Below are 130,909 nucleotides of genomic sequence, written 5' to 3'. Positions count from 1 at the left end.
TTCACACAAGCCACTTCCACGATGGTCCTAGGAGTACCGCCTGCTACCATGGTCTTCATGCTGTAAGCCGCCACTTCCATGCTGGACTTCATACAGGCTGCAGGCAGTGGCACTTCTGCCCTTCCATTTCACGCGGCATGCCTCTCATTGAAACAGTTCATGGAAAGAATGTGGAAAAGACATTGGCCTTCCAGTATTCCGTGCAGGTAGCAGGCAACGGCGCTTTCTTTCTGGGATGACCACACTGGCAGCTGAAGGGAAATATCAAACTTGGCTCAACCGTCCTCATCAATGCTTGCTGCAATGTCATTTTTCATGCAGGAGGCAGTGTGATTTCGGCAGGCGATTGTAGACTGAGGTCTCTTTGTTTGCTGATTGTCACACATGGTGCACAACGTATGACTTTGTCTCTTGGAAGCCCACACAAAGCTTGAAGGTATTTGTTGTCAGCTCCACTATCCCCTCCACTGGATTTTTTCCTCCGTCTTTTTCACCCCACCATCTCTTCTAGGAGCAGCTCCTCATCCTCAGGTCGGCAAGAGCAGCTATAATGGAGGACAACAATGCCACTCTAGTCTAGCTATTAGTATGGGAGGGGTTGCATTACCTCATATGAGTGCTTCCAGGACTGGCTTGGCTGACAGAGACCTCCCTCCTATCTTTTGGTCTCACTTATCACCAGGTTCTACGACAAAGGGGCCATCAAAGACTAGAGTCAATTTGAGCTAGGTAAGTCGATTTCTTATTCTTCTTAGACTCTATTCTCAAGACCTCGCATTGCGATAGAGTGCCTTTAGACTTGAGGACACCATCGTTCTACAAACAAGTTAGGCGTGGCTTTCAGTTTGAGAGAGTCTATGGGCACCCTCTTCTTTGAGAGAGATCCATGTTGATGCAAATGGCACTCCCTCACTTCCATCTCATGTCTAAACTATCCACGATCATTTCAAAGAATGTGAGGGGCCTCAATGGCGACCACTGTAGATACATCACAGACCCAGACAGTGTTGAGAGAAACCAAATGACCATGGGTGACATTTATGATAGACCTCTAACACACAAACATACACCAAACACTAGAAAAGGGCCGGCAGCTCATATATTATTTCAACACACCTTGCAACAATCATGACTTCTACAACCCACACTTTCAATTTTCACTTTTGCAAACAAGAGCAGCGATCAAATGAGACTCTCATACACAAGGTAGACTCTGGTATGACGCAAAGTAGAACCACCATCCTTGCAATCCCAAGAGAAAACCTTCCTGTGCTCCTAAAAAACAACAGCTTTCCTACACCTTTTATAGCAAAAACAGGTTGCTTGTCGTATTTTGAGTTTTCGACACTCTCTTGTCGATTTAGACCCTGACTTCTTTTAGAAAGTCGTAGATTTCGATCTCAACTTCTTAATGATAACCAAAACTCCTAAATCTGAGTGGTGGACCAGAAGCTATCGCAAAAACAGTGACAATTGCATTTTTTAGGAAGGTGCAATTGCGTTTTTTATCAGCATGCTCTTTACCCACATCTTCACTAGCCTATCTACCACTAGTTTTACAACAACCAATCGCTTTCTATCTTCATGCAAATAAACATCTAGTGTTTTTATGCAAAACACGACTTAAGATATACAATAGTATCAGTTTCACCTAGTATCTATCATTAGTAATTTCAAAATCTGCCTATCATTGTTGCCCCCCCCTCAGTTGCAGACATTCATGTCCAGTAGTCTTCAAAAAGTTGTAGTGACTTGGTGTAGTCCTCGTTCATAGTGTTTGTGAACGATGTCTCATGCTCTTTTGCGCCCACTTGTCTTGTAGTAATCATCGTTAGTCGGACAATGTATTTCTCAAGCCAGTATCCATTAACTCTATTCTTTTGTAAGGTCCTGTCTAAGTTCTGCAACTGGTATGAGCCATTAGATAGTTGTTCTTACACTCGCAAAGGGCCTTCCCACTTTGGCTAAAACTTAGTCTTAAAAGTGTTATTCAACTTACTGTTATAATGGAGTACAAGGTCACCCTTACCGATCCTTTTTTCCATGATCTTCTCATTAGCCCTCCCTTGGTTTTGCTCTTGGGTGTTTTTGATAATGCTCTAATGCTTGCATCCGTCCAACTCTATTGTTTGCAATTCCAAAAGGCGGTTCTTGAAGTAGTGCTAAGGCGTCTCATTTATCTTAATCAAGAATCTCAATGCTGGCACCTTTATCTCAATAGGTAGTAAAGTTTCAACTCCATAGATAAGGTGGAAAGGAGAGAACCGGTTCTTCCTTTCATTGTAATCATGTAAGTCCATAGTGAACAAGGAAGCTTCAAATCCCATTTTCTCACGACTTTGAGTCATCTTGCTAAACATGATCATTAGTTCACCATTGACATTTTCATTCATCCCATTGCATTGTGGATAGTAAGGAGTGGCATACTTGTGTTTGATTTTCATCTTTTCACATAAAAGATCCATCAACTCAATCCGAAATCCGGGTCCTCTATCTGACAAGAGCTCCAATGGTACTCCAAACTGGCATCAAATTTTATCATACATGAACTTGCATCTCTCCTTTGCATTCATTGCCTTAGCTTCCTTCCATTTGGATATGTAATCAATGGCTATAATTATGTAGCATTTCTCACAAGCAGTCATAGGCAATGGTGTAATGGCATTTATCTCCCACCTTTCAAAAAGGTTATAAGCAAGCATGATGTTCCTTGGTTCAAACATCTTTTTTTTCATTTATTGACATTGGAAACAGGATCCTTTTGAATAGAAGGCAACACATAACCCTCCAACAATATTTTTAGCAATATGATTTTAGAGGCAAAATGTCCTCCACATACACCCTCATGATTGGTTTCCAATATATGATAATCTCCTCTTTCCAAGGCACCCTTCTCAATACAAAAAAAAGAGCATCACCAATAATGCAAAAAATTATACTTTTCTTTAAAAATTGATACTTACCTTGTTTTGTCATACCTAAAGGTACTCTTCCTGTCTCATTAGGAATGTTTCCTTCTCGGTGAGATACTCCCTCCCATAATATAACGGTTTCATCCACTTTGGCTGCAAATACCATCCCCACAATGGGTTGTTGAGCTACTTCATGTGCATTATGGTTCTGTTTTATGTCCACATGTTGAATGCTCCAAGCTTCAAAGCATCCTAATAGCCTCTTTACCTCTCGAATCTAATCTTTGAGATGTACATGCTTTGTTTGCCATACTCCCTATATCCGACAAAGCATCCCCTTTAAGGATAAGCCTTCAAATTTCAAGTTTGAGGCATACCTTGAGACTTTGACCCAAAGCTGAATATTCTGCTTCATTGTTATTTTTGGCATCGAGTGGAAATCCCTTCCTGTGCATCTCCTCCCCACAAAGAGCATAGACTATCATCCCTTCAGTGACTTAGTTGAGACTCCTCTCGAAAGAACCATCAAACCAAAGAACATCAGCATTTGCAAGTTGGGTTACCTCCTTGCTTCCACCACCTCCTTCACCACGATTGGGCCTTCCTTATATGTGAGAAGATTAGCCAAGGAAGCTCAAGTGGACTCCTCAATCAAGAATGTGAAGTCAAATTCCAGCAACTCAATTATCCAATTTATCATGCTTTTGGAAAGATTACTAATGTTGAGCAACAGGGGTAAGAATATAGCTAGTCAACACAACAAATAGTTTGGGCAACAAATAAGCTCTAAATCTCCTGCACGAATAAACCAAACTTGATAGCACAAGCTCTGCCTCTGTGTACTTCCTTTATGCGTGAGTCTTTACTCTACTGGCGTAGTATTCGTTGTTGCAAGAGAATTTCCCCTATATGCATCTGGCCCCATGGAAGAGAATGTTTTGTGAAATGCAAGAGCTTTCAGACTTGAAATCTCTCCAAGTATCTCTTTGACTTTGCCAAACACCTCCTCACACTCTTCATCCCACTGATGAGGGTCCTTCTTGAATGCCTACTGAAGGTGGATAAAGCAACTGTGACAATAAAGGCATAAACCTAGACATATATTTCACCTTTTGAATGAATGTATGGAGCTTAGTGAAAGTAGGAGAGGGTAGTAAAATCAACGCTTTTACTACCCTCAAGTCCAGCTTTTGAATACCTACTCTAGCTTTCCATAATGCTCCTTCCTTTTTTGAAAGCACAAATATCCTCCAAAAAATTCTTAACAAACTAATCAAGAAAAGGAGCACGTACCTCATCGAAACATTGTTGTGGTAAACGGATGGACCATTTGTCACACCAAATGGCATGACTCTAAAACAAAAACAGCCCCAAAGTGTAATAAATGTTGTCTTCTCTTGATCTTCTGGTGCGATAGCTATCTGGAAATATCATGAATATCCATCACCTATGTTGTACAGTTCATGGCCTGCAACTTTAACCAAGATTTCATCAAGAAAAGGTAATGGATAGTGATTTCTCTTAGTTGATGCATTTAATGGCTTATAGTGAGTCACACATACCTGCCATCTACCATCCTTCTTTAGCCTTATTACCACCGGATTTCCCCAATCAATATTCTCTACTTGATAAATAAACTTGCCTTCAAAAGCTTCTCAACCTTTGCCTTGAGCACTTGCTCTTCTTCGGATCCCAGCCTTCTCAACTTTTGAAACACTGGCCTTGCCCCTTCCTTCAACTCTATCCTAAAAGGTTCCCTTGAAAATCTCCTTATTTCCTCATACAACGTGATGAGAAGGTTAGAGACCTACTAGCATAACATGACAATTGACTTTGCAATGCACATATATATTTGAAAACTTCATTATAAAACCCAAACATTTAACTTTAGCATGATTGGCCAATCTGATTTTGTACTCAGACTGAGCTGATATATTTAATCCTAGCTTCTCCACACATGACTGTGTGATCACTTAAATTTGTGTACCATCATCTATATATGCTTCTCCTAAAGGTGCCAAGCCTCAATTGTTGGGTATATGTCAGGAAACACTTCAATGGACATGACTCCCCTAGATGGCTCTGAAGCAACTTTCGTACTCGGATTGACTGCTTGTTTCCATTCCCTCTTCAACTTTGGACACATACCCATCAGCTGGCCAACAATAATATCTACTTTTAAGTGAGCCAAATCCTTCACCAAGCTATATTCTTCCTGCTCTTCACCCAAAGTAAAACTATCACTTTGTACCACCTTCTAGGCCTTCTCACCTTTTTCTTTGCTTGCTCTGGAGGCTTGGTTTTCATCTGCTTCCATTTCTACAAACTAGGGCGTGTTTCTCCATTGCTTCCATTCCTTTATCATTCGCATTTAGAGGTACACCACCAATACTAGTAGGACTAGGGTTGAGAAGAATCTTGAATCTCCACCCCAAAATCATTAGCCCTATTGTTCAAGTGTTGTGGTGGAGGAAACATGTCACCTCCCATACAAGGAGGCTTGTCAGAATAGGTGTTGTAGTGGCTCCACTCACCAAAATTAAAACTCTGCACATTCATAGCATACATACCTCAACCTCTTCCTCCTTGACATGGTGGCTGCCCATTGTAATTTTGTGGAACTCCAACACCTCTATCCCCATAAGGTCCTCTTCCCCTACCTCAATTTGTACCACCCAACATTGTTAACATCCACAGAGTACAACAGCCAAATGCAGGGTAATCAATGAGTAAAGGTGACCAAGCCCAACAGGACAAGCTCAAGGGAGTTTGATACCCAAATACACCAAGGTCAATGATTACAAGCAATGTGCACACAGAAGGAGTATAGCTCAAACTTAGGGAGTTTGATCCCCAAATACCCTAAGCCCACCTAAAAGTCCAAAGATTCCAGGCAACATGCACAGGTTGTACGTTCCAGCTGCCCCCACACAAGGAGGTGTTGGAACAAGGAGATGCACACTTCTGAGCCACGAAGAGTGCAGCCTTGCACTTTTTAGCTCCACATCCACAAGAAATAGTGACACCAACGAAAATAGCCATGAAAGGAGTACAGGTCAAACTCAGGGAGTTTGTTCCCCAAATATCATCTTGGTGCAGGGTTACCATTGAGAGTCCCGACGAAGATGTGTCTCGCCACTCCAGGTTTCAGTCTCATGCATCATGCATGACACCAAACAGGTGAAGGTGTGAGGGCACTCAGGGAGTTTGAGCCCCAAATCACCCGAGCCTAGAAGTGACGAGGCTAACACAAGCGCTATTTGGGAACTAGGACCACCTCCTAATACTAGGTTTGTCCCAAGTGCTTTAATATGGTTAACACAAGCGCTATTTCCACTAGTAGGGAGAGTCAGTAAGAAGAGCAATATGCCTTGGTGCCCTACGAGCCCAAGAGCCCATGGTTGTAAACTGAGGGAGAGTGCTAAAAAGGAAAAGGGTTGGCCCTCCCTTCAAAAGGTGACTATAAAAGGCTAAAAGTTTGACGTTGGTCTTTGTTTGCACAAGTTTGAATACAAGCTCCCTCTTCTCTTCCAAGTGAGTGTTTTGGGTTTTCTCTTGTGTCCATTGTAGTGCCTTTGTGGTTGTCACTCCATACCCCTTCACTCCCTTTTCCTTCTTCCCTCCCTCCTCCTTCCTTCTCCCCCCTCTTCCTCTCCCCTCCCCTCTTCCCCTTCCCTCTTTCTCGCATGAAACCACATTACAATAATCCAGAGGCCGCTTGAGTGACACTTGCGGATAGCTCGTGCTATGCATTGCTCCCACAAGGAGTAGTCGAGAGTGGAAGCTCCGTCGGCATATCTTCAACTACCCCATGACAAGTGAGTCACCACTGAGACCCACTACATTTTTGGTGCCGCTGTCAGGGAGAAAAGGTATGCTTTTGCATTTGCACTTGTCTCCCTTCGTTGTATTCCCATTGCACAAGTTTTCAAGCTTCACTTGGAGCTTGTTAGTGGAGTTGTAGGGAGAGAGAGAGAGAGAGAGAGAGAGAGAGAGAGAGAGAGAGAGAGAGAGAGAGAGAGAGAGAGAGAGAGAGAGAGGACAGAAATCTATTTTTTCATGTAGGAATGCCATTTTTGAGCTTGGGAAGCTTGTTTTGGTTGCTTTTTGGTATTTCAAGTTGATAGGAACGTAGTAGGCTTGATTGCTAAGGTGTGTGCATAGTCTAATCACCTAAAAAAACAACAAAACTAAGGATTTTTGTCAAGTTTTGAAGTAGTTTCATGTTCTAGAACTTTCCTTTTCTGAGTTTTTGCATTTTGACTTCCAAAAAGTGTTTTTTTTTCATCGAGTAGGTAGATTAGGTAGTAGCCCCCCCATCACAAAAAATCATGAACAAAAACTGCAAAATCCTTAGAAATCAACTAATCTCAGTCAGTGCGACTGTGTCTGACTATCCTCCCAAGTCGGCACTGTAGCATATCACACCGACCAGATTCCTCGCCAATCGATGCGTTAGTCGGATCTCACCGATCAAACATCGTTGACCCGGTGCTATAACACTGCCCCGCCAATCGAACCCTTGACCACGGTTCACCTCGCCGCCCAGAGTTAACGCTTGTCAAAGTTACTTTCGCATTGATCTGACAGGTCGTTGACCGGTGCTGTAGTGGTTCCTCACCAACCGTTGCTATTTTACTATCCCATCGTCAGCGCGGTGAGACCACCCCTTCGATCGTAGTCGTAATCGTTTTCCCCCATCATCACATTACTACATTGCACTCGAAGCGCTTTCCTTTGGCATTGGACCCTCTGTCCTAGTTTGGGGTCCGACATCTCAATTCCTAGCCTCCACTTGTTTGTAGGACCCCGTCCAGAAACTCAATCTAGTTCAGACGACACAGAGAGTCTTAAAGGAGTGATGCAAGACCCCATGGGTCCAAGGGCATCAGAAGCCCCCTTCACGTGTAGACTCTCCCAACTCTTCTGCACCTTTGATTGCATCCAGGCTTAGAGGTGCATTCTCTAATATGTTCGGCCACTTGGGAAGAACAGAGTCGGCAGACATGGACAACCCCTTTGCCGACATGTTCGCAGGAAGGGAAGGCCAACAACATGCAATTCTCAAGCCACAAACCTGGACAGAAACGGTTCCTCCTCTTACACCAGACCCCCCAGTGGGAGAACATCGGTGATGAATATCCATGGATGAGGGATCTCTATAGACAAGACCCAAGTCGAGGGGATGCTAGGAACTTCCAAGGTGGAACACCTTACGACCCTCTTACCACCCCGGCCCCACCAACCTTCATCAACTTTGGGGCACTGCAGTTTCCACCCTACCGCCCGCAGCATGGGACCAATGCTACCATGCCCAAGGACCCCCCACCTCCAGGAGTCCGTTCCTTCCCGTCTATACTGGTGGCGCCAATGAATGCAGGCATGGGTACTTCTGTCCCGATGTCGACACTAGCAACTACATGGACACCACCACCTGGGCAAGGCCTAAGGCCATCCCTGTGACCCATCAAGCCCACAGCAACACCACCTTAGCTAGCTGCTCAAACGGTGTTGACTGATGAGGCTATGCATATTTTGGTGAATGCCTAGGAAGGGGGGCAACACCACTGCCACCCACCCTAGTGTTCCCTACAGGGTTGGCAAATCCCTCGAGGATCCGTCCCATAGCCATTTCCAAGATGATGACCAAGTTCCTCAGAGAAGGAGACCCGGTCTCTCACGTGGAAAGGTTCGAGCGGATTTGTGAAGCCTTTGGTGCACCAGGCGACCTTGAAATGGCCAATGCATTCGGCCTTAGCCTGGATGGCAAGGTAGGTCAATGGTATAGAGCTCTCACCCCAGAGGAAAAGATCAATTGGGAGAAGTTGAGAAATGCTTTTATTGTGGGATTTGCTCCTAGCGGTCATAAATGGAGCCCGATCAACCAACTGTATGGGGTGAAACAAAACGACAAAGAATCCCTTAGGGATTACATTGTGAGGATTAAGCACCTCAATGCCCACTATGAACCCTATGAGAGAATGAGCGACGAACGACTGTTGCCACGCTTCCTTATCGGGTTAGCAAACCCAAAGTTGCATGACCAGCTCATGGTGATGAACCCCACCTCCTTTTATCGATGCAACAAAGTGGCCATCCATATATGTGACAATATGATGGACAAAGTGGATTCGAATAAGGCCTCAGCCACCTCTGAAGTAGCCCCATCAGTTAGGTCCTCGAGTGTAGAGTCAAGTAAGAAGGAGGCTAATGAGCCTGAAAGCTTGGATGTGAGTGAGCTAGCCTCCAATTTGTTGGAGTAGCTAGATCAACAATGGAGAGTAGGAACCTCCAAAGAAGTGCCGAGCAACCCCCACTTGTTTCCATGACAAGACAATGTCTGGTGTGGGGTATGCAATGGCAACCACCCTTCCAATGAGTGCTCGTGCCTAAGGGAAAGGCCAACACTCTATTGTGTACACTGCCATAGGTGAGGAAATCATGATACCTCCCAATGATGCTTTTCGAGGTCCCTTCCCCCACCCATGTATCAAATGCAACCCCTATTGGCCCTAACAGCCCCACCGAACCCCCAACTCCTGGAAGGTGGCGCTATAGCTAGCTCTAACCAGTACCGTGCTTAGCCAACTCCGTTGCCTCCACCCATACTAGGCCCGCAACCCCTGCTACCTCGCATCACCCCAATCAATCAAGTGTTGGTTGAAGATTTGCCCAACGACTGGGAGGAAACAAACCCTGATCATGGACCTCATGATTATTACCCTTACGGCGAGGAGGGAAGTGGAGCCTTAGCTCACTACCTCTCGCTAGAGGATCAACCAGTTGCCATATTCTAGACTGCCCCCGTAAACACAAGGGCGAGATATCTGAACTCAATTGCTCGGAGGCCCCCACTCCAATGTTATACCTGCCAAGGTCCCCATAGAGCAAATGAATGCCCCTATCGAGGCACTTCGAACCTGCTGGTGTCCTATTTCAAATGCCAGGGCCCACACTTGAAGGACTTTTTATACAAGGATTGTACACCCACCGCCTCAACTGCAACCAACCCTGCCCCCTTGTGTGCCAGATGTGGCACGGAGCATCTATTCCAAGATTGTCCCATGAGGAGACCAACCACACTACTCACCCTGCCAAAGAGCACCAACCTCAATCTGCTTAGCATCGAACAAGGCCATGTGGCCACAGTGCCATTACAAGTAATTACAAGGATGCACGCTAAGGCACTAGGCAAGGCCATGAAGAAGCTCACCAAGAAGGGTAAGATTTCCCCGCTGCCCGGCGGTCCCGAGATTCCTCCACAGCCTCTAACTCATTCCAAGAAAGCCATTCGAGTAGGTGACGGTTCCGATTAGGTGTTCATTCAGGATGGTTATGATCAGGAGATAGCTACCCTTGCCACCTCTTCTTTCGAATAGTCTTCCATCCAGGGTGACCTTGAGGTACCCCCTATTCCAAAAGTAAACACACCAGTGCAGGCTCAGGGCTTGGCACCGGCTCCCACCTATAAAGAGACCTACCCTGACCCGGTCTTAGAAAAGCAATATGTAAAGGGACTTGGTGCATGAGTGCCAGGATAAGTTCAAGCATCGACTAAAGGCCAGTAGGGGATCAGATACTATCCATCTAGCCCACCTGATGGGGCATCGAGGAGCAAAATCTCTCAAGGTCCCAAAAAGAGTGGAGGAAGAAGAACACCTCAACTTGGAGCAGTCGGAAGCTCCGGATCTAATGCAGAAGACGTTCCAAGAGGACCCAATGTTGTAGAACCTCCAAGACGAAGGAGACCTGTACGGCTTCGATGACATGTTGTCCATGGAGGAAGAAGCTTCACTGGAACCCTGCCATAGTGCCGGATTGGTTGCCTTCCTATCTACAAAAGCGAAAATGCTGATAGCGTCTTTGCTAAGAGGAAATCCCATCCTATGGCATGATTTGTCCAATTGGATGAACAGGCCATTCCTACCTCTAGCCCTTACTAGCCCTAAGCCCAACCAATCAATGCTAGATAAGGGGCCAAACCTACCCAAGATTCCCATCAACAAGCTAGGCCAGTATTTCAAGGGTGATGACACAAACACCTCAATCCCCATAGTCTACTAGAATCAGAAGAGGTAGAAGCCATCCTAGATGGGGGAGCAGGAGTGAGTGTCTGCACCAAGGAATGCGGGGAAAAGTGGGGAAAACCTACACTCGAGCAGACCCATTTGTTTGGTAGTAAAGCTAGCCGATGGAGGAACCGCTAAACCTCTGGGAGTATTGACTGGAATCAACATTAAGGTGTTTGGATTCACGTACCCTGTCAGGTTCATGGTCATGGACTTCACATGACAGCCCAAATATGAAGCTATCCTAGGCAGACCCTTCTTATGAATGTCCGGACTCGTGCATGACTAGCGTAATGATAATATCTACTTACGGCACGAGGAGCAAACCATGAGAGTGGACCTGCATTCCTACAAGGCCCACCCATTGTCAGGACGCCTCTTTGCTATGGAGTCCAACACCACCACCCAAACCACCTCTGTGAAGCTATTCCAACCTTGTGACAAGGGAGAGGATGAGAAGGAGTCTGACGACTTCTGGTATGCACCCCTCCCCGATCCAAAATTCTTGCAGATCTGGATGCACATCTTAGCCAACATAGATGTCCTAGAAAGAGTAGGGTCATCACCCTAGAGCTCTCGAGGGTCTGACCCCGGTGGTTCCCCTAAGGATGTTCAATATGCTCAAACCACGAGAGATAAGCAAGGGAACAATAAGGGTAAAATCAGATGTTCACTGGCTGACCTACATAGGCGCCATGACCTCCCACCATAAGTTCTCCTCTAATTGGGGAAACAGGGTGAGTAAGATAACCACCGCCAGCTCTATAAGTACAAGGGAAGAGCCCCCTTTAGGTCCCAAATCCCTTGCATTCAAAGGCAAGGCAAAGGCCAAAAAGTCACTACCTCGGCAGATAAGGAGAAGGAGATTGAGGATAAAGAAGCCCTGTGGCAGGTGCCAGCCCACTACAAGGCCTATACTATTCAGGATCACAAGATCAAATACCAATAGGCCAAAAGAACCCGAGAGGACAATTGTTCTCAAGGATATGATGGACTGGCCCCGGTCAAGGAAGTAAATAGGCCAAGACCCACAACTTGTATTTGTCGTCTCAATGACCTCACTCCCAGTGAGGAGAATGCCTTAATAGCTCTCCTACGGGAATTTAAGGATTGCATGGCCTAGAAGTACATGGACATGAAAGAAGTACTAGCTGTAGTAGTGTAGCATACAATCCCCATGATGGATGATGGTCGACCAGTATGGCAACACCCCTATCCTATGAATCCTAAATATGCACTCATAGTGAGGGAAGAAATCCAGAAACTCATAGATGCAGGATTCATCTACGAGATTGAGCATACAGACTAGGTATCACCGATTGTGATAGTCCCTAAAGAAGAATGGAAAAATCATAGTATGCATGGATTTGAACAAGGTTGATGCGACCACAAGACGTGACCACTACCCCCTGCCATTCATGGAACATGTTCTAGAAAGGGTAGTCGGAAAGGAAGCGTATAGCTTCCTAGATGGATTTTTGGGTTACAACGAAGTCTCAATCACCCCCCAAGATCAACATAAGACCACCTTCACAACCAAATGGGGAGTATATGCAACCAAGGTTATGATATTTGGTTTAACCAATGCCCCAGTGACTTTCCAACATATGATGATCATGGTATTTAAAGAATACATGAGGGACTTTGTGGAAGTCTTCTTGGACGATATCTACGTGAACTCGAAATGGGATGACCACCTAAGGTATCTCAGGCTCATCCTCGAGAAGTGATGCTTATACTGCATATCTTTCAACCCCCTTAAGTGCTAGTTTTGGGTCAAACATGGTGTCATCCTGGGGCACATAGTGTCACGGAATGGAATCTCTATGGACCACAATAAAATCAAACTCATTTTGGAGTTACCACCCCCCACCAATGCTAATGGAGTCCAATGATTTACTGGCCATACGGGCTATTACCGGAGATTTATTTTGTTCTATGCCAACATAGCCCACCCGTTACACAAATTGCTAGTATCCTTTGAGTGGACCAAAGAATGCCAAATATCCTTTGAAACCCTCAAGCTAGCTCTAGCCACCACCCCACTATTGAGGTCTCCTAATTGAAATAAAATATTCCACATCCACATTGATGCCTCTAACTTTGCCATTGGATGTGTGTTAGCTCAGCTCGAGGAGCATAATTTGGATTACCCGGTATACTTTGCAAGTCGTCAACTAAATGAGGCCAAAGTTAACTACACCACCACTGAGAAAGAGGGTCTCGCCATGGTCTATGCGGTCAAGAAATTCAGGGACTACTTGTTAGCTAGCAAGTTTGTCTTCTTTTTGGACCATCAAACACTGCTGTACTTGGTCAACAAACCATGCATGATGAGATGCATCACTAGGTGGATGCTAATCCTGCTAGAATTCGACTTTACAGTTGTGATGTGCAACGAAAAAACCCACGTTCTAGCCGACCATCTATCGAGGATCCCTAACAGTGAAGCTCCAACAAGAGTAGAAGATGATCTCCCCGACGCTTCCCTCTTTTTCCTTCACATCATTCCACAATGGGCCACCGAAATCGATAACTACTTGGCCAACAGACTACCCCTAAGCCAAGACCTTAAGAAGGATAGAGCCCGTAAACTCATTAAGGACACAATGCCATATCAGCTGATAGCAGGCCAACTCTACTGCATGGGTAAGGATGGCATACTGCGAAGGTACGTATGTGAACATGAATACATCGAGGTGCTTGAAGAAGCCCACTCAGGAATCGCAGGAGGCCATTTTGCCACTGAGGTTACAGCATGTAAAGTGCTGCAAGCTAGTCTCTGGTGGCCAACTCTCTTTGGAGATGTGGTCGAATTCATCAAACGATGTGACCCCTGCCAGCGCATCCAAATCCCACACAGGGCAGACATGATGCCCTTGATCGGGATCCTAGCTGACCAACCCTTCGAGAAGTGGGGCATCAATTTCATTGGTCCCATAAGCCTAGCTGGTAAGGGGACTGCTCGATATGTCATCCTAGCCACCAACTACTTCACTAAGTGGGTAGAAGGAAGGGCGATGGTAAAGGCTGATGCAAGATCCACCGCCAAGTTCTTATATGAACAAGTCATCACGCGGTTTGGATGCTCGTTGGAGTTAGTCAACGACCAAGGAACCCACTTCCTCAATGAAACCATAGCAATCCTGACAAGCGAGTTTATGAAAATTCATAGGAAGTCAACACCATATTACCCCAAAGCAAATGGCTTGGCCGAAAGCTCCAACAAAACTTGTAAGATTATCACATGTACGGTAGAAGCCAGTTGTACCGACTGGGCACATAAGCTCATAGCAGCATTATGGGCCTACATGACCTCCTACAAGGTGGCAAGCCGTAAGGGAAAGACTCACAAAAAATGTGCTAATTGAAAGGCTCAAAAAGCTAGAGGAGACAAGGTTGCGAGTAGCCTATGCTCTCCGAGTAGAAAAGGCCCGACATAAAAAATGGTTTGACCACAACCTCAAGAATTAGGAGCTGGAAGAAGGAGACTTGGCACTCCTGTACAGTGTCCGCAACACCAAATGTAAGCTTAAGTATTGAGGTATGGGTCCCTACTGCATAGTTGAGATCACCCCCCAAGGGGCGTGCCGAATAGCCACCCTTGATGGGTAAATCAAAGGACACTGCCGAAACATCCAATGAAGATCTCCTAGAGGCCATGACCATGAAGTTGAAAGAAGATATGATGCAAGCCATGGATCAAAAACTTCACTTGTCTCAGCCGCCAACTCAACATATCCACGGTGAGAAAATGTCTGGTGTCCACATTGCATGGCAAATCATACAGCAAATGAGTGCCCGGTCCTTAGAGCTAGGATCACTATACAAGCAAATCCACCACCAAGGTTGTGGTGCCATATCTACGTCGTCGGTGGCCATGATGAAAACAGTTGCATCTTTAACATGTGCAACAACCTGCCTCAAACTCAACAAGCGCCCCCAGCTCCAAGGCTAAATCCTATACCCATTCGGACACAAGTCCCACAACTACTTAGGAATCCAAATCCACGACCATACCCAAGAGCACCAAATCTAGCTCGTGAGGTAGTTCCAATACATCAATTACAAGCTGAGGAAGTAGACTCGCCATTTGAGTATGAAGCAGAGTACCCAGTGTACTATGTAGAAGGTGCAGAGGGTCTAATACCAGTTTATGGAAATCAAGTACGACCCAACACATTTTGAGCACCAATCAAGTGTTACGGTTGTGGAGAAAATCACCGGATCACAAAGTGCCCTCATCGTGGTAGCCCAGCTACTTGCAGAGATTGTGGCATAGGACATGCGTGCATGGATTGGTCCCACGAAAAATAAGATCCCAGAACAAACAGAGGTTAAGCCTGATGTCCCCATCAGCATCATTGGGGTGGACCATTAAAGTCTGGGTCTGGCAAGTGTAAAGTCACAACCTGTCAATGTAATTACACGCCAACAAAAAGAGGCCACCAAGGACCCTAACATTCCAATCCACCCAAAGCGACTTATGAAAAAGGAAGCACAAGTGCCTCCACCTCTGCCAAGCAATGAGTAGCCGAGCTCATCCACATCAACTCTCGAGCCTCAAATAATAGAAGCTCCATATCCAAATGTAGAGGTGGAGAAGGCTCGTTTTTAAGTACTTCAACAATTGGTCCAAAATGAACAAGCTCAATTTGAGGCTGAGAAACAAGCTCAAGACCCAATCCATGACTTGGCCCCACAAAGTATTGATACTGTACTCGAGCCTTTGTTCCAACAACAGACTCTAGAATAGAATGTACCGCCATGTCAACTTGAAGGAGCCGCACTCTCTAGCATCCTGAGTTGCCCTGTGTCAATTCCCATAGGAATCCTCTTACGGAATTGTCCCAATCTTTGGGAGAGTTTCAAAGGATGGATTGAACTCGCAAATCCCCCCCCACCTATGAATGACATTGAAGATATCCCTATGCGGATGGGTGGGAGAGATGACATATGCAACATTACTGTGCCTTTGATCCACAAGGCATATAATGAAGTCCAAGCCATAGTGGATGGTGGAGCAGGTGTAAATGTCCTATCCAAGGAGCTCTATGAAGAATGGGGTCTCCCACCAATGCAAAAGGCTAATTTGAACATACACCTTACCGATGATTCACGGGCTAAACCCTTGGGGATAGTGAATGGCATGTCCACAAAGATTGCAGGAGTCTGCTTTTCCCTTCAATTCACAATCTTGGATCTCCCCAAGAAATCCTATCAAATCTTACTAGGACGTCCTTGGTTACAAGAAGCATTAGTCCTCCATGACTAGGGAACTAATAGACTGACAATCTAGAATCGAGACACTACAATCAGGGTGAATGTGGGGACATGAGCTATTAAACCAATTGTGCCTAGAGCATTGGATGACACATCTTCCACGACAATCTCAAGCAAATCAGCTCCCCTGCAATAGCATGCCATAGCGGGTGACTCACAAAGTAATGTCAATAACTGGATACAAATATTGGCAACCATTGACAACTGCCATTCATTAGACCCCATCTTCTCACAAATCGATGCTTAGCTGCTTTATCCACTCTAACATGAAGAACCAATCGATCTAGAGATGCCATTCTTTAGGGCTGACCTCAAGTGGGATAATGAACCTGAAGAAGGTACCCATACCAATGATGACTCAGATTTTCCTTGGGACCTTGAAATAGAGGCTGCAAATGCTGAAATTGAAGGTCAAATCTTTGATAATGACTTAGCCATTCTGCATGCCCTAATGGCAGTCGAGCTCCCAAAAGTTGAACTTCCACAGTTGAATAACAGCAAAAGATCCTGCAAGAAAGCTGTTGACTCTGTGCCAACATGAACTTAAATGTGTTACAACTTTGTGTTACAACTTCTACGTGTAGAAAGAGAATGTGTTACAACTTTGTGTTACAAATTTGTGACACAACTTTGTGTTACAACTTTGTGTTACAACTTCTACATGTAGAAAGAGAATGTGTTACAACTTTGTGATACAACTTTGTGCAAAGAGAGAAGCTCTCCAACTTGTATAAATACCCCATAATGAAATGAAGCCCACACTCTTTGGGGCATTGTGTTGAGTCTACTTTGGTATTCCAAGCATTTTTCTCAAGTGTCCATGCTTCCTTGCACTCCACGTCCAAAAGCATGTCCTAACCTTGCAAGTCCTCCTCCCCTCTCCTCCAACCGTTCAACCCACCCTCTCCCTCTCCTCCTCCCTCCTCCTCCTCCTCCTCCTCCTCCTCCTCCTCCTCTCTCCTCCTCCTCCCTCCTCCTCCTCCTTCCTCTCTCTTCTTTCCCCCATGCTCTTACACCTTTTTTCTCTCCCACTCCTATGCTCCGCCTAAGCCCTTTGTTTCTCAACCCTTAAAACTCCATGATCTACAAGGGAGACGAGTTCTCCACCATGTACTCTACCTTGAACCCTAGAACCTCCTTCTAAACCCTGGAACTCCTTAACCTTGGAACCTCCTTCTAACCCTTGAACATCCTTCTAACCCTGGAACCTCCTTCTCAACCTTGGATCCTCCTTCTAACCTTGGACTCCTTCTAAACCCTAGAGGAAACGATCCAACCGCTCCAGGAGTCTGCCTCCCTCCCTCCTGTAACCCCAAGAGAAGTCCAGACTCCCTGTCCATCTGCGAAAAGGAAGGCTCCCTCTAGCTGTCTCAACCTCCCACAGCGAACAAGGAGTCCCAATTTGCCTGCTCTGCCTGAGCTATACCGAGGAACTCTAGGCCCCGTCCCTACTGATCCTCTAAGGTCTCAAGTATATTGAAGTCCCCTCCTACAATCCAAGAATCCATCTCTGGCAATAAGTCTGACAAAGAGCTCCAGAAAGCGGCTCTCCATCTGAGGTCGGTCGGGGCATAGATATTGAGGATACCGATGCGGGATCCCTCAATATTCAAGCCCACCCAAAGCACTCGTCCTGGGATCAAGGTGCCAAAACCACACACATGCTGAACTAGAGAAGCGTCGATGGAGGTACAGACACCCCCGCTCCTCCCCTGCTCGCCAATCGAAGGTTCCCAGTAGGTGTGGGAGCGTCCTGTGAGGACCTTCCCACACTTACTAGTCTGAGAAGCCGAAAGCTTGTGTTCCTGCAATAGGAGCACATCTACCCTTCCCACCAAGGCTGGCTGGAGCTCCTGTCTGAGCACCATCTTCCTGGGGCCGCGGGTTCTTGATGAGTGGAACCTGTTGACATTCCAAGAGATAATGCGTATACTCATGAAGAGGGGAGATGGGCCACAAACAGTTGTCTGCTTGCGGTCGATGTCGAGGTGGTCGGAGGATGTCCAGTGTGCAGACGAAGGTGCTTCTATGAGGGTTTCGAAGGAGAGGCCGGATCATTGAACCCATCCTCTAAAACCTTCAATAGAGGGGAGAGGCCCTTCGTCCCATGGTGGTAAGCTCTCTCTAACCAACTCAACGCCTCCGCCAGGGAAATACTATAGAAGCCCGCTCCCTCTGAGGTCCTCCATAGGTGGAGCCCTTCCGTGTAGATCCACTCTAGAGGCAGTCGAATAATGACCAAAAGGCGGAATCGTTTGGCGCTGTGGTGCATCTCAGACAAATGTCACCCTCCTTCCACTGCTACTGAAGAAGCTCCGCTGCTCTGCCAGTCCTGCACCTGCTCCTGGGACTGATCTCGAATCATCTCCCAAACATTTTCATTCGTCCATTGCTCATTCCCGTCACTAGTGATAGTGAAGGAATAGCTAGGACCATCGTGGGGGGCAAGGATGGACACCTTACCCTTTGCCCCCTTTCGGAGGAGAATTAACCCCCCCCCAGTCCATACACAGACTTTCCCATGCATCTTTCTCTCTTCCCAAGAGACCGGCCTTGCTGATTCACGACAATGAAGTGATGCAACAAAGATGATCGGACAACCCAACTTCCACCAACACACCGCCCCAGGGCCCAGCTCAAAAGGAACACAAAGCTCACCACAGTGGTAAACCAATGCAATTGCCCATGCCACCATCCTCTGCTTAGGAAATTTGGGAGTTGCAAGTACAAGATGCTATCCTCACCGCACAACGTCACTTCGATTGGAACCGATGCCCGAAGAATGGTAACGCAATAGCAGCAACTCCAGCCACCTTGAGATCGCTTCCCCCATGTACAGGCATTATCCGGAGGAAGTCGCGTCCAATGCTCATGCCTCATCCACTGCCACGCATCACCAATAGCTCAGGCAGCCAAGGCAACAAAGTCGCCTAGATCTAGAAGAAGGCATTGTAGACCCCAAAGGTGATGAAGGCAGCACCACAAGAACCTGTGTCCACAAGAACCTATCACAGGATATAGCACCTCAAGAACCTACCAACGATTCGGACACAATAGGCCATGCTCAAGGTACCACATATGCAATGGTGCCTGGGCAGTCCAACTCAACACAAGCATCACCACCACCAGTCAAGGGACCCCACAGGAACCGAGTTCCATCCCATAGGGAGTTACACAAGAACCTCGCCTTAGGGCCAAACACTTGACGTTGGAGCCCGCAACAGTAATAAAGTCCAACACAAAGGTGCCTTTGGCCTCTAAGGTAAAGAACAAGCTGGACACGTACTCTACATGGCTCCTTACTCGCTATGCTACAGTATGGCATCCGCCTCCACCGCATTCATCATAATCATCACATCTAGGTCTAGGTGAGTCAGTATGGTAAGCATCTCACCTGACACACCAGCAGCACACACTAGTCTTTGCCGAACACACTGCACGTGGACACATGATTAGCACTAGTGACTCGAGTTCGCTCTTGCATTTTTTATAAGTGCTCATGTTCTCGCACGCTGACCTCATTGTCACATTGCACAACACAAGTGCACTCCGCTCTGCCCACATTTCCCCAACCTCACTCCCCCTTCCTTCTCCTTTTTTATTTCTACATAGTCACACTACCCCACCGACCATCACTAAAGTGTTCACCACTGACCATTGCTGAAGCGTTCACCACTGACTGTCGCTAAAACAATCACCATCGACCGTCATCGAATTGTTCACTGTTGACCGTCGCGATCATGATCCCCGCCAGGTCATTGCCATCCAACATAGCATCGCCCTGTCGCCATTTGGGTACCGCACCAGCTGCAGGCTATCAGACTTCACACCGACCATCGCCATAAATTTGGCACCGACTGTCACCATCAAATTCAGCACCAACCATCGCCATACCAGTATCCCACCAGTCGGGGGGATAGAAATCTATGAAAGCAGGTCTACCCCCTCGGGTCGTCGCCATAGCTGTTGTAGCCAAACTCTATCAAAATTTATCCATAAATCTGACAGTTGCCTGCCCACTTCTTCTCCATCCCCACCAATAAATTGATGTCCTCCCGTTCTTCCTCATCCACCGATTCCCTCATCATGCAACTTCCACTTCTGTTTGCAGTCCGAACATGACTTTTTCAAATTCGAGACTCACCACCCTTGCCTTATTCTAGAGGCCACTGGCCCCTCAAATTCTTAGAGCACTCCTTCGGCCACAATTCGAATGCCGAACAAAATACCCTCGGAGGACTTACAACATGAAGAAACCTCCACCAAATAGGCCACTCAGGAAGAGCTAGCCATAGCAGGCACAACCCCCATGAAAACACGAAAGTGCACCCCGACGCCAATCGTTGGGCGAATACAAGAACGTGTGTTCACAAGCGCACTCGCCATTGGGAGAAGCATGGCTCCAAGAGCTAAATGGTGTAGGAACAAAATGCAAGACTTGCAGTAACATTGTAAGGGGGAGTTGAAAGGCCATGACTTGCAACTATGAGGCAATGACAAGCGACCGTGAACTCAAAGTTTGGTGGCATCTAGACGCCATGACTTGCAACTACTGATAAGGAGGCAAGAAGAGGAAATGGAGCACAGACTAGCACCATGCAAGAGTTGAGTGCAAGAGATACAAGTTGGATTGAGTGATTAAAGAGAACACGAGTTGAGTACAAGGTGAATGTGGGTGAGTATAAATGGTGACCTAGCATGCAAGGCCAACCTATGATTAATTATCATCCTATGATTTAGATAACGAGAGAGGTGAGACCAAACTATCAAATCTCAAAGCGACAACAACAACAAAGGATGACAAATGAACCAAGCAAAGAAGAATAAATACGAAGGTCCGTAGTAAACCGTAAATCAGTGGTAAGGTGCATAACACTAGATTCGTGAAGGTAGAGCCAACTAGCAGAGCTGCGATGGTAGAGCCATGAGCAAGTAAGGCAAATGACAAGGAGTCATGAAGGTGAGGCATACTAGAAGGAAGCCAAGAAGAAGCACAAGAAGAAGAGCCAAGAACAAGGAGTCGCTGAGGGCTAAAGGAGAATCATGAACCAAGGCAACTATAAGTGTTGACATGAACATACAAAAAGATGAAGTCCAAGTGATATGGGGGTATGAGCATGGAGCAAGGTTTACCTGTGTAATTGAAGGAACCATAGTGAGCCCGTTGGACACCTTAGAAGTAAGAATGGGGTAGGATAATACGGAGTGTAAGAGGTGGGAGTATGAGGAAGCATTAGGGGGTTGAGTATGTTTATAATGAGCAACCTAGAAGCATTACAAGAAGGCATGCCACCCTCACAACATGCAAGGTCGAGGGCAATGAGGAAACACAATGGTAGTTTAGGAGGTAGAAGGTGGTTTAGGGTGTTTAGAAAGTCTTAGGTCAAGCTAAGGGTGTTAACATCTAATTAGAAATAAGTAGAGGTCCAAGGGAAAGTTGTAGCAGTATTTATGGGGGCACATGGACAAATTATCCATTTAACCCAAATAATTATACAAGGTATATATAAAAAAAGGTTCATAGGTGCACCCAAGTTCATAAGTGAAACATTATATATTTAAAAGAGTGGAGAACAGAAATATTAAAAAGATGGGGGAAATGTGTAAGCTAATGATGAGGGGGTCAAAGATCTGAATACTGCTTAATAGAAATTAATAATGAAAAAGCATAGAAAAAACTAAATTGTATGAGTGTATGGAGAGGGGTTAGGGGGTATGTGTATGTGCGTGTATAAATGAGTCTAAAAGTGAATTAAATGTGTGTGTGTATGTGTGTGTGTGTGCATGCATGTGTGCATGCGTACATGTGTGCATGTGTGTGTGTGTGTGTGTGTGTGTGTGTGTGTGTGTGTGTGTGTGTGTGTGTGTGTGTGTGTGTGTGTGTGTGTGTGTGTGTGTGTGTGTGTGTGTGTGTGTGTGTGTGTGTGTGTGTGCGTGTGTGTGTGTGTGTGTGTGTGTGTGTGTGTGAGGGACTATTAAAAATTAGGGAAAACGAAAGGCAAAATTACTTTAAAAAAAGGAAGAAAATTCCTAAAGAAAGCGAGACCATTAAATAGGTGTAAATGAGTAGGGCTTAGGGGTTTATATAACCACTAGAATACAATTATCATTGAAAAATTAGGCTAGAATAATTTCTCTTGATTAATTAAAGTGTAGAAGGGGTGATGGTTTTAAGTATACTCATACATTAAAACACTAATTACCTTTAAACCAAATTGTCAAAAATGGTTATAAAGAGTATATAGAGAGGGACTTTAAAAAATTAAAGATCCTATTAAAGTAAGCCATTAAGGACAATTCATATATACAAAACTAAATAAATTTAATAGTAAATTCAGTACTAATTTAAAGTGTTAAAATACCATAAGAGGGGAGGGACTAGAAATTTTTTAGCAAAGGGAGCAAGAAAAAAGTTTAGTTAAAATTCAAAAATTAAAACGAGGGGATTTGGTTTAAAAAATAGAAAAAATTAAAAGGGGGTTGGAGGGGCTAATTAACTAGGGGATAAATAGTAATAAAAGTAACAAGGAGGGGAAAATTTTTACACTAGGGATTGGTTAGAGTAGAGCTTACAAAAGGGGGGAGGAACAAAGTTACAGGGTTTGCAAAGATAAGAAAGTGACAAAAAAAGGAGGGGAAAGGGTTTTTTAATAAGAAAATTAGTACTAAGAAACTTGTGTGTATGTGCATGTGTGTGTGTGTGTGTGTGTGTGTGTGTGTGTATGAAATTAGTCTAAATGAAAAGGGAGGAAATACTAGGGCAATTAGTGTAGACAACAAGAGTGCATGCAAATGTGAGACACGAGAATTGTGTGTGTGTGTGTGTGTGTGCACAAGAATTTTCAGAGGAGGCAGAGTCTTGGGTTAGGCTTGCCAAGGCTTCTTTCTCAGCGAGATCCAATCCATCAACATCTACTGTAGGGTTTAGAGAGGAATGCAGGGTAGGCAATGGAATCAAGGGTAAGTTATTTACTAGTAGGAGTTTATTCACAATGGCCAGGACAACCTTGTGGTAAAACTCTAAATCTTGCTCATTAGAAGGGTTGACATCAATGAGATGTCGGAGAAAAGACTCAAAGGCTGCATTGGTGGTGTGGGGATCCTTTCAAAATATTAAGAGTAATTGCAACCAGTCATTAATGGAGGCAATCCTGATAGTTGAAGGTGTCCTTTCCTTTTGCCTCTTCCTTGAACTTGATCAATTTCTGATGAAATCCATTGTTTGGAAAGCATGCAAGTATAGTTTGGATGCCTTGGGCCGCAGAGGAACAAATGTGATCCTTGAACCCAATCTTCAATAGGAAATCATTTCAGCCTTCTTGTATACATTTTAGCAAAGTGAGAGAATATTTATCAACTTGGAAACGTTAAAGAGTTTTGAGTTATGTAAAGACTAGTGTTCTTGCTTAACTCGATATGTATTTAGTGAGCAACGTGGCACGTGGCATGGGAAATATGGTAGCGGTTACCATCATGGCCCATGGTTAACTTGGCTAAAGGTTAACAAGATTTAAGTGTGTGTGTGTTAAAAAAAAAGAAACCTATTAACAACACGACACACGATGCTCAGATAAAGGTGGAAAAAACTTTTTTCATATTGTCATATGGATATATGAGTACAACTGGTAAAAAAGTGTCGAATCCATCCAATAGTCTAGGTTCCGAGGTCGAGGTCCACTTACCTATCACCATCCACAGAAAATCACTTGTTAAAATAAAATTGGCATCATGTGGGAAGACATGTAATGCCTGTATTTCCTGGCTTGTTATCAGTCATACTAGAGAGACTAGAACTACAAATAGATTACAAGAGTGATACATAAATTGGATGGATTTATCAAAGGAGTAGTCCTCATCAGAGAGTAAAGTCAACTTAATTGAGAATTTTAAGTTGACTAAATTTAGTTGAAAGACTACATAAATATATGATTAAGTGTGTGTGTGTATATGTGTGTGTGAGCTAAAAAAAAGCGTTTATACTATCTATTAGATGTGTTTGTGAGTGTGTGTGTGTGTGTGCCAATAGAAAACCATATTGGAACTAGGAAAGAAATTAATGGAAAACACAAAAGAAAAAATCTATGAAACGAGGGAGATTTAAGCGATTAAAAACGGGACAATAAGAAAGCAAGCATTAAAGAAAATTGAATGAAAAAATGGGTCAATACAACTAATTAAAAAGTCAATTAGTAAAAGTAAATGGATTAATATAACGGACAAAGTAATTAAAAAGGTGTACCCTCATAAGGAAATATATTAATATGGGAAGTATAGTAACATGACTAAGTTAGACAAGGCAAATGATTGGATCAGTTAAAAATAGGGGGGTTACAAGGGTTCCATTGAAGGGGTTATATGTACATTAATTTGAGAAAGAAGTACTAATGGGCAAATTATACCTATGAAATTGTGAAAAAAGAATTTTTTCAAGTGATATAAACCTATATATCTAAGTTTAACCTTATATATATATATATATATATAATAAAACTCATATCAGTACAGATGCATATACGCACGCACCTGAAATGATTAGCAAGTCACTTACTACACCCTGCAGAAAGTCGATGGGCAAGACCCTTAGAACATAGATTAAGCGAAAAAGATAACGGGGGGGTGAAAAGAAGGGTGTGCTAAATGTAGGTACCTTAGAGTCCATCCTTGTTTGTATTCAGTCACAATGTGGCAGAGCTCATGGATTGTGCAGATTATGAAGGCGTCGCTCAAGATCACTCTTCCGTGCAAAATGTGGAACCCGATATCCAGGCAGCCCGAGAGCCGAGGTGTAATGCAGCAATAACAATGCAATAGCGGCAGTAGTCAGGGGCAGGGCTATGCAGCAGTCAAGGCGGGGCATGAGTGTCGTTGGTCTGCACTTTGCAGTGCTAGAAAGCAGGGGCCAGGGAGCACAAGACTCTAGACTCTAGAGTAAGAGAGAACCGGATCGGACGGCCTTGGCCGTACTAGACCGAGAACAAGACTCTAGAGCACTGTTCATAGAAAACATTTTTCTCAACAAATCACAAAACTTGGGGTTTCAAATTTTGAAGGTTTTCCTTGAGAATTTGCAGATTTTCAAGCTAAAATATAACTAAATTGCCTAAAATTTTGCAAATTTTATAAAATTGAGAAAACATTTTTTACAGGTGGAGACTAAGATGTTGCAAGTTCATTGTATATGGTTTGCAAGTTTTCGGTGAACATTGCTCTAGAGTAGGAGAGATCCGCATGGGAGGGCCTGCATGGGAGGGCTTGCACAGTCTGCAGGAGGTAGCTATTAGCGAATAGGCAGGTAGGGAGGCTGTGAGCACAATCCATAGTTAGAAGCTAGCAAGGCGTAGTGAGACTAGGCACAGCTTAGGACATTTAAATAGGCTAGGAGTTCGGAGGAGAGGGGAGTTTAGACTATCACGTAGATTAGGGCACTGGGTTTAGTTGGTTTAATTTAGTCTTAGAAAAAACATTCTTTATCTCTATAGTGTAAAGGCTTAGACTAAAAATATAAGTAACGAAAAAACCCAAGTTAGGAGATTAGTCACAAAAAAATATTTTGGAGGAGAATTTTAAAACTACAAATAAAAAAAAGAGAGATTTTTTTGTTGGAAAAATCTTTATATATATATATATAGAAATTTGGGATTAAGGGAGGTAGATGTGAAAGAGATTAGGGGAATTTTTAGGAGATTTTTTTGAAAAACCGAAGGAGATATTTGTTAAAGTAGTGAGCATAATATAGGGAAAATTGGGGGTTGAACTAGAAACTTATACAATTCGAGGGAAGTGAGTGTGGAGGGGAGACATGCAAATGATCCTAAGAGGGGTAGTAGAGGATCATTATAGAAAAATGTGTTGCCCATCACTACACTCAGTTCATAGCTGCATTGTGCTAGATAATCTGTGGGTGTTACGGAGTTTAGACTAGCATCAAGACAATGCAAACGATCCTCAGGTATATGTCTCATTGTAGCTCACTTTGCGATTCTGACTGTGGCTCAAGATATCATGTTAGATGGAGGAACTATCGATAGGTGACTTATTTATAGTTTCATCAAGGCCTGGCCAACTTGGTCGGTACATGAGATCGAAACGATTCGACCATCTTGGCAATTTGCGTGACTAGTCGATGAATTGACTAAGTCAAATTTGAATAAAATCTACTATTGTTCAACTTCCTACGTGGCATAAAGCCATAGTAATATCAAAGGACCCCCCTTTTTTTGAAACCTTTGTTAAGGCTAAGCACCACCATGTAAAAAGCCACTATCAAAACTCTTGCCTACCTAGTTTATCAGGCCAATGGTATAGATAAGTGTGTGCCACAGGGGTAAAATTAGTCTCATGGCAATCCAATATTATCATTGGAGTTACCTTGTGAGTCAAGTTGGCTTTGTCAAGGTACATTGGCCTTTGATTAAAGTTTTTTTACATACAAGGATATTATGATTGTACCCATTGCCATTACTTAAGCAAGCCAAGTTTCTTACCATGTCATCTCATGGGCCATGATACTTGTTTTATCCTTTTTGACTTCTCACCTTAGCATGTTGGTGGTACGAATTTCACTAAGTAGCACACGTACCTCCTTAATATGGGATCAATGTACTTATTAGTACTATGGCAACACAATTTATTACACCATGACTAGCAAGGTTATCATATTTTTGGATAAGTATATCATTTGAATGCGAGTGTGTGTGAGGAGCGAGTTTTTTTTTGCAAGCAACATTTTTTATTCCACCTATTCCACTTATGACACATCTGTGTGTGTGTGTGTGTGTGTGTGTGTGTGTGTGTGTGTGTGTGTGTGTGTGTGTGTGTGTGTGTGTGTGTGTGTGTGTGTGTGTGTGTGCTATCAACACCTTACCAACCCCCCTCTCTATGACATGTCTCTCTTTGTGCTCTCTCCCTCTCTCTCTCTCTCTCTCTCTCTCTCTCTCTCTCTCTCTCTCTCTCTCTCTCTCTCTCTCTCTCTCTCTCTCTCTCTCTCTCTATCTATCTCTCTCTCACTCTCTCACACACACACACACACACGTCTTTGTCCTATGTGTGATAGAGTTAGAGATAGATGGAGATAGAGGGTTGCAATGAGAACAAGGAGGACGAAGAGAGAAAAGAGACAAAAAGAATTGTGTGTGTGTGTGTGTGTGTGAGAGAGAGAGAGAGAGGGAGAGAGAGAGAGAGAGAGAGAGAAAGATGTCACAAGTGTAATAGATGGAACAAAACATGCTAGTTGCCAAAAAAAACTCGCTCAAAAAACCCGCTTCTTGCCCTTACCTTTTGAATCCTAGGGGTGACATTTTATTGTGGTAGAGCGAGGGTAGAGCAAAAGATGTAAGTGGGAGTGAACTAATCAATCACACTCAAATTAGTACATTGTAAAAAATAGCAAGGCAACTCTCCAAGAAATGGCTAATTCCCAATATACCACAATTGAGATAATCTGTTACAAAGTAATCCTCGAAGTTTTCAAAACCATTTCTTTAATCCCTCATATCATGCTAAAAACTAAACAATGCAAATGCCAATACAAACATTACGAAAGGTTCATAATCGAGTTTAGTCAATTCCATAAGTCCATGTAATTTGTGCCAAATATATGATATCATAAATCTGTTCGAGAAGTGTGTCAACTCACCTGGCACCATCACAACAAGACAAAAGTTAGTACTTTTCATACATGTGGAAGCCAGGCTTCAATGCTAGCACACTGTTGTTATCTATGTCACTCTACTTATACTAGCAATATTCAAATCTTGGAATTATCAATTTCGAATAAATGTGGACACCCCAATTCAATAAAGAGAAAAGTATAGAGGAAGTGTAAAAGAATATATTAAAGATTCGAAGGCCTTTCTCTCAAGCCTAGTCAATTTTAAGAAAGCTTAGGCAATTATAGCTTCCAAAGGCACTAATGAAACCATGCTTGCCTATTAACTTAAAGGATCTTGCCATATATTTTCAAAGGATCTTCCTAAAAATAACCAAGAGTAAAGTTTCCATTACTTCTGGTAACAATGCCAAGGCCTTACCTTGTTGCCAAACTTACTAGGTTCTTACTGGTACTTATCAGGCTCTTACCTTGTTGTCTTACCAAAGAAGTTCTTATGAGAGGAGAATTTATAGAGGGAGAAGAGAATTCATATCCCTTGTTATATTAAATAATTCATAATTACAATGCCTTTCAAGGGAGAAACTTGAAAACACGTATCTTTACAAATAAATTAAAGCTAAGGAGATAATTTTAAAATTGATAATCCCAAAACAGGTTCAATTTCCTACTACATCCTCAAACTTGGAGCCATGAATCTTCGATAGGTCTCCAAATCTACTCAATAAACAATAGTCCACCTGCAAGTAGAAAGAAAACCAAGATATATCTCTTTGTCCAACCAAGGACCACGTTGGATAACTTAAATAGTACAAATATGCCAAAGTCCTAGAACATGATCAAACAAATCATTTAAGGAAGTTAAATCAAGGGGGGAAACCCCTTACAACCAAAATTTATTAGTTCGTATACCCCCACCAAACAAGCCTTCTTTCCTCCAAAAAAATAGTAAAAGTAGACCATGCTATAGCTAAACCACAGTTTGACAACCTGCCCATTTGCTCTCTTCGTAGGTTGGGGGGTTTAGCCATGTAGGTAACATAAGGTTCTGGCCATTATGCTTAAAAAAATTAATATAGCCCCTCAAATATGTTGTAAACACTACAGTCTGGTTACAGCTCCCATCAAGCTTCCCAGCAAGGATCTAGACCTGACCAGCCACTATACCCACCTTTGTCCAAGTAACTGAGCCAAGCTTCATTGGAAAATGATTAAAATTAAAAAAACACATGTTGTAAGCCAACAACTCCAAGTACGGAGAGGACAAAGGTTTAATGCAAAAAGAGGCTCTCTCCTCTTATTTCCGTTGGGAAAATGCTCAATCAATCGAACCCCTAAATATTAAATCACCATGAAGAAGAGCATCGTCATATTTAAAGTAAAGCCCATTCAAATCCTAATAGTCTGAACATGAAAGACAGTCCCTTAACACTTACAATAAGGCATGAACTTGACACTCAGTCTCTTAGTAATTAAGTCAAGATGGCATGCTAGAAAAAGGGCCACATTTCAAAGATGCATGCAATACATAAGTGATTATGGTAAGTATTGAGACCAATCCATAGGTAGCTATTCATAAACAACATATTCAAAGGCCTTTCCATCCCCTTCATTTTATGAGATCAAAGCCGTGTTAGTCACAGATAATCTCCACAAAAATCCTTTGGCAACATATCTCATATAGAGCTAAATGACAATACACATTGGGAGGAGACAGCCAAGAAGATCGCATAAGATATTAACCAGAGGCATTTCAGGGGGGTGTACGAGCCAACCCAAAACCAAGCAGTTATTGGCACTCAGCCCTTGGCCCATATGCATCTAGTACAATCGATCGCTCTTGAATTTGAAGCACATATAGTGTAAGGCAACTAGTGACTTGTCTATCATTGGAAATGTGGTAGCCCACCTTTGGTCTTCATGATGAGGATGCATGGAAAAATTAAGGGGCAAAGAGTGCCAGTAGCTTGAGGTGGCCACCATTCCATATGGTACAAAGGTGAAATTAGCAAGTGAATCATCCCTCCCAAGCTCCAAGGCAGCTACAATGTATGTCGAATTCAGTGTGGTTCCATATGGGAGGCTTCATTTTCCATCTCCAAAAAGTTTTTGCCCATAAATTAGCTCACATTTGCTTCTAGGAAATATGGTAAGTCACTTTGTCATTTGAGCTCATCCCAAAGTCCTTCTCAAGTGCAATCTCACAGACAATCTAAATTAGATGCTGGTACAATGTATGGATTGCTCCAAGTCTATGTGGCAAGTTATTAAAAGGATCTACTCACTAGGAAGTGGTCTCTGAGACGAGAATACCCAACCCATCATCGAGTGCAAAAAAACATTCACAGTAAATATATAGCATCTTCATGAGCTAGGCAACTTTCCATCTATTAGTAGGTACCTAATACGTAGCAACAAAGGACGTCAACATCACTAAATGTGAGTATAATCCTTTGGCCTTCACACTTTATATAAATAAAAATGATCATACAATCAAAAGAAGGTAAAGTAGAGAATATAAAGCAAAAGTGTGTTTGACCCAATTCATAGGTATGCAGATAGCTACTTCTACTAGAAAATCAAAGCTATCCTTGCCAATCTATAAGATTGTCTCTAGCTCAACACAGCTCACAGTATACGGGCTGTTAGTTAATCAACAAAACCCTCAAAGGTTGAAATCGAAACGATATGCTAAGCCACCCAATGTAGCATAAACTTCACACACCTCCTTCCTAAATGGTGGCTCAGCATATTAGTGACAAGGGCAAAGAGAGAACAATTACCAAAGTCTATAGCTTGCTACCCAACAAAAGACTCACTGTGCACTTTGAAGGTTTGCTAATCTTAATTCCCATATTTCCTCGGTCGAGTCACGGCTCACAGCCTCCAACTTCTAGGGAGATAGCACAATTGCATCCCAAATTTTCCTTAGAGCCAATATATATTCTAGGAAGGCAAAGCTATGCAGCTGTAGAGTGTCAACCAAACCTGTGGATGGTTTCCAAGCATTGGCAGCTCCTCCTCCCTAAACCTCTCTCGAATCATGGAAGCTCACCCAGTTTAATGGACATAAAAATAGGATAGACTCTTCAAAACTGGGTAGGACAAACTGAAGGGATCACTTGCTACATTCAACATTTTCACATTTAGTATTTCCAAAGCCTTCATGTTTAGTATTTATAGGGACTACAAGACCAAGGAGCTACTATAGCTTCACCCGATATCCCTTCACACTTTGTATTTTTAGAAAATACCAAACCAACGAGCTGCTACAATGTTTCAAGCTCTCATCGTCTAAAAAATAGTGCTAGATGAAAGCCATTCGCTAGATACAAAGCATGATTGTACGATAGACCTAGTTGGGGTCTATTCAAATGAGGAGACTGAGGGGATTGTCTTCATCTTCTTTGAGATTCTGTTACATTCTCGCTATACAAATGCTCTCCTTCGATGGCTTCATGTAAGTCTCTATGCTCATTCTTTTGTGCATTCCATTTTCCTTCTCTTGAGAGTCAAGGATATGTTTTCCCTCCATACACGCTCTCAAAAGCACTCACTTAGGATAGTAAATGCTTGGCATATCAGCCTCACATACTCTTATTATCAATAAGGTAAAACACTCTCTTTTGGACTAGAGAGTTGTATTTCTCTCTTGCAATGTACCTTTGGTCTCCATAACGAGTGTAAATGGGCACATGGTCCATTACCTCCTATAGATCCCCAAATATATTCTCGCTAGCCTCTAGCCACCAATAAGGGTTGGTAGTGGAGATACGTGGCCCAATAGCTAAGAGTAATTTTTAATGTATCACTTGCACCATTTCAAGGCCACCATAGATGTATAACTGGATGCATCCATTCTTTCTTATTGTAATCCATAAGGTGAAATCCCATGCGGGTTAGAAACTTTGTAGGTCCGACTTTTCAATTCAAGAAGATTCATAAAAAATAGAGAAGCAACCCCATGTCCTTGTTAATAGAACAAAGGATCAATATCATTAGTTATGACTGAGTTTCAAATTCAAACCCAACATCAAACTTGATGGTAAAGTGTTCAAGAAGGGTCTTGACTTGGTAGTCCCATCCATCAATAAGAGCCAACCAAAGATCATCCGTATAAGTAATCAGTTAAAGCCAACCAACTTCCAGCTCAACAATGATCTTAATATAATAGTCCTTTCATCTATAAAGGCCAACTATATTCCATCCATCAATTTCATTGCAATTCTCGAAAGTAAACAAACCTTCTATCATTAAAATATATATATATAAACTCCTTACCAACCAACCATTTTTGGGTTTTCTATTGATATATGACATTACCCAAGCTTTATGTTGGATACTAAGTTGAGACATAATCCCATAAAACAAAGGTCCCCAAGGGTGTGTGTGTGTGTGTGTGTGTGTAAGGAAGACAAGACAACAACCCCTTTTGCATAGTGAAAAGACAAAAGAGTCAGGGTAAAGGATAGAAAGAAAACATTATAGAATTAAGGAAGAGTTTGAGTATGTAGGTAAAGCACCTACAAAATTGCATAAAAAGTATATAAGAGCTTTGATAATGACAATAATGTTTTTGCAAAAAACATTTAAAAAGAGCTTGGTGAAATCCAGATAAGCATCTCTTTTATTAAAGAGGAGAGTCTGCATACCTGCCACCATCCAACAAGAAAACATGGTAAGAAGTAGCTTAACTTTAATTGGGAAGACAAGTGTCATAAACACCCCTCCCTTGTTATCAAGGTCACAATAAAATAGTAGCTTAAACACAAACGAGAGAGAGAGAGAGAGAGAGAGAGAGAGAGAGAGAGAGAGATTTAAGAAAGAAATTTAAAAAAAATTAGGAGGAATCAAGAAAAACTAGGGAGTATTTGTAAGATAGAAGGAAAAGGAATTAGAAAAAATAAGAAAAGGAAAAATTAAGAAATCAAATGTATGCAAAAGAAAAAGGAGAATAGTAAGTGTGTTTATGTGTGTGTGTGTGTGTGTGTGTGTGTGTGTGTGTGTGTGTGTGTGTGTGTGTGTGTGTGTGTGTGTGTGTACCCACCTTTGCCCTAGTAGGATACAACACACCAGGTGAGACAGCAGGTTATCACCGAGTGTGATGACCTACTATCTACCCAAAAAGGACTAGGTAATGTTTTAGAAGTGTCAAATAAGCAATGGAAAAAGAGTAAGAGAAGTGCTTGAGTAAGACATGTGATTTTGGAGAAATGGGGGCTATTGGTTTTGCAAGTAACCAGTGGAAAAAATAGTGTATATGATAGCCATAACAAGGATGGAGGGGCTAATTTGGGAATTTTTTGGGGTGGAAGACTTCTTAGAAAGAATAAAAAACCAAAAGAAAGACAAAATTGCTTGGCGAGCAATGAAGTGACTTAAATGTAATAAGTGCAACCATCCAAAGATGCTTGGGATGAGGGAGAAAGAGCCGGAAGAGGATTGTTGAGAGCTTCTAATTGGAGCAAAACATCCCATGAAAAATTCTAAAAGGAAAGCATGACACAAGTTAGAGAAAGGAGTCAAGAAGCCAAAAAAGGCTTTAATGACTTAAGTGTACTATGTGCACCCATCTAGAGTTGCAAGGGAAAGGACATGTGTGTGGAAGACAAGACAACAACCCTTTTTGCATAGTGAAAAGACAAAAGAGTCAGGGTAAAGGATAGAAAGAGAACATTATAAAATTAAGAAAGAGTTTATGTAGGTAAAGCACCAATGAAATTGCATTAAAAGTATATAAGAGCTTTGATAAGAAATGCGAATAATGTTTTTGCAAAAAAAATTAGAGCTTGGTAAAGTCTTGATAAGCATCTCTTTTGTTGAAGAGGAGAGTATGCATACCTACCACCATCCAACAAGAAAACATGGGAAGGACCAGCTTAACTTTAATTGGAAAGATAGGTGTCATAAACACCCCTCTTTTACAACCCAATCAATCAATTGCTTAAAGCTTGCAGGCATCATACTACTCTTAGATCCCTTTGTGCCTCTTTTCTAAAGGTTGTTGTCGAAATAACAGCTCAATATTTTAAACATTCAAATCTACAATTTGAAAGAAATTTTCCATTAGAATATGTATACCAAATCTGAGATATCATGCTTTTGAATACATTGAAATATGGAGCCAAGCTCTCCATCCTACTGCTCTCTGGATACTCCTTTTGAATAGCATCCCAATCCGGCATGTTCAATTGCCGGATCATTGCTTCCTGCATTCTCATATATATTTTATGCCTGCATTGAAAACACATGTAAAATTCTTCTCATTTTTACAATTGAAACAAAGTCTATTGAAACATTATTTGATGTAAAATCAAGGAGAGACATGATGCAAAGGAGAGAAGTTTACTTACTCATCAAATTCTTTGCCCATTTCATCCAAAGAGAGATCCCAGACACCACTCTGCCAAGTACAGACTTAATTAGACTCTCATCTTTAATTCCCTGCATGCTCTTCCATGCTGTGGCTCGAATTTCTTCAGGTAATGCCTTCAAGGTCTGGGTTTCTTTCTTGACTCCTTTAGGTATGAGTTTTTTCTGCCCTTTGATTTCAAAATTCTCCCACTTTGAAAAAATTGCATTTATCAAATCCCAAACGTCTCCCCCACTATGAAATTCAATTTGAAACATCCCATCACATGATCTGAAGCTGTCACTTGGCCTTGATGGATCTTTAATTGTTTGCAAAAATCCCAGTCTCATTCAACAAAGACAAGCGAAACTCTGGAGTGATCAAATAACAATCCTCATTGAGTTTCATAACGAACTCATTGTGATAGAAATGAACCCATTCTATCCAAGACATGGACTTTCTATACTCATTGTCATCAGTATTGTGAGATCAAAAGCCAGTAAGTTTGCCTCCGAATCAAGCTAGTCAAACTACCATAAACTGTAGAATTACATGTCTTGTAATGAGAGTTGTGCAGAAACTCAATATTCACTTGCCTTTTTGCCTCTGCTGAATGAGAACCCTTAAGAACAAAGTAGTCATAATCATTTGCTTTCCGACGATCAAAAGATGCCTTGTCTAGACAATCTTTTGGATCCACAAGCACAATGTAGTTCCCAACTTGTGCATGGGGATTGTCCTTCATTCGTGACTTCAAATTCTCAATATGGAAAGGATGAATTTTTTGCACCTCAAATGGCCGAAGGCTAGTCCTAGGATCAATAGGAGGTCTGATAACATGATGAATGTGTAAGAAGAAAGTCTATCGATCCACAAGGTTATTTCTTTGTACCTTTGCTTGGACTCTATTTTTTTGTGTATCTGAGGTGCCATCTCCAATGTCAGCTCTTGGTACTTGCAGCTCACCACTGGTTGGGATTTCAATGATATCCAATGGATGTACTCTCCTTGGAGCCTTTGATCTTGGTTTACTCCGTTTTGTCCCTTGTGCAATAAATGGAGTCTCCTCGACAACATCCTCATAAGACTCAAGAGGAAATGCACTTGCAACCACCAATAGAGGTCATTTTTTTGGGAGCAATGCGCTCAAACAATGCCCACTTGGGGGGGCACTCAAACCATGCCCACTTGGGGGTTGTGCACTCAATCCATGATGGCCTAAAAGAGAAGGTGCTCTCAATCCATGTGAACTGTGGGAGTTCTTGATCCTTGTGTATTAGAGCCAAAATTTTCAGCTTCACACGGGAAGATCCCTTTCCTTTTGACTTTTAAGAACCTCTTGGTTTGATTGGTGATGTTGTGGTATCTTCCTCATAACCCTCCTCTATATGCTCCTCAGAATCACTATTGGAAGTTGATACCTCCATCTCCTCGATTATTTGATGAACCTCCACAATTTGATTTGTCAAGTGATAAATAAGATCCTGGTCACACAAAACAAAATTGAATCCCTCATAGTATTCAAAAGAAATTACATAAACATAGAAAATTAGAAATTGCTTATGGACAGTAACTAACCTTCCCTTCCTCTTTGATTTGTTTTAATTGTTCTACTCCAGTGATCGGAGTAACAACTTTCAAAAAGAACTTCTCTTCCATAACAATACAAACAATAGGTTTCTTATTGTTATCAATCCCAAGAATTTCAACACATTCCTTGTTGGACTCACTTCTTACGATATCTTTAATCTTTATTATTGGCTTAAAAATTGATCTACCAGTGGGAAGTGTCTTTGGAAGCAACAAAGTCATCTCTTCCATATTAGTGTCAACTTTGATGGTCCATTTTGAATCAATGTTATTGTGTACTTCCGCTATGTCCCATAATTTTTGAATTTGCAAAAACGAACCTTCATCAAACGGAGCAGGAACATCATAAATCTGTTGAAGCTATTGCACCTCAAGACTTAGATCCTTAGCACTTTTCTTTGGTTCCTTGGTGCCTTTCTTTTCCACCCTTATCTTCTGGATCCTAGTGGAAGAATCCTCCGATGTGGGCTTTCCAAAGACATAGATTTCTCCAAAATTTTGTTTGTTCAACATGATACCCCTACAAAACTCGGAGAATGTTCTAGTGGTGGATAGCCTAGAGGAGGAAGGATCTTCAACTTCTATTGCACAAAGCTTAGGCTCTAGTGCATTTGAAGGTGTAGGATCAGAGGATGAGTACTGTTCTTTGTAGGATTAGTGGCATGTATGTTTGTGCAACAATGTGATTTGTACCTTTTTAGGATTTTAAAATGTGTTATGCCATGGTCCTTTTATGTGCATTGGATGCATAGGCCCTTATTGTATTGGTTTAAAAAAATTAATGTATTTTTTGCAATTGTGGTATTCCAAGTGTGGGTTTTTGTGCCCGTTTTCCAAAAAAACTGTCGGCAAAATTTCATAAAAGCATGGTTTTTATGTATTTTTTCAAAAACCGTCACACAAAAAGGCTATCTTTTTCAAATAAATGTAAAATTCACATGAAAAAGAGGGAATCTTTCAAAGACTGCCCTAGAGTTCTCTTTTTGAGATTACATTTCTTGAATTAGATGTTACATTGTTGGTTGTTCCTATGGAAGAAATGCCTATCCTATCCTATTTGGTAGACCATGGCTTAAGAGTGCCAAGGTCATGCATGATTGGGAGTTTGATTTGATGGTTGGTAAGATGGAGGTCAACGAAGTTCAAATTCCTACTAATTCAAGCAAGGTTCTAAGTAGTTGTTGATCAAAAGACTTGGAAGTTAAGGACCACCTTCCACAAGATGTGGAGAGTCAACTAATGGAGCTATAAATTTTACTTGTGGGAGAGATTGATGTCTTACAAATGGCTATCGAGCTTAAGGAGAAAATAAAAGTAGAGAAATTGGCCAAGCTCTTACACTAGTAATTTCAAAGAGGATATAGGGGCACAAGGATCTAACCTAGAGGCAATGTCTAGGAGGGTGCCATCCTAAGACTGCAACTAAGGTATTAAGAGGAAGGATTAGCTGGGTTATAAAATGGCATGTAGTGGCTTCATCATAAACTCATGATCAGATGAATCACAGATCTTTCCTACACTCCCTTTTATGTTACAATGCCTCAACCCCCCAACCTCTAGTACCATGCCTATCGAATGCTACAGAGGGTCCCATTCACATGCACTTGCTTTTAAAATCACACAACCATGTAAGAATCAAACAAGATGTCTTGGAGGCCATATGCCACATGGAATACCCTCTCAACATGGTGAAGATCCCCAATTGCTTTTTGTTTTGAGAGTTGGCCCTTGGTTTAATATGTTGTAGACATGAAGTTAGGGGTATTCAAACTGCAGTGGTGCACACATATTTCATATTTGCTCTCTACTTCTTTTCATTAAGCAATGAGGGATGCATCATTCATAAGATAGAGGACTATTGAACAATATGGTTTTGGCTTCATTCGAGGTCAAAGGAGAGCTACAAAATCTCTCACCTTCTCAATGACAGATAATTGAGGGGGCAACAATTATCTCATAGAGATCTCAATTTGGCAAGTAGGTAGCATATGTTGAGAGATCACACTCAACATCATGTGATCATATGTGCATAGCACCATCAAGTGATCATATGGGCATAGCACTAACCCAAATAAAGTGCTATAAAGGAAAGGGTTAGATGCCCTAACCCTAATCCTAAATGGGTTTGTATATATTCTACCATTTCAACTAAATCTAGTGTACAATTAGTCATTTGTGGTGTGCTCTCTAGCTATCCCCTCTCTCCTTATCTATATTCTTCTCCTCTCCCCTCTTCATATTTTGTCATGGTATCAGAGCTCCTTTTGTCTTTCGCTGAAGCATTGTGATTCGTATGTGAGAGTATGAGAGAGTGTGATAGTGTGGGAGATTAAGAGATCGAGTTTTCTCTTCCGTGAGATAAAAATTCCATTGAGTGATAGAGAGAATTCCGTCGATGAGAGTTTGAGAGATTTCCATTAATCTCCTTCCATTCGATTAATTTTTCTTTGCAATATTTCCATTCATGTGTGAGAGAGAGAGAGCTTGTAAGAAAGAGAGTCTATGAGTGTTCTTAATCCCTGAGAGATAGAGAGTTTTTTCTTTAGTGAACTTGAGAGGTTCATGAGTTTGAGAGATCTGCAAGAACAGAGATAGTACTCTCTTAGGGAGGAGAGGGTCTCTTTAAGGGGGACTATGCTCCATTGGCTTTGAGAGGGAGAGAAAGGCTATAGCCTCCAACAGCCTCCACCAAAGTCTCTCGGCCAGCCTCCAACATGATCGTCCTCTATTGACTCACAGACAAAGCCTTGCATGCGCTCTTGGTCTCGGGCATGGCAATGCATCTACAACAACTCTCTACAAGTGAGCTCCTAGACTCTGCTGAGTAGCCCTACAAAGATCACGGGTTGTTGATATCAAAGAAAGCACGGGGATTGGTCATTTTGGAAAACGAGCATCAAGGCGGGTCCTACAACGTGCTGCATGCAAAGTCAAAGCTCCTCCACTCCAAGCCTTGCCTACACTATAAGCAAGCCCAAGATGCCTCGACGACTACCTAGCAACTCTATCCAGCAAGCCACGCCTTCTTTGTAGCTCAAGCTCCCCTGTCAGGTACCCACAAGCAATAGCACCGACTAGCTCCAGAGTGCAACCTCAATGTTTCACCTATTGTACTTTTGTATGGGTCTCCATTGACGACAACACTCCAATGATGCAGCAACCTCTATCAACGATGCCCCACTACTGCCCCACTACTCACTACTCAAGCCTCTAGCCATCGCCATCCCGTCTATTAAAGAAGCATCAACTACATGCCCAAAATGTCTGTCGCTCTCCATCGAGCCCCGACCGTCACGTAGTCCAAAGCTTGCAACAACCTCCAAACAAGTCGCCACCACAAGCCAATGGGCTCGCATCACAAGCCATGACCACCATCGACCTGCAAAAGCTCTCTTTGAGAGAGAAACCTCCACATGGTAGATAAGGCCACGTGGTTCTCCATAAGCAACACCCAGGGGTGCAGTTAAGGCAAGACAGGGTTGGTCCATAGTTGGCCACATGGCAGTCAACCAGTCAACCTAACCCTAGTTAAGAAGTGGATAGGGTTGGTCAACCTAACCCTAGTCAAGAAGTGGATAGGGTTGGTCAAGCCAACCCTCGATCAAGTTAACTCTTGATTAAGGTGTGGTCAAAATTATGACATGTGGCACCCTTATCCATAGGTGCCACATAAGCATCCATGTGTCACCTTATCATGCCACATCACTAGCTTGCCACCTCATCAGTCTAGCCAGTAATCCAGTCAACTATTGCCACATCATCACTACCATGTGGCACTGGCCCCTATAGGCACAATAACCTCTCCACAGGCATAGTCTTCTCACAGCATGTGCACCTGATTGCCACATCACCATAGTGCTTCACTAGCACACCTCTTGTGGGACTGACTCCAAGTAGGTACTAGTTGGGAATTTCGAGCATGGCTTAGATTGGCAACTTGGGGAAATTCAAAGCGTCCCCTCTATGGTGATCTAGTCTACTATGATCCAAATCTATACCAACCATTAATTGATGAAAGAACAACAAATAATTTCTTTTCTTTGGTTCTTTTTATGTGCTGTGTCATATACATCGATGTAGAGGCTGATGTGCATGTAGGAAGTAAATTTGTCGATGAGGCTCAAAAGTGAGTGATTCTTGCACCAAAATGTGCACATAATGTTATGAGCACGTAGAGCATGAAAAATTGATCATTTCACCTTTTTGTAGCACCCTCAAATTCCTCCTGGATCAAGAGATACAGCTTGATCTAAGTGGAGGGGCAAAAAAGAGTGAAAATGCACAGTGATGATGTGGCACTGTGAGTCACATGCAGTGATGATGTGGCAGTTGTGCTTACCCTAGTCATTATTTTGCACTTGATTCAGATAGTGATTTTCACAACACTTTGCATTTTTTGCACCATGTCTATGACTAGCAACCTCAATCTAGAGGCATCTACTAAGCTAGACAACTCCAATTATGGCACATGGAAATACCAAATGGAGATCATTCTTGTACTTCAAGACAAATGGGAGTATGTCGATGGATCTACACCTAGACCATTGGATGATCCAGCCAGTAGTAGCTCTACTCCACCTATTGTTACAATAGCACTAGCAAGCGAGATCTATAGCGAGATCTCCAACTACATAAATAGTTTCCACACCTGTAGCAGATCCTACCATTGCTCGAGCTCAGGTAGAATGGGATAAGAAAGATAAGATGCTAGGAAAGCTAAATACTGTCAAGACATCAAAAGAAGCATGGGATATGTTCGTAGCTCTCTACGAGTCCAAGAACACTTCCAGGATTCTCACATTGAGAAACCAAATAAACCAGAGTTACCACAACAGCAGCAAAACCGGTCATGCTTATGTACTCTGGATCAAAGACTACAACAATCAACTTACAGTAGCAGGAGAGACCATGAATCCAAGAGAAATGGTTCAAGTCATCCTAAATGGACTAGGAGAGGGTTACGAGAATCTAGTCCAGAGTATTGCCATTCAATGGCAGATTTTGACACTGGAAGAACTTCTGTCATTCTTACTTGGTGAAGAACTCAGGACTCAAGCCATTCATGCATGCAAAGGTTATTCTAATGATCAAGCATTCACAGCTTTAGATAGAAGCAGAGGTAGAGGTAGAGGTAGATCAATCCAGAAAAGTGGTCATCATCAGCAAAGTCAGCATCAGCATCATCCTCAACAACATTAGCATCAGCTTCCTCTTTCCAATCAAGGAAGATTCCAAGGATGAGGGAATGCATCCACCAATGTGTCAAACATCTAGTGCAACTACTATCATAAGTTTGGACACTATGAAAGAGATTGCCACAAGAAGCAGTACAACCAAGGCGGTCAATCCAGTAGTAATCGAGGGAATTTCTATGATAGAGGAAATTATCGTGGTGGAGATTCTAGTCACATTTGAACATGGGAATATGTTTCATGCAAACAAGGAATGCAAAACAGTGATACAGTGTACCTAGACAGTGTACCTAGACACTGATTGCAATTCAAAAGAGGATTTCAGCTATCAAGTCAACCAAGCAGATCAGAATCCTTGGTACATCAATAGTGATGCATCATCTCACATGACAAATCATCAGGAATGGTTCACAGAGTTGAAACCATTATATGGTCAAAAGAATGTCATCTACATAGCAGATAATACACAAAATCTAGTTTAAGGGACAGGCATTATCCCTATGAACAATTTCACTGGTATGAAAGGATTGGTGAAAGATGTACTCTACATTCCAAAGCTCTGCAAGAACCTCTTGTCAATAGGTCAAATGACGCAACATAACTACTGAGCCATCTTCAACAGAGATGAATGCACTATCAAAGACAAATCCAAAAGATTTGGTGCCTACATGATTGGACAAGCGCCAAGGTGAGTTGGGACCTACATGAATTCCTACATTTAATGAGGAAAAATCTTCTAGCTCAACACAAGTCTTCTAAAGGATTCTCCTTTGAAGTTCAAACTCCTTCATGTTTCTTTTACATGTTTGGCATATAGTATCTTTTATGTTATTCATCACACATAGACATGAGGCCTAATTTTTTATATGGCTCATTCTTACTATTTTCTATTACCCCCACAATATCTGTGAAAATCAAATCCCACCCGATACCAAGGTATTTATAAGTCATATACATAATATATGGCAATTGACTCTTACCCCATACCAAGGCATTTATAATCGAGATACATTGTATTTACAATGATGCACTCCATTCCTCTCAATCTATTATAATATATCTACCTCTACTTGATAACTCCTATGTAATCTTATTTCACATACATCTATGTACATAAAGTAAATTATCTCACAACAATAAAGATATCAAATTTTTGTTTTACACCGTCCTACAAGGCTAGTATCCATAATGAGATATTGGATAGTTATTATGATAAGATATGAAAAAGAGGTGCACCAAGTTATTTACCATGGCATTGGTAGGACATCCTACCCTATTAAGAGCAATGGATGGAAAAGTGTGTTTGCATGATTGTTAATTTATTTAATGGATTGGAAGACATGTTTAATTGGTCCTTTTATTCATCCCTTACAAAAATCTCGATTGGTCCATGGCTTAAGTATAAAAGTTCAACTCATCCATGGATCAATGCCCAGTCTATATATTTTGTAAATAAGGGTCCTGATTCTAATTTGCTCCAATTTTCAAAATGTCATACAGTTAACATGCCATCAGTGCATTGTAAGTAGCACATGTTACCAAGGCAAGCACAACTGCTTCTACATACCATCATGTTCACAACGTATGCCAAGAGAAATTAATGCTTACATGGCAAACAATAATACCTAGCGGCAGTATTGAAAGGATCTTGACATATGGGACACACCTCTATTAGTTAGGCCTATAATGGGCATGGTTTGGGAGGAGGACTATGTAATAGAAAGGCCCATGATGTTGAGGTTAATATTATTGATCGCTTCACCATGCCGATAGGGTATAGTCTCTTCTTGCATCGATCACCTATCGACGATAGGAGGCCAAAATCTGTGCCTTCTCTTGGAGCAAGTTCAAAATGGAATCATATACAGAAGCCGATCTACTAGCGTTTCAGGCTGAGAGTATTCAGCATCTAATTGCTACCATTGGGAAACAACCTGAAAATATGACTACATTGCAGCATGTATAAAACCTTATCTATGCCTTGGCTCACCCTTTTCCATTCAAGCAATTATTTTAGGGATTGATAACTTGCTCCTCATTCTTTGCCATGATGCAACGATGTCTATAAACCATACTCCAAATGGTGATGGGATGTCGCCTAAGTGGAGTTGTCCTAGCCCATGTGATCCTTCTCCCTTCTTGTCTACCACTAGAAATAGGTTTTCATAGCCTCTACATGCCTTAGGAAGAGTAGTAGTCTTCTCCTTCTTGTCCACCCCTAGAAATAGATTGTTGTAGGGTGTGGCAAGGTAAGGTCAAATTAAGACATGTGTTTGGGACATTGCTTTTTGGGTGCTTTAAATGTGACTCTGCTATTTGTATTTTAAAGTAAATTCTTGAGTCATGCCCAGATAGAAGTGCGTCCACCAAGATTTTATCCCACATACCATTTTTTATCTTATGTGCAAAATCTAGTAGAATGGGTTTCATGTTTCACTGCAACTCTCTCTCTCTCTCTCTCTCTCTCTCTCTCTCTCTCTCTCTCTCTCTCTCTCTCACACACACACACACACACACACACACACAGGTTGCCTTAGCTCATTTCTCTCTCAGGCCGCCTCAAATCGAGCTCCCAACTCTTAGCCGGTTTTTTTTCTCCCCTTCCCCTCTGACCACCTCATCTTAGCCCATTTCACCCCCTTTCCTCAAGTCACCTCCCTTCCTCAAGATGCCTCTATCAAGCTGTTCGGCCCTCAACCCACCCACCTCTTTGTTCAACCTCGTTCAACATCGTGGAGTCGTCAGTCCGGAGCTCAAACTCTCTTGTTTGATAGACAAGATGTCAAGTCAATAGGTGCCACCAAAAAAGTTCTTCACAAAGTTGGTTTCAATTTCAACACCATCAAGCCCTTTTTTCTTATCAGCCTCAGCTCATTGCACTCCTCTTTGGTTTCACTTTGGTTCACCTCACCAACTCTAGGTTGAGCTGAATCCCTAGCCCAACCTAGAGGTTAGGACCAACATTGGGGCAACCATGTCTATGCAAACCAACATGGAGCCTACCAACATGAAATTTGCTACCTTGACCTTGAGCAATAGGATTTCATACTCAAGTGGGATCTTTTCCCCCAACTCCGAGCACAAAGACATATCAAAGGATGAAGACCATTTGAAATCCACAGGAGTGTATTTATTATCTAGAGCTTCAAATTTTCAAGGAGTTAAAGCTTCTGCTTCCAGCTCTAGACAAAAGAGTTCTTGATATGAAGGCAATGGAAAGCAAAAAGTCATCCATGAGTCACTACACAGATGCAATGCATCTTCACCTTACTAGAATTGGTTTCTAATGTATAGGAAATGGTTACCACTCAAGTGAAATCAATGAAGCAAGAGGTGATTGCTAATGTAAACAACAAAGTGAATAACATAGATCTTTCCATGCAAGTGAAAGAAAAAGAATCTAGAATTAAAAATAGAACAATCGTACAAGTTGGGGTGTTGAAATATGGATTCCTTCATGATGATGAGGAGAAATACACAAATGACATAATCATATGTCTTAAGAAGGAAGTACCACAAGTTGAATGGGACGAGAATGATATATGTAATATAAGTTGAAAGGGCACACAAACACAAGTGTACTTCAGATGGAGGGTAGCAAAAGTTAAGATCCTCAGACAAACACATAAGCTAAGAGGTATAAAGATTTGAATATCTGAGGAGCTCACTCAAACAAAGAAATAGTGAATTCACCAAAGTGAGGAAGCATGCAAAGTAGGAAAATGGGCATCTTATCGAGATGGGCAAGCATAGATTAGGGACTTTAAATCCCACATCAACACCAAAACAAGGGCAGCATAGTAAGATGCGGTCCATGCAATGCAAGGTCGATATTATTTTTTGGACTGCACAAGTTATTTGTGGCACCAAGTTTCGGGTTTACACTACTTAAACAAAGACGTTGATGTCATATTTTTTGCCAAAACTTGGGAACATGATGTGTATCGCATTTTGGACCTTGAAGGCTATGATGTTAATTCCATTTGGCAACTTTGTAGGGGCAAAAAAGGAAGCATAGCATGCATAATGAAGAGGGAGTGGTACACAAGCATACAACTGATAAACTATGATGCTTATAAAAAATACATCTAGATTCGCATTGATGGGGATGGTTGGCATCTTTATGTGGTCAGATATTACATCCCACATCACGACTCTAATTACTATAACACATTCTCCCTAGATCACTTGGACCCTTACGCTGACCTTTGTGCCAGCACTACATATTTTGTAATCATGGGAATGTGATGATTTTTACATATCTCAAGGCTTGCATCGAGAACATGCAAATAGGCACCAACAACCTTATTTACTCTAGACCATTATGGATGGATCAAGGGGATGCATTGGAATTCGTGGGATAGAATGTCAGCTGACATTGAGGCGGATGTCACATCACATCAGTAATCTCTCATTTACATAGTTCATAGCATTCGTATGCTGGTCATGAATGGAACAAAATAATGGCACAGTGGTTAGACATGCAACTAGCACCAGAGCGGAAAGAGTAGTTGATTATGCCCTTGTTCATGAAGGGGCTCTTTCACGGATTATGTCATTCCAAATTGACTTCCTCACTCTAGACTTTGACCACAAACCGCTTTGCATTGAGGTGTTAGGCAACGTTGTTATGAAGAGAGACGCAAGGGAGGTTAACTGCATGGGGATGCCTAACATGAGACTAGATAGGGTGGTAGCCCAGGGTGGCAACCCAATATGTTGAAGCAATTGATGGTAGACTCCAAGAGGCAAAACATGCATGTGTCAGTAGAGGACTATATTGTGCAATGCCATTTCTAATTGTGCAATTGAATGCCTTAAGTCATGCAAGAGGAAGAGCACCTCTCTCCCATGTCACAAATGGTTTGTGCAAAGCGGCTAAAGGCAATGTGCTAGAGGGCAAGGAATGAGATGAGACCCATAGAATTTAGCATTTTATGACTCAAAGGAAACATAGATAATTTGAGATAGCACAAGAACATGAACAAGCTACATACTTGCCACCCATCCATGGAGATTTTGGAGGCAAGTACAGGGAAACCAAAGCATATCATGGGAGATTTATCAACCTTAGATATGCTGAATTATGCCAAGCATCTCTACGTACATGAGGAAATGAAACAAATGCAGACCGTTTGAAACTTAGAACACAAGAGAAAATTTGTTCTATCTAGTAGAAGTGGATGAAAAGGCTCACTAATGGGAAGGCCGTAGATACACTAAAAATGAGTGCTATGTTGTGGAAATTAGTGCTAAGTTGTTGAAATGGTCAAGTGATGCACCGGAATGGATGGTTTCCCTCGTATGAATGGTAGGAAAACTGGGTATAGCCAATCTTTAAAGGGGGGGACAAAAAAACCAATTTAGAACCATAATGGTTGGCTTTAGCATAGCAAAGCTCTTAGCACCATTGTAGAACAAAAACTCAACAAATGGGTAGAGACCATGGCAAAGAGAGCATAAGAACAAGTTTTAGACCACACCATAGCACTACTAATCATTTTGTCACCATTCGAGTGCTTATCGAGGAAAGCTATCTCTGTGGTGGCAAGCGTCTATTTTGTTGATTTATGGATTTTAAAAAGGCTGTATCAAAAGCCTTTTGCAATGATACTGTATCAAAGGCCGTATCAAAGGTTGTACCATGCAAAAGTTTTGGTCATGGTGCCCAAAAGCTATAGAAGAGTAGTAGCTCACCTTTATAAGTGTGTCAGATCTCAACTCATGATGCACGAAGGTTTAATGCGACCTTTCCTCAACAACATGAGGGTAAATTAGGATGCCTAGTCTCACCCACTTTATGTGGGCTAGGCATAAGTGAGCTAGAAACCATGGTTATGAATTTTGCAGAGGAAGAAGGACATATTGGCCCTCACGTAGGATTATACACTCTCCTATTTCTTATGTATGCAAATGATGTAGCAATCTTTCCGTATAACTAGGTGGACCTTTAGAAGTTGATGCATATTTTGGAACCATTCTATGATAGCAGTTGCCCATCTATCAATGTGAGGAAGACAAAGACTATGGTAGCTAAAACAATTCAGCCTAAGGAGATGCCACAGATCACATACTTAGGACAAAGTATTGAGGCAAATACTTGGGTATTGAAGCAAATCGTAAATGGCACAAATTCCTACCCATTAGAATCAGCTTCTTAGCCTGAGTTCTACAACATTAGCACACGAGCAATTGTACTTTTTAGATTTTACTTTTGCTTTGTACTTGTGATCGGGTCCCATAGAGTGTAGCTTGATCTTTTCAAAATATAATCAAATAGACCTCAATGGGAGCTATCAATGGGGCAATGAAATATAATCAAATAATTGTAAAAGATTGCCACATGTAGTGCTACCCATAACCACAAATCACAATCAATAATCATGCAAACTCCAATGGTAATGGTGTTAGTGCAAGTTCATGAGGTGGGATGCATAGACTGCCATCACACATGGCAACACAAGCCAAAAGCAACTTATTTTTGTCATTAAAAATGTTATTATGGCATGATAGCATTTAGGTTAGCAAGAAACCCAATCAAAACCCAATTAGTATAGAGGAAAATACAACATAACTTTTATGTTAGCAAGTAGACAATTCAAAACTCAAATCATCATAGAGGAAGATACATGGCAATATCCCATGAGGTCATCTCAACTCTCAAGCTCACGATCAATGTCCAAGGAAGTTTCATATTGAATGGCAATCAAACCAATAATGAAGTTCTAACCAAATATTGACTAGCAATATCACTAAAAAGTCTAAATTCATAATTGGTTGGTTTCCTATTGACTAGCAATCCAATCAACTAGTTTGAGATTTTAACTAACTAGATACTAAGCTAAGCTCAACCTTGCTCTCAACTCTTCTCAAGCTCTATCCATCTCCTCCTTTGCATGGAGTATAGAAAACCTCTCAACTCTCCTCCCTCTTAGCCTTCACGGGCCCTCTTAGCATTCAAGGGGGAAATAATATATGTGGGATATATCCCATGAGTCTGTGCCCACATGGCATCATCCCAAAGTCCCTCCCATTCCTTTGTTAATTTTCTAAAGCCCATATTGCTTCATCCATTTATCCAATCAAGGTATGGTTTGAAGCACCACTAGGCCTAGCTTCACACTATCAAAGCACGTATTTTCAAGCACCAGTTGAGGTTTTGGTTTTTAAAACAAATTGAAAGCATGTTTTTGGAAGACACATATAGGGAAAATTGTCCATCTAAGTTCATTTTGAAAGCGAATTCAATGCCAATCAAGAGCAATGTTTCCTATCACCACAAAAGTGGCATCTAGTTTTGCGCTCTCTCTCTCGCTCTCTCTCTCTCTCTCTCGTACACGCACTCTTGCTCATCTACAAAGATCTTGTTGCTTGTGTTACACACAAAAGTTATATTTTCTTTACAGAGGCAACATCAAGAAAACATAGTTACCTTGACAACCTGAAGTTTGTGGCATGAATCTTACATAATAATAGAGTTTCCATGATATCAATCACATAGAAGAGCTAAAACAATGGAAATTTGTCTGGTTAAACCAAATTTATATACATTTAAAAGAAATTACAAGAGTATGCAAAATACAATTCATAGAATAATATAAACCACATATTCAATTTCTATCACCCTTGCACTTGCCTATCATACATCGAAGCTTCTTCATTAAAGCAGAAGACTGGGAAGCGGTTGTTATCTATTGTATCAATTAAAAGCAATATAGTTTGGGGCTCCATCACTAAAGCACACAACTAGGAAGTGGTTGCCATCTATTGTAATATTATGCAACAATGTGGTTTTGTTCTCTCTCTCTCTCTCTCTCTCTCATCTTTGTTGTCTTTGTTACCCACAAAACTTGTATTTTCTTATAGAGCAACATCAAAAAATATATAATCTTTTGTTGCCTCGACAATTGAAAGTTTGTGGTGTGGATCTAGCTTGATAATAGAGTTTCCATGATATCAATTACACTTTTGAGAGCTAAACAATCAAAATTTGTCGAGTTATATTAAATTTACCTATGGTTTGGCATATTAAACATGATGGTGAGCCCTTAGATTATATTATATCATGTTTGCATCTCAGAGAGTGGCTCTACTTAACTCATGTATTGTATCATGTTTGTGGCTGTCCCTAACTCATAATGGCTCTACTTATGTATCATGTTTGCATCTTATAATGGCTCTACTTAACTCAGATGAATCTTGCTAAGCACTAGATAAACATTGCAGGCGACAATTTAGCTTAACACAAAGGATACAGGGAACACGATTCACAGATTACAGCACACCAGTAATTACAAAGCTACAAAGGATACAAAGCCAGGCTCAAAGCACAACTGGACAATACACTTCCAAATTCAAAATTGACATTGACACCAGTTATTGGAGACTCAAAAGCATCAAGGAAATTTCAAAAGTGCTTAAAGCAAATGATTGGTAGTTGATTGCAATGATGGTAAACCATAACTTATGACTGTGCAGCGAGCATGCATGCAAAACATGAAAACCAATTACACGAGCCCTGATCTCTCTAAACCTTGCTATGCTTTGATTAACCAAATCATTTGTCTTATTGGAATCGCTCAGTGGAACTACAACGTGCTACAACCAATCAATATTTGTACAAAATCTTGTTTTCAAAATATTTTGAAAGCCCCATATATCATCTGATCCTCAAGTTAAATATCCAAGGTACAATATTTTCCATCCTTTAATCGTTGAACAAAGGATTGCAGCCAATCTTTTGCTGCCAAACCTATCACAATTGAATTTTCACTACCTGCACGGCAGCCCTTAACACTCACCAGTGGCTTTTTCACCGCCCTTAATCATACAAAACAGTCGCTACAATTTAAAATTTTATTTATTGACAAGTGATCAGAATCAATTTGTTACAAATTTCTGACAAATGCCAACCAAAGCCTTTAAGCACTTCTGCAGCTTCTTTTTGCGCTCAGAAGTTTAGCTATGTGGGAATTTGTAAATTTTGCAGATAACAGGGTGCACACCTTTCGTACACCCATTTGGCCTTTCTAGCCATTTCATAACAGGGACTCCCCTTGAAACTGTCCCATCCACCAACCTACAAAGTATTGTATAAATTGATGGCCAGTTGTCATAATATTTATCTAGCTAGACAACTCCTGGAATCTGCTCATTTAGCAGTGTCCAGTTTGCGTTAGTCAGCAAAAACATACCAAACCACTGCATGTTTTGCCTCTTCTGGATCCAACCAACACCCCCAACTTCACTACATTTGCTTCACCATGCGCCAGGTTGAAAAAGAACAAATATAGCTCTGATGTGAAGTTACAGCCAGAAGAAGCTTCAACCAGCAACACCTGCCCTTTTGTCCTTGAGGCAGCAACATGTACATATTGCAGAGCTATGGTGGTGCCCCACAAACTAGCAGCAAATCAGTCCCTAAGCAATCTTTGAAGTGGCTTGAGAGCGACCAAAAGCTCAGAAAATGAAGGGCGCAAGCCAGGATCGCTATCCAGCAAAATAAAAAACTGTCAGTCAACCCCCCCTCTCTCTCTTCCTCACTCACACACACACACACATCCTGGTACAGGCACATATTAACTCTGGCATATAACAAACAAGAGAAAGCTGATATCACAAACCTTTGCCAACAGTCCCAGATGATTCTAGCCACAGAAGGCTCTAAATTCACAGGGATTTCAAGACGCCGATTCTGGAACCCAACAGCTCCCACTACTTGCATTGGGTTTATCCCACTCCAAGGTTGTTGCAGTGTGGCTAGCTCCCACAAGATCACACCAAAGCTGTAGACATCACACCTGCAAACGAGAAAGATGATATTATTAAAAGTCAACAAAGCACTTACGATTACAACCAATTGCTCCCCCTCCCCCCCCTGTCTGTCTGTCTGTCTGTCTGTCTGTATGTATGTATGTATGTATGTATGTATTGCCGCGTTCATGCCTCCATTGCCTCGTCCATCCTGATGCACTGATGATGTTGACGATGTTGGTGATGATGATGATGATGAGATTGATAATAGTCGACCATTGACATGACTATGTTGTACTTAGTACTACCATTTTGCATTTCTTTGCATTCTGCATTGGTGTGGATGCTTGTTTTAGTAGCTTCACCCTCACAATTCGTTTGTACCAGGATTTTCAGAGTCCCATAGACCCATCGGTCTTCCGAAGACTTCAATAAACTTTCTTTCTCTCTCTCAATTCAGGGACTCGCACAATGTCTTCAACCAGTCACCCAAACAACTCGGCTCAGACCCACAGTCAATACTAGAGCACCTAGTCCTTGAAATCGCATCTAACCTGGTTAGATCAGCTCTAAAGTCAATAGACACAAGCATCTTTTATCTGGCTTGCATATCAATTTTGATGGGATTTGGCACTGCAGTTAGTATTTTAACTGTCCCATAAATCCATTGCGTCTCCAATGGACATTAGATAAACTCTCTCTCTCTCTCTCTCTCTCTCTCTCTCTCTCTGTTGATCCACTTCCATGACCAGGTCTGCATTGGGCTCTATCAAATTGAGCAGCGACAGCACAGCAAGACAAGATTGAGATGGATGACCGCGGCGTAGGAGGCTGAAGTAGACCAAGCACATTGACAGCTCCACGACATAGTGGGGTGGAGGAGAAGTTACCTGACACCAGGGCAGCATGGATCAGCAGGGAGAGACGACTCAATGCTGCCAAGCCCAAGACATAGACACCACACACGACACAGAGAGTGAACAAAGCACACACTATCAAGGTCTACTCAGCTCTCCCTAGAGGAGACCGCCAGCGACGAGACATCACTCTTGACATAGCCCATCAGATACATTGGTTGAGGAGACCACGTCCTCTGCCACAGCGAGAGACAGGTTGACACAGGATCTCTTTGCAGCCCATCGGAGAGCCGCCACAGCACAGGGTTTCAGATTCTGTCAGTTTTCAATTTTGAGTTTTGACTCTGAGCTCTAAAGCTTAGCATAGCACTCAGCAAGGTGAGTTTCTTCTCCTGATGTACTTTGTCCAATAGGCCCATGAGGCCTTCCAAGGACTCTCTCTCTCTCTCTCTCTCTCTCTCTCTCTCTCTCTCTAAATTTTTATTTATAAAATCATTACAAAAAGGATAATATAGTCAATTTGAGAGCAGCCATAGGGCACTTCACCCTTCTATCTAGGATCTGGATTCTCTTAGGACTATATGCACACGCACTCCTTTTTTTTTGTAGTACTTTATATTACTGTGTGGGAAACGTCAAAAAGAGGTAAAAATCCAGTATGAAGTACAAAAACAAAAAGTACAAAAGCGACACCTGTTTAGAAGAGACATGAGATGGAAATAACAAGAAGCCACAAGGGAAAGGAGGAATATATGAAGTTACATGCCTCCAGGTGGCAACATTAAAACAATATGTTGTACCAGAAAAACACATACTATTACTATAGACACAAATCCCCCCCCCCCCCGCCAAAAAAAAAAGAAAGAACCTTCTATTAGAAAATGAGAAAACAATAGAGATCAGCAATCCATTGAACGCTAGGCCAATCAAAAAGGGCAGCTGGCTGCTTCTCAAGACCCCAACTCACTGCCTAGATTGTTCTGGAAACAAGTGCCAACAACCAGGGTGGGGGACTATACAACCAGCCGATTCCTCAATGTGTGAATGCAAAAAATGCCTACAGCCCATGCCTTGTGGAGACGCTCCCAACTTTTGGCAGTGTTCCTAGACCCCTCCGGGCATTGGTCTCAAGTGGCCAGTGGGGTGTAGGTGACACACCCTATGCAATCTCATCTCCTCCAACTATGGTGCTACGGGCAGCCCCCCATAAGCTACCAGCCAGAAGTAGTAAGAGATCTTCCTCGTGCAGAGGATAGTCTAAAGGTGAGCGCAAAGCTTGGTAACGACTTCATGCGACACCTGCTACTAGAGCCTATGCCAATCTCATGAAGGGGTCCACGCAAATGCATCCATGCTCAATCCATCTAACAATGCGGTGGTGTAGGAAAAGAAGGGAACATCCACCACTTGCTTCCCATGCCCTACCCTAGAAGACCAGAACCACCCACCTAAATTCCACTGTACCTCATGCAATCCCATAAGATCCTCCCCATACAGAAAACGGGTGGAGTCGATGATCCAACTCCACTCCAACCCAACTACTATGATCCTCTACCACTCTACTGAGTCTAAGAGCCTCTCCTCTCTTGGGCCTATCTCGTTGCTCTGAATTTAATTGGGAGGAATGCACATGAGCTGATACTCAAGAAAAGTGGATAGGGCTCATTGTGGTCCTGTTGTAGGTAGAAGACACTCTGAGATCAGCTCCTATCCAACCCGAACCAGTGTGGAGGGTCTCGGGCATCTAGGGTCCTGGAAAGCCCCTTCCACCAAGCCTCTAGGATGGCCTCCTCAAACTCGTGAATCATGCTACTTGCCCTCCCAAGTGGACGAGTACGCTCAACCTCTCCTCAAGCTCCTCAAAGTGCCATCTCCATGCTCCTATTACACCGAACCACCATCCCACTATGCCCATCCTATGTGCATGTGTTGCCTCAGCGTATGACCCCCCTAGTCATGGACATTCATGTGCAAGATTGGGGACTATCACTTGAACCCATCAATAACCTAAGAGCTAGCTCAAATAAGGCTGCCTTCGAGATGCCATCACACTCTCATCAAGCTCTACATCAGTGGTGAGCCCTTCCCTATGAGAGGGACGTCTGTGAAGTTTCACAATGAGACTAATGCCATTGTCTGGCATGTTCCTTAGAAGCCCCTACTAGAGCAAGATTCAGAACATGCGGTAAAACCCTTAACAATAAGCTTCCCCAACATTGCCTTGCTCTGCACCCTAGATTGATGATGCCGAGATCTCCCTCTACCTAGGGAAGAATCCCTATCTTCCAAGCGACCCTGGCCCAAGTATTCTATGTGCCATCCCACCTTGCCCACAAATAATTGTGCACCAAGCATCTCAGTTGCCCCATACACCCCCTTTGAAAGCACCTGCAAAGGCCATGGGCTAAGCTCTTGCCAAAAGGACCTAGTTCACCACTAACACTCACCCTACCATAAAGAGCTTGGCCAAGCTCCAATAGAGAAGCTTGCACAAGACACTCTACTAAAATATCCAAACCCACACCCCAAGTTTACCATCATCTACCCTCAGGGATCTTGGTTCCCAAGGCCAAACAGTACACATCTAGGGAGGGGAGAGACAAACCCTTTCTAGGCTCTCAGGTGAGCTTTCCCATACAAAGATGTATCTACTATCTTCTGTAAACCCTAAGTCCAATTACTCTCCCATCAGATTGGGAGGCACACTGACTACACTAGCTGCTCAAGAACGGAGAAAATACCCTAGTGTCTCTACCACGAAAAGAAAGACTGAGGGGCCAACAAGGCTAGAGCTTCCTCCAAAAATGGCAGAAATTTCCCGTACCCACCCAATCCGAAAAACCCAACCTCCACTTGGAGCCCTCCGAGAAAGCCCAATCCACCCTGTCGTACCCCTAGTGTCTCTACCACGAAAAGAAACACTGAGGGGCCAAGGAGGCTAGAGCTCCAGAAATGGTAGAATTTCCCATACCCACCCAATCCGAAAAACCCAACCTCCACTTGGAGCCCTCCAAGAAAGCTCAATCCACCATGTCTACACCACCTCAAAATCCAGCAAGAGGATAGCGAGAAGCCGAGCTTACTCTCACACCCAATTGTCTTCAAAAAAGTGAATATGTTGTCCAAAATAGACATGTCTGGGTGACAAATGATATCTGGGAGCTAAGGACCCTCCCTCCCTCTCTCCTCTCCCTCCCTCTCCCTCTCTCTCTCTCTCTCTCTCAGACAGTGACATATCTACACAGAGTATGGGCCCTACCTAGATTGGCACTAGAATCACCTCAATGGCTACTGGTGAATCTTTTTGGTTCACTTTCTTTATTTAAAATAAGATACAACATCTTGCATATGCTAAAGGAGAAGCGCAAAGCTACAAATTTTCGAAACGAATGACTCCCGTATGTGCCATTAGTGTGGTAAGCCTGGTCATATTGAAAGGATTGTTTCAAAAAGCAGAAAGATGAGGAGATGAGAAAATTGAAGGAGGAAGCAATGGTCACTGATTAGTCTTTGTCAAATGAAAAGTTTGACAACCTTGTGACTAGGATTCTTTTCAATGAGGATAGGGCCTTTCCGATCAAGAACATGCTTCAGAATTGCTATGTGTTGGCAATTGTTTCAGATGGTGGGTTGATCGGGTTTCAGATGCAATTGGTGTGCTCAAGTCTTCTTCCTTGTTTGCTAGTATTTGTTTTTATGGACTTCCCATTTGGTCGTAGGGGGTATGTCGGGTTTATGGCATTAAGACTCCCTCATGGGGAGGTGTTTTTGTGCTAAAATCATGAAAGGGTGATTCTAGGTTCGGTGACTAGACAGTGGAGGCTGATCACATGGGATTTGGTACGTGGCAATTGATCATTGCATGGATGACGGCTGGCAGCATATGATAAGCCTCAGCTGGCATTTTGCAGGGCAATTCGTGGCTCCTACATAATTGGAGGATTGGGACCTTTCTAGTTCTTTTTGGCCATGCGCAGGCTGCCCTGAGTATATAGCTCCGTATCTGAGTGAGCAGCTCTTATGAGTCCGGTTAAGAATCCATATTCTGCTGTAGATCAAGCATGGCTCACTGGTTATCCTTACGAGTCTATCATTCACTAATCTATGTAAATCTGGAACAAATCCAGTCAGGGTGAGCAGATAACCGTATCTTTGGTCTGAGTCCTAAGTCGACATTAATAAATGGTATTTTGGGCCATGAGAAGTGGGGCTACCACAGTCGACATTCTATGTGAAAACTTCATTATTTTATGTAGGCTTTGTTTCATATACTTTGCATTTTTCTCGATTGAGCAATCAGGTTGCATGCAATATATTTGTGAGTATTAAGTCTCTATAAGATCCTAACACCGAGGAGAGCATAAAGCAAAATTATTATAAGATACCTACATTGTAGTCTGAAAATTAAGACAATAAACACCAATCATAACTCCAAATCAAGCCAATCTGGAATCACAATTTCAATTGAACACATTTGCCAGCAAGAGTGAATTGCCAGCAAGTTTCCAAAGTTGTCATTTGATCAAAGCTAGACTTTCAAGTCTTCAGTCAAAAAACAAAATCACCCAAATCCCAAGGCTCCAAATTAAACCCAGAATTCATTGGGTGCTTGCAGCTCTCTAAATCAAGTGATACTTACAATGCGAAAAAGCATGATCTTTTTGCATCCACCTTCCACAATTTGTCATTGCAAGTGTAAAAGGAACCAAGGGAAGGCTCAACTACAAACCTCGTAAACACCCTTGATAGAACACCATAGCTAGGAGATCACACATATTTGCCCTCAAGCTGAAGTTCTACAATTCCCTACCTGAGTCCTTTGGCATAAAACAAGCAGCCATGGCATCCTGTATCCTCATAGCACACCTTGAGGATGGCAAGATTGTCGAGCTTCGTGGGCTCATCCACGTGTGACGTTCCACAATGACCAATAGCTACATACTGAAGAACAATCCCCTTACATAGCCTGATTCCCCCATCCACATTTATAAAGACTCACAATTTTGCTCTTACACGTACTATGTCTAGGTGAATGCATCACCCACAATAGGTATAAGCTAACTAGAGTTAGCTTCGGACATACCTCTAAGAGAAGAGACCCTTATTGGCAATTTCACAAAACGCAATTTAATTCAGAGCAATTTCACCCTTTATTCATTGGTCTTGTTTCGTCCCTTGAGCTAAAATTATGCAAAATAAGGATGAACCCCACTGAGTGTTCGGAACATTTGGTGCAAGAATCACCCCAAACATAAGTTTAAAGCATGAAAAAGACTGCTTGGTCATGACTCATAGTAATGATTTAACATAGGATCTGTTGAAAATATAAAACACTGGTCAAGAGTGGTGTTTTGGAACCGTCCATTATAGACCATGATCAAACCAAAGCCTAAATACCAGGTTCTGCCGATAGACACCCCAAACCAGTGGATTAAAAGCCATGACAACCACCACAAGCAAGCAAAAAAACTCTCTTTTAAAAGGTGCCCACTGCATAAAAGGGACAAAACAAGTGCTCCAAACCACCTCACAAGTTTACGCACTTCCTGTAATCAAAATTACATATGTCATAGCAAAGACAGTTTGAGATATGTGATGGTGGTAATAGTTCAGAAGATTTTCCAAGCCATGGTACTGAGGTATTATACAGCATTGAAAGAAAATTGACATTTTATGAGACAAATAAACTCACTTCTCATTTGAAGGTTCATTTCGAAGAACTTCAGGGGCCATCCATTCTGGCTGCAATGGTCCAACAAGTTACAACCAACAGTGACACCACCATATAAGCAGAAACCCTCGCTTTGAGAGATGTGAGAAGTCAAATCAACACAATCCAAAGTCCTCTCTCTTATAAGCTATGGTCAAGCAACCAGAAGGACAGGCAACAGAAGAAGAATTTAGGAAAACCCGATGACAAATTTACTTACCGTTCCGGCTGTTGATTTGGAAGACAAGAATGTGTGATGCTTCATTCGCGAAAGACCAAAATCGCATACCTGCAACAAATTATTACGTTCTTAGTCCACGCTGTGTTGAGTATTTCTGCATTACGAGCTTCTCTCACATGATATGTAAAGAATGATTGCAAAAATAAGCAATCTCATTTTCATGATCATGAGTGAAGATATTCAAGGGAGTTCAATAAAAGGAAATCTAAGTTTCACAGTATCATTTGAAGTTCCATTGTGCACCTGTAATTGAAGAGTCAGAACATATGATCACAATAAACAAGCAGCCTCAAATAAATTATTAATTATGAATTACGTGCATCTATCATGTGCCTGTGAATGAGGACATGTAAGCAGTGAGCATACAAATAAACTATGCACCTCAGATAAATTATAAATTAATACAACAAGACAAGCCAACTGAAGCATAGGTAAAATATATCCGGGCACACAAATCAGTCCGCATGCACAACACACATGCATAGGCACTGCATGCCTGTAAGAAAAGGCATGTCAGATTATTCGTTCTCTTTCATGAGCAGATTGCATAAATCAAGGCTTTTCCCTGCAGTGAATGTGCACACACCCCTGACAGCACAAAGAAATATATTGTTGAGAATTCTATGTTGTTTCTAAAACCAGCATCTATTTAAAGGGAAAGATATGTGGTGGCCACGTCAAGGGACTTTACTTTAAAGCAATATTCTAACATGCCTTCCATTACTTCTGTCAATCAGCCAGCACCCCGAATTATACTATTTCTGTGGAAGTCTGTGAAGGACCCAATGGCTCTATCAGACCTAAAAGATCGGGGAAACCATTACGAGAGGCTCCGTCAAAGCAAAGATGCCACTAAAGAGCAAAGATGTTTTCATTATTTGGCACAACTCTGCACAGTCCATAGAGATGGATGCCATGTGCCCAACTTGGCATTATTAACTTTAGATCATAAATCACAAAGTTTTCTTAATCTGGAATGATATTCCTCCCCTCTTTACATGTGCCAAGTGATAAAAACAATGTCATTGGTGCTTCATATTTTCTTAAGGGATTGCATGGAAACTTTCACGAACTTTATCCTGAGAATAGCTCACCTTCACAACCCAATTTTTGTCGACAAGAAGATTTGGAGACTTCAGATCCCGATGAACAATTATAGGCATGCTCGTATGCAGGTAGTTCATGCCTTCAGCCTGCAAGGGAAACCCCCCTACTGAAAACCCTCACATCGACTGAAGTGCGTAAGGCATGCAATTAGTAACAACCAAAAGCAATAAGAAACAACATATGCAATACTCACAACATCAAGGGCCATCGTTAGTCTTCGTCTCTCATCTAGTTGACAATTGGGCCGATGTAATATTCTAAATAAACTTCCTCTGTGCAACCAACATGAGCTGCGATCAAAGACTGGTCAACGGAATACTGCAATTTTTTATAACCGGCATTAAAAAAGCAATCCATTCCACCTTGTCATTTTCAATTTAGTACTTTATCTACATATAAATGTTTTATATACCTTTGTAAGACTAGAATATATCCAATCATACAGATTTAGATTTTTTGTTGTTCTAAAGTCCAAATATCTACACAGAAGATAAAAGAGAGAGAAAAAAGAGGTAACAAAAACGTTTTGAAAAACAAAAGGAAGACATACTTAGCAAGCAAGGCAGGATTCAGGGGGCAGCACTCTACTCTAGATCACATTTTCACTCTGAGGGCCATCATTGAGGAGGCGAGGTCCAAGCACCATAAAGTCTACACGTGTTTCGTTACTTTCGACACTATCCCACGATCCTGAATGATCAGGAGACTACAGGAGATGCAGATACCAAAGACCCTGATCAAGGGTGTGATGAGCCTATATGAGTCAGTCAAAGATAGAGTCAGTGCCCCATGTGGTCTATCGGACTCGGTCGAGAGCACGATTGGGGTGAAGCAGGGCTGCCCCCTCTCAACAACTCTCTTCGGCCTTTACATTGATGAGATCACTTCCTTCATAGATCGCCTAGGGGGGAAGGGATCATTACTAGGGCAACCTCCTAATACAAATAATGTACCACACTGACAATATAGTCCTTATATCAGCTTCAGCAGAGGGGTTGCAGAGACATTTGGAGGCCTTAGAGGTGTTTTGCAGAGAGAGACCTGACAGTCAACCTGAGGTGTTTTATTATGGAGCCTTTATTCTCTAGCACCACCGTATGGGTAAACTTTTATAACCGGATGCCTCACCTTGGAGACCTTTACAAGAACGTCACTGGCTAGGGCAAAAGGCCACATGAGGTCCTCACCAAACTTTGTTCTCGCCTTTGGACTAGCCTCTACATGAGAACAATATCATACTTATGGCCCATACAAGCCTTCCTATTGGCCCATCGATGAAGCAGATGAGGAAAGACGAGACACACCAATGCTGCAAGGTAAGGGAACCTAGGATACTTGCTCATTATCATACATTTCAAAGGATATCGCAATGTTCCCTCATAATTGTTGCTAGGATCGATCTAGAGGATTCAACAAGCATTCACTTGGGGCATGGTAGCCTAGCCAACAAAGATTCTTTCAACCTAATAGACCATGAGACCGTTATCAATAAACATATCAAAGATTTATTGCCTCCACCTAACGATGGCTGGAGCTTTTGTAGGAGGACTGGCTGGGAGACCATTGCAAGCACTACTGCCTGGAATGTTTGGGAGGTAGCACGTTGCAGCCTAGTGATGGAAGGACAACCTACGGCTACGTGACATCAACTATCTCTTGCAAGCCACATCGGAGGAGAGCACAAAGGGGTCTACAAAGACCGATGAGAAGCTGGAGGGTTTCTACAATACCTAGCCTGTAGGCATCATTTACATTTTCATGAGATCAAGGAATTTGCTGGTTGTATAGTCCTTCACACTGGATGTTCACGCCTTTTTCCAGGGTATATACCTAGATGAATCAGGAACATTCCCAAACTCATCCTCTAAAAGCACAACATAGTGCAGTTTCAATCTCATGGTAGTCACTCACAAGGGGGCATGGTAGTCACTCACAAGGTTGAAAACCATAAACTCCATCATGCATAGCAGGGACTAGCTATCGTCATCAGCGCCCAACAGTGGGTGTAGACCATAGTATAAAAATATGCTCTCACATACAAATCCACACACCCACACATACTTGAGTATCCACACCTTTTTCCAGGGTACCCTACGCAGTGAGTTGAGACCCCGACAAGTGGGCTGCAAGACCGCGAACATTTATCGGTCGACACCTTAAGGGTAGCTGAGCTTTTGTATGGTTTTCAAGTTTTTATATAAGGGCACATTTCTCTAGGGAAAAAGAAAAGGAGAAGAAAAGGCCTCCATGCATTCAAGTATTTCAAGGTACGACGTGGAACTCCATTAAAGATAGCTTGAAAAGTAAGCTAACTGGAGCAATAGAACTATCAAGGTACTAAATACTCTTATCACCAGACTTGAACAGAAATTATTTGGAGAAAAGATGCAAGCCTCAAAATGCTATGAATATCTTCAGATTGATGATAAGATCCTGCTAAGGGGAGTCCCTTTGTCTGGCCCTACTGGAGATAAAAGGCTAATGAAGCTACTCTCTTAGGATTTAGCAATGTGAACTAGCTGCATATTGAAGTCCTTGGAAATAAAGAAGGAAATATCATAACAACAGCACAAGAAATTTTGACAACTTTATTTTCTGCCTGATGACATAGCTACAACCATGATATTACTAAACATCATACAATACTTCTCGAACTGAAGTGTCTTTTCAAAGAGCCCAAATTTTCTTGTAGATGTCAGAGGCCTGTGGTAGCCATCACGGCACAGTTTCTGATTGTTAATTTTATGTACAAAGAAAAATGGAAAGTTGCTAAGTCCATCCCCTCAAAAAAATGAAACCACATTACCTAGGAAGGTACTCAGTGACAATGGAAAGATTTGGAGGTCTTGTAACAGCACCAATAAATAAAACCACATTGGGGTGTTGCATCCGCTGCATAATTGCAACCTGCAAGAAAAGTATTATAGCTTTTCTGGAGACTTTATAGAACTTAACAATTCAAGCCTTTATCACTAGCCAAATATAAAGACTATGGGCAAAATGGCACTTTGAGGAAAATGTCTAGCATATAAAAGACATCGGACTATATTAAATAAGATATGAAAATAACCAGAGTCTATCCACCCTGCCCGCAAAATCTCACAACCTACATCATACTCACATTTCAAACTTGCCTGCACTTCACTATTTATCCAACAGATAAAGATGGTGAAATTGACAAAGAATTGTTGGAATATAAGAGTAAATGTGCCACCTGTGAGTCCCCAATATGAGGGCAGGAGAGCCCTGCTGCTACTGCACTCGTGTACTTGTAGCTGCTCTCCAACTATATGTTGGGCTGCACACTGGCGAGCCCTGGAATGCTCAGTCACTGAACTGACACCCTTCCCCCCAAAAAGGGGCCTTTTAATGGCTAGGGATCCCCCAGTCTGGCCAACCAGACAGCTGCTGCAGCCAACTAGACCCACAGATTGGCCGACCCAGTCTCTGCTTTTATTGCACTGTACTACTGACCAGTACAGCTGACTGTACCTGCTGCTCCACTGCCAGCCAGTACAGCCTATAATTAGGCCCTGTATAGGCGCCTATTCCTGCCCTCTCCAGGCCCTAATCCAAGGCCTTGGCCAGCCCTAAATGCTGGACAGAGTGGCCTTAAAGGCTGCCCTAAATCTAATCCAAGAAGGATAACAGTGTACAGTGTGCCCTTCAGCTGCCCACATGGCAGCTCGATTCCGTTCCCCTACCTGTGCCCATGTGGCAAGCTGCAGCTGTCAAGCCCAGTTCATGACAGAAAAGGGAAAAGGGGAGGGATAACAATGCATACGGATTTACGACCCTCGGGATCAAAGCACGGAATGTGAGCCGCTGGTCACTAGACAAGGCATAGCAATGGAAGAGGATATATCAGAGACCAATACGTTCAATATGGAACACACAAAAATGCATAGGAGGAAGAGGTTTCGAGGGGACAGTAATAGAGAAGAGGGAGAAATGATCAACCAACATCATTCCATCAAGGCCACAGCGGGTATCATGACAGAAAAGACGTGGAGAAGGGGTTGAAGAAATTAGCAAACGGGAAGGCTCCAGGCTCGCAAGGCTTAATAGCGGAGATGATGGAAATGGGAGGACACCAAACAAAAGAGATTCTAACCATGAAAATAAATAAAGCTTAGGAAGAGAGATTTCCCAGAGTACAGCTCAATAGAATTTTAATGATCCACAAAGGAGGAAAAAATGGGCAACAAGCAATTACAGAACAATTTTACTGTATTGTACTATACTTGAACAGAAAATCAGCAAATGGGCAAGGAAAAAGAGCAATTTTCAAGAGGGTTTCAGGCCCAAATCATTCGGTCACAATATGAGCTGCCACCATAGTTGCATCCGTACGCATACAGATGGTTTTTCCGTATGCCATCTGTACGGCTATCTGTACGAGGGTTTTTTTTTTTTTTGGTTTTGGGGGGGGGGGGGATCGATTTTGTGCTTGGCCAAAAACTTGGAAAACACATTTTTAAGCACTATTCTAATCCGTACGCTGCTAATCCATACTCCATACACTGTTGGCCGACTTTGGAGGAGGAGGAGGATGGCAATGATGCATATGATGATGAGGATGAAGATGAGCAAGAGAATGCGGATCAGGATGAGGATGCAGGCTGCAGCTTGAGGCTTGAGCCTCATCGGTTGTGAATCGTGATGCAATTCAATTTTCAGCTTTATTTCCGGGCTGTGGCAGCCTTTTCTTCTATGATCTTTTGGTGTAGTACCTACTTCCAAGTTTCTACTACCTACTACCTTTGATCTTGATGTTTGGTGTAGTATTGATCTATCATTGACACTATGTATCAGAATCCAGATTCCAGATGACTCTGGTCTCTGGAGGGCCGAGGCTGGACTCTTTGAACTTTCATGAATCATGACTTTAATATTAATTCAAGTTTGAAGTCTGAAGTTTCAATTTGAAAGTTTGTAGCTCTATGTCAATGTAATGAGTACAATGTATATTTTTCTAAATGTTTTTGAGTAAAATTAGGGTCACGTATGACTGAACCATACTCCAATCATACTTCCATACTCGTATGACGTATGCGTATGGTAACGTATGGAAAAAACTATGGCTGCAACAGAGGGATTCAAGAACAAGAGTAAAGCAATTTACTGTTGCTTTGTCTATTTCAAGAAATCCTTTGACATAATACCCCGCAAAAACCAGGGGGAAGAACTGAGCAGCTGCAAAATCCCTCAGTTTGAAAAACAATACATGTCCTAAACTGTAAGGTTTAGCCCAACACCCAAACAGCAAGTATAGAAAGATTCAACCCTCTAGATTATGAGTGTACTCTCAATAATGAGTTCAGCAATCAACACAAGATAACATCACAACGTCAAAGCATGTGGGTGCTCCATTTACTTCATGTATTCAATTACATTTAGAGAAATGTTGCAAAAATGCATGATTAAAAAAAGCCAGTCTACTTGACATACCTCACTGATGAACTCGACCAATGCCGCTCCAGAAAAGTCTTGATCCAGGAATCTCTTGACTGCAACTTCCTGTATACATAAATTCCAATGATATAACTCCAAATCTTGCCTTGATCACCCCAACCTTCAAACCTTAACTGTAGGATGAAACAGTGAAACTTGAATCCTAAACATGCATGAGCAATCCTCATTTTACATAAATTTTGCATGATAAGAGCAGATATAATCTAGAGAGGGAGCCTAAATTTACAGAGCAAACACCCCCCTCCACAAACAACTCCCCAAAAAAAGTGTGGGAGCTTGATTGCAAGACGAGTTCTTCAGAGGATTGGAACCTAAATAGGTGTGCGCCATAGATGAAATGGGTCAAGAACATAAGCTGTCACATTCAAAACATAAGCTGCTCCCAATTTCCAAAACCTCTCCAAAGTCAATACATTATTGTAAACAGGCCACACTCAATACACCCAACACAACACTTACCCTTCCATGCCAGTCTCCATGATGAACCTCTCCATAAGAACCTAAATAACATGGAAAAACAATATAAAAAAGTTAAATGAGGAGTAAGATGAAAATTTTTTTATTTATTAGGCCTTTCATCAAGCTGTTATTTAGAAACAAGAAAACACTGTCTGTCTTGTTAAAATTACTCATCCCCATACATTCTAGAATAAACTCAACACAGTGCAAATGTATACATGCACACAAATATGTCATATAAAGCATATTCCCACAAAGTGCCACCATTCCACTCTATACATCACCATCAAATAGAAGAAACCACATCAAAAATATTCATCAATATATGCCAGTGAGCACTTACAGCACAACTTCAAGCTAAGAATTCCAACCAGGAATCATATGACCATCTTGGAGGACAACAAGCCTGCAATGGATTTCTAGGTTTCAGATAGTGTGACTTTTGTGCTACCATATATGGAGAGGTTATGCCGAAATTAAGTTGCAGGTTTTACTTCTCATGAGGTTTTCACTGTGATTTTGCCTCTGACAATGGCTGCAGCAGCTGCAGCTAAGACCATGGTTATTTGAGTTAATGCTAGATTCATACCTGTCACAATCAAAAGTGTGTCTATTTGGTGAATCTATTTAAAACAATAAATAGATTCATACATGTGCAGCACGCTTCACATGTATATGCACGAGCACATGGCTCAGACTGCAAGTACAATTGCCATTGCACCCGCACCTTTGCATGAGCATATGAATCAGCATGTGTCCCAGTGCATTACGTACGATAAACTAACATCCAGAACTAAAATGACCTAAAAAGGACCCATCTGCAATAAATAAACAACTTTAAAATTTCAGAAAGAAAAATAGTAAGCGGAAAGACACGAGGAAAATGAATAGGCCAGAGCATGAGTTTATTCCTTCACAGATCCAAAACATAGTTCTAAATAAACAACAGTCAGGAAAACAAGCAATGGCACATTTGAAGAAGTAAGGAGCCATCATCTGTTATCAAGCAGATAAAGCCTCAGTGGAAAAATGAGAATATCCACAAGTTCAAACAAATCCCACGACATTAAGAAAAAGGGGGAAAACCAATGACAGCACTAGAATGAATGAGCTCAAGAACATGCAAAAACTAGTGCAGCTTGCAGCAAGAGCTTACAATACGACAGACCTCATTCTCTTTAATGGTTTGTGGGACAAAGATAAAGCATAGCACCCTCCATCAGAGAGGAATTACCTATTCCAATACGTTCACCAATCACTATTTCTTCCCATGGAATCTCCCATTCTGCAGCATTCTCTAGTACTGGATCACCTTTGTTACTCATATGCTCAGCCCAACGGTCAATGTAGCATCGATCAACTGAACTCGACTCCTCATGGGTGTTCCCACCACCAATCCTAGCAATTTTGTCACTCAAATGGACATCGTAACATCTGCTATTCACTCCATCTCTATCCTGTGAAGAGGATGGATTGGCTGCAAATCTTCCCTGAGAGGATATCCTTACAGCAGACGATGCACCTAAAACAATAGCTGTTGCTACTTCTGCAGCAGTGATTGGCACTCGAATGGAGGGTTCCTTTGCCTTGGCACCCCCTCCTGGTGGGTACAATGTTGAGTTGACTTGAGATTGTTCTAAGGAAATCCCAGTAAAAAGATCCTGAGGAGCAACAACACCATTTTCAGAGGAAGCAGCAGGCAGTTTCTGTGCTAATTGAGGGTTTTCTTTGGCAGCACCAATAAAATACTGTGAATCCTCTTTGGCTTCTGATGGTGATGGATGGGAACCAGCTCCTTGCAAGGAGGGAGATTGCATCCATTGCCCTTGCTGAAGTTGTCTGCTTGCCATACCATCCAGATCACTTCCCGGTCCTTCCCTACCACTCCCATCAAACCTTGCACAACCTTTATGAGCGCCTGATGAACTTTTGGAACTCCTAACAAGCGAACCCAAACTCTCATTTGTCTTATCTCCAGCATCATTCTCCCTGACCAGATTTCCTGATAAATTGTGTGCATTGTCCATTTGAGAGAATAGTTCTTCCACCAAGCTAGTATTCTCAAAAATATCCAAGTGGCCTGTTGCTCCCACACTTTCAGCTGGTAACAAAGTGCCTGGCGCACCCATCAAATCCACAATATACTCCCTGAAACACCTCCAGGTTAAAATCTCTCTCTCTCTCTCTCTCTCTCTCTCTCTCTCTCAAACTCTCAAACTAGAGAAAGTAAGGGAAGCACACAAAGCACACAGAAACTGAAGAGGCCATCAGCTTTTAGTTGATGTACAAAAAAAGTCTCCTGCAAACATTAAAAATTGCTTTCTTATCAAGGCCATGAATGTTTTTCCTCGTCCCATTTGATCTTCAGTGGACAATAAAAACGTACCATCATCATATCATCATCATCTCTCTCTCTCTCTCTCTCTCTCTCTCTCTCTCTCTCTCTCTCTCTCTCCCCCCCCCCCCCCCTTGTTCTACCAAAACACTTCCTCAGAGTATCGGAGGCCTAGTATCTTGAGCACACAAGAGTCTCGCATGCACTGAGGATTGCCATTGGAGTCTGGACAGATGCGCGTTTCATCCCATCAATTGAGGATCAAGACTGGGAGAGCAGTAGGCATGCCGCATACCTAGGGAGCAGCGGATATGTATGCTTTGCACATTATGAGTGACTCACACAAAGGAGCATTTCCTATGTGCCTGCCCAACCTATTATGAGATACGAGATGATACCATTGCCTCTACCAGGAGGGGAGCGGCTTTGGTCCACTCTCACGATTGATCCACTTCCAAGACCAGGTCTGCATTGGCCTATATCTACTTGAGATGCGCCAACACAAGGAGACCCTACTACAACAAATCAGAGCGCAGCAGGATGCGATCAATCATCAAACCACAGGACAGAGAGACTGATAGAGCACAGCGACACATCACAGACTTCTATGCATTTGAGTCAGCTCCACGATGGAGGTGGAGGAGATAGCTGACATGTGGACAGCCTAGATTGCTGAGAGAGGGATGCAGAGACCACCTGCGACACGGAGTGTGACCAGAGCACACTCTATTGAGGTCCATCCTATCATAGCAGGAGACTACTCAAGACGAGGGGTCACTCTAAACATAGCCCAGCAAGTTCAGAGATCAAGGAGAACACCTCCTCCGCCACCACAGCATGAGACCACCCGACAGACGCAGATCCGAGACATTTTTGCCACTCATAGACAAGCCACCACAGTGCCGGGCTTTGGCTTTTGATCTTGAGCCTAAGTCTCAACTCTCAGCATACTTCAGCTCTCAGATAATTGCTAGTCTTTGGGTTATATCTGATTTTGCTCAAGCTATTGAGCTCTGTAGAGTTTTTCAGTTTATTAGTTTAGCAGTCGTAGCACTCAACAAGGGCCTTAGCGCGCCCTTCGCTCTAACCCACTGAGGCTTATATGAGAACATCCTTTTTCGTGTACTTTGTACCTTGTCCCATAGGCCCGCGAGGCCTTCCGCGGACGTTAATTCATCTCTCTCTCTCTCTCTCTCTCTCTCTCTCTCTCTCTCTCTCTCTCTAGCTGTATGGAACTGTGATGGTACCCTTTGGTCCGACCCAGGTGGCTTCTCAGAGACATACACAGGCAAAGACATCATCTTCTACACTGAGACAGATGAGAGCCCAAGAGAGGGCTGCCCACGATGACAAGGTACATTTGGGAGTCTATTCATAGGAGAGAAATGAGCAGAGATAGTGGAGTATGAGGCTCTGGAGGTGTAGCTGTCCTTTTCAAAACACACTTGAGACCACTCATATCTATAGTACGGAGAGAGGAACATGCACATCACATGTGGATACGAGTGCAACTACTAGATGCCCGATCGATCTTCATTGCAATATGTTATTTCCCTCCACACACGTCATCATATGCCCATAATGTCACTACAGAGGGGCATAGTCCTTATGAGACGATACATGATGATATCATAGAGTTCTCCAGAGAGGGAGACACCCTCCTTCTGGGGGATTTCAATGCAAGGACCGGGGATAAGCAAGTGGGCTTACTTGACTTCACATATGAGAGAGACCCCCACATGATGCCAGAGTTAGATGCAGCAGAACATGGGATTCGAAGACTTTCAGCAGATACTTCACATGTGACAACATACGGGCAACACCTGCTTGAGTTGGGAGCTGTCCATGACCTCATCATCTACAATAGCCTTCAGAGATGGCCATCATCTGTGGGGTTCACGTGCTTCCCACATGGAGGCGGGACCAGCACAGTGGACTACCTACTGGGCCCATTGGCTTTTGTCACACAGATACAAGACCTCACCATACCCCCCCCCCCACTTGGAGCCAACCACTCATATCTGGCCTTCGATGTTCTTGCTACTACACCAGGCACAAGAAGAGTTCCTACTACTACCCGGACCCAGACCCACTTTGACCGTGCCCTTGATCCAGTGTATGTGTGTCACTTAGCCAGAGAGCTTCCGACCTTAGTGGAGGTTGATTTAGACCTCGCCCACGCCTCAACCACCCTTGTCACATTGATACAGGATGTTGCCACCAGATCCTTTCCTACGACCCAATCTTCACGGGTACGAGATGGGAAGATACCTCAAACCCCTTGGTTTGATTATGAATGATGCGAGCCCACCTCACACGGGAGCGAGCCTTGGGTCAGTTGACGTCACATGAGGCACACAAGATCTTTCAGCGGTTGACACGCTGCAAGAGACGAGCCTTCCTCACACATAGAATGGATGAGATCATCAGATCATTTCACGAAGGAGACCCAACCACAGGGTGGGGATTCCTCTCGGAGGGAAACCTACCCATCCCCATCACGGATCCGGGCGTGTGGCACACTTATGCATGCTCCTTATATGATGTCCCGAGGCAGACACCGGCAGACATGTCCTCTATGCCCAGGCCCACTACCTGTCATCTATTATATACCTAGATGAATCCAGGAACATTCCTAAACTCATCCTCTAAAAACACAACATAGTGCAGTTTCAATCTCATGATAGTCACTCACAAGGTTGAAAAACCATAAACTCCATCATGCATAGCAGGGACTAGCTACTATGACATCCCCACTGACGTCATCAGCGCCCAACACTGGGTGTAGACCATAGTATAAAAATATGTTCTCACACATACAAATCCACACACCCACACATACTTGAGCATCCATTTATACAAAGTCTTCGTACTGAGTTTCTGTCGGCACTCCGGAGGTGAAGGGCTGACTCAGCCATGATGAAGGCTAGCACTAAAGGAGAAGGCTAATCAAAAGGTACAACTGCTTGTGAAGTCTAAACATTTTCATTTTAGTCTCTCCCCAACGAGCATCTAAACACAGAATGTGCGGGCTGCACTTCACCGACTCCACAACCGAAAAGCACAGGATCACGAAGGCCTTCGACCAGAGCACTTCGCACATGGGCAGGAGGTCCTAGCACCGATCCTTGCACATATGTTTAACCTTGCACCTTGTCACGGCTTCCCACCAGCATGGAGCACCACTACTATCGTACCAATACACAAAGTAGGAGACCTCATGGACACCGGGAACTATCGCACCCTCATGATTGGCCACACATAGGCCAAGATCTATGGATCGGTACTAGAGAGAGAGATAAACAGTCATACAGAGGCACGAGGGCAATGAGCACTAGGGCAGGCAAGATTCAGGAGACAGCACTCTACTCTAGACCACATCTTCACTCTGAGGGCTATCATTGAGGAGGCGAGGTCCAGACATCAGAGAGTCTACACATGCTTCGTAGACTTTCGAAAAGCCTTCAACACTGTTTCACGATCCCGCATGATCAGGAGACTACAGGAGATGCAGATCCTAGAGATGCTGATTTGGGGTGTGATGAGCTTATATGAGTCAGTCAAAGGCAAGGTCCATGCCATCTGATGGAGATAAAAAACACACGGAGGTGCCTCTACGACAAATCAAAGAGCAACAGGGGATGGTCAGACCACTACAGGACATAGAGGGTGATTGGGCACAGCCGCACGTCAGCTCCTAGACACAGTGGAGTGGAGGAAGAGGAGCTAGCCGATATGAGAGAAGTCTGGATGAGCAACAGGCACAATACCACCGAGAGAGGGGCGTAGAGATCACATGTGCGACAAAGAGCCCCTAGAGTACACTCTATTGAGGTCCGACCTATCACAGCTTTCCTCAGGGGAGACCGATAGAGACGAGGGGTCACTCTAGACATAGCCCAGAGAGTCCAGAGAGCGAGGAGACCGTGCCCCCCACCGTAGCGCGAGACAACTCAACAGACGTAGATACGAGACATTTTTGCAGCCCACCGGAGAGCCATCACTGTACCAGGCTTCAGTTTCGTCCCAGCGCTTGGATAGATTGATTGATATGATTATGATTATGATTATGATTATGATTATGATTCTGTTAGAATAGACTAGTACTTAGTAGTACTCAGCAAGGGTCCTAGCGTACCCTTTGCTTCAGCCCACTGAGGCTTGTATGAGTTCGCTTTTCTGTGCACTTTGTCCCATAGGCCCGCGAGGTCTCCCGTGGACGTTAATACATCTCTCTCTCTCTCTCTCTCTCTCTCTCTCTCTCTCTCACGCAAGAACATCGATAGCATGAAATGGACATGCAAGATATGAAGAAAAGACCAACAGAAGTTGAACTAATACATGATGCAGCACAAAATCACCCATCAACTGTTGGATGCACTTCAAATACAGATGGAGGATATGCAGAGAGATGATGCTACACCTAAAGGCAGAAAATAGCTCCCTCAAAAAAGAGTTGAAAGGATTGATTACTAGAATGGCAGTTTTAAAGGAAGTTTGATTTTGCCTCGTCTGTGAGAACAATGACAAGAAAGAAAGGAGAAAAATGTAGGTGTAGGATGACATGTCACCTACGTCCCACTCTTTCTCAACTAAGCACAAATCTGCATATGATCGTTTCTCTATCAATGAATCTTGGTACTTCACACAACAGTGCACTAGCTAACAATGTTGCATGGTGGTCCACGATATTTTAAGGATACATATAAATCTCAAGCCAAGCCAAACTGCCCTCTCCCCTCAAATCCTTCACAAGTAGCCGTCCCTGTCCCTCATAAACCCCTCAAATTCAACTTGAAGAGATGCCAAATGGCAAGGAGCTAAAGATAACGAAATCAGCATCAAAATTGGACCAAGGTTCCAACAACATTGAAAGAACTTTGGATTTCTGTCACACAAGTGACAAAACTGTCCAATTTGACGTAAAATTAGGAGGATCTGATTAAAACTCAAGGCTGAATCTTCCATCTTAGGGGGAGCTTGGGGGGAGTGGTGATACAACAAGAAGGTGTACTTTAGGCCTCAATTTGATGCATAAACTTTTCCAAATAGAAGAACCATCTATGAAATGCGAAGAAAAGATACATCAGCTATCCAGCCGTGCTGAAAATGAAAGCTAGCTGCAAAGGCCACTAAGGTGGCTGCCAAAATCGTCGTCTATCCCCCCATCACCTGACTGAACGAGCAACCCAAATGTTCCAGGTGGTAATGCTGGCCACCGTTCTCCCAAACCCTGTCCTCAGGTGAGAAAGAGGGGCATGAGAGTCACGGTGGAACTGCATCATAGGCCTCTATCCAAGAGACCTGCTGGCCATGGATCCTGTAAGCTGGCGACACTGGGTCGATGGAAAGAGCGTGTCCACCCTCTGTGAGCCATGCTACCATCCAAGTGAAGTCCCTCTGCATCTGTCGTGTATTGGCCACTATCTAAAAAGATGCAAGCCAAATCCTTTGAGAAGCTACGCAGCCCCACATGCAGTGGGGGATCATCTCCAGCACGCCCTCTACACAACAAACGCATCTGCCATCGACTTGCATCTGCTCTAACCAGGGGCTGATGGGCAATCCTCCATGAGCCATCAACCAGAAAAAATAGGGGATCTTCCGTGGTCTTAGGCTAGAAATGTGAGATGACCTCCCTAGGAACATCCTGCTCTACCTAGTGTCGCTTTCTCGACAAGACTGGATCCGACGATCAATGCGAGTCGTGTAAGAGAAGAAAGACACCTGCTCCAACTGTCTAACTCTCTTACCCGCGCCAGCTAGAACCACTCCCCTAGGACACACTGCAAGTCACGAAGAGGCCAGCCCTTCCAGAGCCAAAGGCACCGCGCTGTTCCCTCTGGCCCCGAGAAAATTGTGTCCGCGTCAATTTGCCCGGCCTTGCCTAGTTGGCCTACTACTCTGATCCGCTACCACTCCATCCCCCACAAGCATCCACATCCCCGCCATCACTCTCTAACTCCGCTTGTAAAAGGCCACTTGGTTCCAGCCTATAGAAACAACGGCGGAAGGAAACGAGAGTGTCCCAATAGAAGCGGACTCTGAGGGGTACCCCTGTCCTTGAGAACTGCCCGTCCCAACAATGCGGAGTCCAGGGCAAGCGTAGGCCCTCCCAGCAAGAGGCCGGTATCGCTGCCTCAATCTCTGTCGTTCTAGTGCCCTCCCCTCTCATGTGAGAAAGCGCATGTGTCCTGGCTAGCACCTCGCGAGGAAGCCATCTCCAAGGTCCGAAAGACCTCGTAGGCCACTGTCCCACTGTGCCCATTCAATGTATGTCCTCTGTCCTAACATACGTCCCTCCGCATCTCAGACATCTGGATGCCAAATAAGTGGCTGACACTCAAACTCCTCCCTGCATGATGCGCTAGCCTGAATGAGTCCACTCAAGAGCCGCTACCACACTCTAAAAAGGCTCCTCATCAAAGGGAAATCCTTCCCTGTGAGAGGAGCCTCTGAAAAAATCCATCTGCGACTGCTGCCATTGCCCACTGGTGGGGGGAGTGTTCCCACGCTAAAGGAGGAGCTTCCAAGGCTCCATGCCTAGGGTGAGACCTCGTACAACCAACTTTCCCAAGAGGGCTCTACTCTGCATCTCCGGATCAATGATACCTAGTCTTCCTTATGACTAAGGCTGAATCACCATCGGCCAGGCGACTCTGGCTCTAGTGTTCCGCATGCCATCCTATCCTGCCGAGAGGAAGTTCCGCACCAAGTATCTCACCTGCCCCATATACATCCCCGGTGGAAGCACCAACAAGAGGCTATGTACCAAGCCGTAGCAAGGAGGACTTGGTTGACCACCAACGCTCTTTCAGCGAGAGAGTTTGGTTGAGCTCCAATATAAGAACTTACACCGCACACTCTCCAGCACCGAGGTGATCGACTACTCCGCTGAGATATCAATCCCAACCTGGCAACCAAGGTATCTCACAATCTACCCATGCGAAATTCACCGAAGCCAAAAGACGAACCCCAAACGCAAACCTCCTAGACCTTCTCTGCGCCCGTGAAGAAACCAATCGATTTGGACCCAGTTGATTCAAGCCCCCGGAGCCTCTCAGTATATCGCTAGAGCTCCCCTAACCGCCTCTAGACTCGCTATGGTACCCTCGACAAACAAGGCTATGTCGTCAGCGAACTCCGAGTCTAGCAACTCCTCTCTCTTATGGGAAGCCGCATCCCCATGAGCCCAGTTGTCTGAGGCGAAGGAAGTAGCCAAAAGCCTCCGCTGCAAAGAGGAAGAGAGAGTGGGCGAGGGGACAGGTCTCACCCGTGTGTCCGCCAATGATCACCTAACTGGAGCTCCCCGCGTAAAGAGCCAACACCCCTCTAATCCATATGTCTGTGAAGCCTAGCCTCCACTCCACCTTGTCATAAGCGTTCTCGAAATCCAAGAGAAGAATCGCAAGAGGCTGTGTGACTCCTCCCTGGCCCAATCCACCGCCTCCCAAAAAGTGAAAATGTTGTCCAGGATGCTCCTCTCCTAAACAAAACCTGTCTACGTGTCATAATGAGCTCAAGACCTTGGCCAGGGCCTTGTATGCAATATCCAAAAGCGTGATCGGTCTCCATTGGCGAATGTCTGATCTATCTCCCCCTTTCGGGATCAAGCATATCCAGCCTTGACTCATGGACTACGGGAGTGAGCCAGAGTCAAGGATCTCCTAACAGGCTAGCCAAAAAGGTGTACTAATATGCTCCCAAAAGCTCAAGAAGAAAGTCGAGGTCAGGCTATCTTCCCCTGGGCACTTCTGAGGGGGGAGGGCCTTGAGCCTTGAGGGCCTCCAAAGATCTGCTCAAACTTGGCATGACCACTGTAGGAACATGCTATAAGCATCTCAGGGAACACCATCTCTGCATGAAACAGCTGCCGATAGAAAGCTAAAGGATCTCCCCTGTGCAACGCCAAGTCCCCTACGTAGAATCTATCTAGGCGCTCAAGCAGCCCATGTCTCCACTAACCAAAAGAAAATTGCAAGCTACCTGAGGCCCTTGTGAGCTCTACCTCTCACCAAGGGTTCCTCCCTCTGACCGCAAAGATGAACTACTCCTTGCTGCAGGCACCTCGGAGAAGGAAGCACCACCTTGCTTCTCCTCCCCATGCTCTAGATTGTTTAAGTCTCCTCCAACAATCCAAGAGTCCACCTCCGGGAGGCACTCGAAAAATTGCCTCCAAAAAGCAGGGTGGTGCTAACGACTAGTAGGTGCGTATACGTTCAGGATTCCAATCCTCGACTCACCTGCTCGGACTCCCATCCAAACTGCATAACTTGCAATGAGCTCCCCCTGATCAAAAACCTCAGGGCCAACTGCTTGCAATATACCTAGATGCAGACCCCTCTACTCTTGCCTACTGTTGGGGACCAAATCTCTAAGCCTCTGCCTGGCAAGAGGTCAAGATGGTGTCCGATGTCCACCATTGAGAATATATGCTCCTAAATCAAAAGAAAATCCATTGTCCAACCAACCACTAGCCTCTGCAACTCTGGCAAAATATCGAGTACTGTGGCTGACTATGAGCATGATCGTGGAGCCCCTACACGTTCTAACTCACCATGGTCCACCTCATGGGGAAGGGAAAGTAGAAAACAAGGCTTGCCTATAGTGGGAGCTTGTTCCAAGAAAAGTGGTCAATAGTGTGACTGATCAAGCTTTGCCTCGGGTGGCAATTTGATCAATCCTACTGCCTAAACACAAACCGGCTTCTCTTGCCCGAAGCCCATCTGAAAATTAACTTCAGCACCATGGGCAAGCCATAAATCCAATCCCTACAGAACCATCTACTCGTCCATCATGCACGATAACTGATCACCCAGCATGGCGTCAAACAGTGTTGGAGTCCACTTCTCCACCCCTGTGGAAGCAAACTACAACCTCCAAGCTGGATGCGTATGGGAGCCCACTACACTGATCGAACCCCCTTTCTGAGGCTTCAAGACTAGAAGCGTCACCTCCGGTGAAAAAGGATAGGAATCTAGGATCTCTAGGTAATTCCAAAGCCCCAACATCCAGAAATCTCTCGAAAGAGGGTGCCCAAGCTGGAGTTGGTGAGCTAAGGACAGGGAGAACGAGCCACTTCCCCCTGAGGCCCATCTAGAGGCTAAGGTGAAAGAAGCACCAGGGGGGGGGGGGGGGGGGCTTTGCTGAGATGGAGCCGTGTCCTAAGAAGCCTTTGGGCTGGGCTTTTGAGAGGACAAAGAAGCCCCTAACTGCATGAACGGTCTAAGATGGGTCTCGGGATGCTGAAGGGGTGAGGAGGGGGATTTCCGAGCCGGGGGGGGAGGGTGATTACACTCCACATTCGCCTTCGCTTTAAGATGGGTTCTCCTTCGTTGGTTCTTCAGAGTTTTTTTTCTTGGCTTCTTCTTATGCTCCACTTTCGTCCACTTCCCATTGGAGGGCTCACCCAAGGGGAATTGGACTACTGCTGCTGCTCGCGAAGGTGACTCTGCATGTGCACCTCGGGCTCTCGCATACAGTCTTGCGACTAGGGGGTCGTCTTTAGCCTCGAGGACAATCCCTCGCTAGGTGTTCATGCTCCTTGCATCGGAGGCACTAGCTCTGAAATCTCAGACCTCTATCGTAGATCACCCCCCCTTGAGAGTCTCGAGAAGGATCCACTCCAAGATGGACTTTGGATCTTCTATCACCAATCTGAATCTGGGGACCCCCTCATCTGCCACCACCAAAAGAGGCCGACTCTGAGGGGGACTCCAATACTGACACGACCCCAAAGCTACGAAGAATCGAGACCTGCAAGCAAACACAAGAACGTGAGGATCTGAATAGGCTGCTCACCACCCAACCACGACATCTACGAGAAATGAACTCGAATCAAGAGATGTCCCCTCCGAGCCACGAGCTGAGCTACTGGCACGAACTCCCAACCAGATCCCCAACCAACCTGGTGTCCCATACCACCAAGTGGCGCCTGGAGACCTTGAATCTGCTGCTGGGCCTTGGGCTAGGCTAGGATGCAGGCGTGCGTCCACAACACGATCCAAGATCCAAACCTTGTATGAGAGAGCTAGACTTGCCTTTCAGGGGTAGATGTAGCCTCTTGAACTACAAACACGGGTTATAGAGTAGATCATGAACTATAAGCATGGTTAAGTCCTAGTTAGTCCTATTAGAGACTTAACAATAGTCGAGAGTCTCTTGAGATAATTCTGCATGTAGCAGGCATGCTCATCTCAGTTATGAGTCATGACTGTCCGAAGTTGTATGGTTGTAGGAGTGAGCAAATCAAAATAGCCACTCTTGCTTATCCTCTCAGGCTCCTTTTGTGGGGGTCTTTATCCTTTGTGTAGACATCGTTGGGTATCCATGTACTCTCTTGGTTGATGTCTCTTTGTCCTCTCTTTCAAAAGTCTTATCAAACTATCTTTGTGCATATTACAGAGTCCCATTACCATTCGAGGCAGCAATATATAAAACATTTATGGGCCCACAGACTACATATCCCTAATTGGTCATACAAGGGGGACTCCAGTTCTAGATTTACTTTCCCATCTCTATAGACTTTTGAGTTATCTTTGGCTTTAGCTTCCATGACCTTCTTGAGGTTTCCTTTTCATTGCTAAACGTGCATATGCGTGAGATCCTCATTGACATAGACAGAGATCCTTTTCAAGTGAGCTTTCTTTGTTAGAGAGCGTGCCTTGCTCTCTCTTCGTTGAACTTGATTCTTAGCCTGAGTCATCTTTTCGCACTCCAAGGATCTTCAATGTTAACTTCTCTATCGCGAACGTCCTATGCATGGGCTTTTTGGCTATTCAAGGGGTTGATCATCATCCTTGATGCCTACCACTTTAAGGTTAAGAGCCTTGTTTTGTCTTCAGCTCTCCTGCTCAAAGGTCTCCGGAATGGCCTTGGTAGGTTTATGCTTGCCCACCAGTGTGGCTCAGGATTGTCTATTGCTTGGTGTCATCATCGACCTTCTAGAGGAAACAAGAGGCATGGATGTGTTCGCTCAAGATCATCATAGGCTGCTCCCTAAAGCTCCAGCCTCACCCACCCCTCCTCCGTCTCCCCCGTCACACCTCCTGCCCCACCTCCCCCTTAATTGCACCCTCCCGCCGCTGCTCCCCCCTTCGTGCCCCCATGTGCCTTTCTCCTCCCCCCACGCAACTTACAACTTGTCGCGACTTCTTCCCCGCTCTGCCTTTTCTTGCCCCCCTCCGCGACAAACAACAGATCAAGCAAGTAGCTCAATCCCTCACTTCCTCTTCATTGAACGGCAAAAGCATTTTGGTTCTTTCTTCTCGCATTTTACACATGGTATTGTACTCGGTCTCAATTTTTAACGGTATGAACAAACCTTTATTAATTCTCCGTGTTGAATTGTTAGCTCTTGCAAAGTCTCCATCAAAGTTATTCACATGCATCCCAACCCCCCCCCCCCCCCCCACCCAAAAGAAACAAAAGAAACCAATAGATAGATAGATAGACACACACAAACAAATAGACAAATGCATGCATACATAAGACTAGAATATGTCCAATCATACACATTAAAATTTTTATAGAACGAGCGAACCAACAAAGGAAAGAAGGGAATTTGTAAGCAACTTTAAACAAAATTATGAGAACAAAGAAAAATAAAAAATAGTTATAACTTAGTAAGCAACGCTACGCTAACATTCTCATCAGTATCCAAGCATAAGCTACCATCTGGGTTTCGAAAGATTCCGAAATCTCTTGGGTAAACCTGGTGCTTTTTTAAGATTTGAAAGACAGCTGTATTAACATCTTTGGGAGGCTCCGCGGGCCTATTAGACAAAGTACAATCAATAGAGTAACTCATACAAGCCACTATGGGATGAGGAAAAGGGCCCGCTAAGGCCCTTGCTGAGTGCTAAACCATGCTAATAGTCTCATAATGTAAAGAGGTTCATTATCCCTAATATCGAGTCCTATCAGATTGCTACAACTACCTGGAATATTTTAGACAATATATATCAAGCTCATAATGAGGGTAGAGTCTCATTTTTGCAGAGAGAGCTTGATAGTTTGCACATGGATCAAGGTGACTCTAAGCAGCATAATGTCACCAAAATTCAAGATTTGTGTGAGCAACTCTTCAATATCGATCAAGTCATTCAAACTCTCAGCTTGTTTTCACCACCTTAACTCTTTGCCGGAGTCTTATCTTTCTATTCATACGTCCCTAAACCTTTCAATGCGAGGAAATCACAATCGTTGAAACCGGCCTTCGGAAACTCCAAAGGGCAATGCACAGATAATAACCAGCAAATACTTAATTACCAGCCATTTAGAAATTCCCACAGCAAACCAAAATAATTTCAAACAACACTCAAGAGCTAGATTGCCCTCGTCCCGCACCAGACACCAAATTGGCCCTAAACTTAGCGCCCCTTTCAGTATTTCTTTATCATTTATTCAGAAGGGATCCAAATACAAGAAAAGCATTGTCATGCATCAGCCCCAAAATCAGCCAACTGAATAATTTGTTCCTAGACACTTCAATCCTACTATGCATCACTTTCAGTCTTAGAAAGGCACCCCAGTCCACTGCAATATCCCATCGCAGCCTTTCTTTTGATTCTGGTTGATATTACTAACTTCACAGCTCTGATACCCTTCAATGGAGTCCTGGCAAGAGAGAAATCAGCCAAGTCTGCTACCCTTCAAGGGATTCCTGGCAGGACAAAGACCAGAAAAACCACCAACCCTGGCTGTTCTTCCTGGCACACAGAAAGGCTAGCTGCAACAAGGCAATAGGATCTGAAGATTCTAAGGCAGTAGGAGAGCTTCTGGAAAGCAATTGACTGATCTGCAGGATCTGGGAACACTAAAACAGCAACAAGCAAAAAGACGAATCTGTCTAGAGCAGTTCTCAAGCACTCTAGTACGCAAAATCGGCACAAGCAGCCCTGGACAGGTGGAAAACAGCAGATCGTCTTCCCTCTAGCACTCCTCTGATCCCTGGCAATTCAATCCTAATGGGTGACTACACCTGGTAGCTATTTGACACTCTGAATACCTGCTTGAAGTGAATCGTCCTAATTGGTAGACCTCGAGCAGCCCAGATAGCAGATAATTTACAAGGGAACCTGTCTGGCAGCCCCGAAAGGCCTCTATCAGGTGCAAACTGAGTAGGCAACTGCCCTAGAACAGCGTTGGAAGCTGCAACTCTGATAGCGGCTGATCTGGAGGCACCGCGGCAAAGTGCAAATCAGCACCAACCTCCTGGAACTGCCCTGGCGAGGTGTGAATCAGTTAAAAAAAGCCCCTAGGAGGTGCAAATTTCCATGCTGGGACCTGGCAGGGCTCCTGGCTAGTGGCAAATCAACAAGATGGGCTCCTAAAAGGTGTGTGGACAGCTGGGGAGTAGGAAAAACAAGATTATATACTGAGAAGGAGTTGGACCATCCCTTGTTTGACCCCAAATCCACTTGAGCCAAGAATAGCTGCCTTTGCTTGCCCTACAAGTCACTTGATTTTTACTCCTCTCTAACCTTCAAATCCTTTGCCTTGGCCCATGGAATTAATTGCACTGAAGTAGGCTTTACAATTTTAATAAGTTTGAGGCCAGGTCGGTCACGATAAATTCTTAAAATTAGAAATTCATGTCCCCGTGATAATCGCCTCACTTTTCAAGAATTTGTAGCGATCTTGTTGCAAAAGGAGCAGACGCAAATGAATATGGCTTCACGTTCTTGCAGTGGGTTGCATGCTTTTTCAACCAAAGAGAAGGCTAAAAAGAAAGTTCAGCCTCCACGGGAGTTCAAGGGTTTAGAAAGGGGTTGCAAGGTTCGAAAGGGGACAAGGTTCAGAGAGCTATCTAGGAGTTTCAAGGTTCAGAGGGTATTGCAATGTTTAGGAGTCTCGAAGAGATTATCAAGTCATCTTTGAGGATGACCGATGTAAATCCATGACAGGGAGAGAGACTATGGATTGGTTTTCAATGGCACATTATGTCACATGTTATTTCAGCTTCATGCATATGAGGAAAGAGCATTTTCATATTTTGTGGCTTTACCTCTGCCAAGCATGAGCAGAGTTATGGCATGCAAGGTTTGGGCATGTAAACTTATGTTATTGCAAAAGCTTAGTTGATGCCTTACCTCGTTTGGAGACCCCTCCAAACAAAATATTGAGGGTTGTATTTTGGGCAAAATGCATCGGTTTTCCTTCCCAAGGATAGTATAGTCTGAGCTACACAGAAATTACAGCTTGTCCATACTGATGTTTGTGGACCCATGCACACACCGTCTGTTGGATGTCAGCTTTACTATGCTGCATTCATAGATGACTTTACAATGTTTTACCTTGGTCTTTGCTTTGAGGTAAAAGTCCAAAGTTTACAGTGTCAAACACATTTTGGCCTTAGTTGAAAAATCAATTTAGATGCAGGTTGCAGACCCTCCATTCCGATCAAGGAGGGGAACATCTTTCCAAGGCATGGCAACAATTTTTTTCTGAGAAGGGCATTACACATCAGTTTACGGGGAGGTATACTCCTCAACAGAATGGGAAGGCTGAAAGTAAAAATCAGCCACTTTCGGAGATGGGGAGACGCATGCCAAAAGCAAAAGGGTCTGCCACATAGATTTTGGATGGAAGCTATTATGTGCTCGAATCGTATTTTATATAGGTGTCCACGAAGGCAATTTGAGGTCATGACACCTTATCAAGCATGCTTTGGTCGTAAGCCCCAATGTGCGCTATTTCCGTACATTCAGTTGTTTAGCATATGCACAGTGCCTAGAGAATTACATGGCAAACTTGATGACAAGGTAGAAAAGTGCATATTTATTGGCTACAATAGTAAAAGCAAGGGGTATAGACTTTATTATCCGATGACCAAGAAGATTATCACTAGTCGAGATGTTACAATTGTGAGTGTGAGTGGAGAGAGAGCAAGAGAGTGAGCTGAGAGCTTGAAAGCTTGAAAGCTTAGTTGCAATAGAAGAGTGTGAGAGATACAACTGAAGGAGTGAGATAAGGTTTTGTCCTAGTAACAAAACCTTAGTAGTCACTAACCATAGTTAGTGGACTAACTGCGGTTAGGGGAAAAAACCTCTTAAAGAGGGAAAAGTGTCCCTAACTAGCTTAATAAATTACATTGGTCACTGCTGAATTATATCTATAATTCTAACACCCCCCTGCGGTGCCAATGTCATGTACAAGGATGATTAATCACCAAACGGATATAAGTTCAGAGCACTGCGAAATGCCTCAAACTTTTCACGTGGAAGTGCTTTGGTGAAAATATCTGCAACATTGTCATGTGTGGACACAAAGATCATACTGATCTCTCCTGCATGCAACTTCTCTCTGAAGTAGTGATAGTGAACCTCAATGTGCTTCGTGCGAGCATGAAACATTGGATTCTTTGTCACTGCAATGGCACTCTGACTATCAGTGAGAATTAGAGAAGGACCTTCCAATGACAGATGAAGATCAACAAATAGACGGCGCAGCCAGCCACATTCAACTGTTGCTGTGAAAGCTGCCCTGTACTCAGCTTCACATGATGAGGTAGCCACTATAGATTGTTTCTTGCTCAGCCAGGAAATGCAAGCTTTACCCAAAAAGAAACAATTGCCACTAGTGGACTGCCTAGTGTCATAATCACCAGCCCAATCTGAATCACTGTAGGCATGCGTCTGCAAGTCACCCCCCCTGGGAAATAACAAGCCAAAAGACTTCGTGCCCTACAAATAATGAAAGATGCGCTTAACTGCCTGCCAATGCATAGTTTTTGGGCAGTGCATATAACTGCTCACCTGAGATACTGCAAACTGAATATCAGGTCTAGTGTTGCAGAGATAAATGAGGCATCCAACAGCCTGACTGTAAAATGTGGCATCAACTGATTCTCCTGCATCATGCATTGTGAGTTTCAACCCCGGCTCCATGGGAGTGGCTATGGGCTTACAATCATGCATGTTAAATCTGTCCAAAAGTTTCTGCACATACTTGGACTAAGACATAACAGTACCACATCTCTCTTGAGAGAACTGGATCCCCAAATAAAAGTGAAGCAGCCCCAAATCTAACATGTCAAAGTTGGTCTGCAAATCAGCTTTGAAATCTGCAATATTATCTTCATTGAACCCTGTGAGCAGTAAGTCATCGACAAGAAGAATGATGACTAAAATTTCCCCCCCATCCTTCTTGATGTAGAGGGTGCTCTCAGTAGGACTATTGTGCAGCCCCTTGCTGGTCAAAAAGACATGAATCTTGGCATACCATGCACAAGGCGCCTGTTTCAGCCCATACAAAGCTTTATTTAGCTTGCATACATGAAGTGCATTTTCTGAAATTTCAAAGCCTGGTGGTTGTTTGGCATAAACCTCTTCCAACAAGTCTCCATTTAGGAAGACTGTTTTAATGTCCAACTCATGAACATTCCACTCAAAATGTGCAGCCGTTGCAATAACATATCGGATGGTGGTCATCCGGGATGTAGGAGCAAAAGTCTCCTCATAATCTATGCCCTTTTTCTGAGCATAGCCTTTGGCAACCAGCCTTGCCTTGTATTTGTCAATGGAGCCATCTGGCTTCCGTTTCACCTTGAAAACCCATCGTGTACCAATGGCATGTTTACCTAGTGGCAAGTCTACAACATCCCAAGTCTGATTTTTCTAAATGGACTGCAAATCATCGTGCATAGCATTCATCCAATGCACATTGTCCTTTGCTTCTTCGAATGTTGTAGGCTCCTCCTCATCGAGAAGAGTACCTGCATATGCTGATTCCATCGAATTAGCACCTTCCATGTGCCTTACTGCACTACGAGTCCTGCCAGGTAATGGAGCATCAATCTTACTCTCCCTGAGAGTCTGTAACAGCCAGTTTGGGACTGTTTTTGCTGCATGTACGTCTGCAATTTCTTGCTGAACCACCTGTTCCATTGCCTATGGAGGTGGCAAGACATTCTGTGGCTGAACTGGAGCATCGGGAGGTGGCTGTAAATTCAGATTTGCATCAGGATTCAGAAATATCAGCAGGGGAACCCAAGGCAATGGGTGGCAACCCCTCAAAAACATCCTCTGAAGAAGAAGGCATATGAAATTCAGCCTTAAGTGTGAGCTGAATTTTCTGCAAATATCACGTCTCTACTGACAATGATTTTGCGTGTAGCAAGATTGTAGAGACGGTACCCCTTGCTTTCTACACTGTACCCAACAAATATGCACTTAATTGCCTTATCTGACAACTTATGCCGAAATTCAAGTGGCACATGAGCATATGCAAGCCAACCAAAGACACGGAAATGATCCACTGAAGGCTTTCTCCCATTCCAAACTTCATAGGGAGTTTTTGTTTTCAAAGCCTTAGTGGGAGACCCATTTAAGATGTAGTTGGCGCACATTAGACCTTCAAGACAAAATTTGTGAGGCATGTGTTTGCTTTTCAGCATACATCTGTCCATCTCCGTAAGAGTTCTATTTTTCCGCTCAGCTTTGCCATTTTGCTGAGGGGTCAGCCTCACTGTGAGCTGATGCACAATACCCTTGCCTTTCAGAAAAGCATCAAAATCGGCAGACAAGTATTCCCCACCTCTATCTGTGTGCAATGTCTGTATCTTGGGTCCAGATTCATTTTCAACCATGGCTGAAAAGTGTTTAAACACCATGAACACTTCTGATTTGCACTTCAGCCCAAAGACCCAAGTGAAATTGGAGTAATCATCAATAAAAGTAACAAAGTAGAGATGATCACCCAATGATGGAGTCCTCATGGGACCACAAACATCACTGTGTATAAGCTGTAATTTTCGGACAGCTTTAACTAAACCATCCTTTTTGAAGGGGAATCTGTGCATCTTGCCTAATCTGCACCCTTCACAGGCATGTGGAGGAGGTATTTCAAGAGGTGGCAATGCATCAGCCATAGAGTGCTTCTGAAGTGTCATCAAGCTGTTGTAATGCATGTGGCCATATCTGGCATGCCATAACTCTGCATTTTGCATGGCAGCAGTAGGAGTAGAAACTGCAAGAGCATGGACTGCTCTTTTCTCAAAAAGATCAAGCTGAAAAAGGCCACGCAGCAAAGTACCAGATAATCTCAAGGCATAATCATTTTCTTTGTCTCAGACACCACATTTGTCATCCTCAAAGATGACCTCAAACCCAGCGCTGTTAAGAGTGGACACTGAAAGCAGATTCTTGGTGATACCAGGCACATACAAGACATCTGAAAGTCTGAAAACTGAGCCATCAATGGCGGTAAGCTCAACTTCTCATGTACCACGTACTGAATATGACGAGTTGTTGGCACAAGTGACTTTCTTACCAACGGGAGGTGGATGCAAGGAAGTGAAGAGACACTTCCTAGAAGTGATATGCTTGGAGGAACTGTTGTCAAAATACCAAGTATTCAATGTTTCATTGACACTGAAAGCTAATGCATCTGTGGAAGGATCATAACTGCAAGTCAAAAAGGCATATGTATCATCATTACAAGTGGCTGTACTATCCCGAGCATCTGGAGCAGCCAGCCTAGAATCTGAAATGCAAGATAAAAAGGCATAATCCTGTCCAACAAAGTTGGCTGCAGCATCCCCACTGTCAGATGCACGGGGAGCTGAATCTGAAACAGCCATACCGGAGCTGTTTTTCTTCTCTTTTGCAAGCCTTTTCCTGCACTCTGCAATGTGATGACCTGGCTTTTTGCAGTAATGACAAAAACCCTTCTTCTTGGGCTTACTTGCATAATTCTTAGCCTTTTGTGAAGGCTGTCCTGACCCACTCGAAGGCTAATTTACTGATGTCTTTGCCTGTCCCTTTCCTTTTGACTTGAACTTTGAGAGCATAGCTTGCTCACCTGCACGTGAGGCCAAGTTTTTCCTGGTCTGCTCTTCCTGAAGCAGAAGTCCTATCAACTCATGAAAAGTGAGAAGATTTGCACCCCCCCTCAATGATAAGTTCAGCGAGGTATGAAAGTTGAGATAAGTCTCAGGAAGAGAATTCAGAGTGGTGGTAATCATCTCAGAATCAGAAATAATCTCATCAATGTTCAATAATTGCTTGTCACGATCTGTGACGTATTCCTTTCTCTATATCTAGACTTATGGATGGTTTGATAAATGGACACTTGTGGAAGGGTATGCCCTTTCAACGGGACACTTCCTATGAGGCACAACCCTTCACAAGAGAGACTCTATGAAAGAGACACTCCTATTGTAATGTACCCTCTCATCAAGGGTCACACCCTTCACAAGGGGTACACACCTCTTCATGCACATACACTTTGGAGTACACACCTTTTCATGTGTGACTCTTCACTTTCTATATAAGAGAGGCCCAATTGTATGGATAAGACACAACAGATACCCTACAGACATTCAAGCAATACAATTATTCCTTGTTCTCTGCTATTTCAGTCTCCTTTCTGTTCCTTAGCACATTTCTAAATATAGTAAATATAGGATTTCTTACAGTGGTATCAAAGCAAATTTCGCTCCTGCATGTAGGAAATGCCCTCCACCTTCTAGCGCCTATTTGATACATCTCTTTCCGCTAGAAGGACATCCGTGCACATTGTGCATGGAAGAGATGGAGAGGATGAGCATAAAAACTTTTAGCGCCAACCCTACCTAAAGTCATCAATGGCCTCTCCATCTCCCACACATCACGAGTTGATGTGAATGGACACGATAAAAATCGTGTCTTTTCATGTGCTTGGGCTGTCCCAAAACCAAGGGACGCACCTTTTCCACCATCGGACACACCTTTTGCTGAAGAGTCTTGACTCCTCACCCAAGGGACACACCCCATCGTGGCAAAAAGGACACACCTATTCATGTGGGGACACCCCTTTTAAAAACAGGGACACACCCCTTCATGAAAAGGTGCACCTATTCCAAGGGTCACACCCCTTCGAATAGGCACACCTTTTGGCACCAATCACTTTATAAGAGGGTACCTAGAGGGGTTAAAAAGAAAAACCCAACCCCAAACCTTAGGTCTACCCTAGATTACCCAAGGGTCAACTAAACCCACCCTTTGATTTTTGGGGCAACCACGCAACATAGGCAGACCAAACGAAAAAAGGGCACACCTTTTCAACGCCCATGTAGATTTTCGTCATTTCGCTCAGCCTACCTGCGCAGCCCCTAGCCTCGCCATTTCGCTCAGCCTACCTGCGCAGCCCCTAGCCATTTCGCTGCCCTGCTCCCCTCGCCATGTGCAGCCTTAGCCTCGCCAGTTTTCCGACCTTGTTTCCTGCCAGCCTGCAGCGTGAAAACAGCACCAGCCAGCCTTTTCTGCCGCAAATCAACCTACAGCCTTGGAAGCCCGCCATTTCTGCCGCGATCCAGCCTGCAACCAGTTTTTCGCCATTGACTGCCTCCCCCCCTTCTGTTTCGCCAGTCTTTCCTCACATCAGCAACCAGGTGCACCAGCCCCTATCGCGATCCAGAATTGGGTACCTTGCAGCCTGTTGCGCCATAGACAACCTGCCCCTTTGTGGCGCTACATTTTCCTGCCAGATCAGTGGCAGTTTCAGCCTCCTATCGCAATGAAGACAGCCTGTTAACTGCTAGGCCTAGATCTGCTCCTCGCCACCCATTGCAACATGGACCTCCGTACAGAAATCTGCAAGCCTCTTCTACGCAACAATTTGGCAGATTAAATTATTGCCAGGTGGAGTCTTTCCATTCTACTTCTAAGGATTCTCTTGTCATTATCAAATTACAGCAAATGAAAGACGCTTCCTTAAAGCATGGAAACCCCTGGTAATTCACCCGGCATTTCAAGGACACCTCACGCATCATCTACCACACAATATCGTGTTCAGATTGCACAACCAGCCCATTTCGGAGCTTTTGCATCTTGGGTCTTTTGTGTCACGTGCCCTCCTAGTGATTTGGACCACATCCTATATCTTTTGCGTGAGGCACCTCAGTTACATTACTTCCTCAGCACAGTACAGGTTGTGTTCCACGAGACACGAAGATACCTAGAACCCGATATTCCTCAAGAGTTTGCTGTCCATCTTTGGAGAGAATTTTACCCCTCACATTCGGCATCTCCAGGGTACTCTCCACCTCCTTCAGCTCCCAGATATCCTCCTCTACAGGTTGTACCTTCCCCAAGACAGTATTTACACACTGAAGGCACTCCTTGATATCATCCACTTCCGACAACAGCTCCTTATCCCTTCTCAGATCCGTGGACTTTGCAACCTACTCCTGTACTCTCACGAGCAGTAACACCTCTTTCGGCATCACCAGTGTTACCTCAGACAGGACCTCCTTTACCAGACTTCCACGGGTGGTTCCATCCTACCTCGCCTGCCCCCTCCAACATGAGCAACCTCAGGGAGCAGCCCGAATCCTCTTCCAAGAATGGTACAAACTAGAGCGCAGGTTCGTGCTTTTCTTACGGGGACCTCAGATATGTCGCAACGCTCGCGTGCAGCCTCTCCAAAGATCAAAGACTCAAGTCCAAAAAAGACCCCTGAAGTCAACGTACAAGGCGAAACACTACTGCAACTTCAAATTTCCCAGCTTCAAGACAGCATCTCCGACTTGGTCCAAAAAGTCCAACAACTCCAAGATTCTCACAGTACCACACATACAGAGGATGACGTGACGCAACCAGCGGACTATGCGGATTCATTCCCACCTGAGGTAGAAAATACTGAACTCTGTGCCCTCTACCGTTTACTCCAAGCTTCCAAAACTAAAAGACTTGACATCAAACTTCCGGAAGCCTACATTGGTCAACGAAATCGTCGAACAGTTGACCAATGGCTCGCAAAATTGCGCATGTATTTTGATATTGTTGACCTCACTGAAGGCAAAAAGATCGCCTTGGCAGCCTCCCTCCTCAAGGATACAGCTTTTCTATGGTGGCAAAGACGCTTAAAGGAACATTTTGAACACGTGCTCCGTAAGCAGTTCATACCTGCCAATGCGGACTTCCAAGCACGTTCAAAACTCCGACAGTTGGAGCAAACAAGCTCCTAATCTTCCTATATCTCTCAGTTCATCACATTGGTGCTGGAGATTGATGGTTTAACTGAGGATGATCGCCTTCATGCTTTCATCTCAGGCCTAAATCCCTCGTTACGCATTGATGTCCTTAAAGCAAACATCACCACCACAACTGGCTATTGCTTACGCAGAGCGCATTACAGATTTCTAAAACACCGAGAAGCAGAGTGCTAATCGCACACAGAACTCTACTATGGCCAAAGGTGCTCGCCCTCAAGATAACCTCAGGTTCGAAAAAACTCGGGTAATCAAGGTCAACGACAATCTCAAGATCCCCAGAAGTCTCAAAAATCATATGCTGGATTCCAACAGAAGCACCCCTCCAAGGAACACACCTCTTCTTCTTCACAAATTCATTACCGACATCCCCAACGTCAAGGTGCGGCCACTAACAAGAAGAACAGCTCGAGCACAAAAGGACTTTGTACCATCTGTACAGGCAACCATAGATGGTTTGATTATCCCAAGCGACCAAAGCAAAATTCCAATATGGAACCTAGCACTTCCCAAACAGAAGATGCTACCCCAGCACAAGACAAGAAAGGAAAAGCTATTCGAATGGCAAATACCATCCACCTGAGCCTTACCAGCAACCCCAAACCTTCCCTGGCCACTCAAGTACTTTGTGTTCAAGGATCGATTCGTGGAACAACGGTCACTATCCTCATCGACAGTGGCTGCTCTCATAACTTCCTAGCTAATTCTATGGTCGACAAACTTCGGTTGACCACCAGTCCTAGTCTCATGGACTATCAGATTCAACTTGCAAACGGAACTACTTTCTTGTGCAACACTAGGATCAAAAACTTGTCTTTTCGCATCCAACATTATACGGACAAGTTGAACTTCGACATCATGCCTCTTTCTCGGTACGATGTCATACTTGGACAACAGTGGCTCTACGACTATGATCCATCTATCAGTTTTCGCAGCCATACTATCCAGTTTGTCCACCAGGGAAAACTTATTAAGCTAACTGGTTTAAGGGACTCTCCTTCAACCCCAGTTGCCTCTACCCTACAAGTAAAGAAGTGGGTTCGTAAACGTCAAGTAAAGACTTCACTTCTGCTGGTTACGGCAGTAGAGGAGACACCAACAAAGGATCCTCCTGAATACCTCAACCAACCTTTTTTCCAGCCCTACCTGGATATTTTTCCACAAGAATTGCCAAAGCAATTACCACCTCGACGACCAGTGGATCACCCAAGCGAACTTATTCCCGACAATAATCCACCATCGAAACCTCCTTATCGGGTTTTTGACACTCAAAATGAAGAAATCCAAAGACAGGTGACCGAACTACTCGACAAAGGTCACATTCGGCCCACACTCAGATTATGGTAATTGTTGATCGATTGTCCAAAATGGCACACTTTGTTGCTTGCAAAAGCAGTACACGGGCTCCGGACATATCCAAACTCTTCATACAACACATCTTCCGACACCATGGATTGCCCAAGAATATCATATCCGACAGAGATCCTAAGTTTACCAGTCACTTTTGGATTTCAGTGTTCGAATCTTTGGGTACAACTCTACTGTTCAGTTCAGCCTACCACCCAGAATCAGATGGCCAGACTCAAATAGTCAACCAAGTTCTGGAAGAAATGCTTCGACATTATATTCAGTCACGCCTAGCAGCTTGGGAAGAGTATCTACCACTCCTTGAGTTTGCTTATAATAACTCTTTCCATAGCGCCATTAGCATGACTCCATTTCAAGCAGCTTATGGACACACTCCGATCGTACCAACGAATTTTGTACTTCAACATCGAGTGGCTCTAGCTGATCAACTGGTTCAAGAAATGTAAGACATTCTACTCCAAGTCAGGGATCATATGTGAAAAGCGCAAGAGCGGTATCAACGGTCTGCCAACAAACATAAACGTCACCTAGAATTTGACACTGGTGACATGATGCTATTATTTGTAGCCCCACATCGCTATAAGACGGTTAAGTCTGTGTTTCCTAAGTTGCGACCAAGATACTATGGACCTTTCCGGATCATCAAGAAAAATTCACCTTTATGTTACAAATTGGAATTACCACCATCATGGGGTTAAATCCAACCAACACTTCATATTTCTTAGCTAAAGACATACATTCCAGGCAATGAAGCAGTTCCTCCTGCAGGTGATTATGTCCCAAAAATCGAAGACGATTATGTTCTCCTTATTCCTGAGCGTATTTTGGACCATCGACAGCGAGAGACTCGACATCGACTTATCACAGAATTCCTTGTTCTTTGGCGAGATCTGGACGACTCCGATGCTACTTGGCAATCTGATGAAGACTTATAGCAGTACCCTAACATTTTGCAGCAGTATTTTCAGAATTTACCGTGATATTTTCTACATCAGTTCATTATCTCCACTTGGGTCTTATTTTGAGTGGGAGGGGATGTCACGATCTGTGACGTATTCCTTTCTCTTTATCTAGACTTATGGATGGTTTGATGAATGGACACTTGTGGAAGGGTATGCCCTTTCGACGGGACACTTCCTATGAGGCACAACCCTTCACAAGAGAGACTCTATGAAAGAGACACTCCTATTGTAATGTACCCTCTCATCAAGGGTCACACCCTTCACAAGGGATACACACTCTTCATGCACATACACTTTGGAGTACACACCTTTTCATGTGTGACTCTTCACTTTCTATATAAGAGAGGCCCAATTGTATGGATGAGACACAACAAATACCCTACAAACATTCAAGCAATATAATTATTCCTTGTTCTCTGCTATTTCAGTCTCCTTTCTGTTCCTTAGCACATTTCTAAATATAGTAAATCTAGGATTTCTTACATTGCTCTCTGAGATCCTGTAGCTTTGTGAGGTAGACTGACATGGAGTCACCCTCTTCCATATGTGTATTACTTAACTCTCTTTTCAAGAAAGATACCCTTGCATCATTCCGGGCTGCATACATGCTTTCTAAGATATCCCACGCTGCCTTCGAGGTCTTACACGACCGGATATGCGGAATGATAAATCTTTTCACTGAAAGAGAGATGCATGACAAAGCTAAGGCATCCGGTGAATCCCATCTCTTCTGATCTGGAGTAGTGACTATAGCTGCACCAACAACTTGTCCTGCAACTGCACCCTGTGCACGACCTCTTCCACCTACTTGCTGGGGAGGGGTATTAGGTGCCATACCTGCTCGCCGGATCTCACCCCCATTCACATTATCCCATAAATTACGAGAAATCAGAATATTGTGTACCATAAAACTCCAGAGGGAGTAGTTGGTACCATCCAACTTGTCTTCCTCTGAAAGACCACCGAACTGAAAATCATTCTGATTTTGCTGGGCCATGTCTGAGAAAGAGATTACAGCAAATACAAAACTGAATTCCCTTGTTAGGAATGAAATGCACAACTCCCAAAAAACACAGCCAAGCACTGGCTATAAATGCAACTCATATTTCTGCACTTGCACTGTCAGAAATCTGTCCAAGCATCAGAAACTCTCCAGAATTTGCCAAAAGTGCTGCAAAACACTTCAAGAAAGGCAGTATGAACTGAAATCTCCAAAATTGCTCTCCCAACACAAAAGCCCCAAAATAGGCCTGAAATTGCAACCAGAAAGGGGCAAATTGATCAAAAGCCCCAAATGTTGCAAGAATTGCGCTCTGTCTGCAAAAGCCCCAAATTTCACTACGAAATTGCAGTGTAATCACAAAATCCCCAAATTTCTGCAAGAAATTGAACTGCAAAACTAAAAGCCCCGAATTTCGAGCTTGAAATTGCAACTAGAAAGGGGCAAATTTACTAAAAGCCCCAAATCTGCAATTTCTGAGCAAAAGCCCCAAATTTCAGACCAGATCTGCAATGCTTGCTCCAAGTGCAGCTCCAAATTTCTTCAACACCTGCAAAGTGTTTACAATGTCTGCCCGCAAATACAAATGGCCGTACTGTACAGACGAGCTGTGTGATGCAGGCTATACGGCAAAACAGTACAGAATGTACAGCAGGTACGAAGAGTGTACGGAACAGTCTGTACGTCTTGTACGGAAGGCAACGCAAAGAACAGCCAACAAGCTGTACGGAAGAATTCGCAGGTACTTGTACGAGCAGCAACCAAAGATCAGTATGGTCAAAATGACGCAAGAGCTGTATGGCTGGCGATGACGAATCGTACAGATTGTACGGACGGCGCTGTCAACGAGGGCGTACGGAACTGTACGGCGGACGGGCTGTATGGCTGAAGACCTGCTGTACGGCGACGATGGCGAACTGTACGGAATGGAGCTGCAGGCTGTACGGCGCTGCAATTGTACGGGCGACGAGACTGCAACAGAGAGAAGGTACGGCCAGCAAAGGGAGTTCGCGGGAGCTAGAGTCCGAGAGTAGGGAGCAAGTCCAAGAGCACGATCTGGTCTGATACCAAATGTGAGTGTGAGTGGAGAGAGAGCAAGAGAGTGAGTTGAGAGCTTGAAAGCTTAGTTGCAATAGAAGAGTGTGAGAGATACAACTGAAGGAGTGAGATTAGGTTTTGTCCTAGTGACAAAACCTTAGTAGTCACTAACCATAGTTAGTGGACTAACTAAGGTTAGGGGGCAAAACCTCTTAAAAAGGGAAAAGTGCCCCTAGCTAGCTTATTAAATTACATTGATCACTGAATTATATCTATAATTCTAACAACAATTGCTGAAATTGCATTGCTGGTTTTAAAAGGAATCAGAGTCCTTCTGAACCCTCTAACGGGCTACTGCCCATTTCCTTTAGGCCTGCACCTAATATGACAATGGAAAATCAAATTTTGTAGCAAGATACTCTAGTGGGTGATGCCTCAGTTCAGCCTATGGCTGATCTTGTTTCTCACCTGAAAGTACAGCAGGGCAGGAAGTAAGATCAGTACCTCGTTGGCCACTCCGCACTCTTGAGGACAGCAAGCTTTATGCACCACTTCCTAGCTGGCACTAGAGACACTGAGGATGACCCTTTTTGTGAGTCTGCTTAGGTCAGTAGCATACTTGAGGCAAATGAGCCTAACTGTTTTTTATGATGCACAAGATAATGTGCATTGGATGCAGGCAATGCAAGGAGAGACTCATTCCTTTGAGAAAATCCACACTTAGGAATTGGTGGACTTGCCTACCAGCACATCAAAAAGGCATAGATTATGATGAAACCTTTTCCCCCACTTCTTGTACGTCCACCGTTAGGTGTGTGGTTGCATTGCCCACATTTCATGGATGGAAGATCCATCAACTAGACATTAAAACAGCATTTTTGAAGGGCGACCTCTAGGAGGAGGTCTATGTCACTACAATGTAAATATCCTAAGTCAAAGTACAGTTGACCATTTATTTGATCATAATTAAAGAGTTTTATATGTGTTAATTATGGTCAAAGAGTTATTTTAATGGTCAAAGGATTGACTACGGTCAAAGATACTTGACTCCAGTCAAGTAAACCTGACTGCGGTCAGAGAGTGTTGACTTCGGTCAACAAGACTTGGCATGCGCCAAGAGGGTTAACCCTGATTAACCAAGATGTGCCAACTTTGGTTGGAGAGACTTGGCTATAATTAAGGCGCCTTGACCTTTGGTCAAAGCTTTAATTATAATCAAGAGTGTTGACTCCGGTCAACCAGAGAATATATATATGTTTATTTGTATATATATTTGTTTAGATGTGCACGTGTTCAGTGGGGACGCCCACCGTGACTAGGATTAGTCCACAGTGTGTTATTTGCATGCAAAGCGCTAACAATTAATGGGTACCATGGTGGTGCGCTTTAATTAATTGTTGCAGGTACTAGGAAGGATTATTTTTCCTAAGCGAAATGGGAGCCTGACAAGCATCTAGGAGGCGGTTCGTGTGACCGAGAGCTTTGAAGACTCCAAAATGGCCCTTAGTGGCATGTAATAGGACTTAGTCTAGATCTAGACAAGTGGCATGTTGCCAATTTGAATTGAGCTTGAAGCTCTTGTAATAAAGTGGATTATTCACGTTTTAAAAGTAGAGAGGTTTCCAGACAGCTCTACGCTGAACTTCTGTAACAGATTTTTCTTGGATGAATAAAGACCTTCGGGGGGGTCCAGCCCGACGAATTGTCCTGGGCCCTAGTGCATCTCCAGAGAGAGGGAGTGAGGGAGAGCTTTTGAGAGTATAAATCCCGTCGTTTAAGAGTGGTGATATTGAAGCCATAGCTGTCTTCCACCGGTCAGTCTGGTTTTATCTATGTTTCTCAACCCATTGGATTTGTGGAACCTACAAAGGAAGAAGACGTGTGCAACTTCAGATAGGCCTTGTATGGTCTGAAGCAAGCTCCTCAATCTTGGTATGCAAAGATATATGCATTTTTTACTAGACAGGGAATGTGGAACATATACCTTTGTAAGACTAGAATATATCCAATCATACAAAATGAGATTTTTTGTTGTTCTAAAGTCCAAAAATCCACACAGAAAATAAAAGAGAAAAAAAGAGGTAACAAAAACTTTTTGAAAAACAAAAGGAAGACATACTTAGCAAGCAAAGCAACACTTATGTCGTCATCGGGGAATGTAGAATAGTCCACATGAGAGCACCCTCTATATCAGAAAAGAAGGGAGGAGGGATTTGCTCATTAGTGTCCTTTATGTCAATGGCATGCTGCTTGCTGGTATAATGCTGCAAAAATTGCAGATTTTAAGGCTGACTTACAGCAGCAATTTGAGATGTCAGATTTGGAGTTGCTTCACTACTATTTGGGAATCTAGTTTATACAAGATGATAGAGGTATTGGGGCTGTTGCAGTCCAAGAATATTGGTAAGCTCCTAGAATAGCTCAGATTTCAGAATTGCAAGCCCATCTCTACTCCTAGGGAGCAGGGCTTAAGTTGTCCGTTCATGATGCCATGGAACCTTTTGATGCCTCTATTTACAGCCAAGGTGTGGGATACCCCATTTATTTATGCAATACACGTCCTGACACTCAATATGCAATGTCTCAGCTGAGCAGGTTTATGCACAGCCCAAAGACTTCAATTTCGCAAGCTGTGAAGCATGTGCTCTATTATTTGCAAATCTCTTGGTCTGCTCTTTCCCAAGAGGGGTGACTTTCCCTTACATGTTCGGACTGGGCTAGTGATTTTGATACTCAGCAGTCAACCAGTGGTAAATGTTTCTTTTTGGATACTCATGCATTTCTTGGTTAAGCAAGAAACAGTCTACGGTGGCTACCTCATATGGGGCTGGGTACAAGGCAGCCTTCACAGCCATGGTCAAGTGTATTTGGTTGAGGTGTTTGCTGGGTGAGATCTTTATGCATCATTGGAGAATCCTACTCCAATTCTCATTGGCAATCAAAGTGTCAATGTTGTGGCATGGAATCTTGTGTTTCATGCAAGTGCTAAACACATTGAAATTCATTATCACTCTGTCAAGGAGCAGCTAGATGCACAGGACATCAACTTGTTCTTCTACCCTACACAGCAGAATGTGGCAGATCTCTTCACCAAAGCATTATCTCATCCAAAGCTTGAGGCCTTTCGCAAAGCATTAAACTTTCGCCACATCTCTTTCGACCCCAATTAGGGTCCATCCTAGGGTTTTGTCTCTATGACTAACCTAGCTTTGTAGTTCATTGTTCTTGATGCAATTTCATTCTAGCTTGCTTCAACTCCATTCTCTCGTCTTCTTTAACTTCCATTTCCAACATGGAGTACACTTTACTTTGCACTCTGGGAGGGGTTTAAAAACTTTATGGCTGGTATAACTCCCACAAAATCATTCATAATCCAACTTGAATCTACAAGCAAAGAACAACGAAGAAAAGGAGTTTGTAAGCAACTTTAAACAGACTATGAGTAAATGAGAAAAATAAAAAATAAAAATACTTTAGTAGGCAAAGCTACAATTATGTTCTCATCAGTACCCAAACATAAGCTGCCATTTGGGTTTCAAAAGATCCCAGAGTCCCATCTAATAATAACATTATTACTCACACACACACACACTTTTTTTACAAAACTCACACACACACATTATTATTATTTCACGTACACACACACACACTCTCTCTCTCTCTCTCTCTCTCTCTCTTTTTTTAGGGGGGGTGAAATCCATGTATTTTTTATATTACAAGCGGCTGTCCCCAAAGTGGAGAGCAGCAAATTACAAGATCAGAAAATTTCATTGTAAGACAAGTAAACGGTGAACACACACACACAAACACACATGTCACACGTGTGAGAAGTCTTTTAACTGGGATGATAGCAAATAGAACCATCAATGTCACCATGCTATTGCAAAGCAATATAAAATTATTGATTGAACGAAGCAAATAATACCAACAATCAGATTGAAATTATAAAATGCCCATATATACACAATCCTTCCCAATGATAACAATACATAATGATGCAGCAATGGGAAAGTGAAACATTCTAACCTTCCCTTGTCCATCTTTACAAGGTTCACTGCCCCTTCATCTGTTCCAGTATAGTGGCTTCCTTTCACTAATCGACATGGGATTCCCACATGGTCAGCCAAAACCTGCAATTAACACTACAGTTCATATCCTTTTACACTTATAAAACCAATATGGCAATATCATGCTCATGCAAGACAAGCAAGTGCTTCACATATACATATCTTAATTGGAAATAACAAGCCAAACTAGGTTGTTTGGACTAGAGAGAAATTCATCAAAAAAGTACACTACAGAAATCGGCATCACAATCTCTATTTCAAACCACCTCAATGCAATGAATAACAATCCTATAAAGCATGAAGTTCCCATCGACAGCCCCAAGTTATAGGAGGCAGTGTGCGTTTGTATGCTCCTCTACTCAGTATCTAGTCTAGGACAGTTTTGCAGTGAGGGTTTTAGCCCCTCTATACAATTGTATTCAGCCCTTTGGTCATTCTTTATTCAGTTGTATCTATTCCTCTTCAGAGGCCCACTACATTATGTCCCTCTTATTCTCTCTCTCACATCCACAACATCACTTTGTGTATTGAGTGCATCATCTTGCAGTTTGCAGTTTGTGTTGCGCAGAAGAGAGAGTGAGGATAGTCTATCTCCCGCTAGACTGGTATCAAAGCTTCAGAATTTCTTTCCTGGGATAGGGAGGGTCAGTTTAGGGGCAGCTCCATTGTATTATGGTCCAAACAAGATCCGATAAGGACACCATGAGCACCACTAAGCATTCCAACACAAGGGGGGATGAGGGTTAAGTGCCTCACCACCCCCACCACAAAAATCCTAATTCTTTCTTCAAGTCCTCATCCAAAATGAAGCTGTTATCAACCAGCATGTGAAGCGTCTCTCTACGACTGAAAAAGTGAACTGGATGGCCTTATGCGTGATGTGTGTGCGGTACCACTTCTGCTCATCGGGCTGTAGATAGCCTCCTGTATCCGCTTGAGCCTTCTCATCCGGAGTCATCTTTGGCTTGGACTCCTTTTAACCAGAAGCATGGCCGTCTTTCTTTTGGAACTGGTTGTCCTTCTTCTGATCCTTACCCGTTGTGTTATTTGACTGCTGCGGGGCTTTGGAATCTTTCAGGACATGCTTGGGCTTTCCCCCGTTCAGCATCATCTCCTAATTCTGTGCAAGAGTCAGCGCCTGCTCGTAATCCAACGGATCGAAGTTCCAAATGGTAAAACGTATGTTCGTGTCCAATCCTCGAATGAATTGCTTCATCTTGGCGCTCTCTGTCACGCCCAACTGTTGTGCCAGTGTGATGACCTTGTTACTGTATGTCAACACAGGCAAACCATTCTCGGAGAGACGAGCGAACTCATCCTCCAAGTTAAGCAGATATTGGGGCGGGAGAAAAACAGGCTTTGAGGTCGGCCACAAACGTTGCCCAAACGAAATTTGTCTTAAACGTGTTTGGGTCAGTATACTTACTAGCCCAATGCTGCCACCAAGTCACCGCCTCACCTGTAAGATGAGGGGCTGCAAGGTGGACTTTATCTTGCTCATCTTGAATGCGTGCTAATGGAAAATCAGCTACAAACTGATGAATAAATTATTACATTGCTGAATGGTCACACTTACCATCATACTTAACAAAATTTGGAGTGGACTCAGTGAGTGGTGTTACCTTTGTCGATGGCGAAGCTGTGGCGGAGACGGCTGCTGCGATCAAACTTGCCTACATAGCAGCTAGCATCTGTTTGTGTGGGAGAAGCATCGCCTCTCGGTCTAGCTTTTGTTGCCTCTCTGCCTGGGCGAGCTTTGAGCGTCGCAGTGCCTCCTCATTTTTACGTTCCTCACGCATCATCAAGAATAGTTTTTCAAAATACATGGTTCCTCTTTCTTCCATAGACTTTTCTACTTCTTTTTCCTCCAAACGTTGTTTTGTCTGGTCTAGGTGTCTTTTGCTTTCTTCCAACTGGGATGAATGTTCTTCGAGTTGCTACAGCAAGACCCAATTCTGCTCTAGAAGATTCACCTTCGCTTCTTAAGCATTTGGCAGAAGCGTATCTTGTTGGTAGTCTTTCTCCTCTTCAAAGTCTTCGCGGTTGAAATCTTTTCCTGACCCTTCCATGGCACTTGATTGTGTGTCCTTTCCGGATCTCAACACAACCATACACTCGCGATAATCAAGCTGGATATAGACCGAAGCTCTGATACCAATGTAACATGCAACAGTTATCTAATCGTGTAATTCACAGCAAGACCTTCTTTAAACCTTTAGCGAGGAAAGAGCGTTGTTTACCATAGAGAGAGAAAGGAGATGAGGGTAGAGAGAGAGTAGAGTCGACAACCGATTGGGTCCCTGTACCCACTAAGGGCCCCCTCCCCCAATCAGGGGAGAATTTGTTTATACTTGGAGAACTGAGAAATACAAAGAACACTCTTCGAGAGAGCACGGAACGCGCTTCTGAAGAGCTCACTGTGCACACGTATAGTAGACCCAAAGACCTAAGAGACAACACCGACCAGTACCGAGACCTTGATGCTGTCCACACTAACGATGTAGGACGCTTCTGCAAGGCAAGGGAGAGGCTTGTGCTGTCTACCGGAATGCAGGGTTACTGCATGAGTGAGAGAGTGATAGCTGAGAGTGATAGATACTGAGAGAGAGTTGAGATATGACTGAGAAACTAGAGCTAAGAAGTAGGCTGTGTAGCCTGTAAAGAAAACTGAGAAAAGCTGAGGAAACAGTGTCCAAACCTCTCTCCGTTTGCTGGTCCAAACCTCCAACTGTTGTGCTGCGTGGACACCTTCAGATCAGGCTTAAACTGATGGCCAAGGGACTGAGGCTAGAGCAGGGCCAGAACTGACACAAGGAGGCTGGAGTGGAGCTTGTAGGAGAGCTGAAGGCAGGACCACTGGATGAGAAAAAAGGGCAGCCTAGGGGCCCTTTTATAGGGCTGGACTGAGCCAACCCAGTCTGTAAACAGCTGACTGAGTCGGTCTGTTTTACAGACTGGTTGGTCTACAACCAGCCTATAAAACAGACCGACTCAGGGGAGTTTTTGGGCAGCCTTTGCAGGCTGCCTTCCCTGCTTACCTGTCCAGCCTTTGGAGAGCCTAAAGGGACTCCTAACCTAGGCTAAGACCTAAACTATAAGATAGAAACACTTAACCTACTGTTCTCCAATGGGTACTAGCTAGTGAACAAGAACTGACTTACTGACTTGACCTAAGGCTGAGAGACTGACCTACGTAGCTTGTGCCTGACTCTCCCTGGACAAGGGCTCACAAAGGGGTCACAGCATACGACAAAATTTCCTATTTGGGAACTATAATGCACTTGTCGATGTAGCCAGTGTGTCACCTTGCACCCAAGTGCAGGGGTGCATGTGACAGTATGGCACAGAACCGAACGTACGGAACGTTCCGTACGTTGAACAAGGGCAACCATGGACTTTGGTCTACTTCTAGTGGTGGTGGTGAGACGGAGAAGTTAGTAAAATGTGAATTGAAGGCAGGAATCCCATGAGATAGTCAACTACACTACCTCAACTGCTGGCCCACTGCCCAGGGCTGTCACTACCGCTGCCACCTCCTTATAGAGCTGTGATATCTCTTGGCCTAGGCTATGGATGAGGCCGTCTTGCTCCACCTTTCGTGTACGAAGGTAGTGTATCTCGGATCTCCATGACAAGGTGGTCCCAGGCATCTGATGGGATCGTGTGAGTCGTGACCATGAAATGCTGGGTATGGATATAGTATGAATTTGGGGATAGTATGAAGTGGGGGGGGGAGAGAGAGAGAGACACACACACACCCACACAGAGTATATGCGTATGTATCATTGATGTCTAGAGACTAGAGGTGGTCCCATGTGGACAAAAAAAAATTTAGGACCCATGTTTGAGTCCTCACATGTGTATTAGACTTTAGGGTTTCCCATTACATTTTACATGTACTAATTGTGTGTAACTCTAGGCAAAACTCCTCTGAGATTTTCGGAATGTTTCTATTTTTGGGGACTTTGATAAGACATCAAGAAATTATGTTTACATTTAAATGGACATATATGAAACAGCTTTGTGTAACTGCTTTGTCAAGTGTCAATTGCATCTTAGCTTTAGAAACAAAACAAAATGAAAAGCCTTAATTATGATTCTCTAATCTAACTAATTCCAGATGTCTCTATTGAAACTCCCCGCCATTTAGCTAATCTACACCAAAGCTCTCGTAAGTTGTCAGTGGGATTTGATGGCTATTCTTTCGCCATATGGGACATATTTATCATCTTCCACCTCTCCTTTATCACACAACTTGCAGGTCGACATGTTTTGACTGTTCTACTCCATGTACATGCTCTAAGTATGTAACTATAATTTACTTCAGTAATACTTGTGTGCACAAGACGGAGTGAAATATGTTTTATGCATTGTGTCAACCTTGGGACAAGTCTTATTGGCTGTGGAAGTAGGCTAAAGCAAGTGCTCTCTAATTATGACATGATATTAGAGATATGTGCATAGTTTTTCTAACATGGTATCAAAGCCTCGCTGTCAATCTTGGATAGCCATGGTATCAGAGCCCAAAGGGAATAACAAGTGCATCTTGCCTGGAGATCAGAGCATTTGCTTGAAAGGAAGAACTCAGCTTGTAGAATTTTAGATACACTCCGACTTCTGAATGACGGGTACCTTTGTGAGAAGGAAGGTGACATAGACTCAGATGAGTCTAGAGAAACAGAGGGAAAGATTCGCCCAAGATAGAGAGTTAACAACACATGTGCTCCAAACATTCAACTTCTATAAAAACTCAGAAAACACACAGTACTGTGAATTTATTGTAGCATGCAAAATAGTGATTTCTTCGATAAGATTGGATTATCAGAGAGTCAATCAGACGCAAACCTGTAAATATATCTAGATCAATCCAGGAACATGCCCAAACTCATCTGTTAAAAACACAACACATAGTGCAGTTCCAATCATGACAGTCACTCATAAGGTTGAGAACCTGTACCTCTTTACAGAGGGGACAAGAGGATGATGGTAATCTTGTATGTTGATGGTCTGATTCTTAAAGGTGATTACAAGGGGAAGATTTTGCTAGTCAAGGAGCTCTTGATAAAGGAGTTCAAGATGAGTGATCTAGGGCTTCTCCTCTACTTCCTTGGAATAATGAGGCGCACAAAGAAAGCACAGGATGTTCATTTCAGAGGATCAGTATTGCTATGAGATTTTGAAGCGGCTCCAGATGGAGGACTGCAAGGAGGCAGTGACACTGATGGAGGTCAGGCTGAAGCTGAGTAATGAAGATACTTCTCAGTTGGTAGATGCCAGCAGGTATCAACAGTTGGTGGGCAGTTTGCTTTAAGACATTTCTTTTGGCGTTGGTGTACTGTGCCAGTGTTCTTCAAAACCAAGGGAGACTGAAGGGGAGGATTGCAGGTGCTCAAGGGTACTAGCACATACTGAATCACTTACAGCATAGGCCCAGAGCTGGGAGGATTCTGTGATTCTGATTGGGCATGTGATTGGAACAACAGATGCTCAACATCATATATATATACCTTTGTAAGACTAGAATAAGTCCAATCATACAAATTTAGTTTACACAGAAAATAAAAGAGAAAATGAAAGAGAAGAAAAAAGAGGTAAACAAAAAAAAAACTGCAGCACATATTGCAGGAGGACCAGGGACCCTGACAGCAGCCTGAACAGGTCTGCAGGTCGTCTGTGGTCAGCAGACTGGTCTGCCTGAATCTGTATGTGGCTCATCCAGCCGGCTGTTTTCTACTGACCAGGTCAGCCTGTTCCACAACTTACAGACTGGGCTGGCTGCTATAAAAGGGCCTTGAGGGCGCAGTTTTCCATCCAACTAAAGCCCTTCAACTGAAGGCATGCACGAGCAGAAACACTTCCTTGTCTACATTTCTCAGATTTTGAGCAGTCTTCTCTGATTGGTGGCTGCCCAGCAGTTTGCTGGATGTTTGTGGCTTCTTCCTGAAGCATTTGGCCACCCTCATGGTTGCTGTAATGTGAAATTTCTGGAAGTACACGTGCTGCTCTATCTCTCTGTTCATTTACACTTTGTGGGTTCAGAAATCGTTGTACATCTTGAGGTGTTTGGAAAGAGTTTTCGTAGATCCATAAGCTGCGTTAGAGGTTCAAGCATTGAGGCCTTTATTTCTAATAAGAAACACTGAAGGTTGTAATACCGAGTTACACGTGGATGCGGTGGATGCCTCCATGAGGTACCTGTCTTGTTTTCAAGACCAGCAGGAACTCAAGGACATGTATTCTCTCTATCCATTAATATAGACTTCAGCGGGTACAGGTGGTGAGAGAATGGAGCGTGAAAGCCTTCTTGGCGAGCAGAGGGGGATGTCTTATTGCAGAGGCCATCAATGCCTACTACACGACTTATGTCAAGGTTGGCTTCAAAGAACTCGAAGTGCTAACATGAACAAGTGTTTCAGAGGCTTCCTCATGGCACAGTTGCAAGATGTTGGAAGCGGGTATAGGCGAACACATAGAAGGCCTCTAAAATGGAGGGAAATCCTGTTACCAATGGGTTACTCCAGTGGGGAGCTTGTCTATGGAGATTGCTAGAGAGTGATCTAGGATTTCTAGGACAGCTGGTGATGGGGATCTATGTGGAGCATATGGATTCCATTACTCATGTGGGTTACTTGGCTATGAATGATGGGTTGAAACAGACCTTGGTGGCAGCCAATTGTCTTGGGACTGCTCGATTGACCGTGATGGAGGTACCACAATTGCTCAAGAACACTGACATGCTCATGATAAGAAGTGGTGCCGTGGACGGTTGGTCCTACTTGGATGGAACCTATGTTCCCAGATGGCTTCCCTTGATGGAGCTGGACCTGGAGGAGCATGGGCTGCACATTCAGGTTCAAGAAGTGAAGATCAGGGACGCCTTCAACTTGTTCCTGAGAGCTGATGGAGCATCTGCATCAACAAGGGGTATAAGCCCACAGTGGATAGGTGAGACAGGCTGCTGGGAATTAGGAGTCACCTCCCCACCTGTAAGCCCCCATATAGGACATGGGGGAGGATGACCTGTAACAAGGTTTGGGATCTGAAAAAGACGAAGCCATGGGGGCTCAACAGAGCGAAAAGAAGAGAGCTGTGGCTGCTGTTGTGTTGCCATCTGTGCAACAAGATTGGCAGCACATGGACATGGTGCTATGCCCTAGAGGGTGGACAGAAAGGCCCATAGATGGGGCAGCAAAGAAGGCCGTATAAGCCCTGAAAAGGTCGCCAAGGCACTGCCAGTTAGCAGTCTGCAGCCGTAGTCAGGCCCACATGAAACAGGTCAGGCCAGCCTGGAGAGGCAGCCCTACAGGTCTCTACATCAACCATACAGACAGTTGGTCGGGGTGCAGGGTCCGCCTGCCTCTGGTTGGCTGCTGCTGGCCAGACCTCAGGGACACATTTGCCCACATAAAGGGTATACTAAGTCACTAATACCTCACAGTTAGCTACGTAGAAGAGCAGCAGGTCTAGGGATCCAGTTCAGTAGTAAGTACTATACTCCCTTGGCAGCAGACCTTCAAGAGGAAGTAGAGCTGCAAGGAGACCATCCCACTGAAGCTCCACAGGAGTACACAGTGGAATATGTTGGAGGTGTTCTACAGAGGTAGATGACAGGCTGCAGCACGTCGGAGTGCTCACAGCCCACATCTCAGCAGCACCCACGCTGCTAGATGGAGCACACCATGTATCACGATTTCCCTATTTTTTGAGTTTTCTATAATACACGTTTTGGCTGTTTTTCTGCATGTACATGCATGTGTCTGTAATTTATGCCATGAAAGGCCGTGTGCATAAGACAGAGTACAAGACATGTGGCAAGTGGAGGGACAGGAACGGATTCCTTGGGCATGACACTGCAGCAGCACACACCAGGTTACTATGTTGATGTTGCACATTACATTTCTCTATCTTTGTGATGCTGTTTTATACTCCCATAGGCCTCCTCCAGCAGGCATTACTGCCATCCTCATCATCATGTTCTTCTTCTTCTTTCTCCTGCTTTTTCTTCTCCTTCTCTCCTCGAGCATGACACCGCACACAACTAGCAGCACCTGGGTTGCTATGTTGACGTGGCACACTGTGTTCCCCTTTCCCTATCTAGCGATGCTGTTTTACATTCCCATAGGCCTCCTCCAGTGGAAATTACCACCGCCGCCTTCTTCTTCCTCCTGTTCTCCTGCTCCCGCTCCTCCTTGTTATCCTCTTCCTCTTGCTCCGCCTCCTCCCCCCCCCCTCTCTCTCTCTCTCTCTCTCTCTCTCTCTCCCTCTCTCTCTCTCGTCACTTCTTCCCCTTCTCTATCCATTCACATGTATCATCAGCCCAGCCCGTCACTAGCCCATCCCCCTTAAGCCAGAGACTCGTTCAATGTCTTAGTTTCAAGTTTATACAGCCTGTAAGTATGAACAACATCCTGTAACAATAATTTTCAAAACTGAACATCATCCTGTGACAAGCGTTTTCAAAACCTACACACAGAGTTGCAAAGCCCATAGTATCAACGTCTTTAATAAGAAAACGAGTGTATGCGTCAAAATGATTCTGCATTCCTAGGAAAATGAAAGGCCAAAGTATTTCCCCATGTTTGGGAAACTACCTTGACAAATTACAGCACAAACCCTGCAAACATGGTAGTTGCTATACCTTGAACAACAAAGCTCGATGCCGGGACAATCCAATTTGAAGACAGCCTAGCGGTAAGACAATGTTGTTCAGAGATGTCCTGAGCTCATAACTTCTTGTCCTCCATCTCCTCAGCATTTCATTTGCGTCCACAACAGGGCCACCCATGTGTCCCACGACAAGGTCTGCAATTTTCTGTACAAGGTCGCTTTGCTGTGGACCAAATTCACCTTCTCCACAATCAATAGCAAGGCAAAGAGCTGCCTGTTCAAGTTGTACAAGGTCAGGGTCAATTGCTCTGTTCACCAAAACCACCTCATAGCCAAGCGAGTCTGTTAAAGGGGTGCCTTGTAAGTCCCCTAAAGAGGGCATTTTCTCCGAGGTGCCGAAGTCAGATACAACACTGTAGACATCATAGAACCCATCCACCACCTTCTCCTCGTAATCAAGTACGCTATAAGTCTGCAATCATCCTTATTAGTGAGAGTCAGAATGGTGATCTACCAATGGTACGTTCTAAAAAAACAGGACAGACTTGAAAGCAAGCACTGAAAGAAAGCTAGTGCAAGGTAGCAGAAAGCAATATGTTTATGAACATAATTAATAGGCTAATCTCTTTCTCTCTTTTTTTGCGGGAAATTCTTGTCAATATACATATACATATAAAAGAAAAAGGCAGCCTCATATCGAGACAGTTATTACAGAATCAAACAAGTCTCTACTTTTAGGCTCACAGGCCTTAGAGTTCCCTTACTTTACTGTTAAAGGACATCCTAAGAGCTGCCTCTAAGTCCTTGAACCAAACTCCAAAATGCTTCTCAAAAACACCCTGTTCTGGGATAGCCAAATACAGCTGATTACTGCAGCCCTGATAATCTGCCACACTTTCCATCATTCATAGAACCCTTATCTCCTAATAGGACCAGCTTCTATCTCAAAGGAAAGCAAATTTGCATACTGTTGAACGACCGAATCGTCCTCCTCCACACAAGCATTACTGCAGGACATTCCCACAAAAATATGGAAGACTCTCCTCCCTAGATTTGCAACACACAAAACGGCAAGATTCTTGGGTTCCCCTTGGATACCTGGTCTTAACAGGGTCGCTTACCTATCGGAACCCTCCAAAGCATTAAGTTATACCTAAAAACTGGCGTGGCATCCCAAACCTCCATGAGCCTTCTTCTCCAAGCATCCAATCTGTCTCTAGGAGCATTCTTTGCCCGACTTCTACCAGCCACACCTGCAACCCAAAGTCCATGACTTACCCAAATCTATCAAAGTGCATTTATGGCGTTCTTTGCCTGCATCACTCACAAATTCCTTTAAATTGCCTCTATCAAGACAAATCTGGTTGGTCGGCCAGTCCTCAATTTGTTCAAACACTTTGCATAATCACCTTTTGAGTATTAGACAGATTAACTGCCTTGCAACTGCTTCTGCACTAAACCAAGCTCCTCCCCCACACACACTCCTAAATTCAACAGTCGGAGCTGCTTACTAAATTAGTTACTGTGTGGAAGTTGACTTTCTCTGGTGCTTCATGGGTAGGGAGTGGTTTACTGCAGGGAGATGCTTCTCTCAGTAGGTCATTGTGGTTGTCGGAGTGGGCATACAGAGGGCAGTTTAAGCCACTAATTCTAGCAGGTAGACAGGCAAAAAATTAATAGGCTAATCTTGCAATCCTCTCGACCACAATATAGCCATTGAAACGGAACCGAGTTCACGAAACAATGGTTAACAGCTTTCACATTTGCGCATCCTATTCTTCGATAGGGTCTGGATGACTGATCGTAGAAAGGGCTTTATCATCCCGCACTAGCAAGCTACTCGTCCAAGTGGCAACGTTGACTGTTTACAAAACAAACACCTAAGCGTGCACTCTCTACCAGATCATTAGGTTAGGTGAGACATTTGTCAATTTTGTTTTCGAAAACGAGTTCCACCGTCATCACGAAGTCTTACCCAATATCTATGCGCGGAAAAATCACCCACTGAGCTGCCAGGTGACGGGGGACGACCAAGACTGATCCTTTTAGCTGCTCTGATCTGCAACGATTCCGGATCATCCAGGACATTTTGATTAGACACGCTTAATGCCAATGCTAGCTCTACTTGATACTCTTCTTCGTAATACTTGAAATCGATCGAACCGCCGGCTCCAGGATCGCTCTCTAGTCTCGGAGAAGTAGTGTTTTCTGCTGCGCTTTCCAACCTCGGCCTGGGAGTCCCATTCGAGGGAAGCAGACTGTGCCGGGCATTGGTAAGCCATCCAGAGAAACCGGAGGGAACTCTCTGATCAGCTGCGAACGAAGGGGAGGGGGCGTCGGACTGAAGGGCAGAGTCCGCAGAGGCGAGCCCGCCGACAACGTGAGCGCGACCATCGAGGACACGGCCACCAACGTCGTGAGGGCGAGAGTCGAAGGTGTCGTGGCTACCACCGATGTGAAGCTTACGGAGGATATGTTTCATGGTCAAAGGGGAGGGAGGGGGGAGGCAGGGGTCAGAAGGAGGAAAGCATGCAGGAAGGGGAGGCAGATCTGGGAGAGTGGAGGGGGAAGGGAGGGGTACAATTCGCCATAGCCATAGCCATAGCCACAGAGCTTGCTTGCTTGCTTATCAGATGAAGAAGAAAATGAAGATGATGAAGACGAAGAAGAAGAAGAAGAAAGAAAATAGGAAAAAAAAAAAAAGGATGATGAAAATTATGCACCGGATCCCCCTCCCCCCCTTTGTTATTGGTCAACGTTTATCTTGACCAACCCCTTCCCCTTTTCCCCGGGCTCGAGCACACTCACCCCACTCCGTGTGTCGATCATGTTCACCACCTAATGCTACATCGTAAACGACAATTTGAAATAGAGCTCCAGCACTCCGTCTGTTGATCGATGTTCATCACCTACCACTGCTATTTCGCAAACGACAAAATTTGAAATCACCATACCTGCCTCGCCTGAGCAAATGTTCATGCTTAATGACCAGGTTTGGAGCCAACATTTTTTGGGCCAAACAATGTGAGGTCATTATACTAACCACTAGTGTGTCTGATTTCTAACTCACTGTCTTTGCTTCAACGTTTTTCTGCCATTGTGTTGAAACTCAAGTTTGAAGCAACCATTCACAGATCTGTCAGTTCCGGTGGAGTCAGGAGGTCCTAAAACTTTTGTGTTGCTCATCATTTGCACTCCAGTGGTATTTACTAATAGGTATATTTGCAAAAATGTTTTTTGGTCTATGTGTTGGACGTGGTGATTAGGACAACGGTTTCCAAAACCATCTGTTCCATTGCGTTCTTGAGGCCCAAAAACCCCTAACTATTAGCTCTTGTGCAATTCCATGGACATTTGGAGAAGTTCCGTCTCTGTGAGACGCCGAATCGTCTATTTCTCTGCCAAAAATCCATTTAAAGGTTCAAACCTTTGATTTTTTTATTACATGTTAATTGCAAGGGTTGATTCCTCATTTCCCATTCATCGGTTGGGATTTTGGAGTTCCAACAGAAGAGAGATGTTTGCAGATTTTCTTGTTGAGTCCGATTATACAGTGATGTCCATGTTTTGAGGCATCTCAGGTCTTATTTTCAGTAGCGGTCATTGTAGTGGGGCAGTGATTTTTGGGACATACCTTATACAAATCACGTTGGTTGTTGTAGTCTAAGCCATGTGCACTCATTTGTGGTTTGTATTGGATTGCAATGGATGCTTTACAGGCCATTTGGATGCATTACGATCCTTGTTGGATGCATTGATAGGCCCAGATTACCTTGTGGGATGCTTATGGATGTTTAGCACGCAGATGCTATTTTATGCTGAGGGACAACATTGCAGTTGATGCACTGATAGTGCTATGCTCTCTTAGATGAGACATTATTGATGCTTATTGAAGGGGCAAATTGGTGTGTGTGTGTGTGCGTGTGTGTGTGTGTATGCTTATGGGCTTGGAGTCCTATGCAAGGAGTGTGTGGGTGTAGGTGTGCTCGAAGGTTCTAGTGACTTGGCAATTAGGTATGTCAGGTTGGTATGATGTGTGAGTGATCATAGGAGGTGACTGATTGAGATAATCATGGAGATGATTGTGGATTTGGGATCTATCAACATGGAGGCAGTTGCCTATATATGTAACCACTCTTGAATAAAGATTTGTTCATTGTGCCTCATTGCATTCTCTATGAGCCAACACTTATGCCCATGGATGGTGTTTATGCTTGATGCATTTGGCTCTTTTTGGCATTGGGTTTGCCATTGTTTTGTCTTTGTAGATTGACATTTTCTTTTGTGCCATATATGCTCATATGGATGTATAGTACATGCACATGGGTTAGATGCATTTTGATGCTTTGAACCTTGAGTTTTGGTGACACTATCCTCCATTAAAGTAGACATATTTTGGTGCACCTAGTATTTGGTGTGATTTCTCTCTTATAGGTACTAACATTTGGGATTTTGCTTTATTTGCATCATGGCATCCTCTTCCATGTCTGAAAATGAGTTTTTTAGCATTAAAAAGTTTGATGGGACAAACTTTTCTTTGTGGAAAGAACATATAAGGGATGTTCTTATTCAAAAGAAGTAGATTAAACCCTTGGTAGGGATTGAAGCTAAGCCTGCAAATATGTCTGAGGATTTGGAATGAGTTGGATGCATTAGCAAAGTCTACTGTTAAACTTCATCTTGCAGAGTCAGTTTATTTCACAGTTGTAAATGAGCAGAGTATGGAAGATTTGTGAAAGAAATTATGTGCCACTTATGAGAAGGAAACTGCCTCTAACAAAGTTTACCTTATGAAGAGGTTGTTTGAGCTGGAGATGAAGGATCGGGTCTCTATTGCTTCTCACTTAAATGAATTCAATAGTATTTTCAGCCAGCTACACGCTCATAAGATTATTTTTTATGTGGAGACTAAGGCAATATTCCTCTTATGTTCATTGCCATTCTCATGGGATACCTTCTGTATAGCTATCATCAGTAACTCTACCGGTGGTGGAGTACTGAAGTTTGATGATGTTGTGGATAGTTTGTTGGCCGAGGAGACTAGATAGAAGTCTATGGATGGCAACGAGTTGGATGCCGCCTTAAATGTGCAAAGGGACAAATCACAGTTCAGGGGAAAGTCCCAAGAAAGAGGGAAGTCTTGTACCAAATCCAAGGCATGGAACATTGAGTGTTACCATTGTGGCAAGAAGGTCACATTAAAAGGATTGCAACAAGCCAAAAAGAGAGCAAAAATATAAGAAAAAGAATGCAAATTAGAAGGAAGAGAGTCCCAGGGAGGACAAAGGAAAAATGCAGATTGAGGAGATTAATGCAATCACTGATAATACTGACAATGACATTCTCTTCATGTCTACTCTACCTACAGACTTACTCACCACTTTAGATGATGCATATATCTTGGGGCGATAGTGCTACCGTCGATAATTATTGTATCACTGCCAGTAGTAGTATTACTACCAGTGGTAAGTGACATGATACCGTCGATAGTGCTACTATTCTTAGTGGGAATACTTTTATTACTGGCGGTAATAAAAGTACCGGCAATATGGTTAATACTACCGTCGGTACTATTGTGTTTAACTACTGATGGTAGTATTAGAACTACCGTTGGTGGTGTTGGTACTATCATTGATATGTATTCGGTTTCCAGGTCAAGGCCACTTGATAGCATAAAGACATGATTGTATCCGTGAAATACGTCATCATGACACGTAATCACAAGAAAATTCGCATGATTACGTGAATGTGCAATCCTTGGGGGCAAACTATGTGATGCTTACTGATTGTGGGGAGCCTTCTTGCTATAGGGAGGGTACAATGTGCGAGGATCAGTGCAAGTGGGAGTATGCTATGCAATCAGAGATGAATTCACTCATGAAAAATAAGACTTGGGACTTGGTTTTTTTGCCACATGGAAAGAAAGCATTGCCATGTAAATGGGTCTACAAGATGGTTACAAGTGATGATGTGCCTAAGTACACAGCCCCTTTGGTTTTGCTAAAGGATTCAAGTAAGAGAAGGGTGTGGACTTTAATTAGATCTTCTCTTCAGTTGTGAAGATGACCACACTTAGATGTGTACTTGGACTTGTGGTAGTAGAGGATATGTGTATTATGCAGATGGATGTCAAGACAGCTTTCTTGCATGGGGATCTACATGAGGAAATTTACATGGTACAACTGGAAGGCTTTGAAGAAATGGGCAAAGAACATTTGGTTTGCAAGCTGAAAAAGAGTCTCCATGGCCTTCATAAGCAAGCGCCTAGAGAATGGTATTAGAAGTTTGATGCTTTCATTCGGTCCCACAGTTTAAGAAGAAGTGAGATTGATCACTGCCTCTACACTAAAAGGGCTAAGGATAATAGGCTAATACTCCTGGCACTTTATGTGGATGATATGCTATTGGCTAGGGTATGCAGGGCATTTTCTCCCCTTAGCCACAAGTTGTTGTCGGATCTCAGAGTATTAGTCCACATAAATACCAACCTCATAAAAAAAGAAGATTTCATTGACACTGTGGCATTTTGAAGCACATGGAGGAGGAAGCATGGGTTGGTACAAAATTATACACCGCATAGCAGAATGTTGAAAACTTGGTGAGATAGGAGGTCTCCCCAAGGTGGAGTTAAGCCCTTGAGGTCTTTGGACCTATTAGCAAGGTGAAAGTGGAGTTCAACTCATTTGATGGAATTCGCTTAGTGTCCATTGTAGTACTTTGAATCACTAAGGTTCCAGGCGAACAATGATGGGCTTTGTAAAAATGATTGTGCCCATTGCGCCATTGGGAGCAGTCGTTTGTGGTGGGCACTCTTGGTAAGTCATTGTCTTCGTGATAAAGAGAGATATTGAAGTAAGGGATAGAAGATTGGTGACTAGCAGCAAAGGAGCGGAAGTGCTTGAAGCAGAGGTTCTTGTAGTAAGAGAGGAAGTGACTGTGGCAACAGTGGTGATAGGAGCAGTTGAAGTGGCAATGGAGGACATGGACAAAGGAAGCTTCGGCTCATACCTTGGCAGTAGCTGGTGCAAAAAGGTCATGCATAGTTGATGTGGTCATAGGCTGAGGTTACTGACACTTAAGCAGAATTAGAGACAGAAGTAGGGATTACACCAAGGACTGGAACAGGAGGTAAGGCACGTGGGGAAGTGTTTCTAGTTATCCACTTGGCTTGTGTGACCAAGGGCCAGGATACTTGGCCTGAAGCTAAGTGATATCAGATCATACATATATATGGGCTGATCTTTTAATGAGCTTGTCCCTTGAAGATTTTCTACAACCTTTGGTTGAATGCCTTCATAAACAATGTGAGCCAATCCATCGCCTAGCTAGAGAGGTAGGATATTGTTGGCCACTACATGTAGTTGTGAGGCACAGTCTATGTGACCTTCTTGAGCCCAATAAACTCCAAAAGAAATATAAAGAATGGACGGACAAATGGATCAACAGACTTGTTGATTGTATACCCCTAGAGGAAGAATAACTACATTCCAAGAAATAAGCATCGTAGCATCCATGGTCGGGTAAAGGTGCCACTGTTGGTCCAGCCAAAAGCAAAAAAATTGATTTATATAACTCTTGCTAGAAAGACACAGTGTTCATTGAAGAGGACTCTATTGTCAGTCAAGAGATACATACTTATAAGCCCATCCACAACTATTGGGTCCCAAATTGTAGCCCATGGGAGCCTTGGGAACCATGAAATGTGATTGCGATGGAGCCACGATTTGAGAGGCTCCATAGTAGTATCGATTAGGTGTGGCGCCTAAAAGTGAGGCTATTGTTTAGATTTTCATGAGGTTGAAGCAGTAGAAGGTGGAATGTCAATGGTGGAGGTAATGGTAGCTAAAGGAGGTGGGCTATACTCATGTGTGGAGGATTCAAAAGAGATTGGGGAGGCCATTGCAATAAAGAAGAAAGTTGTAGAAAGAAAGAAAGACAAGCTAGAAGCAAATTCAAAAGTGGGATAATAAAGAAGATGTATGATAAATAAACAAGATGAAGTGTAGAGGCTTATGCATCCACATTACATCCTTTAGCTTCCACGCTACAACAGGTCATCTTGAAATTGGCATCATCATTGAGTGTGTGATTACCGCAGCATCAAACTCTATGAACCCCACATTGATCCCATGATCTACCATACTTAGTCTGCCATTAAGACCACTAATCTCGGTTGAACATTAAACAAGTTGAGGTGGCTGCATGGAAGACCAAGGTGCAGTTAGCAGTGGTAGTTGTGAGCTTGATACAATTTTAGCCTGCTCCCATTACAAGTATATGGGATAAGTTGGCCTTGGAGATATGCCAGTTGGACTGTCCCATTGTCATAGACTTCAACAAGCTTATACAGCCCATTCCATCCCAGTTTGAAATTAGTTTGAATGGGACCTAGCTTGGCATTGTACAAGTGGACAAGGATCCCTTTCTTTAGATGCTTAGCTTTGATGTGCCTATCATGCCAAGCTTTTCTTTAGCGTTGAATTACTTGTTTAGGCCAAGATGCCCAAAGTCAAGCTCCTCTAGCTCATGAAATTGGTGTAGCCTTTTCTGTACAGCTTCTCTCTCGCCAAAATAATGTTCAGCTATGCTGCAACTCGTAAGCTTGGAACAAAAAATTCTAATGGTACTACTAATTCTAAATATAGGTTATTTTCTTTTAAATAAAAAGTTATTCTTGTAACCTTTGATTTTTATGATTATTGACAGCCAAAGTTGGGACCAAACATCCCCACATATAAAAGGACCACTAGAATGTCAGTGATCCTGGACCCTGTCAAAATATCCCTCATCAACCAAAAGATGGAGAATGCCCAAAAAGAATATGAGAAAATTGGAGATATTATTGATACTAGACCTTACCTCCCTAGGAATGCTAAGACACTTTTGAAATAATAATGGATGTGCAATAATAAGATCTTCTCTATGAAGTTTTAGACAATTGTATACTTGTTTGTTAGTAACATCAATAAAACGTATCAGGCAATGTTTGGGCACTTGTCACCCATGCAATGAAATTCTAACTTTGATTCTTTTTGTCCCCCATACAAAAAACTATCTATCTATTTTTGTAACTTTCCAAATTTTATTGTGTCTCCTAATGGAAGGCTAATAAATCATTTTCTCTAACTTGTTTCTAACAATTATTGTGCCTCCTCTATGGTAGGCTTAGTGATTGCATTATTTATCTTAATTTTTTAATGCCTCCTTTATGGTAGGCTAGGAAATTATTTCACTAACCTATAATTTACTGTGCCTCCGATATGGTAGGCTTTTAATTTTTTAAAGGATTTTTAAAAACTTTTATCATGCCTCGTTTATGAAAGGCTAGGAAATTAATTTATTTCTCCAAATAATTTTATTTCTATGTTTCTTGCACCTAATAGGTCCTAACTCTTTCTCTTATTTCTCCAAATAATTTTATTTCTATGTTTCTTACACCTAACAAGTTCTAAACCTTTCTCTTATACCTTTTTCGAACTACTTCCTAATATATGACATTTACTAGCCTGGGTTCTTGTATGTTTGATGAGTATTATTCGTGATAGCAATGACAAGCAAGGGAAGAACGCTTAAATACCTGTCACCCATTCAATAACCACAATAAAGTTCTAACTTTCGTTATTGTCTGGTCAGTCTGGCAGGTATATTTCCTTCCTTCTCGAATAATTGACATCAAGGACACAATTACCGTGGCTACAACATGACTATTCATATGTTACTCCAAGTGTTACTTTTTTCATCAAATAAATAATTGAAACTTTTTCTCTCATTTTTGATATAAATTATTTATTATACTACTTTGAAATTAATGTATGGTTCATTGATGTGATGGGATACTGAATTGTACACACACACACACACACACACACACACACACACAATGTTGTAGTAAGTAGTAATGCTTGCTTAGAGGCTCACAGTGTTTTAAGGATAGATCTAAAAAGTTCTAGACTCTATATACAACTTTCTACGTCTCATGCAAGTTAGCCAGACCTTGAGTTAGGGAAATGATCCAATAGTCCTATCCCCTACCATATGGTTGGATGATTATAGATGTGGTAAACTAGCTAATAAAAATAGGCCAGGGATGGTGCATGCCTTCTTTTCCCATGTCCCACTCTTTCTCAACTAAGCATTTATTTTCCCTATGAGAGTTCGAGGCATCATGCTCTATTAAATGTTTATGGATGTCAAAATTTCACACATTATTGTAGTAGCCAACAATGCTTGCATGGAAGTCCATGATATTTTATGGATACATCTAAAAATTTCTATAGCCTATATGCAACTTTTCACTTGTAACATTTCATGTAAGCTAACTAGAACTTGAGATAGAGAAACCATCCAATCATCTTGTCTACCTCTTGATATCATTTGATGATTGTAGATGTGGTAAAATACCTACAACATAGGCATGGGACGGTGTGCCATCTTTTTTCATGTCTCATTCTTTCTCAAGTAAGCATCAATATACACCTTGATCATTAGAGACATCATGCTTTGTCAACTAATGTCTATGTTTCACACACCCAAGTGTGCTAACTAGCAAAGTTTTGCATGGGATGAGTATAATGTGCTAATACATCTTACATAGTTTTGAGTGACCCCTCAAGGATCCTACACAAATTGGAGATGTAGCTAGAGTATCCTGTATCTTGTTCTTCAATCTAAAAGTATCATAGGTGTTTGAAAAGCTATCATGGGATCTTGAAGAAGCAACCTCCTATATATGAGGATTTGTACCATCATAGTAAGAAGAAGAATATCCATATGCAAGGAGAGATTCTCATGCAAACAAGAGAGTGAATGAGATTTCCAAAGAGAGGATTCACAAAAAAAAAAAGAGTGCCATACAGAGGGGATCGAGTTTTGCAACATTTGGTAAAAGGCACAATTTGAGAGAGAGAGAGAGAGAGAGAGAGAGAGAGAGAGAGAGAGAGAGAGAGAGAGGATTCACAATCTAGTAAGTATTGATTACATACATAACTAGGATTTACATGCATATATAGGATTTACTAAAAATATTTTTTTAGTAAGAGATTGATGTTGTTCATTTTGCATAATTTTCTTGTGACATGTGCTTTATAAACCCATGCCATGAGTTCATACATATGCATCTCTGCACCTTTCCCCCCCTTCTTTCACCTTTCATCTTTGATATTCACTATGTCATGACCGAATAATTGTGAGCTCTTCTTTGGGAAACTTATGATATTGTGGTTGTGAGTCCTTGTTTGGGGAAACCCCCAATGTCTCTCTTTCCAAAAAAATAAGATTTTGCAAGTGCAAAACTTGCTTTAATAAAAATAGATCTAAGTGATCCATTTCTACTCATAAAGAATTCATAGAATACTGACAAGACAACTTCTAACCAATTTAAATGCTCTATTAATTTTGTCTTCATTTATGTCTATACGAATCCACTTTTTGGGCCTCAAATCTCTGCAGCAAGTCTTGATATTGAAATCTATGCTAAAGATAGATCTAAATGAGGACACACAGTCCAACATTCTAAGCACACATTAAAGAGGACAAGAGAGAACATACACACAGTTGGCTATACAAAATGTACACTCTCACATAACAAAAAAGATGAAGATGATAAAATATACATGGAACCCTAGGTCTGTTGCCCTAAGTCCATAAGGACTATCCGCACAATGACTTAGAATCCCTCTATAGAACTCTATGGTCCTAACCATTTACCCATACATACAATATATGAACATATATCCAACAATATATACATGTGTGGGACTAGCCCAATGACCCATATACTTCAAGACTCCCCCATCATTGGATGGTCTCTATTAAAAAATAGATGGGTAGGATTTAAACTTCTCAAACTTCCTACGAGGTAAATTTTTTTATAAATAAATCTGTTGCCCGGCGGTCCTCAGAGAAACAATGAACTAAATAAACAATTCCTTCTTCCACTTGATGTCATATGAAATGTTAGTGGGTGTCAATGTGCTTTGGCCTCTCATGATCTTTTGGATTCTTTGCTAATGCAATGGCACTTTGGTAGTTGAATAATTCCATCTTCCGCCCAATGTTGTATGAAATGGTAGCAGATGTCAATGTGCTTTGACCTTAGAGTCTCATGATTGTTTGGATTTGTTTAACATCTTGCTACAATACATGTTTAAAAAGACTCGGACTATCCAGTTTGGAACCTGTGCCATGGATGGTAGATCAAAGTCGTATTCAACCGATAGTCTTTCTTTGGAACAAAGTGATTGTATTCAAGGGATGGTCTTCAAAGTTAGTTTTGTCATCCTGTAAATGGAGGAGGATTAGATACTTGATGTTGTTGGGCCACCCTGGTTCAAGGTAGCTAGATTCAAATAAGAGTGGAGTTCAACAAAACCATAAGTGTAAAGAGTGAGAAGAAGAATTTGAAGATGAAGATGAATCCACGATGACCCTAAAGAAAAAAAATGATTGGTCATGGCACACAGAACTAATATGGGGGAGGGGCTAAATTGGATGATGATGAGTATAAATTTTTGGATGCCAATCCATCTGCGATCCTGATTTTGAAGGGCTTGACTTAGCTACACCAACCATTTGTGCAGTGTCTATTAAGGTTGTGGCATTAGAAGATAATAACCTATTGGAATTACGGGTCATGGAGTTGGACCCATAATTGGATGAGGGGGAAGTCTCCTGCTCTAAAAATATGGGGAAGAGGTAATTATCAAAGTGGAATCAGCGTATGTAGAATAGATGTGGAGGACCTCTTTGCATTCAAGAAGATGATCATGAAGAATTGAATCTCAAAACTAAGCTGGTGAAAATTAATGTTGATGCTATGGGAGAATTTTGGAAATATTTAGCAGCTTTGTTAAAGGAGAAAAATAATATCTTTGCATGGGAGAACATAGATATAAGGGGGGTTGTTGATCCAAATCTTTGTGTACATACACTGGATCAACCTGAAGAAGGATGCCAAATAGTGTTAAGATATGAACCCAAATTATGCCTAGTTGGTTAAAAAGGAGATTGATAAGTTGCTATGGATGGGTTTCATTTTACCCAACTGATAAGGTAACTTGGCTCTTTGTCATTGGGTTTCATTTTACCCAATTGATAAGGTAACTTGGCTCTCTGTCATTGTCATTGCTCCCAAAAAGAACAGTGAGCTCTGGATTTGTGTGGATTACCATGATGCACTCAATGCTATGCATAGTTTGATGTCCTTGATGTAAACTCAATGCTATGCATAATTTGATGTCCTTGATGTATACTCACTGCTGTACATAATTTAATATTTGGAGATGTGACCCAACTTGCCAGATTTATAACACTTCATTTTGCTCTTTGCAGATTGCCTTTGTTTAGCAAAAGTCTGTTATCTCTATTGGCTTTGATTGTTTTTATGCTGTCTAGGCTTGGACTTTGAACTCTCACCATGTTATGTATTCCTATGAGGCTTCTTGCCTTTGAATTACATATTGCGCATCTTGGTCACCAATGCACCTTCAACATGTTCATCCCTCAATCCTTTTCTCCAGTCCTCGTCTTGGATCAATAAGCTTATCAATTCATCTGACTTGATCGCTATGCCCCTCTAGCAATCACTGCCACCCCGAGGCTCTCAAAGATGGAGTAAACTTTGGATTATTTGTTTGAAAACTTCTACATTATCCACATCAAGCCATTCTTGGTTAGTTTGTCCTTGAGAATTTTCATCTTGTTAAGGTGTTCCATCAAGTCATTACCTTCTTCCATATGAGGATTTGCCAATTGTGTCTTCAAATTCATGTGTGTAATCAAGGTTTTGCCCTCTAAAATGGGCATCACCATTGTCCACACCTCAAATGCATTATTTTATGGGAGTTAAAGGCCACTATACCTTAACATCGGCTATGTACAATACTCAAACACATATATATATGAATGATATAGAAGATTAGGGTGTTTTGCATCCACCAAAAACTTGTGTGGCTCTTCCTCTCTCTCATCCTCTTCCATTCCACTTTTGTTTGAGAGCACTCTCAATTAGCATCAGAGCCTTGCCCTCTTGCCGCCCTCTGCTTTCCTATTGCTGTGGAAGCTTGTGGGAGAGCTTCTATTCACTTGTGGCTTCAAAACGAAGGAAGGGAATCTCAATTTTCTTACTACTGCAGCAGTGATTTCTAGCCCGTTGCCTGCTTTGTAGAGCTTGTTTCTTGCTTGTTTCCAGCCCAGGAAGTGTTATCTTTGCTCGTAGTTATTGCGTGGAGTCTCCTACTACCCGTGGGTTGCCCATGGGAGTTGTATTTTAACATATTTTAGGTTGTTTTTACTGTTCGGGGGTGTATACAATAGGTTGCCTTATCTTTTCGGATAGTTGAAGGACAAATTGATGTAATGGGGTGTACCTAGGGGTACAATTATTGTGTATCACCACATGGTGGTTAGTGTGACCAAGTTACGTGGTAGAAGGTTCTATTACGTGTGATAGAGAGATTCATGGGCTTAATTGAGAGATCAGTGGAGTGATTTGTGGATCTGTAGATGCTCTCCTTTGGGGCACATGCATTGTATCAGTTGCCCTTATAAGGGCCTCTCCTCTCTTGAATAAACTCCTCCATTTTCCTTCATTTGATGAATCCTTCTTACTACTCCAACATGTGGTATCAGAGCCATGTTCACCCTCCTTGAGCCCTCTTTGAGTGCCATGTCATCATCTTCTTCCAAAATGAAGGATTTCTCCCCTCTCTTCCCACATTTTTTCCTTAAGCTTGTTCTCCCTCTACATGTGACTATTCCTCAAGTCCTCTGAGATTTAAAACCACCTCCCTAAGGTGCACTTCCACCTTAAAGCATTTTACAAGATTTTGCTACTGTTGCCTGTGCCAATAGCTTCTTCACTAGGCGATATTCTAGGAAATTTTGCCTGTAGACTCAACCATTTGCAAAACCCTCTTAGGGGAGGTTGGGCAACCTTATGAGCTAGTTGCTGATGAATTTTGAGCAACAATGGTCTAGTACTTGAGGAGAAAACAAGAAAAAACTAGTTGGAAAAGGTGCTTCTCTCTCAGGCGACTCGACGCAACATTGCGCAACTCTTCTCTAGGGGCTCCTCTCTTGTAAAAGAGCTTTCATTCCAGTGCAAAAGCCCCTTCAATTCTTGCTTCTAGAACTTTAATTTTAGCCTCCAATCTCTGCTCATTTCTGAGTTCACATTTTGACAGTTTTGTGAATTAGAGGGTTGACCAAGTCAACTAAGATTTGGGGCTTCTTAGTTTGATTGCAAGAACTTTAGTACTGACTATGCTGGAGTGCTAGAGGAGCCATTGGACTTGTGGGAGTCTCATTCACCTGCAAACATTCTACTTGGTATCTTGACAATCTTTCCTTCATAGTTTTGTATTCATGGAAAGATAGTTTTTGAACATGCCTTCTTCTTGTGGTTCTAGCAACACTCCATGTGTTAAGATGATAAAGAAGAATAAAACTCCAAGATATAACAATAGGAAGGTCACTAAACTCCAAGGCAAATCCTAGGTCCCTCACTATTATCAATATGTAAAGGACCTTGGCTTTTTAGATTTCATTGCTTGCAACATGCATCTACATGGTGATAGTTCTTTTTGAATTGTAAGGGGATTAGACAGTGCCAGTCTTGATAAGACCTTCCCTATGGCCTCCAAAACCAAGATAGATAAGTTTGAGGGAGAGGGTTTTCATACTTGGCAGAGCAAACTAAAATTTATTCTCATGAAAAAGGGGATCTGGAATGTGGCTAATGGAAAAGAAAAGAAACCAACCACTAGGTAAGGAGAAGTGATGGCTCCCTAAGGATGAAAAGGCACTAGCCATAATTGCTCTTTGATTGAGTGATTCTTTTATTTCACCACATTGATGGATTTGAGACTACTCATGCTGCATGAAGTCATCTTGAGCTTGTCTTTGGAGCACAGGGGAAGTGTTCCAAGTTTAGCTTGCTCATCAAATTCTTTGATTTGAAATTGGATAGAGCAGAATCCATCTCTTCACATTTAAACTCCATGAAGAGCATACTGACTCAATTAGCTAGCATCAAGTTTAATCTTAATGATGACATTGTAATTGCTATCTTACTCAAAAGCCTAATTGAGGAATATGGCACTATTGTCACTACTCTCACCGATATACCAGAGATTAGTTTGCTGGAAATTGAGGCATCCCTCTTGGAAGAGGAAAGGAAAATCAAACAGAGGAATGACTACAAAGAACATGGGGCATATTTGGCCAAAAGCAACTTTAAGGGATCCACCAGCAAGAGCAAGATGAAGTGCAACTTTTGTGGAAAACATGGACATTTTGAGAAAGAGTGCTATGCAAAGAAGAAATGTTCAAAAAACCTTGTGGAAGAAGCAGAGACAAAAGAAGAAGAAGAACTGGAGGATGTTAAAGCTCTCACTGCTTTCACCACCCAAGTCAATCTTGACAAGGGTGATGACCCATATGTTTTCTAAGTTGTTTGTGTGTGTGTGGTCAATAATGGTTCTCTACCATGTTTAGTTCATCCTTAAATGATTGTTAGTCCTTTGTTTGAGGTTTTACCTTGTTGGACCCATGGGATTTCCATACATAGTCAGTGTCCAATCCTCCAATTGTAAACCAAGAGTCCTAGGAGTGAGTCACAGGTTGGGGTCATGTGTGTTGCCACATGATGGTGGGCAAGCCATGGAGCATCCTATGTACTACTGCTGAGGGATGAGGTCATCAATTTGTGGGGGGGAATGATGGACAAATTGATGTAATGGGGTGTACCTAGGGGTACAAGGGTTGTGTATCACCACATGGTGGTTAGTGTGACCAGGTTAGGTGGTAGAAGGTTCTATTAGGTGTGATTGAGAGATTCATGGGCTTGATTGAGAGATCAGTGGAGTGATTTGTGGATCTGGAGATGCTCTCCTTTGGGGCACATGCATTGTATCAGTTGCCCTTATAAGGGCCTCTCCTCTCTTGAATATAATCCTCCATTTTGCTTCATTTGTGCTGAATCCTTCTTGCTACTCCAACTATAGTTTGTTGCTTGTTTTAAGAGGGGGAAGTCATATATTCACTCTCTGGGAGTAAAAACGACCTACTATACATCGGTTTAGGTCTGTGCTACACTGGTTTTCAGTAATGGGAAGTAAAAACTACTTGTTTCTAAGGGAACTTTGTACTACGAGTGTCGGATGTTGTCACTTCGTGGTTTCATGCCCAAGAGGTTGCCAGTGATGTGTTTACGCATTGGGGGCTGAGCATTCTTTGATTTGCAGGATTTGTGCTTGTGCACTGTGCATACTTGCTCGGGTACAGGAGAGCATTGGTTGCTCATTTTTTTGTGTATTGCTTATTGATGCATTATGGCCATGATTGACTGAGGCAGAGGGAGATTGCAAAGTGAATTGTGAGGAATTTTTATGCTACAAATTGTGCAAACAGTCACTTTCAGGAGAGAATGTCTCTCAAATCTTGAGGACTCAGAACCTGAGTTAAATAGAGAAAGTGTAGAACAGTTTAAGGGCTACAACTTTTCTTTTGAAAGTTTTTTGATCTAGATTATCTGTCAAAAGTTATCAGACCTGCAAGACAGCAAAAAGTTACACAATCTACAACCTATGAAGCCTATTTCTAACGTGAATATCTTTCTAACTGTGAAGAATTCAGTCTAGATATAAATTGAACAGTTTGAGACCATTGGAAAAGCTACAATCTTGCTTTTGAAAGCATTTCAATCCGAGATTTGTAGGATAGGTTATTACGCCTTGTATGCCCATGATTTACATTCTCAATAACTACTAGAAAAAGTGAGTAGGAGGCTGTTTTCAGCAGTTAATATTAGAGAACCAGAAGGAATTTGGATCCATAGAGCAAACTTGAAGTTTTTAAAGCTATTAGTTGGCTACAATTTTTCTTTTTATAGTTTTGGCATCCGAGTTATCATTTAAAATATATTGGCTATTCAAAATAGGGAAAAGTTGTTGCAGACTCCTGTAATTTCAGCACTTTGACTAGCATTTGGATTGCCATTGCAGTTGGCATTTTCTTTTGGGCCAAATTGCTCATATGGATGGATAGTATATTCACATGAGTCAGATGCATTTTGATGCTTTGAACTTTGAGTTTTTGGTGATATTACCCTCCATTGTGATAGACATATTTGGGTGAACCTTGTATTTGGCGTGATTCTTTCTTGCAGGCACTAGCATTTGGGATTTTGCTTTATTTGCATCATCTCATCCTCTTTCATGTATGGAAAGGAGTTTTTCAACATTACAAAGTTTGATGGCACAAACTTTTCTTTGTGGAAAGAACAGATAAGGGATGTGTTTATTCAAAAGAAGCAGATTAAACCCTTGCAAGGGATTGCAGCTAAGTCTGTAACTATGTTTAAGGATGATTGGACTGAGTTGGATGCATTAGAAAAGTCTACTATTAGAATTCATCTTGCAGAGTCAGTCTATTTCACAGTAGTAAATAAGTAGACTATGGAAGTTTTGTGGAAAAAATTATGTGCCACTTATGAGAAGGAAACTACCTCTAATAAAGTTTACCTCATGAAGAGGTTGTTTGAGCTACAGATGAAGGAAGTGTTCTCCATTCTCACTTGAATGAATTCAATATTATTTTTAGCTAGCTTCAGGCTTAGAAGATGAATTTTGATGTGGAGGCTAAGGCAATATTCCTCTTATGTTCATTGCCATCCTCATGGGATACCTTCCATACAACTGATGTGAATAACTCTGAACCTAGTGGAGTACTGAAGTTTGATGATGTTGTGGGTAGCTTGTTGGCCAAGGAGATTAGATCGAAGTCTATGGATGGCAACAAGTAGGATGTAGCCTTAATGTGCAAAGGGGTAGATCACAGTTTAGGGGGAAGTCCCAAGAAAGAGGGAAGTTTTGTATAGCAAATCCGAGGCACAGAACATTGAGTATTACCATTGTGGCAAGAAGGGCCACATGAAAAAGGATTGCTACAAGCTCAAAAGAGAGCAAAAGGATAAGAAAAAGAATGCAAATTGGGGTGCAAATAAGAAGGAAGAGAGTTCAAGGGAGAACAAAGGAAAAGTGAAGATTGAGGAGATCAATGCAGTCACTATAATAGTGACAATGACATTCTCTCCATGTTTACTCTACCTGGAGACTTGCTTACCACTTCAGATGATGCATATTCCCAGGATTGGATTTTAGATTCTAGTGCTTCATTCCATGTTCCTCCTCATAGGGAATGGTTCTCCACTTATGACAGTGGAAAGGCAGCTTGTGTGCATCTTGGAAATAACTATGCATGTGACATAGTGGGAGCAGGTGACATAAAGTTTTCTTTTGCAAATAAGTATGCATTTGTTTTGAAAAATGTGAGACATGCCAACTAAGATGACCGAGAGTCTTATTTCAGTGGGTCACCTAGATGATGCTGGTTTTCAAACCACCTTTGGTTTTCAGAGTTGAAAAATTCAGAAGGGCTCTATGGTTTTGACAAGAAGTGCCAAGTGTGGGACATTGTATCCCTTACATGTATCAGGGGTGTTTGATCATGTTGTTACAATAAATGAGCAACCAAGTACTTCTTTGTGGCATTACCAATTAGGGCACATGAGCCAAAATGGAATGAAACTCTTATGCCGTTTGGGTTATGTATCACATTTGATTTTTTCTAACTTTGAATTCTGTGAGCATTGTCTCTATGGGAAGCATACTAAATCAACCCATAAAATAAGGGGAAAGAAAGAGCTTGAAAGGTTGATTTGGTGCATTTAGACGTATGTGGTCCCATGCCTACACTGTCATTAGGCGAGGCTGAATACTATGTGACATTCATTGACGATGCAACTAGGAAAGTATGGGCTTATGCTATAGCTTGGAAGAGCGATGTGTTCCAAGTATTTCAGAAATGGCTGGCTTTGGTTGAAAATCAGTTAGGTAGAATGCTTAAATGCCTATGGACTGACAATGGTGGAGAGTATCTCTCTCATGACTTTCAACATTTCTGTGATACACATGGGATCAAGAGGGAGCTCACGTCCCCTCGTACTCTAGAGCAAAATCCAGTTGCAAAACAGATGAATCATACCATTGAGGAAAGGTTGCAATGTATGCTTTCCAATGCAAGTCTTTCTGGTGTTTTTTGGGCTGAGGCAATGAAGATTGCAGTGCATGTAGTAAGTGTTTGGATGGTGGTATTCCTAAAGAGGCATGGAGTGGCAAGAAGCCCTCTTACTCTCATTTGCATATATTTGGGTGTGAGGCATATGCACATGTGGCAAAAGAGCTTCAAAAGAAAATAGATCCTAAGTCTAGGAAATGCATATTTTTGGGTTATGGTGAAAGTGGAAAGATGGGATATTGTCTTTGGGATCCAGAAGCAAAGAAGATCATATGAAGCCATGATGTGGTATTTAATGAGAAGAAGATGCATGACACCCATGAGGGATGTGGAAATGAGGAGAATCACTTTCCAAGATGTGAATCCACCTACATATGTTGATAGGCAGCAAACTATCTAAGCACCGAATGTGCAGGAAATGCTACCACTAGGTACTCCCATAGGCACACAATCTAGGGCAGATGATGGATCATCTATTAGTGGAAACGGTGAGCCAAATGTGGTTGATATGCAGGCGGGACAACAAGCTCAAATGCACTTAAGAAGATGAGCTAGAGTATCTAGACCACTGGAGAGATTTGTTCAAGTAGACTATGTGATGCTTCCTAATTGTAGTGAGCGTTCTTACTATAGGGAGGCTATGATGTATGAGGATCAATGCAAGTGGGAGTATGCCATGCAATCAGAGATGAATTCACTCATGAAAAATAAGACTTGGGACTTGGTTTCTTTGCCACGTGGAAAGAAAGCATGTGGCAACGTAAATGGGTCTACAAGATGAAGGTCACAAGTGATGATGTGCCTACGTACAAAAGGATATGGAGCTTATGCAGATGAATGTCAAGACAACTTTCTTGCATGGGGATTTGCATGAGAAAATTTACATGGTAAAGCCAGAAGGTTTTGAAGAAAAGAGCAAAGAGCATTTGGTTTGCAAGCTGAAAAAGACTCTCTATGGCTTTAAGCAAGTGCATAGAGATTGCTATCAAAAGTTTGATGCTTTCATTTGGTCCCAAGGTTTCAGAAGAAGTCAGATTGATTACTACCTCTATACTTAAAGGACTAAAGATAATAGCCTGATAATCTTGGCACTTTATGTGGATGATATGCTATTGGCTAGCAAGAACACTTATGAGCTAGATGCATTGAAGGCCAAGTTGCATGAGGCCCTTGACATGATAGAATTGGGACCTGTAGGTCATATTCTTGGTATGCGCATCACGCGTGATCAGAGTAGGAAACTCCTTTGGCTTTCACAGGAGTATGTTACAAAAGTATTACAACATTTCAATATGGAGGGGGGAAAGGCAGTAAGTACTCCATTGCCTCCATATGTAAAACTGAGTCAGGCAAATAGTCCCAAATCAGATGAGGAGAGGGCCATGATGGCCAAGGTTCCTTTATGCACCAACGGTTGGAAGTCTTATGTATGCTATGATAGCTACTAGATTGGACATTGCATTTGAAGTAGACGGTTGTTAGCCGATATATGGCTAATCTATGAAAGAGGAATTGGGAGGCATAGTAAGTGCATTATGAGGGAGATATGCATCTGCTTTGGTAGAGGAGAGATGCACGTACTTGGGTACATAGATTCATACTATGCAAGGCATGTAGATAGTAGGAGATCCACACTTCTAGTTATGTGTTCATCTTTGCAGGTGGTGCAGTGTCATGGATGTCTCGCGCACAGAAGGGCATTGCTTTGTCTACCAGAGAGGCCGAGAATGTTGTAGCCATAGAGGGTTACAAGGAGGCTATATGGCTTGATCGACTAGTGGGAGCTTCATACAGGTATACCGACATTGCATAGTGATTCCATGAGTGCTATTTAGCTATAGCACAAAATACGGTCTTTCATGCAAAGACCAAACACATTGAGGTCAGGTACCATTTCATTAGGGAGGTTCTTGAGGACAAGCGCATAGAGCTTGTCAAGGTTCATACAAATGATAACCCTGCAGATATGATGACGAAGAGTCTACCTAGTCAGTAGTTTGAGTATTGTCATGTATTGATGGGCATTGGATAGTATGTCCACTGATAGTTCTCTCTTAAAGGCACATTGTCCTTTAAGTGGGAGGTTGTGGGGGTTAAAGGACACTGTACCTCAACCTGGTTATGTACAATACTCAAACACACACATATATATGGATGACATAGAAGATTAGGGTGTTTTGCACCCACCAAAAACTTGTGTGGCTCTTCCTCTCTCTCACCCTCTTCCATTCCGCTTTCATTGAGATCACTCTCACATTTGGGCAACCATTTTGTTCTTTAGTCATAGTTTATATAGTGAAAATATCCATTGCTGTGGCATTTAACTCATCATAGGCTAGCATTGCCACTTTTCCACCATCAACAAACTTCCACATCTTCCCATTGACAAATAGAAACTTGATCCTGCACTTCAGATATGGAAGTTGTTCTCATCAAATACTTAAGGTCTGTCACACAAAATTCTCCCATGGATTGACAATGACTCAAATTCTTATATGCACTAACAATTGGATTCCTGATTCCACTATCCCTCAAGTTGTTAAAAAAAGCCAATTGAGCAATGTACAATGAAAAGAGAGTTATGCTCTTTGATCCAGTTCAAAAAGATCTAGATTTGGGGTCTTGTTGTCAAATTATGCACATCATTGAGTATACATCAAGGACATCAAATTATGCATGGCATTGAGTGCATCAAAGAAAACTAATTGAGCAAGTGCTTAGCCTCTGCTGTAAAGAATGCCACGGTGGTTTGCTTCTTGCTAGACCAAGATTCACAATGAGGATTTAGCATAAATTTGTTTCCTTGAATAGACTTGCATTGGTGGCCTTCTCCCCATTTTGCATCATATGTGGTTCTCCATATGGGCTCTCTTTCAGATATGCAAGCCTATGATTGGCTGTCCCACTAAGGTATCCAAAAATCCACTTTACCTCATTCCAATGGTGGACACACGGCTTTGCCATGAACTAGCTCAATAGCCCTACATAGCAAATATCATGCCGTGTCAATGAAATCAAGTATATGGCTTATAAATTTTTGTCAATAAAGTTTAGGATCTAAAACCTTTGCACTCTACAATTTCAACATGTTGTGATGGGTCTCAATAGGTGTACTTAGAGATATGACATCCAACATTCCAAACTACTCTAACATAGACTCAATGTCCCTTATTTGGCTAAGAAATATGCGTTTCTCTATTTGTGCTATGCTCATTGGTAAAGTGCAGGATCTAAAAATTTTGTACTCTATGACTTCAACATGTTGTGAACATTCCCAACTACTCTAAAATAGACTCAATGTACTTGTTTTGGCTAAGTGCCTTCCTCGAGTTGTGCTATCTTAACACCCAAAATATAATGCAAGAATCCCAAAATAATGTATTTCAAACTATCTACAAACATTGACCTCCTTGATCAACTTATTGTTGCTGCTGCCTGCTATGATGTGGTCATCCACATAGAATGCAATGATTCTGAGAGCATCTATATTTCTCTTCACATACACCCCATGATTAGGTTTTAATTTTCTTGAAGCCTTCTTGTTTGAAGTAAGTGTCAATCTTGATGTACCAAGCCCATGGGGCTTGCTTGAGACCATAGAGTGCCTTCTTCAACTTGCACACTAAGAGGATCATATCCTTTCTCCACAAATCCTTTTGGTTGTCTCATATGCACCTCTTCTTCTAGTTCTCCATTTAGGAACATGAACTTGATGTCCATTTGATGCAACTGTAACCTCATACTACAAGTAAGAGAAAGAATAAGGTGGATTGTTTTTATCCTTGTGACTGGCACAAATGTCTCCTCATAATCAATGCCCTTCTTCTAAGCATATACTTTTGGCCACTAGTCTTGCCTTATACTTGTTAACACTCTCATCAGATTTTTGCTTGACCTCATAGAACCATTTGTAGTGCATAACATTCTTTCTTTTGGGCAGTTCCATCAATCCCCAAAATTCATGTTGCAGTCTGGAGAAATGCCATTATACTCTTCTTCCGTGGCATCAACCCATTCCTTGGATTTTTTTTGCCTCCAGAAATTGATAGGTCCTTTGATTTGTGCAATGTAGCATGTATAGCTTCAAGTCCTTGATAATGCCATCTACCTCATCCACTAGCTTCTTTACCCACCTTGTAATTTTCTTAGATGACATGGCTTCTTGGTCATTCTGACCATGAGATGCATTCTCTGCTTGGGAATTTGTAGAATGTCTTTGAGATACTCTCCCATTTCCTAGACCACTACTCATGCTAGGTAGCATTTCCTTAACTACTTCCACTCATGCTAGGTAGCATGCAATCAAATATTCCACATTCTATGGATATGTACAAATCTGTATCTCTAGCATTATCAACTAGTTGATTCTCTACTCTTCCATTAATTCTACATAAACATGATGGAAAGAGCATGATTTACCTTCTCATCAAACACCACATCATGGGAAGTAAACATTTTATGAGTTGCAAGGTTGTACAACTTGTAAGGTTTATGTTCCTCTGCATACCCAACGAAAATGCATTTCTCACTCTTGGCATCAAACTTACCCCTCTTGTCCTTTGATACATGAGCACATGTAGTTGATCCAAATACTATGAGATGCTAGGCATCCACTCCATGCTTCCTTTGGTGTCATGTCATGTAAAGCATTCATAGGGGACTGGTATAACAAATAAACCATTGTGCAAACTGCTTCTGGTCCAAACTTTTCAGCATGTCCTTTGTTTGCATGATGCTCGTTGCACACTCAACAATGGTGTGGCTCTTTCATTCCACTACTCCATTTTCTTGCTATGTTTTAGGAAAGGAAAATCCTATGTGTATTTCCCATTGCTTGCAGTACTTAGTAAAGAATTTGGAGTGTATATTCTT

General features: G+C 42.9%; 1 protein-coding gene across 2 annotated transcripts; it reads right to left on the bottom strand.

The window, feature by feature from the left end:
- Positions 1 to 49,636: 49,636 nt before the first annotated feature.
- Positions 49,637 to 108,632, bottom strand: LOC147905549 (Protein kinase superfamily protein). Of its 2 annotated transcripts, none has more exons than XM_087373249.1 (13): positions 107,937 to 108,632; positions 105,993 to 106,433; positions 97,314 to 97,417; positions 65,843 to 66,756; positions 64,609 to 64,649; positions 64,126 to 64,194; positions 61,481 to 61,581; positions 58,868 to 58,964; positions 58,662 to 58,760; positions 57,547 to 57,615; positions 57,309 to 57,358; positions 50,630 to 50,806; positions 49,637 to 50,495 (listed from the first exon to the last, which is right to left on the bottom strand). In XM_087373249.1, exons 1-13 carry the CDS (start codon positions 108,441 to 108,443, stop codon positions 50,420 to 50,422), a joined length of 2,745 nt encoding a protein of 914 aa, XP_087229375.1. In that variant the 5' UTR covers positions 108,444 to 108,632; the 3' UTR covers positions 49,637 to 50,419. The 2 variants fall into 2 exon arrangements, with proteins under 2 accessions (XP_087229375.1, XP_087229382.1); XM_087373256.1 differs by having other exon boundaries at positions 49,638 to 50,495; positions 58,868 to 58,946.
- Between the last annotated feature and the right edge of the window lie 22,277 nt (positions 108,633 to 130,909).

The sequence above is a fragment of the Dipteris shenzhenensis genome, chromosome 1 (assembly GCF_047967505.1).
Source record: "Dipteris shenzhenensis isolate YYH24624 ecotype China chromosome 1, Dip_SZ_1.0, whole genome shotgun sequence".
NCBI lineage: Eukaryota > Viridiplantae > Streptophyta > Polypodiopsida > Gleicheniales > Dipteridaceae > Dipteris > Dipteris shenzhenensis.
The sequence above is the reverse complement of the archived record's forward strand: the minus strand, read 5'-3'. Positions and strand labels throughout refer to the sequence as shown.

Bases quoted from the DNA above. Each gene is read 5' to 3' on its own strand.
- LOC147905549 (XM_087373249.1), bottom strand. From the start codon at position 108,443: ATGAAACATATCCTCCGTAAGCTTCACATCGGTGGTAGCCACGACACC. The intron at 64,650-65,842 runs GTAATTCCTCTC...CATGTTATTTAG, and splicing joins TGGTGAACGTATTGGAATAG to GTTCTTATGGAGAGGTTCAT. The intron at 50,496-50,629 runs GTTTGTGATATC...TTTGCTGGATAG, and splicing joins ATCTGGGACTGTTGGCAAAG to CGATCCTGGCTTGCGCCCTT.